Here is a 136,336-nt window from a genome sequence, read left to right as displayed (position 1 = left end):
TCCCAATGCAAAATTGACAATTGAACCCAAAAAATTCATGGTAGAATTCATCCTTTATTTTCATTAAGAAACTAGTATATTGCATACTTAGAATTATTATTAAATTAAACTCAATTTTATTGAACGTGGCCATGTAAAAATGAAGAATTAAATTCAATTTTTTCTTGAAAATCAAAGAGACTCTAGCAAATTTAAGAACAACATTCAACTCAACAACATTAACATAGTTCATTTAAATGTAAGAGGAATCAAGAACTGAAAGCTTTAATTTTCAAACAAAAACTCAATGCCTTTGCACATTGAAACACCTAGAAACAAAGAAATAGTTTTGCAAACAAAAATTTACATAATCAAATCAGGTTTTCTTGAAGAAAATTAAAGAACCAAAGCATACTAGACTTATAACAATTGGAAATTTCTAAAAAAGAAAGCAAACTCCATAAGCCCTTTACCTCAAAGAAGGTTTTACCCTCCATGATGATGAAAATCTTGCTCGAATTAAAGAATTGCATAATGAAATTGAAAAAATGGAGAGAATTTTATTGAGAGAAAATTGGTACTGAGGATTTTCTTACAAGTAATGAAGTGATGAAGAATAAGGGAGAAATTAGGGTATTATAGGAAAAAATAAAAATAAATGCTCGGAAGATTCGAAATAACAGCCTGAAGGACTTTCAATAGGGTATTAGAGTTTCGAACGCTTGACCTTGGAGGGGCGCGCGTGGTTCTGACGTTGATACGTGTCAAGGACTTTCAACTTATTTACGAAAATACCATCCGATTAACTGTTGGAGAATTTATTTGCGTCCTTGGAGATTCGAACGTGCGATCAGGGGGTGGAAAATGCGGAAATTATTACCTTTTTTTCAACGCACAAACACAGTATCGTCTCTCGGCCACTTCTCAACCAAACCCCCAAATTATTATATTCCCCAAAAGAAACTTGACGCCCACAGACCCAACCCATTTGCCACCACCACCCTTTTTACTCATTCCAATCAATTACTGAAACACCCACCATTGTTTGTCTCTCAGATCTGAGCATTTTTTCTTTCCCACATAAGGGAAAGACTGAAACACTTCTGGGTTTCAACCAACTATGGATGAGAAGCTGATTCAGCGGTTGGAATCGGCTGTAGCTCGGCTTGAAGCCTTGTCTACTGGATTCCGCCCCGGTGGTGCACCGGAGAGTGGCGAGGATGTGGTGACTGACCCCTCTATTCTTGCTTTTGATGATCTGATGGGGCAGTACTTTGCAAGGGTTTTAAGTGCTGCGGAGAAGATTGGAGGGCAGGTTCTTGAGGCAACTAAGATTTTGAAAGAGGCCTTTTCTGTTCAGAGGGAGCTTCTTGTTAAGGTCAAGCAAACTCAGGTTGGTGAGAAATTTCTGTTCTTCTCTTCAAGTAATGTAAAGCTGCAGCATTCTTTATTCAAGGGGCAATTTAATTTTCTTCTCAAGTTGCTTCCTAATTACTGTTTTGTTCATGTAAGATTGGCTGTAGGCTGTGTTTTAATAATCGGGGGATTGGTATTGTCGATTTAGTGGTTAGTGGGACTGGCGGTGAGAATCTTGGATGATTGGTTAGGAAACGCTACTGACATGTGTTGAGAATGGCTTGTGGACGGGAATGTTTTTGGTGTGGTGAATTAGCAATATTAGGTATCTAACTGTCAACTTATCTGTAAACCTTGCATTCTATTTTTAATTTTAGCTATCTGAAGTTTTGTTGGACTATTGTTGTGTAGTTTTCTCTTGCTGCCTTATCTGAAATTTCATTGGTCTTCATGAATGCTATCCCTATTTGTTCTAGAAACAAAAAAGAGAGAGAAAAGAAAGGACGGAACATTCGAAGAAGTTATATACCTAAAACAGTGCCGAGTAATAACTTTCATTAGAAGTTTTCAGGTGAATATTGTTGCTCTGAAGTTAAATTGTTTGTTTTTTTGTTTCAGAAACCTGACTTGGCGGGCTTAGCTGAATTTCTGAAGCCATTGAACGAAGTTATTATGAAAGCAAATGCACTCACAGAGGGAAGGAGGTCTGATTTCTTCAACCATTTGAAAGCTGCAGCTGATAGTCTGTCTGCATTGGCTTGGATTGCATTCACAGGAAAAGACTGTGGTATGAAATGTAGTTGAGTATGTCCACGTTGGAATGTGTAATTCCAATTCATTCCATCTAATTGGTTCTTGATTGTTCTAGGTATGAGCATGCCCATTGCCCATGTTGAAGAAAGTTGGCAAATGGCTGAATTTTACAACAACAAAGTAAGCTAATGTTTCCTCGGAACTTGTAGTTTATTGGTAGAATCTATTTAGTCCCTCTTTCTCAAAAAATGAACGCATGGAAAAATAGAGTGTAGAAACTACTTAACATTAGCACAAAGCATCTAGGCCATCTATAGAGTCTGTCTTTTCTATTAACACAGCCAGTATTTTGTTGCTGGAAACTGGAATGCATTGATCTTGCCATTATTGGAATGAATGAATTTCATATTTGATTACTTATAGTAGGTACTTGTCAGAGATTTAATCTAGCATGCTATATGCTAACCACAATTCCTAAGTGCATTTGAAATCAGTTGTTCTTGCGTCCATTTTGATCTATCTTATTGTGGCTTTGTATAGTGGTTTCATTCATAACAAAAATTAAAATGGTATACAGCCGACCTGTTTACTTCTTCATTCAGGTTCTTGTAGAGTACAGAAACAAAGATCCAAATCATGTTGAGTGGGCCAAAGCTATAAAGGAACTCTATTTGCCAGGATTAAGGGACTATGTCAAAAGTTTCTATCCTCTGGGTCCAGTATGGAGTGTTACTGGGAAAAAAACTGCTTCTGCTGCTCCCAAGGCTTCTCCTCCTCCTAAAACATCAGCACCGAGTGCACCAGCCCCACCTCCACCCCCTCCAGCTTCACTATTCAGCTCTGAACCTTCTCAGGCTTCATCTTCTAAGCCAAAAGTAGGAATGGCTGCTGTTTTCCAAGAAATCAATTCGGGGAAGCCTGTGACTTTAGGTATTGCTGTCTCTAATTTTAGAAACATGCACTGTTCTCTCGTGTTTCCGAAACTCTCCCCTTCACTACTATTGTACATCTCTGAGCACTTTCTCTGCACCAGGTCTGAAGAAAGTCACAGATGACATGAAAACCAAGAACCGTGCAGATAGAGTTGGCATTGTCGGTTCTAGTGAGAAACGTGGTCCTACGGCCTCTCCTTCATTTTCCAAAACAGGTCCTCCAAAGTTAGAACTTCAAATGGGTCGAAAGTAAGTTTCACTTTCTGTAGTTACAAATAAGATATATCAGACAATAGGTATCCTATTTACAGTTTCTATTTTTCTTTAAAAAATTATATTTATACAGGTGGGTTGTTGAGAACCAAATCGGAAGAAAGAACTTGGTGATTGATGATTGTGATGCTAAACAATCGGTATATATCTTTGGATGCAAAGATTCAGTTTTGCAGATTCAAGGTAACGTTGTATCTCATGATCAGTTTAGTTTTCTCTCTCTCTTCTGATGGCTCAGGGAAAATTAATATTTTCACCTTGCAGGGAAGGTCAACAACATAACAGTTGACAAATGTACAAAATTGGGAGTTGTATTCAGGGTTAGTATGCGATATTGGGTGATATATGACCCTTCTTCAACGACTTAGCCCCCAACAAAAAAAATCAACATTGACACACAACACACATACATGCATATATTGGTGATGTAGATTAATCTTTTTACTTATATTTTATAGGATGTTGTGGCTGCATTTGAGATTGTAAATTCCAATGGGGTTGAAGTACAATGTCAGGTACTATGTTCTACACTGTCTCTTAAGTTAAACACTACGGGCCATATAGCTTAAACTTTTAATGTAGTCGGGGTGTTTAAAATATATTTTATGCAAATAGAGGGTATTATAGTTGCTGATAAAACTTTTAAGAGGCATTTGGGGCGCTAAATTGGTTATTGTTGCTAGTTGATTGGTTACAATAATGTGTATTGGGGTCCAGTTGTTGAGGTTATTTTAGTATGGGTTATAATAGTCTAGCTTTGGGTGTACACTATTTTGGTAGGGATAGGAATAGTAAGCACAATAACTGTAACAAAGAGGGATGAATAGATACTCATAAATGTTGTAATAAAGAGGGATTTCAAATAGTAGTTAATTGAGTTATTTTAGAACTCAAGGACACAATTATACAACCTATAAAATAGATCTTGTTCAAGTAAGGTCCTAGTTAATTGTGGGCTATAATAGTTGGACACATCAACTATTATAATGAGAGGCCCAAACACTGTCGCCCACTTCAACCAGTTGAAGTTGGGGGCTCAAACGGTCCCTTAGTTTTAAAGCCATGGAGTTGCCGAGAGTTCATTCTTTTATTGCTGGTTATTGAAGGGTTCTGCTCCAACTATTTCTGTGGACAATACTGGAGGCTGTCTACTATATTTAAACAAAGATTCCTTGGGGACATCCATTACAACTGCCAAGTCAAGTGAGATCAATGTCTTGGTTCCTGATGCAGGATCTGATGGTGATTGGGTATGGTCCCTGTGTGCCCTCCTGCTTCATGATCTTGATTTTCTTTTGTCATTTGATCAAATTCTTACACGGATGTATTCATTTTTCCCATTTCTGCCGTTCAATCTACTGAGGAATATATTCGCTCTGTTTCCTATTAAAAGAAGAAAGGAAAAAAGGAAAATTGTTCACTTTTGCTTTTTGAGTAGTGGTAAAGTTCTTTGCTTCTGGGCCTTAAAAGCATTTTTCTTTTGTTATGTGCAGTTTGCGAGTCGTGTTGTGGAATTTTCCAATTAGCAATGTCCTTGAAGCCATGTGCTTCCGATTTAATTATTAAATTCCTAAAAATAAAATGTTTTCTGTGTTAATCTTCTTGATTAGGCCAACAAAATTGCTTAGGAATGAATTTTGATTCCATAAATCGATCAGCTTGCATACATGCATGTTTTAATCTAACCAATGCTGTGTCTTTCATAGAAAAAAAATGCTTTGATTCTGCTCTTTTTGCTTTTTTTCCCTATCTTGAGGGAATGAAATCATTCCAATTACCTTTTAAGTACATTATCCGGGAGAAGGTTGAAATTAGACTCTAAAATGGATGTCCTGTTCTATCTCTATAGGTGGAGCATGCACTACCACAACAATTCATTCATTTGTTTAAGGACGGTCGCTTCGAAACCACTCCAGTCTCTCACTCAGGAGGGTGAATTTAGTTTTAACAGATTCTCTCTTTTCTTCGTTTATATTTTTATCTATTAAATGGAGAGTTGTATTTGTTTCCATTTTTTCCCCCTTGATTCAATTGTCACAGTAAATTACATCTGGTGGTTTGATAGTGTCTTATTTCATTGGGTATTTGTTTTCTTCTTCTTCTTTTCAAAAAGTTTGGATTTCATCTTTCAAAGGAATTTCAGCAGTGTTCGTGGGGAAGACACGTCGTGTAACAAAGTGTTGTATTTTCTACCTTTGTTTTGTTGTAATGAGAATCTGCCAACTTCTACTTTGGGTTTGAGAAGAAAACAGAGAAATCTCTTCTTTGCTTCCTTGTTATGCATTGCTTTGGCATACCTGCAGTTGTGAGAAATTTTCAAGCAGACCCAGAATGAGTTTGGGAACAAGAAATTGGTGCATGAAGTATTGGAAGCAGATTCATATTTAAAATGTTCTGAGAAAGCCTTTTTTTTCTTTTCTTTTTTGTGGGTGTATTTTCATGAGAAATGTTGTATTCTGTTAAACGTGTTTGAACGTTACTTTCAAAATGGCATTGATGATAGTTTATTTGACAAAAGGAATATTGCAGGGATTCTAACGTTTTAAAGTATTTTTCTGTCCTATAAACCTCTTTTGGATTAATTGAGAAAGGGCAATATTTTGGTACGTCTTAAATGGACTTATCTTTACGTAACAAATGAATGATCTTCTTAGCAACAATATTATTGTATAGCTTCTCTTGGTGAAAAGTAATGTTGAGAATCAAATTTGATAACATGGCTTAGACTAAATTGATGGAAGAACATGGTATTTTGATAATAAATCACAATTGCAAGTTTGAATCTCAACTCAAATCAAGTTGCCTGCTACTCTGATACAAGAATCTGATTTAGTCGATAACCTATATTTATTAGATACAATATCTGTTATTACATCAAGAATTCTGATATTACTTCGATAGCAGTTACCCATGAGTATTAAGTTCACTATCAATTTAGTTAATTGATTTATGAAGTTCAGTTGATCTTATTTTATCTCAATTAATTATTAAGTTTTTTTTGTTATTTTTAATGTGAGGTGTCTACCATTTTTATCTCCAACTTTCTTATAAAAATAATTTTTTTGGTTAGGAATTCAACCGATGCAAATCATTGTAAGACTTGAAAAAAATATATACTTAACTTCAAAAAAAGGAACAAAAAGACGATCATATTTAACTTGATAAAATATATATATTTTTCAAATCGATCATTTTCATTTGAACCATTTTGATTTTTTAAAAAATGGTTTAAATACATTTTAAGTCTTTTGAAAGTTAGTTTACTCTTTGGACATGTTTGGAATAATTTAAGAAAAAAATGTTTTTTAAAAATGCATTTCAATTTAAACATTTTTAAAAAAAACTCTCGAAGGAAAAACACGTGTGTTTGACAACTTTTTTTTAAAAGTGTTAATTATGTAAAATTTTGTTTGATTTGTAATAGATTAAAAGATTTATATATAAATTGTCCGTGGAGATTTTGATAGAAGTTTGACAACGATCATCGAGGATGTTGGTTTGAGGTGGTCGAGGACTGTAAAATGATAATTAGAGGTTGACAACAATGGTCATTTAAATTCAAATGATAACAATCACAAAAAAAAAAAAAAGTTGTTGGCAGTTGGCCAATAACAGTCATAGAAAAACAATTGACAAAAATAGGCCAACAACGGTCACATAAAAATGACCAACAAAACTTAATAGGCAACGGCCACAGAAAAATGGTGAAAGAAAATTGATTGACAGCCGTTGAAGTTGTCGAAGGTTAGTTGGTGAGAATGGTTGAAGATGTTGGCTAGATTATTTCATATAAATTAGAGAGATTAATTATTAAACACACAAATTTATTTTTCTAAAAGTCACCTGATTTTATAAATTCATTTTTTTCAAAATTTACTTGAGGTTGTTTGGTCTTTTGTTAAAACTCCCTCAATTTTGTTTGAAAATGACTTATTTTTGAAATTACACTTAGAAGTTAAGAGGCAAATACATTATTCTTTTTTTAATTTCAAAATTTGGCTAGATTTTTTTAAAACATTAATAAAATATATATAACAAAAAATGAAATGTAGAGTGGAAATGGTGTCTTCAGGCTCAATTTGTAAGAATTAACATTTTACTTTGACACTGTGAACACCTTTTACTTTAATCTTTTTCTATAATTATTGTTTTCTAATATTATATAATTTATAATACATTAGTTAGTAGATATCTTAACTTAAAAACATAATCAGTATTTTATATTATTTTTCAAAAATCTATCACCAATCAATTTTAACATTAGCCCAGAGTAAATAAAAAAAAAAAGACTATGGAATGAAATAAAATATTATTATGAATTTTCACCGCTCATTAAGAATTGTGTTTGGTTTAGATTATGGAGGGTTCAATTTTGTAAAAAAAAGAAAAACTATTTTGAAGAAAATGGTAGTGTTTGACAAATTAAAATAATGCATTTTCTAAAAATTCATTTATAAAATAATCTATCTTTGAGAAATCTTTAAAAACCAAATTCTAAACATTTATAAAAAAAAGTTATCAAGTGTTTAAACAAAAAGTAAATCTTTGACGTTAACTATCAATGATAACATCTGATAGCAATATCAGTGATAGCAAATAATAATAGAGATATATAGAGATTAAATGTCATTTTATAAAAAAATGTGGAAAATGAAATTAATTTAATGAGAAAAAGAAAGAAAGAAAACCTTACCTTTTAGCACATAACAACCGCTCCCTAATAACGGATACAAATTCAAAAGTTTACCAAACTTCTAATAATGGTTTTGTATTATAAATGGGAGAAGTTAAATTACAAATTTAGTTCTCTTTTTTCTTTTTTAATAGTTATTTTACTCTTTTTTTTTTTACCTTTTGGATTTAAAATTAAGTTTATTATCTTTTCGGTTTCTTAAATATATATATACATATACAAGTTAGAATTATTAGGTAAACATTTTAAATAAATCAAGTTTTTTCGTTTAATATTTTAAAAATTTGTATTTGATAAAAACTAAAACGTAGACCGTTGCATACAAATTTCTTTTAGAGTTATTAAATTAAGTGTTTAACAATAATTCAAATGATCTAGTCTTTAAATTTTGACTTTTAACTGTGCGTGATTTGTAAGAACGACTCCTATTTGAATTAATGAAAAATGATCTACTTTTGAAAAGTAAACGAAAAAGTGGCTTTCTGCATGCGTCGATGCTTTATAAATTTACTAATTTGTCCCTAAAAACCATATGTGTGCTTGCTACCGAGAACCTACTTGATGCTCTATGCTCTATGTTTTATATTATATGCTTTATGTTATATACTAAATACTAGATACTAGATATTTGATCATCAATACTTAGTACTAGATACTTATTACTTGATGATCAATGTTCAATACTCAATACTAGACGGTCTATGTTTTATTTTTGTTATATATATATTTGTCACTCGAGGCTCAATACTTAAATAAACGGAAAAAAAAAAAGAGAGGAAAGAATGGGATATAAATGAAAAAAAAATCAGAAAGAAGACACAAAAGAAAAAAAGTGTAGAAAGATGGAAGAATAACTAAAAAAAGAAAAAAAAGTATCGTAAAAAAGTAGAAGGGAAGAAAAAAAAAAGAAGAATGGATTTAATGTTAGAGTGAAAATTTTAGACAGCGATCACATAAATAAAGCAAAAGATCATTTTTTATTTGTTTTAAAAAGTACCCATTTTTATTTGAATCTCCTATTTTGGGCCACCTATACAAATTTCCAAGTATCAATGTAGTTTGAATACTTTACAATGTAATAATTTATGGTTAAAAGTTTATAAGGATGTAATTCTTAGGGTAGAAACTAGTGTTAAATTTAATAAAATTTATTAAATAAATCAAAAACTAATTAAAACTCACCAATTTATACATAATGCATCCACGTCATTATATAATAAATATTAATATTAATATTTGATTTTGATGAATTGTTATTACCTTAAGAATTAAATTGTACAAATTTTAAAGTAAAAAATTGGAGTATTCTTACCGTGGAATTAAATTGGAGTATTCTTTTTTTTTCCCCCAAAATTTCCAAATTTGCCCGTGCCTTCAACACAGGCAGTGAGGCCCCACCTTCCCCATCTCACTCAGTTACTTCCACACTTTCACACCTCTCATTCACAAACACACAAACAGAGAGCTTACATAGAGAGATTTCTCTCTCTCTCTCTCTCTCTCTCGCTCTCTCCCATTCTTATCAATCATGGCTTCTTTTTCACTTCCCTTCTTCTCCTTCTTCCTCTTCGCTGCCGCCTCCTCCGCCGTCTTTTACATCGCCGGTCACTTTCTCCTCCTCCATTTCTCTCTCTCTTCGATTCCTTTTTCACTTTTCCCCTTTTCTTTACCCCCTTTTTCCTTTTCTTTGCAGATTCTCAATCCTTCATCGGCGTCAACTACGGCCAACTCTCCGACAATCTCCCTCCACCTTCAGCCACCGCCAACCTCCTCCGCTCAACTTCCATCTCCAAAATCCGTCTCTACAACGCCGATCCACTCATCATCAAATCCCTAGCCAACTCCGGACTTGGAATCGTAATCGGTATAGCCAACGGCGACATTCCTGCTCTAGCCTCCAATCCTAATTCCGCTGCTCAATGGATCAACACCAACCTTAATCCTTACTATCCAGCTAGTAATATCCTGCTAATTACCGTCGGAAACGAGGTAATGTCGTCGATGGATCAGAATTTGATTTCGCAACTCGTTCCGGCAATGAGGAATGTGCAGAACGCGGTGAATGCGGCGAATCTTGGCGGGAAAGTGAAGGTGTCGACGGTGCATTCGATGGCGGTGTTGAGTCAGTCGGATCCGCCGTCGTCGGGGAGGATTAATCCAATGTTTGAAGGGACGATGAAGGAGGTGGTGGAGTTTTTGAAAGAGAATGAATCGCCATTTGCCATAAATCCTTACCCGTTTTTTGCGTATCAGAGTGATCCAAGAGATGAAACGCTGGCGTTTTGTCTGTTTCAACCTAACTCGGGACGAGTCGACTCAGGAAATGGAATCAAATATATGAATATGTTCGATGCTCAGGTCAGTGAAACCACTCCTCCATAAAATCCCAATTCATTAGTTTCTCCTCATTTCATTTTTTAAATTAATTAACTCTAAATATTAAAACTTTCTTTTTTTTAGAAGAATTTAAATGTGAAAATTCCAAAACTTTATTCTAAAAGACCGACGACGTCAACGTTAAGTTTAGTCAACCGGCGATACACTTAGATCGTGCCACGTGTCATTAAGCGTTACAAAGGAGAAAAAAAAAAAAAGAAGAATGAAAATACATTTTCGTTTTTGAGTTTAATTGATTTGGATGTTTACATATTTTTAGAGTGATTACATTCTAAAGGTAATTTACTTTTGAAAAAAATTTCATGTTATTTTTGGCAACCATCTTGATTTATGATAAACTCTTAAAACAATTTCTTTAGAAAAATAAAATTGAAATGGTTATGATTAATCTATTCCTTAACTTTGTATAAAAACCTTTGATAACGTCTCTAGCCCCAATTTTTTGTGACTGTTTATTGGTGAACCTCTGAGTCTGACATCATCTTCCACAACCTTCATGTCCATAAACAAATTCTTTTACATTACAGTGATTTGAAATTTAATTTTAAAAAAATATTATACAGCACACTAAACAAACTATTTTGATTAAAATACTTTTGAAAAAGAATTTTAAAAATTTATGTGTTTTTTTTATTTTAACAAGTTTTTATCATTTAAATAAAAGTGTATTTTTAAAAAGCATTTTGCTCCTATGTTATTTTTAACAGATCCGAAGTCTTTAGGTCGATTTCAAATTAGTTTGTGGTTTTAAAATCTTACATTTTTATGGTTTAGGCTTGAATTTTATTTTAATTTGATCTTTAAATTTTAAAATTGTTAAGATTCATATTTATAGCTTTGAATTTTTACTAAAAAATACCTTTTAGTTTGGAACTTTTTCAAAAATAAATTTTTTTTTTTTGACAAACTATTGACAATTGAATTGTGAGTATTTTATCAATTCTTATATTTTTGACAAATTTCCTTTTATTTAGAGTTTTTAGTATTAAATATCTGTTAATTAAATTAAATGAATTTTAATTATTCAAGTTTCATTGACTTCCACATCACTATCACAACTGATGTTAAAATTTCACTTCATAGTCAATTTAAGTTAATTAATAAACACTAATGTTAAAATTGAATATGCTTGTTTGATAAAAAAAATTAAGGTTAAAAATATAAATCTTTAAAAGTGAAGCAAAACTTAAAATTAAAGGACTAAAATATGATATTTTGAACCTAACTAGAGACTAAATTGAAAATAAAACTCAACTTTCCTAAAAGCCTCTTGAAAGATAAGTGGATAAGTAGAAATTAAATCCAAAACATAAGATAAAATTAAAAAGGTTAGTTTTTCCTCCATGAAATTCTATTTTAGCTATATCTGAGTTAATTCACACTTTTCATCCAAAATTGTTTAAGAAATAAAAAATGAACACTATAAAATCTAGAACCAAATGAGAACTAGCTTCAAATTTGTTCTCATTTAAGAACGGAAAGAGTAGTTTATCCATTTTTTAAAATCTCTAATTAGGTCCATAACTTTCTGAAAACACCACTCCATAGGTCTTTGATTTTGATATGGATTAGAGAATGTTTAGCTGGTAACCAGAACTTTAATTTTGTGCTTAATACTTCTAAAATTCACGAAACAAAGTTAGTTGTGTAAAGCTAATAGGAGTCTAACATTTGTTACATGTTTGTTCAACATACCATACCATATAAAGACATTGGAATATAGTTAAAAAATAATAACATTTTCAAATTCTGACAGAAAATACATTGAACTAATTTTTTAAACATATGGATACACAGATTTACTGAATGTTTTCACTTATAAAGATGTATATATTTTAATAAAACTGTCATTGTGTGTCCATTTTTTCAATTGACAAGTCATTATGATCTGTATATGTATCATGTCACATTTTTATTCTTATCCATGATTTCTTTGATTACCAAACACAACTTATTCTGATAGTTTGTATAAAGCTTACCTAATCAATGAAATAAAAAATAAAAGACTATTTTCAAATATTACTAAAATGAATCATATTTGTAAAATATAATAAAATATTATACTTTATTGTTATATATTACTATTTGTATCTATATTTATAGATACATATCATAGTTTATCTTAATTTATTACATATTATCAAATTTTACTATATATATATAAACATCATTATAAATAATTTAATTTATAATATTAAAATATCTCTTTATTTATAAGTAATTTACCTCTAAAAGTTATTATCATAACATTCGAATTGATTTTAAAATAGCCTTCATTTTGTTAAGATTTTCACATAATTATGTTAAACTCGCGCAAATAAATAAGTTCTAAATGCACCCTACTATATATTTAAATTTACACAAAATGTAACTTAAAATGACTAAATGTGGATTTACAACTTTGGATAGAAATTTAGATTTATGTTGAAATTCTACATTTTAAAAATGAATATCATTTTAAAAAATTTCAATGTATTGAAAAAAATCCATTTTGTTGGAGTTGAAACTGGAAAAGTTTTAACTTTTTGAAAGGAAAAGAAAAAACAGTTTTATTGGGATCCACTTTTTCTTAAATCATATAGCTAATAAGTATTTTTTGGAATAAAATGAAAGTTCAATGGAACTTTCCAAAAATTTTAGTTCATGGATTTGTGAATTTGAATTTTGGTATGCAACTTTTAATTTGTGAATTTTTTTAATGTTAGAATTTTCTTCTTTTCATATATTAATTTCTATGAGACATTTTGACTAACGTTGGTTTTAAATTCCATTTGAATATATATTATATTATAATAATAACAAAGGGATGAAAATATTTATAAAACATTACAAAATTTTAGATTTTATCAGTAACAAAAGGGAATTCATCCTATACCAAACTTTAATCTGTCCAATTCTATAGAGTAGTTGAAATTGAAACCAACCACAACGTCATTTTTTGGGGGGGGGGTTGCTGATGTTCTTATTTAATTTTAAAGGGTTTTTTGTTTTATAAAAAAGATTTTCCTTTTACATCGAAATCAACACCACTTTGATATTTGATACAATTTTACCATCTTCAGAGTCAATATTTTGGAATACGTTAAGAATCTTTATTCATATGGGTATTTTTCTTCCTAGTTGCTAGATTTTGAATTTAATAGGTGGAAGGTCCCAACAATACTTTTTAATATCTTGTTGCTATATATAGTTTCTTGTATTCTATTTGAATTTGCTGTTTGCTTGTGAGAACTTCGCCTAAATTTGCTTAAAACTAAACAATCTGTTTTTAAAGTTTAGGCTGTATCTGCTTGCTAGGTGTTTGTGATATTGCCTGAAAGAAATCTAATGTATGAAAATCACTTGCTTGGCTAATATTCTGTTTTATTTTTAACCAAAAAGGCCAAAAAGGATTAAGAAAAAGGTGATGGGGGTAGGAGATTATTCAACTTTGGAATCTTAGCTAATAAATTCGCTTTTCATTTGTGATGTGACCTATATTATGCTCGGTTACAGCTGGCCAATGGCATTTAATGTCGGTAAGTCCTTTCAATATATCAATTATTATAATAGATGAAGGAATACCTCCATAGTATCTGAGCAAGTAAGAAGCAGAGAGGACAAACTTTGAAAGTAAACCCTATTGAAGTTAGAACAGAATTATTTATCACCCATTTATAAAGTTAGTAAGCCAAACACCCTTTAAATTTTTCAACAGTGATATTATCTAGCTCTAGTGTCCAAATGGATTCGAACCCTCCATTTAAAATTTCAACTGACTTTTGAAATCTTGGCTTTGGTTGTGGTTGATTATAAAAAGAAAAACTTATGATTATCAAGGGGCCACAGAATATGATGGCTCTCTTACTGGAGGATAGTGTTGGTGTCTCATCAGCACAGCCAAAAACTAGCACATTTATGAAATTAATGGCATTTCTTGTTGTGGTCTTCAACTACCATGTCTATTTGAAAATTGTATTTATGATGAATTTGAACTATTATTTTCAATATTGGGAGCTATTATTATCGGTCCCTGACCCATATGGATTTCAACAGCTTGATGCAGTAAGGTCTGCTTTGAATGCTCTAGGTGGTTTCAAGGATGTTGAGATCATGGTGGCTGAGACGGGGTGGGCGTATCGTGGCGATAGCAATGAAGTGGGAACAAGTGTGGAAAATGCAAGAGCTTATAATGGCAATTTGATTGCACATCTTAGATCAATGGTGGGTACTCCATTGATGCCTGGAAAATCAGTGGATACATACATCTTCGCTCTCTATGACGAAAACTTAAAACCAGGTCCCACCTCCGAACGAGCGTTTGGGCTGTTTTATCCTAATCTAACCATGACCTATGATGTCGGACTCTCAAAGAACAGCCAGGTTAGAATCTTCATGCTGTAGGCAATGGCTGAATTATTGAATGCGTTTGATATAATAAGCTTCTTGCATCAAGTTACTAGCAAAGTAAATGCAATCTAATAAATTTACATCATAGAAGCTAACTCTTTTATGTTGTAGACTCCAACAACTCCAACAACACCAACCACCCCATCGTCGAAACCGACTGCGCCTGTTTGGTGCCTGCCGAAGGCAGACATTCCTGACGATCAACTTCAGTCAAATCTCGACTACGCTTGTGGGCACGGTATCGATTGCGGGCCAATCCAACCAGGGGGTGCCTGTTTTGAGCCGAACACTATACAATCACATGCTGCTTATGCTATGAATCTCTATTACCAATCACTTGGAAAGAATCCATGGAACTGTGATTTCTCACAGACAGCAACACTAACATCCGCAAATCCCAGTAAGCTTTCTTTTCTTATATCTCCTTTATTCAATCTCAATCTAGCAATGGGGAAAGGACAATAAGAGAGAGGAGCCATTATTATTAAAGGAACATAATAGTTCCTATTACTTCAAGAATAGACCGAAAATGAGAACATATAAATTAATGTTAAAAAACTCTGACCTGGGAAGAACAACATGGGGACTAGACATAAATGTGAAAAATTGTTACAATTACACACAACAGTTCTTTTTCCAATCTTAATTATAAGAGTACCTCTTTGAAAGCATTATACCACTCAAATCACTAACTGAGTTAGTATACTAAACTTAAAGTACTTCAAATATAGATAAATTATAATGCTTGGATGATTGTACATCTAATATTTTGCCAAAATTCAACGAGAGCTAATTTTCAATATTTTGAAACTAAAAATTATAGTGTTAATGCTTTTCTTGAAGTGTTTATATTTGTGGATTTTCAGGTTATAATGCTTGCACATACCCAGGAGGAAGCACCTAAGAAGGGAGACCATGTTTTGCCTTTGATTTTAGATAAAAGAAAAAGAAATAATTTCTCAAATTGTTAGGTGTTTATGACATTTGAAAACAAACAAATGAAGCAATAATCTTAGTTGGCCTACACTATGGTATTGTTCTTCGAAATTTTCCCTATGCCTAAAAGTTTGTCAACATCAAAATTACCTGCGGATGGTGGCCATGATTAGCTGCCATATATAATCTTCTAAACCCTCCGACCCTTTACAAATGTCTCAAAATTGGAGAGACGTTGGAAATGCATGTTGAATTAAGTACAAAAAAAAAAAAAAAAACTAAAAAACATAAGAACGATGGAAAAGGATAGAAAAGAACATTTTAATTTAAACTGAGTTCATTACTCAATCTAAACATAAATTTAGAATTATATTACATTCGTGGTCTAACAAACAATCTCATAATCACTAATAAATCGAATCAAAATATTTATAAAATATAACAAAATTTCAGAATTTATCGATGATATACATATAAAAGACAATATTAAAAGTTTATCAATTTATAAGTATCTATTATTCATATTTTGTAAATATTTTAAACAATTTTTTCATTTAAAATTATTTTTCAAACAATTTATCTATTTTCTAAAACCAAGTAAAAATATTTCACAAATATAAATAAAATTCAAGCATGGCCTAAAAATTGGGTTTTTTTTAAGTATTATGGCTTTTAAAAGAAATTAGAGAAATGTGGTGAATTGAAAAATATTTAGAAGCCGTTAGGGGGAAGAATTATCACTATTGGGTTAAGGTTATGGTAACCCAACCCTTGTTTGGGGAAGGGTTATCATAATCCTTATTTTAGGTTTATCATAACTCATCTTCATTCTCTCTCTTCCTTCTCAATCCCTCCTCAACCCTCCATAATCCTACTTTTTCAATTCTCCATAATACTACCTTTTCAATTCCCCATAATTTTACCATTTCATTTTTTTTAAATTACTCGTTTATTTATCAAATGCCATTTATTTTTTTAATTAATTTAATAATCTTAAAAGAATTTTATTTTTAATTTATTATTTACAAAATAAATTTTAAATAAATATTAATTGTGATTAGTTTATGAATTTAGTACTGGTATTTACTTTAATTTTTTTATTTTATGTCTTTTATTTGTTTTTTACCTTTTCAAATATTTTATTTTAAAACTAATCTATATCTATCTAAACTATTTCGGATAAATTTGAGTTAAATAAATTTCTAAAAAATGAATTTTATTAAACTTATAGAAAAATCAAAACAAAATCAAATAAGACGATTTAATATTAAATTAACTAACTTTATAATTCTTAAACAACCTAAAAAATGTATAACAATTTTTTTTTAAAGTATTTAAACTTTAAATGTATAAAAATTTTCTTTTTAAAAAAATCAATTTAATGGTGAGATTTGATTTAAGATTTATTTGAATTAAATTTTGAATCTAATTTTTTACCAAACTATGCTATATTTTTTCAAAATGTACTTTTTTTTTCTCTTTCTTCTTTCTTATTTTTATATCTTTCATTGATTTATTATAATTCTTTTATCATTTTTGTTTCTCCTCGAACAACAATCCTTTAATTTAAAAAGAGGAGAAAAAAATATAATATTGATAAAAGAAGAAAACTGAGAATATTTTATCCTTAAAAGAAAAATAGTAATTTATTCAATCGAAACGATTACTTAAAAAAAAATTCATATTGTATTTAAATAAATTAAGGAAAATTGTGTTATGAAAACTAGAACGATTTGGTAAATTAAATATACAAAATTTGTGTATATGATTTTTTTAAAAAAAAATTAATAATTTATTTACATGTAACAATTACGTCAAGAAAATATTTTTCATAAACAATCCCTCTTCCCCTAAACAACTTTTATCATAACATTAGTTTTATCATAACACTAGTTTTATCATAACCCTAGCCCTTCCATAACTCAACTCTTCCCCCAAACGACCCCTTAGAGATTTATGATAGTTTTGATTTTCTCGACGAGTTGAAAACCGACCTTGATATATATACATATATATATTAATTATTTTTTAAACAAAAGTCTTGTGATTCAAAATGTGACATTTATTTTTATTTATTTATTTTTATTTTATAATTTATAATTAATCTCACTAAACAATTAATTTAAATCAATGAGTAAAAATTTCAATTCTCTTCCACTCGTTTATAATTTTATGAAAATTTATAATTATATTTTTCAATAATTAAAAAAGCATGATTGTTGAACCGTTATTTTAAAAAATTCATGATTGAAAAAATTAAATCTAAATTAAAACGTATGTACCAATGTTTTATCTCTGTTTAAAATTTTAAAAAAAATCAATGTGTTTCATAACTCGGATGTCGTCGACTTCGAGCTAGTTGTGATCACCATCGATTTTGACCTCTATGTTTCTCAGTTAGTCTTGTGGATAGGTTATGCTCAAAATAATGCTCAAAATAGGGAATCTCTGCAAAAAAAACTTTGCAAAAGGTGCGTTTCTATTATTCTTTTCATTACCCTATTGTCTCTATATTTTTTAAATTTTATCTTAAGCAAATTAAACCTCATTGTTAACTAAACTTAGTTGGGGGTTACATTTGGTAGGGATTTAATCTCAATGATTTGCACCTCATACAACAAGTAATTTCTTTGGGGTTTGAATTCTTATTTTTCTTTTTCTCTTTATCTTTTTCTCTTGTTAAAAGATAAAGAGAAAGAAAAGAAAATGTAGGAAAATTTTAGTATTTTTGTACTATTTTTTTTTCTTTTATTATCATTTTAAAAAAAATCTTTAGTCTTTTTCTTCTCTCTAAAAAATAGGGAGAAAGAAAATAACATAAGACAAATGTGCTCTTTTTATTTATCCGTATTTTATTACCCTTTTTAATCTCAACTCTTAATCTTTATTTTTTCTCCAAAATACAGAGATAAAGAACATAGAGAAAATTTTATTATTATTATTATTATCATCACCATTTATTATCATATTATATTACTATTAGGGTTCTTCTTCTTTTTACTTGTTTTTCTTCTTCTACTTATTCTTATTCTTATTATTTCTTTCTTTGTTCATTCTTTTTTTTGTCCGTTTCTTTCCTTATTTTTTTTATTGCTATTATGTTTCCTTTCTTTTACCATTCACATTGCTATATCATAATTATCGTTATATGCACTTATATGTAACTCTTTGTATTTAAAGTTTTTAATGTTTTGAAATCATTTCAATTTAAAATTCTTTATGTTTTAAATAAAAGACTTTTTTTTTTTAAAAAAAAATTCATTTAGCAAATTTGTCTCTAATGCTATAAATGTTTTATGTTTTTTTTCAAAACCTTCAAAATTTAATGTATGATTTCATAAGATTTCCTAAACCAATCTTTTCTAAAAACTTATACCGTTTTCCTTAAAAAAAATCCTACGATGGAATCTAGAACTTCCTGGAAGTCCGTTATTTCTAGATTCTTGAGGTGATGAATCAATATCTTTGGAAGTTCGAAATTTGATCCCAAGAAAAAATGAATTTAATCAATGTTTTTTTAAAAAATCATTTATTCAAAGACTAGCTTATGATAGATTTTGAGAAATTGTAATAACTTCTCATTTTCTTAAGGTGAGAAACTTTCCTTCAATCCGTAGTCTTAATTAATTGAATATTATTCCACTTATTTTATGAGATCATTGCTTCAAATATTGGAGTAATCGGGGGTGAAATAAGACATTGGTTTAAAAACAAATTTAAAAAATATTTCCAATTCAAGATTTGAACTTTGGCCACAGTTTATTTAAATGAGTGTCGTAGGGTGCTAATACTTTCCCTACACACAAATGACTCCCGGACTCAACTCAATTTTTTCGCAGATCATTTTTTTAAAATTGTTTATTTTATTTCGGTGTCCAATCACATCGTAAAAAGATTGGTGGCGACTCCTATTTTATTTTAAAACTAGCTCTTTTGAGGACGTCGGCCGCTCCGTGTCGTTTCTATCATCACATTTTGAAATAAAAGATCTATGAGAAGCATACAAAATTTTTTGTGTTAAAATAAAAAAATAAAAAAACCTGAAAAATGGTTTGTCTCTGTGCCAATCTCATTATGTTGAGAAAATACTTAAGAAATTTGATTCCTTCGATGTTTTTTCAATAAGAACTTCCTATGATTCTAGTTAACATCTTAAGAGGAATAAGGAAGAAAGTGTGTCTCAACCTGAATATGCAAATATCATCAGTGGTGTTATGTATTTAATGAACTACACTAGACCTGATAATGCATATGCTCTGAGTAGATTAAATAGATATACACATAATCCTAATAGATATCACCAGGATTCTTTAAGTCATATGTCGATTGATATATCTTAAAGAGACAAAAATTTATTGTTTGCACTTTAACAAATTTCATGTCATATTAGAAGGATATTGTGATGCAAACGTGGTTATAGATAATGATGAAGTTAACTCTACTAGAGGCTATGTATTTTTGCTCGGAGGTGGAGTAATATCTTGGAAGTTTGCAAAATAGACTTGCAAAGCTAGATCCACTATGGAATTTGACTTTATTTCATTAGAATTGGTAAGATGAGAGATTAAGTAGATTAAAAGCTTACTAGGAGATGTTCCATTGTGGGGGACATCTGTACATGTGTCTATACACAGTGATTCACAAGCTACCATAGGTATGCCAAAAATATTGTTTATAATGACAAAAGAAGACATATATATCTTAGACATGGACTAAACGAAGGAACTATTTCCTTAGAGTTTGTTTGGTCTGAGAAGAACTTGGCTGATCCTTTAACCAAAGGACTAACTAGAAAAGTGGTTCTAGATTCTTTAGTGAACATAGACCTAAAGCCCTTCAGTGCTTAATATTGGGTGGTCTATTGCTATAGACTTGATGGTCCATAGCCCATTGTGTGGATAGTCCTTAAAATGGACTTCATAGCTCTTTTTGAGTGGTTTGTTTTGACAAACTTGATGAAGCATATAACGTGATAGTGGAGGTAGGGTCGCCTTCTATGAAAGAGTTTGAAGTTCTCTTTCTAGAGCTTTCACAATGACTCAAGGTTCATTTCATGTACATGGCCATAAAAGCACAAATCTATATTGTAGAAACAAAACCAAAACCAAGAATAAAAGCATGTTGTAATAGTCTCAACCAGTGTTATTAGAAGTTCAAGATATAATTCACTCTCATTAACAAGGTTGTTACCTTACTTCACAAGTATCAATTCAAATCTTTGGTTATTGATCTTTTAAGTTTAATATCATATCTTAGCTTAGAACACAATTGTCAAAATCTCATTCTCCTTCATCTACCTGGTAACTTTGTTGTTATAGTTCGTTGTTGCCTTGGAGCACTTGTCATTTCCAACAAGTTAAAGACATGACCTAGGTTGAATTTTTGTTTTTAAAATATGAAGGTATGGTCGGGAGTTGAAGCAATGACCTACATTGATTTTATTTTCTTTTCTAAAAACAAAATAGGTCGTAGGTTGAAAGAGCTAATATATCCAAAACGACCCTATTTTTCCAACTATTCTCTCCCACTACATTATTAAATTAAAAGATCCCAAAAAATTGATCTTGATTGAATAGAACAGATCTTTGGATACTTGGAAATTTTAATTTATGTCAGTTTCTGAATATTCATGTAGAATATTATAGTAAATTTTACAAATGGTAAAGTCGAGTTGGTCAAATTTCTTTTATAAAAAAAATTCATTACTAAAACATTTTAATGATTTTATAAAAAAAATTCTTCAAATTGACATAATTTAGTTTTCATTTATCAGGATAAATATTAAATTACTACCAATTTCGAATGTCCAAAAACCTATTGTTACAATTTAAAATTTAGAGAACAAACAAGTGTTCATAACCCAAATTATTTTAACCATGACCAAATCCAACATTTTGTTGTGTTCTTTCAATTTTATTTGAAAGCTATAGCAAATAACACAATTTAGAAACTAAACTAAAAATATAACACAAGAATAAAATATTTCTAAAATTGTCAAATATTAACCGATCAGCTAATAGTTTTTTTTAAATGTCATGTCTATCTTTTAGTGACCATCATCTTGATGATATCAATGATAGCAACTAATAATACATTTTCAAATTGAAAAGCTATCAATAATTTCTCAATAATATCAATTCTATCAGTGACAGCTTTAAATTTGATAAATGTAATCAAATGTAAAAAGAAGGATCTAAAACGGTGGCTGCATATAAATTTTTAGTCTTTTGCAGTTGTAGCAACTTGGGAAGAAAATATATAAATCCAAAGATAAATGAACCACTTTAGTAAATGTGTCAAATACTCGTGCCATAATCTTTCGACCAAAAAAACCATTAAAGTTCACTAACTCCAACCCATGGAACCAAACACCTGAAAATCTACTTTCTTTGAACCAAGTAATAGTACACCAAAAGTTCTTATTTGAAACAGAAACCAATTGGCTCCATATATTCAAAGAATAACTAAGTTCAAAATTTATTGATAATTTGAAATGTACTTTTTCTCTCAACGGTAAAGGAAAAATGGTTTGAATGCCTAAGATATATTTGTGTTGTCTTATACATATATTGCGAAACAAATTGATTGCTCCCACCCAACCAAAGAAATCTTGCCTCTTTAAGGTAACATATGACCTAAAATGAAGGGGAAAAGAAAACGTTTTTGTTGACAAAGTAAAGGCTGGGTCCTAATTAATGCAGCAGCAGGAGTTAAGCCTTTCCAAGGACTATCATATGATACTTTTAGCTAATAAAAATATAATGGAGCTAAATAACAGCTAAATCGAAAAGTAAACCTGGAAGGCTAACGCCAAAAAATGAAGTGGTTTCATGGTTGATCTTTTTCTTAAGCTGACAACCTTTGATCCACAGCACGACTTGAGAGAGAATTTCCGACAAGGGACTGGACAGACTTAGCCGCTGGAGATAATCTCGTGAATGAGATCACTCACTGCTTCGTCGTCGGATCTGACGACCAGCTTCATTGCAACCTCCCTTGAAGCATCGAGACCAAATGAGAGACGGGCGAGTACTTTCACGTTTCCGATGAATATACCGGATAGTAAACATGTGTGTGACCGCAGATTGGCTGGGACAACTTCTGTGCCCTGGGAAACAACAAAAAGAAGAGACGAAAGCAAAAATTACATATTTGAGGAGGAATGATATACTTGGACCCTTTTGGTAACTGTTTTGTTTTTTATTTTCTGGTTTTAAAATTAAGTTTATAATCACTAGTTCTACCATGTTTCCTTGCTTTATTACCCACTTCTAAGATGTGTTTTCAAAAACCAAACTAAACTAAGAAAAGTAGTTTTTGAAATTTTTTAGAATCCATGTATGTATTTAAGAAACATGGAAACCTTACAGGCATATATATGCCAGAAACATAAAACCAAAAAGAAAAAAAAGTTATCAAACAACGCCTCAATGATCAAAATTCTCGAGAAAATGAATAGGTTGGCTTCTTTGGGCTACAGGGAGAAAAAAAAAAACCACCCAAGCTGCTAACGTTGTTACCATGTAACTAAAACAGTATTATTAATTGTCACCAGTTCAGAAAAAAAAAAAAAACATAGTAAAAAGAAAAACCTTATGCTGCTAATCACACAGTTCATTTTTAGATGACTTGTTTTCCTCAAGTGTTGGCACATTAATTGTACTGTTCAATTATTCAGAGTTTTCATAAGATGAAAATATTTATGCATGTAAGAAATAAATCCATATGGGCATACCTCACAAGGCTGCATGCCTAGAAGGTCTATGACAGCACGCACAGCTTCAGCCAAGCTCCCCCTCGGGCCTAATCCATATTCATCTACTCGTTCACCATCTTCACCCATGCTTTCCCATGCATTCCTGAAGTTAGACACTGCTACTTTCAACATGTAATCTGCTGCGACCACCTCAACGTCCTCGAGCTGATATTCATCTTCAACACCATCATCCTCTGCCTCGCCAGTAGACGGATCAATCTTTTTCCAAAAAGGATAGAGAAAAAAGAAAAAGAAAAAGACATGGATTAGTCTAGAAAGACCAAATAGAGAATAAGATAACCCACTGCACTGCATTTGAATGCTTAATTATCTACGAAAAAGACATCTCTCAAAAATAAAAACGTTTATCTAACATCTTTACATTCGTTCTTATCGTAAAATGCCAGACTAGAACTCACAAATCACGTTGATCACAAAGAACTAACATAGACTTACACAACCGAGTTTAAATGAGAGAACATTTTGTCCTAATTAATTAAAATACTTCATCAAATAAGGATGGTGCACAATTTGAGAAACACGGAAAAATTCCATACCTCTTTGACAATGAACTTCAACATATTTGAAAATTTCCCAACTGCAGCGACTCCATCTGGTTTCTCAAATGCCACAAAGGTTTGGCCAGGTGAATTGTAAGGAAGAGATCTGAGTGGCTTGGATACCACTTCCGAGAACTCCTCTGCTTCCGAGGCATCCACAATAACATTGACCTGCAGGGGCAGACAGTATTATAAAATCAATTCTCTAGGTGGTTCAACAAAAAGTTTCAGTTGATTTCAGGCCTTACATTTTCTAGTAGCTGCTCAGGAATTGTGTTCGTGCAGTTATATTGAAAGACAACGTGTCTATCAAAAATATGCTTGACAACGTTGACAGCATACTCTGTTTCTGCCTCTGTAAGCTCCAAAGATGCGGATGACTGCAAGGACAACAAAGAAGTTCCCAGAATAAATACGTTGCACACTCGCATATAACATTTTGTATGGCGGGTGAAAGAACCTTGAAAAGCTTCCCAAAGCCAGCAAATTCTTCAATGGACCGAAGCATCTTTTCATAGGCATCAACAGAAGAAGCAAGGGTAATGGGAGGAGCCCCAAGCCCATTCGATTTTTTACCACTGCCTTTTTTCTCAGCAAGTGGCTGGGATCTAACCTCCTTAGGTACAGAATTAAGATCAAAAGGTTCTTCAGAAGGTTCCTGTACCCAAATGCAATGAGATGAGACTGTGGAAAACTAAATTTAAGAACACCAGGTTAAAACACCTTACATAATTTTTCAAACTGGTCTCTAGATTCCCCAGTGGCAAGTCTAGAGAGCCAAAAAGAATTTCTGACACGTCTTTCTCATTTTCAAGAACTGAACCATCTGCTCCAAGTGTCTTAAGATAAAGGGTTGCCCTATCACGAACCTGCAGCCAACAATTGGTCCATAGTTGCACATTTGTTCAGGGAAAAAAAGTCAAAACCAAGATCATATTCTCGTAGAAATAGAAATAAGCAAAAAAATGTTCATTTCTGAAATCCAAAAAAAAAAAACAAGAAACAGCATAAACAATAGAACCACCATAACAATGATGATAAATACACAGCATCAACACCAAATGAAAATTTGGAAAAAGAGATATTATGATAGACGACTGAATAATGATCAAGGAATAGTATATCATGTAGGGATGTCCATTATACCAACTGCATGTTGTCCACTAGTTTTTTTTTTTTTTTTTTCCTTTTGTCTTTCAGTAATCAAGACTCGAATTGTCAACAAATGTCCGTGATAACTGGATATGATACTATGCATAAACCAACATAACTACATCTCATCAAATCATATATAAGGATGGGCAAGCAAATGTTAACTATAACCCCATCTTCAACTCTACTACCTAAAAAAAGTCTAACTAATCTTAAATTAGACAACTGAAAACTTTTAAACCATATTTATGACCATTCCATATTGATTGCTTAGATCTAATGAACTTTATTTTATGCTTTGCAACTTTTTGGCGCTGCCCATCAATAGGTCCAAGGAGCATTATAATTAGTCTTAGAGAGGTTAACTAGGATTAATTCTGTAAAATACTTCAACACATTCTAAACCAAGGCTGGATCTTAGTTTTCATATAATTAGATAGCAGGTCTATAACTAGGTGAGCAGAATTCGTTGAGATCATAGTGCAAATTATGTGCGTTAATATTATAGTGAATACTTTGTTGTCTTTATTCTTCAACAAGCACTTAGGGAAAGGGTTATTATACATAGTGATCAGCAATAGACAGTCTGAACAAAACACCATTTATTGCTCAAATCTCTCTTAATGGGGCGATATTTCAATTAACTAATAACATAGAGCAACCCCTTGAGCTAGATATATTAATGAGTAAACCCCCATTCATGGAAAAGAATCGTTCAAATGGTTAATTATAACTTGATAAAACCAACACTATAACTTCATTGGTTGACTTTTTACAATTTCTACATGTATTTTTTCTGAAACATTTACTGACATTTCAATAAATTAATACCATCAATTGACATATATTTCTATTAAACCACCCATTCATCCAAAAGCTCAAGCTGATGGTTGAAGACAAATTTAATTATATATCACCAACACTCCCCTCACTTGTGGGCTTGAACACAGGACCTCTCTAGATCACCTGCTCTGATACCATATTTAAACCACCAATTCATCCAAAAGCTTAAGCTGGTGGTTGAAGACAAATTTAATTATATATCACCAACAATTTCTTCACCCCCAACCAAAATAGTTGCAGTCATCGTATCACAGCTTAGATGCACGCAAAAATGACAATATAAAGAACCAAACATTGAAACATGAATACACTATTCAAAATAAATAATCAAGATCAAGAAATCTTAGACCTGTTAAATCATAGACTCACCTCATCATCACTGTCAAAAAGGCATCGTCGAAGGAGAACATATATTCGGGGCTGAAACAGTTTTAGGAAATTTTCAATTAGTTTAGCAAAGTAAAAAGTTATCGTGCACTTTCACTTTAGTGGAAGAGAGTAGCACCCAAGAAAAAATACCTTCAATGAATCAACCATGACAGCAAACTTGGCTAAAGTGCTCACTGCACAGGCTCGAACAGTTGCATTCTCAAGATGTACACGATTATATATATAACGTATATACTTGCTAGGATCTGAGGCTTTCGGACCTTCAATCCCCAGAAAGTGAAGTATCTAAGACAAGAAGAGCAAACGTATACACCACATCAGAAGGAAAGAAAGATGAATTTCTCAACCAATTATCAAAAGAATAATGAAAGACTGACCTGTGTGGAAAGATAAGTGAATTCACAGTCCTCTATGAACTCACACAAATGAAGCAATCCATTTTCTTTTGCTTCAGGTATATCTCTAATAAGAATCACAATTGAATCAACTATCACCTTTTTGTACTCAAATCCACCTTCTTCTCTGAGAATGTTGCATAGGAAGTTCATCCTATGATAGAAAAAACACAATCAACATTGATAAGCGCTTCATGTAAGAAATACGTACATTACATACAGTAAGTAAGGACCGAATAAATTATAATATCCTTTTTTTTTATTGTGTGTATGTGTATTACTAAAGTGAAAAGAATACAACCTAAGAACAAAAAATGCAATATTCAAACACTAAATTATGAACATTAATCACTCACAGAGATCTGTACTTCAATGGAAACTTCAAACACAGGGATCTAATGGCATCCACAACTACAATTTTAAATTCATCAGCAATATCTGACATAAAATTTGTTATCTGCTTCATCAGGCGATCCACACTTGACTCATTTCCAGTCTTTAGAAGTGTGGTTATTGCAAGAGTTGCAATGCTTCTGTTCTGGTCTGAAATCAAACTTTCCATATCAATGTTACAGTTCGTGACAGCCATTGCATGTGTCATTGCCACCTGTAAAGTACAAGTTTCTATGTGTATTGACTTCAAGAAGGTAGTAACAAGAATGGAGTAGAAATACAAGAGGGACCCACATTATATCCCATGATTAAATTAAATAAGGGGCACATAAAAACAATAAAAATAGCTCTCTTCCACATTTTAATATGCCGAGTAAATTCATATTACCTAATCATCCATTGAAAGAAAAAATATCTAAATTTACTAGAGAAAATAGCATGACTAAAATGTAGGGAACCTTGTTCAGAGTACGAATGGCTGCAAATCTCAATACTGGCTTGGGAGAGTTTAAAAAGAGCTGAAGTACAGTAATTGCAGGAGTAACTTCTCTGCTTGTCACACCATTTAGTTCTGCAATAGCTCTGGCAGCCTCAAGGATGACCATCTCTGATTTGTGCCGCAGACAACTGTCGAGAAAATCATATAAAGGTCGATCCCCAGTTTGACTATTAGCAGCTGACTCACTAGCAACCTGCAAAAGACTTCCATTTATGCACAACATAAAAGAGAAATTTGGTGCTTGGTATGACCCTATTCTGAAACACACCTGACTGGCATAACGAACCAAAAGGCATTGGGCTAGTGGAGAGCGAGCAGTACCCCGCGTCAAGCTACTAACCAACTTGTTAATAGCTAAACGATCATTCTGACGAATCTGCAGTTTGAAATACAATTTTTCATTATATATTTTAATATTTTAACTTCAAAACTAACCTGACCCAGAGATCAGCAGTGTCCACTATGTCCACAAAAATATTAAATCATACTACAATGTCCAATCTCAATAAATTTCAGTCTTCTTACAGCTATCAGGGAAGTTTCTCAACAGATCTCAGTCTGCTCTTGTGTGCATTACTCAAAGTACAAATAGAACAATTACAAATCATATTAAGATGAAAAATGGAGATATCCAACAGTATGGAAGGATCTAAAACTGATGTTTGGAAAAAGAGAATTTTTCAGGCAACAATTTGCAAACAAAAAAGAAAAAGAGAGAGAGAGAGAATCAAGAGCACTACAAAGAACCATTAGCTCTCTATATTGAACAAAATCATGTAGAAATACTAGAATATTTGCAAACTCTAAAAAAACGTAAAATTGAAACACTGGGAAAAAACAGAGAAAGGCTCCCATCAGGATTGAACTTGCAGACATTTCATCTAGAGAGGAGACCAAATGGAGGCAGAAAAGTAAGCTCAAATGAGCTATCGAAGGTGATGAAAATAGCAAGTTCTTCAATAGATGATGTTGTATAAGCAAAAAAGGAACACCATTGTGTAGATTCTAAGTTCAAGTACTAGTTTGGTCACTGATAGACATTGAAGCTGAGTTTCTGGATTTTTACTCAGGTTTGTACATAAAGAGGCAGAGGCATGGTCAACTACCAATGCTTGACTATCGGGGATCCTATTGACCACCAACAAAGGACAGATTTCAAAGGACCCTTCTTGGATAAAGAAAGTTTGCATGGGGTCGGATCTTGGTACTAATAAACCTCTTGGGCCTGATGGTTATACTGCTGAATTCCTTTACTTAAAAAAAAAAAAAAAAACTGGATCATTCTCAAAGGCGATCTCAAGATCGTTCCAATGCTATTTTGAGAGTGCTATCATCAACGAACCCAAATAATACTTATATTTGGCTTGTTTCCAAGAGAAGTGATGCAACAACCATGAGGGATTTCAGGCCTATAAGCCTCACATCTTGCCTTTGCAAAGTCATTGTTTGGATGCTCTCAGAAAGGCTTAAAAACGATTTTCCATTCACTATCACAAATTACCAATCCACTTTTTTTTAAGGGAGACAAATTCTTGATGTGTCTCTTATTGCAAACGAACTCATTGAGGAATTGATGAAAGAGAGGAGTGGGACATCATTAAGCTTGATATTAAGAAAGCTTTTGAAATGGTGGGATTGGGACTTTATTGATGGCATTCTTAGGGCTAAAGGTTTTGGTCGCAAATGGAGGAGATAGATTGGGGTCACATCTCATCGGCAAACTTCTCAATCCTCATTAATGGGACACACGGAAAAATATTATTCTCTCATGGCCTGGCCCCATCTTGGTTATGGATGTAACGAACCATATGATTACTAATGAGGCATTAATTGGAAACATTAGAGGCTTTAACATTGAAAATGATAATTTATTTATAAACCACCTTCTCTTCGCTGACAACAACATATACATTTCTTTCCAGGAGCAAGACAAAGCTTTTCTTACAAACTTATTCAACACCATTCATACCTTTGAGTGTACATACAACTTGAGTGTTAACATCACAAATCTGAATTTCTAGGGTCAACAATGATAAAGGGACATTAACTACACTTGCTCCTGATTTTAGGTGCAAATTGGGTGTTTTGGCCAGCCAATTACTTAAGTCTGACTCTAAATGGTAACTGTCAATCTGTATCCTTTGGGGCCAATAATAGAGAGTGGTTAGGAGGCTAAATAATCGGAAGGAATCTTATGTCTCAAAAAGTGAGCGGCAGCTTACTCTTCTCCGAGTTGCCCTTCACAATCTTCCAACATATTGCCTCTCCTCTTTTACCAATCATCCAATGCTGCTGGCACTAAAGAAAAACACTTTCAAAGATTTCTGTGGAATGAATAACAGGAAAATGGGAAGGCATCACGTTTGTTGGCAAAAGGTAAAGCAATCTGAAGGTGACTTGGGCCATATGGGCATTAAGTTGAAGAGAAAGACACTATTATTTTAATGGATCTGGTGATTCTACACTGAGAAAACCACATTATGGAGGAGGGTCATTGCAATTAAGTACAAGTCCACACACTTCGGTAATAAAGCAAGTTCTCATTCGCTCAATTACTCCAAGGATCTTTGAAAATATATTATGTATGAGGCAGCAGAATTTAATATTTACTAATTTGGCAATGGTCTCCCCACACTATTTTGGTCTTGAACTTGGGTTGGTACCTCACCAGTCAAGCTGGTCTCTACTCATACTTATGCTCTTTCCTTTGAAGAAAGACTGTTCTGTAGTAGAATGTTGGAACATGGATGAAGGCATTTGGGTTTTGGGTTTTCGTGCTGATTCTGATATTGTTGAAAGCGTCGGCCTATCTTTTCTCCTACCATATCTGGATGGCTCCAATCACAAAGTCCATTGGCTCTAGAGACTTGAGAAGCCTAAATAAGTCATAGTATGCAGTATGAACACATCAAATATGGAAATAATTCTAAGTTCAAACCTTTACTCTAAAAATCAATAACATTGTACAAATGTGACAGATGAATAAAATTTGAAACTCTTAGTTTGTTTGGATTGACTTCTTCGGAGTTTTTAAGTGCAATGAAAAAAGTGCTTTCAGACGCTTAGAAAATCAATCCAAACATGTCCACCTATTCTAAGCAATAAGCACATAATAAATTAAGATATTAACTTTGGCATACCTGATGAAGTAAACCCAAGGCATGGAATTGTACGAGTGGTGCCCTTGACTGAACAGCTTCCTGGACCTCGTTACTCCATCGCTTCACAATCTCAGGATTAGTCTAAATAAAGAGAGCAATGTTAATTAAGTAGAATTATCATGTAAAAAGATGGTATGCTTACCATTAAACATAACTAGATGATACCTGGAGTAAATGAATCCCACTAACTAAGGCTGCACTAGCAACCACTGGGTTTTTGTCCACAATTGCTTGCTTCAGATACCGCTCAATTTGGGTGAGTAGGGTACCATCTGTAATTCTACAAAGTACACGTATAGCATTAGCACGGTACATATCATTCTTGCTGTTCATGTCCTTCATCAGGGAGCTTGTCACGATAATAACCTTCAATTTTGAAAATATAAGAATGGTCAACTTGTATTTCTGCATTTACTGTAAACTCGTGAAATTAAATCAAACAAGTACGAACATCATCAGAAGATGGCGAGAGCTCCTTTATCATTAAATAAACCATTCTCCTCAATTCAATATCTCTAGACTGGAAGAGCTTAGTCACACCAAAGAACACTTCTGTAGCTTCCACCTAAAATAATTCAGAAATCAATAAGGATATTATGAGAAACTAAAAAATACACAAGGCAAAAACACACGTATCCATACTCAATTCATTTTTAAGATGGAAAACATAACATGAGAATAAAAACAACTACAACATTGATGAGTAATTGAAGTAGAGGCAACTTAACCTTTGTGAAGGTTTCACCTTGGTTGAGCAGATACAAAAGCTTTGTTATGACCTAAATACCAAACACAAAAGCGATGAACACCAAAAACTAAACTAGGAAGAAATGAAAGATTGATGTCTAAAACATATCAACCAATTCCATGTATTCAAAGCATATACCTGGGAGCATTTCCTTGTGTCTAGCTGGGGATCATTGAATACCCTTGCTTCCTGAAGAACAGTACCTTTCTCAATCCCCAAAAACGGAGAATATTCCTCTATAAAAAGCACAAAAACACCCACCCAGCGTCAGAATAGAGTAGCAAAACGAGTGTAGATCAAAATGTAGAGATCAAAAACATAAGAACACAGGTAAATCCATAAAATTACGATAAAGTGTAGCATAACATTCAACAATTACATCCACACAAATCAAAAAAAACACATACATATCAATTCACGCACGAACAAGACGAATACTCTCTATATCAAATACAATCAAGAGACTAGATCAAAATGTAACTAAAATGACAAAAATCAGTGAGATCTGAGAAAGTTCTACAATAGAGAAACAAATTAGAGGTAAGTAAATGTTGAAACCAATTCAAAGTTTTCAAAATACAACCAGATCGAATTCCAGAAGAAGAATGGGAGATAAAAAGTACTGGTAATCCAAAGAAGGTGAAGTAATAAGTAAGTACCTTCATCGTCATAGTCGTCGTCCTTCTTGACAAGAGGCTGAGCCATGGCGAAAGAATTGGTCGGTGGATGGGATTGATATGGGGGAAGGTGAGGAAGTGAGATCCAAGAGGAAGAAGAAGAAGAAGAAGAAGAAGAAGGGGAAGAAGGTAACGTAAGGGGTGAAATGGGAAGAAGAGGAAATTGGCGGGTGAGTATAATAATGTATTTTATTATTTGCAAATCTCACTATTTTTTTCATTTTAGGACAACTGTTAAGGTTAGATCCAATTACCTATTTTACATTCTTTTACCCCTCCAAATACCACTTTACACGTGGCTTCCTTCATTTTTATTATTCTTTTTTACTCTAATTTTTTATGTATTACAATTCTAAATTCGGTTTGTGTTACATTACGTTTTTTCTTTCTAACCTTATGAATTAGTTTTATAGGCTTTCTTGCTTAATTTTTCTTAGTAGTGAATATTAATTTTTTAATTTATCCATAATAAATTAATTAGGATGTGTTTAAAGATTTAGCCATCATTTTTCAATTCAAATATAATAGTTTAACAATGTTTATTGATGGAGTTTCATGGTGATATATATGAAATTCATTTTTCCACTGCATTTCTAACCGAAATTGCATTAGATGATAAAAAAAAAAAAAATTAGAAATGAAGAGTTCATAACACATTTTTTATATATATTGCAAATTTGACTAATAATTAGCGATAATCAACTTTTAAACTTGTCATTTTTGTAATTTAAAAAATGTAGATGACATGGACTCTATTATCATAAATATTTTTACTATTCTTGCAAACTCCCCTATTTCCATTGCTCTCACTAACAACAATCAACATGCTCCTACAACCACTTTTAGAGGCTAAATTTGAGAACCATTGTTCACACAACCACCTCCCAGCGATATGCTTTAGGGTCACCTCTCGCAACAAAACTTTGATGATCATGACCACCTTCGATGACCATCTATAGCGGCTACCTTTGAAGTCCAACTCCTCACAACTACCATGTTTGACGGCCAACCATAAGAATTACCTTTTCAATGCGCAACTTTCTAGACCACTAACCCTATCATTCATCTCTAAGTACTAACGCTAACTTGATCAATTGATGATGTACAAGAAATTAAAAAAAAAAAAAAAAACAACACGGTCGATGAAAGCATTTTTAAATACAAAAATGAGATTATTAGTTCATGCACGGTGTGTTTAATAATCGTCTTATATATAGTAGTTTATAGCATGATCATGTCTACTTTTGGTTTTATCCAAAATGCCTCATACCATTGTTGCTAGTTGTTATTATCTCTTATATACTTATGATCATTCTGATTGTTGATTGCATTTCCAACACAAATATATATAATAAACCCTTAGCGATATAAGATGTCATGAAAAACACTAAACTCTTTGATGGCTTACTTATCAAGCATGGCATATCGCTAATGTGAAATTATATTGTAATTTTGTTGTCTATAAGAAAAAAGAGTATTTTGTCACCCTCAAGAACAATGGTACTTATAGAAGGTTTCAAATTGATATAGCGTTAATTAAAAATTTGGAAAAATATATGCATAGTTAAGTTTTGTTCAGTAATCATTATGCGTTTCGTTTTGCTTTTTAAAATTAAACTTATTTTTCCTTTCATGTCTTAAAAGGATTTGTATATATCCTTCTTAAATAAAGTGGTTGAATATTCTTAGTCAAATTTCAAAAACAAAAACAACATTTTGAAAGCTAATTTTTTTAGTTTTCAAAATTTGGCTTGGTTTTCTAAACCGTAAGTAGAAGGTAGATAGCAAGGGAAGAAAGTTAGAGATGAAAATAGTGTTTATAGACTCAATTTTTAACAAACAAAAATCATCTATAAGAAAATCATATTTCATATAATATTACAAAAAGTTGAATTATATAAGGCGATAACTTAGTATAACTCTATTATACATTCCAATCACAATTTGTTGGTCAAATACAATTGTATATACCACTCTCAAACAAATAAAGAAACAATGTCTAACTTTAACTACTATACACTTACGATACGCTTGTCATAAGTGTTGGTATAGTAAAGTGATTAAACTCATCAATCTGTTAGCTAGAAGCCTTCACCTAGCCCTATATGTCTGACTTCTTAAAAGTTGGTAATTACAATCCAATTCCTGGTCTAGATCGAACGGGTAGAAAAGGGACAAACTAAAAAGTAAATAGCAAAAGGGTTTATTTATTCGGACTTATATTTTACAACTTTCTCGTTTTTGTTTTTCACTGCGTCTATTTTAGTTCATCCTATTCTATTTTAATTACAATTAAAAATCAAAAGGGTTAGTTTGTTTTGTTGGAATGAGATGAGTTTGAAATGGAAGGTAATCAAAAACCTATATTTGTATTTAATGTTTGGGACTAAATTCGCTTTTAATCCAACACTCTTTGCCACAGTTTTCTCGTCTTGTAATTTCATTTCCATTCCACCTTTGATATCTCATGTGTTTAAACACCTCTCTAATTCACAACAATTCTAATTACATTCTAACCTCCTAAATAATCTCTTAAAATTTTCATCATGGTGTAAAAAAAAGTAGACACATTGCACTAATATAAGAGAGATTGTCATAAATAACAAAGTGTGTATATATATATATAAAAGTCCAAATAATAATTTCAAACTAAAATCATGCAACCTTCAATTTAACATCATAGCTCAATCAGCGTAAAATACATGTTCTTCATCATAAACTCAAAGGTTTAAAATCTCTTCACAGCTGCAGAAAAAAGAATTAGCAAAAACAATAATATAATGATGAAATCAGAGGAGGGGAAAAAGTGCATGAAAGGAAAACAAGAGAATGAAAGCATGCCAAAGCTAAGAAACAAACAAATTATCCGCAACAAGAATTCATTCAAGAAAATGAATCATATATGCTCACACACATTTTTGTGTTTACGAACTCTGATCAAAGAAACGAAACTTAAAAGTGATCCATAACCTAAAATTAAACAAAAAAGAAAAACAAAAGAATTCATCGATCGACCGGTCCAAAGCACAGAACAATCAAATCAAACGAAGAGAAAAGAGTCATGATTTAAAGAGACTTTGGTTTAATTTAAACGATTTTAGGGATTGGAGGGTTGTCCAGTAATGGGAGAGGAAAGGGCACTAGGTTTTCGACTGATTTCGCTGCTTGTTGAGGAAGGGTTTAGGCCGTACTCACTAGTGCCTCCGTAATCACTGCTTGCGTACTCATGGGTGTCCAACGCCACTTTTCGAAACTTCCTCATGTCGGCGCTGTAGGAACTTGCGTCGTACTCTGAGGATGTGCCGGACCCGAAGTATGAGCTTTGCCCTGGCTTTACTCCATCGTTCAAGTCCTCTAATGACACATCGCCTTCTAACGCTCGTACCACCTATGTCATCAATAAAATAGAGTTCAATTACGTGTAAATTCACCAAATATCAACTCAATCCTCAACATGATAGGTTGGTTAAATAGTTTTGTCATACAAAATAATTGTTTTACTTTTCAAAGTTAAATGTTGAACCTGGCTCATTTTAGGACGACGTCGAGCAGAATGTCGAACGCAAGCAGCGGCGCAAGCCACCATGCAAGCCATTTCTTGAATATCATAGTTCTTCTCCAACCTTGGATCAACCAACTCAAAATTTCCTTCGGGGCTCGTTGCTTTTGTACAAAGAGGCCTAGACTGCATTCACATTAAAACAAAGTTTTCCTTTAAATTTCAAAAATTTTGGAGAAATTAGTTAATAATTAATTCATTTTAAAAAATTAATCTTAATTAATTAAATTTCCAACCCAGTCCACTAAGCTGTCTTCCATTTCTCCGGTTGCATCCACTGGTTGTTTTCCGGTAATCAGTTCTAGAAGCATTACACCAAATGAGAATACATCTGATTTCTCTGTTAGCTTACCACTTGATGCATACTCTGGAGCTAAATATCTGCATGTAATCATTATTGACATTAGTGTTAAATTTTGACAAAATATTAGAAGTGTGGGTAATTAACTTCAAGCAATATAAAAAATGTTTACAAGTTTGGCTTCGAATGATACGAGCTATCAACATTTTAACAAACACATCCTAAATTATCAACATTTTAAGTTTAATCGTATTCTCTAGTTTGAGAATAAAAAAATGGTATCGACAATTTTTTTTTAGAGAATGATTCTGTAATTAGAATTTTGAGAGAAAAATGTATCCTAAAGGTGGAGAACCACATAAGTTTTGTGAAACAATCGCATGTGACCTAATAATTTTCAACATAGTGTTTTTTATGTGGATCCAAGATAAAATTAGATATTCACCGTTTCTAAAGTTTCCTAATAAATTCTTATGTTTCATATCTTGACGTTTTATTTTGATCTCTCAATTACTTCTTTTTTTCCTTCCTTATTTATACGATAATAGTGTAAGATTTTTCACAACAATTAGTAGTGAACAAAGATATAAATTTCATGTTAAAAGATCGAGAATTTAACATACCCAAATGTGCCCATAACTCGTGTAGATACATGAGTGTAATTGTCTTGGTTGAGCTTCGCCAATCCAAAATCAGCCACCTTTACAAATAATAATCATAATATATTGTTACTATATATATATAGTGATGATAATGAAAAAGAAATTAATTTTACTTTTCTTTCCCTTTTAAAAATAAAATTTCCGACTTTGAGTTTAGATTTAAGTTTAATTTCAATTCTTAAATTTTACCATTAATATTTATTCATCAAATACCAATTATTAGTGATTAATGTCTGTTGAATCAGTAGATATTAGCACTAATTTTTTAAAAAAATTGAATTTTCATGTATAAAATCGATTTTAAAATTTAGATACCAAATTGAAATAAAATTTAAATCTCAATAATAAACTTATGACACAAATTAAACTAAACTAAAGAAAACTTAGAGAGTAAATAAAAATATACAAAAAATTTAATAGAAAAAAAAAAGAACTTTCCTTTTTTTTTTTTTTTTTTTTCTTTTTGATACCTTAGCTTCGAAACTCATGTCTATAAGAATATTGGCAGTTTTGATATCTCTATGGATAATGCGAGGATGACCTGCAAGCATTTTTAATGAAATTGTATCATTTATAAATTTATATTTTGTAGAAAACTATAACAATAATAATAATTATTATTAGAATGTTAAAAAATATAATTGTTTGTATCAAAATAATAATAATGCTTACAATCTTCGTGGAGATAGGCCAAGCCCTTAGCCGAACCCAATGCGATCTTCACCCTAGTCGACCAGTCCAAAGGTGGCCTCCCCTCGCCTGTAATTATGTAAATAGCATCCTTTCAAATATAATAATTAAGTTTGAAATATATCAACATATATAATAACACGTTAAGAAATCTGTATATATAACAAATTCTATCATGATGTGGAATGAATAATAATCATATGAATAATGAAGGGGAAATACGTACCGTGAAGGTGGAATTCGAGGTTGTTATTAGGAACAAATTCGTAAACCAACATCTTCCGGTCACCGGCAATACAATATCCGACAAGGGATACCAAATGCCGGTGGTGGACACGACTTATGATCTCCACCTCCGCCGCGAATTCCCGATCTCCTTGCCGGCTTCCCGTTTTCAGGCTTTTCACGGCAATTTCCTTCCCATTTGGCAGTACTCCTTTATGAACGTACCCGAATCCCCCTTGCCCCAACAGATTTGCCGGAGAGAATCCTGACGTCGCCGCCATCAGCTCGTCGAAGGTGAAAGTGCTCTTACTGAACCCAAGCGCCACCGCTGGGTGCGGCGGCGGCAACGGTGGTCCCTGTGGCCCTGAGAAATTGGAGCTCATGTCACTGCTGGCTCCCGGCGGAGGAGGAGGAGGCGGGGGCGATGGCCATACTCCTACTTGGCCTCCGCCGCCGGTGATGGGCGCCATGTTCACGTAATGTTCGCCGGGATTGTTCCAGTTATGATTCCTTCCGTTGTTGTAATACGGATCCCCACCTGTAATTTTAAACTTTTAGAGGGGGCATAGAGTAATTTTGTGAAGTTATAGACACCGTACGGAAAAACACTTCTTTTATTGTTTAAGTTGTGAAGTAATTTTTAAAATTTTAAATTGCTATTAAACAAAATTCTAATATTGTTTAAATTTCAATTATAATTGGCATGACAATTTTCTATTAAAAAGAAAAATTAAATTTATGTAATAGTTATTTTATTTAAATCTAAAAATATTATAATTTAATTCTTTAATAGATATGTCAATCCAATGATGAAATACAAATTTTATAGATTTGTTAAACAATTTTGAAATTATTTTACAATTTGAAAAATAAATGAAATCTCATTCAAATATTTTAAATGATTTATATTAAAAATACTTTTTAAAAAAGAATTAGTGAATAAAATATAAACATTTGAGAAGTTAGTATAGGAGTTAATATAAGGTTAAAAGTATTATTTAATATATATACAATTATACCTTTGGGACCGGACGGGTCGTCGTAGTACATGGAACTATTATTTTGCTTCTTCTTCTTTCGGGTGCAGGCGAAGAATATCAACGCCATAGCAAATAACAAAAACCCAGCCGCCACCGCCACTCCTACAATGATCGGCATCGCCTCCGGTGCAGATCCATCGGACGACGAGTCCGTAGATCTTGAGTTGATCGATCTCGGAGAAGGAGGAGAATGCCTCGACGAATCATTCGGCGGAGGAGGTGGCGGCGGCGGCGGCGGTGGTGGTGGCGGTGGCGGAGGAGGCGGCGAAAACGGCGAATCAGGAGACGGAGGCGAAGGAGAAGATTTCCCATCCCCATCCCCTTTCTTCGGCGGTGGTGAAGAAGGCGGATCCTTAGGAGGCGGTGACGATGGGGATGCATCTGGCGGAGGTGGAGAAGAAGCATCAGGAGGAGGAGGAGAAGAGGAAGAAGAATCCGGCGGAGGAGAAGAAGAGGATGAATCTGGAGGAGGCGGAGAAGAAGAGGACGAATCAGGCGGAGGCGGAGAAGAATCAGGAGGAGGCGGAGAAGAAGAGGAAGAAGAATCAGGAGGCGGAGCAGTAGGAGGAGCAGGTGGAGGAGAAGAGGAACCGGAATCAGAAGAAGGGGAAGGAGAACCGGAAGAGGAAGACATTAGAAGAGTTTCCGGCAAAGAAGTAGTCGCTAAGTAGTGCCGGAGAAACCCTTAAAGTGGTCCTCCAAAAACGACGGCGGCAGCAACAGTGCCTCGAGAGTAAATCCTAGAAAGAAAGAAAGAAAGAAAGAAAGAAAAAGAAATCAAAAGAAGAATGGTGGGTAGAGAGCAGCGTAACAAAGAAGGGGAGCTGTAAATTCAGTTCAATTGGATAGAATCAGAGGAATGATGAATGATGGTAAAAGGGGGAAGAAGAAGGAGAAAGGAAGAGGAGAAAGTGGAGGTAATGCCATGGAAGAAAAAACAGAGAAGCGGTAAATTCTTGTTTTTCTGGTTGAACATCGAGTCTTTCCTACAAAAATGGGGGAAAAAGAAAAAAACCAAAAACCTGTCTGTTTGCATGGGTTTCAAATGTCTCCAAATTCACTCAACCTTCTTCTCCGATTATTCTGCCATTGATGCTATTTTCATGCTCTGCCTCTCCATCTTATTTTCCCTTCCTATTCTTGGATTTTTAGTTTCTTCTTTTTAAATTAAATTTGTAAATTCGAGGGAAAAGAGAAAAAAAAAACACTAATGTCTCTAGTTTATGTGTAGGAATGTCTTTTTTTTTAAAAAAAAAAAATTATGGATAGTGCAATTTGTTTCATTGTATTTCTTTCTAAAGTAGATGTTGGGAACTTTGGAAAATGGGTTTAGACACTAGAGTTTGGATCATGAATTTCAATTTTTTTTTTAAAAAAAAAGTTTAAGCAACTATTTAAGTAATTTGTGCAAGTGGAAGAAAAATTATATGGGATTAATTATAGTAGAAAACAAAAAATGAATTTTCCTTTAATTAGTTCCTTACTATGTAACATGAAGGACTATCGTCCAATTAGTGTACTAGCTTGGCTCTAAACCCATGAAAAAATTTCTATTTTTGAGTGGAAACCGAAGTTTTACTAATTAACTGAGAAATGTACATAAATTGTGAGAGTTTCATTTGTGTGTTGTAATAGAGAAGCTGAAATTGAAGTGATTATCGTTTACATGTCTCCTTGATTGGTATTTGGTGGAGAACAAAGGTTGGATTGTGTTTGCAGCTTTAAGGTGATCAAAACGTTACGGATATGGCAAATGTAGTTTCATAGTACAAATCTTTTACATTTCCAAAAATTGCAAAATTCAAGTTTAAGTTAAACTCACATTTCAAAATTACAAAATTACGAAGCTACCCTTTTAATAATTTCACGCTTTTCTTCTTTCACGTCTCCACGTTTCACTTTCTCCAAAAGTTTAAGTTTCACGTCATCTTCCCTAACGATTCACCAAACTTAAGACAAAATTAGTCTTAGGATTTCATTCCTTCCATCACATCGGTCAGAAAGCATCGAGATTAGCAAATAATGAAAAGTGAAGTGCAACATGAGCAGCCAAAAGGAAAATTGAAACCCACACCAAAAGCTATTGATTGGGAATTGACCAAAAAGAATAAATATTCCAATAAGGCATAAGAGTCATATGTTGCAATTGAACCAACGAGTTATGGTTTGCATCTTTCACAACAATAATTATGATACCTTGATAAACTATTCTTTTGGAATAGTTATTTGCACTTTTGTAATTTGTCTTCATATGTGATATACCTTATCTTAAATCATATACATCTTTTGTATGTGATATATCTTATCTTGAATCATATATATATTTTGGTATCTGATATACCTTATCTTGTTTTGATATCTTTACATTTGAAGTATCTTATATCAAGTGTATCAATTAAAAACAAAAAAAGAATCATTAAAAAAATGAAGTAGAGAATAAAATATTTCCAAATAAAATTTTTAAAACATCATTGATAATTGCTAAATTTTGAAACAAGTATATTGTTCAAATAACACATCATTGATAATTGCTAAATTTTCAAAACAATTAAACTGTTCAAATAGGTTCAAGTGTACAAGTTCTAATATTATTACCGACTCTCTTACAATGACTACATTTTAGTTAAGCTCTTTGAAACTCCACCAATAGAAGGAATCCTTCTTTTCCGAGGCCTTCTTGCTGGACGTCTAAATATTGGAGGCAATACATTGTCATTCACCTCCACAACACTCCCATCGATATGGTTACTAATCGAAGAAACTAAACCACCACAAGTTGCAGACAATAAACTAGCGTAATAATACTGTGAAACGAATGCACAAGGAAAATATGATTATCAAACTCTTTTACCAATTTTGGAGACCAATTAGAGAAATACGTACATAAATATAAAAAAGAATGATTAGTCTTTAAAAATGGGAGAAGAAATATATATATATATATATATATATATATATATATATATATAATTGACGAAACAAATTGTTTTCCCGTAAGAGAAAGAATGAGGAGAGTAGGAGAAGAAGACGAGCAGAAGATGATAAAAAGAGAAGTAAAGGAAGAGGAGAAACCTAAAAGAAAGAAACATAAAAGAGAAGAGAGGAACGATGGAGAAGATGATAAAAAGAGAAGTAGGCAAAGAGGAGAAACGGTGAAGAACGGTGGAGAAAAGGAGAAGCAAATGAAGAGAAGATGAGAAAAAGAAGAGGAGAAAGCTAAAAGAAATGAACTGATGAGGAAGAGAATAACGGTGGAAATTCAGAGAATGCTAAGTGAGCAATTTTGAAATAATGAAAAGTTTAAAATATAAAATATGAACCGAAATTAAAAATTGCTATATTTGCAAAATAAAAAATGCTTGTGCTATTATTGTTAAATTATACTCTCATTTTGCCCCAATACAAGTTCGAGGATTGTGCTTTGGTGATCATGATTGGTCAACTTAGTGATCACTGCTGTCAATCTCTAATCACCATTTTTCAATGACCACCCCCATCAGTTGTTTCCAACAACATTTTTCATGGAATATTGTTGAGAAAATGGAAGTTTGGATCACCAACTTTATTGCATTTAAAAAAAAAATTGTTAGATAACAAATAAGGGCTACAAAGAGAATGATTAATCTTTAAAAAGAGAGAAGAAATATATATATATATATATATAATAGAAAAAATCAAACTCACAACTTGAAATTCGGATAGGCACAACCATTTACACCAAAACTAAAATTTAGTTAAAATGAAGCTAAATTTAATATATATTGTAATATGACACTTCAAAATTAATATTAAAATATAAAAATTGACGAGGTAAAAGAGATCCATGTCTCCTACCCTCTTAACAAAAGGATGTACTGACTTAATAATTTTCCAAAACCACTTTTAGAATTTGAGTGACATATAATGTTACTATCGTTCTCAACGATTTTAAATAAATATATTATAATAATAATTTAATTGAATCAATTCTTTTAAAACAAACAATTACTTTTCTTAAACTTTTTATGTTTAATTAGATTAAACCAAATTAAATGAAATCCAAATTTTAGAATTTTTTTATAAAATAAAATTTAAATTAATTATCTATATCATAAAAATTCAAATAATAAGCTTAACTAATATAATCAACTTACACTTAACTTGTACAAGTGTTTTTGGGTTTTTGATTATTATTTTTTCAGGTTTTTCTCATACCTATATGTGACATTTGGTTTCATTTATAAACAATTGCTTGGCTTTAATTATTAGAATTGATTGTTTTTGCATAATATCTTTTTTAAGTTTCTAAATTATGTATTTTTCATATATATATTCGTCTTTTAGTGGTTATTTCTATTATATATTTTGTTTTCTATTTTTTAAAAAATCTCATTTTCTAAATGTTAAAACAACTGTTTTGTAGTTACAATTGTGATATAATTAATACATACTAATTATATACTTTTGTTTTATGTAATATTTTATTATCAAAGTTTGAAAAGTGACATATATATTTGATATTGAAGGTTATAAGTTAATCTTGAATTAATTCTTAAAATTTGAAATTGAGAAAAGGATAAAAAGATAGCTCTACTCTGCTGATCAAATATTAAAATTCATATTTCCAATTATATGTAATTTGAGATAGATGATGAGAAACGAATTTGATCGATGATGCACGACACATCCAAATTTCACAATCATAAATAATGAGAATTTCAACATTGGTAAATGCTTTTAGTGATATCAATATTTGACTGGATGAAAAATTGATGGAGGAAAAAAAGATGCAAAGTAAGGATAGATAATGTCCCAATAATATGTTGTCTATCTATTATTTTTTATACTAAGGCCAACACTCTCCAACGGTCACTTCTTTTCATATTGTTTCTCGTTATTAGATAAAAGTAACAAAGATAAAATAAGAACTTGTAAAATGACTATGGTTAGTCAATATCAAGTCGTCAAAATAGGATAATAGTTATCTAGATTAATTTCTCAAACCTCACCAACTAAAAAACCTCGTCCTTTTAATATTGTAACTCTATTGAGTGAGAAAATGAAAATACAATTTTGTTTCCTAACTATGCACTAGAAAACCCAATTTAAACATATGATAATTTAGTTGTTCTTATATATACATATATATAACTAATTTAGATTAAGTAAAGAAATAGACATGTGAATATTTGAAATGAAAATCTAGTTTAAAATATTTTTACCATGGACAATATTTATTTACATATAAATACATAAAAAAGCAATATATATAATATAATACATATAGAGGTAATGGGGGAATAATATTCATTTGTGAGTCAGTCCATTGGGCTCCATCACAAGCCCAATAATTCAATATTTGAATATATGGGTGTGTGATATTGTTCTTCAACATTTAAGCTCAAATGGAGATTTGTCAATTTCAGCTAAATCAACACAATGTTTATTCATATTGTATTTTCCATCATATTGAATTTAAAACTAAAACCAAAATTAATGACTTTCTTTAGACAAAGATTATTGCATATCTAATTAAACACTTCCTAACTTTTCTTCGTTGATACAACAACACTCATTCACTCGTTTTTTTAGGGTGATGTAGGAGTGTATCGACATCAAATAAGCATACAAAGAGGGTTTAAAATACATATCTACTCACAAAAATTGAATGCTTAAACTTTCCTTTAAACATTTCAAAAATACCATTCAAAGTGGTCAAGACTTTAAACAAAAATTGAGATACAAAATAATATATATGCAATAACGTAACAATATAACCTATAATGGAAATTTACATCAGAACCACTTTGTTTGCGTACATCATCACCATACATAGCTATAGGACATCAATACTTTCAAAACCAATTGAAACTAAATAAAATTAGAAAACCACACACTAAATATATTAATTTACACATAATAATTATATATGGTTTGATAAATAATTCAAATGAGAAAACATTCTTGTGGTTTTTAAAGGGATATATTTGGGAAATAAGAAGAATTCATGGGGATAAATTTGGAAGTGCAGTGGGGTTACTGTTATGGGCATGGGCATGGGCATGATAAATTATAGCATTTGGATGAGGATCAAAGTTGGTCAAAAAATGCTCTTTTTGTTGCTTATTATTATTGTACTCCACCATTGAAGAAGGATCATCAGCTTCTATTAATAGCTCTTTAAGCATTTCAGGAAGTGCTTCTTCTTTCATTATCTTTTTCCAATATTCTCCTTCTTCTTTCCTGCTTCTGCCATGGGTTAGATCTCCAAGCTGTAATTAAACCCCATCATTCAAAAACATGTAAGCAACTCCATCAAATTCTGTTGTCTTTGCCGATCCGTTTGATTACTATTTAGTGACTTTAAAAATCAGTTGCATGTGAGGATTATTGTTTAGACTATTTAGTTTTTATAATTTAAGCTTATAAAATTACTCCCTCCATTTTTTTTTTTTTTGTTCTTTCGTTGTAAAAACGTTTTAAAAAAACTAAATCAAGTTTTGAAATCGTAAAAAGTATTTAACTTCTCATTTATATATAAAATAAGGTATTAAACAAATTTCTTTACTTTTAGATTTCTAAGAAAATCATCAATAAAAGAAAAGAAAAAACTAACACCCAAATTTGTTTTTAAAAACTAGCCTGTTTAATGACAAATTCCTCCATTGAAGAATACAAAATTCTATTTGCTTAAAAAAAGGGAAAAAAAAAAAAAAACAAAGAACTTCATAACTCTGTTTTAGACAAATTATATATCAGAGAAAATTAGGAAATTTCTTTTTCTGTTTTGTAAGAAAAAAAAGACTATAGGTGAGATGAGAGGGACAGAAACATATATATGCCTTAAGGTATTAACACAATAAAACTAAACTAAACCCAAACTATATCATAAGAATATATATTATGATCCAGTGGTTTTATGATAATCATGCTATGAATATTCACAAATCTAACTCAATTTCAATTATCCTTAATTAAAAAATAAAATAACAAATTAGAACAAAAGCATATAATAAATATATATCTGAAAGGAGATTAATTAAGGAAAAAGGAAGAAGAATTAGAGCTTACCAAGAGAAGAGAAAGAAGAAAGAAGAAAGCAATAGAAAGCTTCATATCTATGGTTTCTCTCACAACACAGCTAAAGAGAGAAGAAGCCAAAGCAATTAATATATAATTTTTTGTTCATACAATTGGTTTTAACCATGGTTTGGTTTTCCAATTTATAGACAAAATTTGTTTGGGAGTCAAAACATTAAATTATTTATTTATTGGAACTATACTTATCATAAATATTTTATATTTATATATATTAAAAAAGGAAGTATTCTCAATAATTTAATTTTCTAGGGTTTTGGGAAGGGGACAAAGGCAGTCTTTTCTTTTTAAAAAGAAAAAAAAAAATGATACAAGCAGTGGTGGGCTTGTGTGAGGCAGAGGATCTTTGGTGTATAAAAGTCTCTCTAGCTGCATTTTCTCAACTTTATAGGTCAACCAAAAAAAAATTTCCTTTTAAAAAATATTCAACGGATAGGATGTTTTTAGAAGATCGGACTATCAACTTTTAAAAAATATTATTTATTTATTTAACTAGGTTCGAATTTGTTTCGAATTCGTCTATTATTTATTTATTTTTTTATATGAGTTAGATAAACAAAATTTTTTGAGGTACTTGTCCATTAAGTAACCTCACAAGTTAAATAAATCTAAACCTAACTTTTCTATCTACTAGAATCAAGTCTCCGTTTGTTTTTTCTTCTCTAAACCATAAGTATTCATACTTTAGCTTTTTGCATGTTTACCAATATTGAACTAAACTCACTTTAGCTTTTTATACGTACTTTTGAAAGGTGTTAGTAGTGAAATTAATTAGGACATAAAGTCTATTTTGAAAATTCGAACATTAAATCTATATGCAAGGATTCAAATATTAGAGTCAATATAGTTATGTCCTAGAAGAAGTCTTATTCCTTGTTTTCTTCCACTTCTTAGACGTATCCATTTTTGTCTTTTTTCATAGTCTAGCACCTTACTTCTAGTCGAACTAAATTGGATCCTACCCATCTTCTTTAGGACCTGAAGTAATGCTAATTTGGTTAAAGAATACAAAAAGAACGATACATATCTAGAGAGATTGCACCAATAAGATTAGAGAGTTTTTATATATATGAAAAAATCATAAATAACTTATCATTTAATTTGTATACCATTTAGGTTTTAAAGAGAGTTGACAATGTATTAATTCTAAGAGCTAGATAATAGATTTACAGAAAGAAAACACATTCTAGCGGTATATATATGTGTACGAATATATCTCTAAAAATATTTAAATGTAATTTGTCAAAGCTTACTAGGGGTTGCCTCCAAGTTGGATGGGTGTCATGGGAGAGAGAGAGAGAGCAAATGTGTTTTGTTTATTCTCAAACACATGGAGTTGGAAAGTGAGTCAGTTTTGCTGCTGCTTTGCCTTTAATTTGTGCATTGAACTGTTGTCCACTGAATTAGCTCATGATGGGATAAAAAGCAGAAGGACCCAAAAGATAGGGGGAAAAAGAGCAATTAAGTTTGGTTTTTGGTTTGACTTGGGAAAACAAAGAATTCTTCTACACAAAACTCCAAATTATATTAAACCAAATGAAAAACATATCGTTTTAAACTTTGAAGAAAAGCTGGCAGAGGGGTGAGAGAGAGAGAGTGTGTTTTGTTGATGTCAAAATTGGACCGAGAAAATTGGTATGATTTTTTTTTAATCTTAAGTTAGAAAGTCCGAAAATTTGTTTAATTGGTATGAAGTAATTAGTAGCAGAGAGAGGACGATCCATTTCTCTTTAACCTTATATCTTAAATGTCTATATTTTTGTTTTCAAATGTTTGTAGGGTTACCACAAAGATAAGAAAAAACTTGATATGGTGGGTTGCTTTTGACAAAAGACGAGACCGATCGAGGTGATCTAATTTTGGACCAAGTCAGTATATAGTCATCACTAAGCGCATGTGAGGTTATATATCTTGTTTCGGCTACTTGATATGACATGCTCGACCTCAACCAATGGAGGTCGTTAACCAGGCCAATTTGGCTTTGGGTCGAGTTGTCCCTTTTTCCTAGACCCATTTTCATTCTTTATATATGCACGTTACCTCGTCAGCCATCCATTGTCATCTTCTCAGCCATATAGCCTTTTCTTCTTTGATATATCGATTTTACCCTCTATTCCAAAATCAATTATTTTTTACTTTCATTTTGGTTCTTTGGTTTTTGTGAGTGGTGGCAGTGATTCAACAAAGTCCAATTTGTGGATATAAATATATTAGCAAAGCAAAACCATTTAAACGTACTTGCTATTTGATTTGACACCTAATTAATTAGCACCTTAATTGGCTATCAAAACTATGACTTTTGGTCTCTCTTTAATTTACCCTTTTTTTGCATCCTTCTTTTCTTTCACAAGTCAATAGTTACCTGTGAAAAAGAAGCAATGTATCATAAACCCATAGACTTTTTGACCTTCTTCCTTAAAGAAAAAAATAAAAAAGGATGATAGTTTTTTTTTAAAAAAAGAATATTTCTTGATGCCTTGGAGCATATCCCCTATATATGGAGAATTTGCTTAAGTTCAAACTTTAATCAAAGTGATTTTTACAAGCAGATCCCTAGCTTACTACATTCAACCATAAATCATCCACAGTCTAGGTGTTAATATCTATTATTTAATTTAAAATAATTAATAAATAAAAAGAAGTTTAAAAAAAAAAATTGGCAAATTATTTACATTTTATAGAACAAAACAGAGAAAAAATTTATTACACTAAATTTTGTAGGATTTTGATGTGATATTATTTCTCTTTTTTTAGGATTGTTGAGATTTTTATGTCATTGGATAGTCATATATAGTATCTTTTCATTCATTTCTTTTGAAAATGACATCTTACACAATTTCTATTTTTCTTATCCACACACTGTTTATAATTTTGACCCTATTGATGGATGACGTTGAATTTAGTAAAATCTTTGAACGTTAGGTTCTTCCTAACCTTTCTAACCCTCCTGAAGGATGCTAGCTATTGGTCTCTTCCTCTCTATAGTTCCTTCAAGTTAAATTGCAATATATGGTTATATTTTATTGGTGAGTGGGATCAGAGTCATTGCTCATGACCCAAATAAGGTGATTCACATTTGCTCTAGGGAAAAGTTTTTCTATGACTTGGTCGTTGTATTTGTTAACACCATTGACATGTTTGAAGGTCTTTCTAGAGCTTTTGAAGCTTAAATTTATTTTATTTTGGATAGAAATTTGCTCACAAATTGTTTGGAATACTCTTTGGCTGAGAAAACTAAACACATGAAGCCAAGATTCAAGTTTTTATTGATTACATTCGTAAGCTTTATAATATTGTGTTATCTCAAGAGTCCATCCTACTAGACTTAAATATTTTGCAATGGTTGGCTAGAAGATCACTCCCTCTATGAGGGATTTTGCTGCTATTTCAGATTATTTTCTTCTTAAGTTGTTCCTTTTTCCCTTACATCTCACTAAAAAAATATTAAAAAAATGTTAAGACTGAGAATTAACTTAATTTGAATAACTTATTATATTTATCAATTATATATTAACAAGATAGAATCCATTATACTATAGTACACAAAAATAAGCATAAGTTCAACAAACATTATAATATTTTGTATATATTATTGACTTTAATTTGATGTTAAAAGTTTAATTTTTCACTCACGTATTATTGTTAAAGAAACAATATTTGAAACGTCATATTAATCCTACGCAAGACCTAATCGACTTATTAAAAGGATCGAGCTAAACATTCCCCAAAATAACACCTTAATTATAATGATATATTAGAGTAAGTAAAATGTATATGCTTCTTCAAAGGGCCAATTTTGTTGTAAAGCCAATTTTGATGTTAAGTTTGAGAGAAGGCAAACGTACGTGCAACACATTGTGTAAAGAAAGTAAACTCCCAAAAAGGGAATCCCAAAATTTTCTATGAATGAAATTATGAACTGTTTTATTTGACTAAATAATTTTGGGTCAACTTTATTTCCTCCACTTGAAGAAACTCTTCATATGGGTCTTTTGGCAGTTAGCAAAAATTTTCTTCTCCTTTATTAATCATATTTAACAACCAATTTGACTTCTTATACATTATTAATTTAAATTTGATTATATAATATTGGGTGTTGATATTGTGAAGTCAAACTTGTGATATTTCATATTTTCCTTTGGTGCAAAGATGGTATTTTAACTAGTGACCTATATGTTAATTATGTGGAAAATATTTACTTGTTAGAGATATATTCCGATTAGCTAATTTTACAATATTAATTTATAAAAAATTAAATTTCAAACTTCAAATTTCTTATGTTGCGTTTGGTGGGTTGACATGGGTGTGGAAGGTCTAAAAATACAAGGAGATATTCTTCCAAAAATAATAATAATAATAATAATAATAATAATAATAATAACAACAAGAGAGGAAGAAGAAGAGAGACACTAAATCTGTGGAAGGGAATAACAAGGAATTTCTCAATTATTTGCTGATAAATGATTTAGGACTTTGATGACAGCAATTTTGCTTTTAAAAATCAAGTGCAAGAAAGTTTCCCAACATTTGTTTCTTTTCTTTTTATCTTAGTTTTTCATTTTCTCCAGAAATTGTTTTTATGTCTAAGCCTTTTTTTTTTTTTTTTCTAAAAGCAATAAATATATATATAATGTAGCAATTAGTAGGTAGAGTTCTATCAAATGGAGAGTTAATCGGTTAGATGATGGAAAGAGTATATCTTTGTTCGAGGGGAGAAAATTAAAGAGTATTTCTATCCACCCTTGCTTTCAACCTTGAAAATATAAAATCTTTCTTAGGGAGTGGAGAAAAGAGATTCTCAAAGTTGTACTTTGATCGACCGAAGAATTGTTAGATGTAGACAGAATTTCACACTAACAAAAGACATGTTTCTTTTTATAGCACACATTCCTAGAGAAACATCCAAAAACATGTCAGAGTTAAAACTCTCTATGTCGACAGACAAACGTCATTGAAAGATTAATCAGGCAAACCCCATTGGGAAACGATCCCAACAGGTGGTACACCCCGTCGGGAGGTATTACCAACTCCATACGAGTCATGTCATATACACCGTTGAATGAATATACTAACTCCAGACGGTGTATCTTGTAGGGTCGATAGTTATCCCCTACCATCGGGAGTTAGTTTCAACTTATGATTTTAAATCAATCTCTTGACAACAACCTACTCGTCGAGAGATATAGGGTAACTCTCGACGTCCTTGTCGAAAGATAGCTCTTTATATTTTGAAATCACATTGATTAGAGAACAAAGATTCTTCATTGCATATAAGTGAAGACAAACATTTTCATCTAACATGAAAGTTTTTTAGATTGATGGTTTTCAAAAGTACAATCATAAGAGCTTATTGTCGCATCTCTAACACATGACATTATACCTAAAGTAGGCACTATTACATAGTTTGACCTAGTGGTAAATAAGAGGCATAACTTTGACAAATGGTTAAGAGGTCATCAATTCAATATAGCTATAGTCTATAATAGTCATGTGAGATGATTAATTGAGATACATGCACATTAAGGTAGCCAAACACTCCCATATAATAATTAAAAACAGTAGAGGCAATGTTGTATAAAGTTTCTTTTTTGTTTCTTATCAATATATATATGTGGATAGTTTTTTCTTACTCTTCTGAATAAACAATGTAACAAACAAAGTCATAAGCTATAATGTGCACCATCTTTTATAGGATTGACTGCACCACTCAAATTAGTATATTTTGAATTTAGTTGCCAAAAAGTACAATGTGTTTGTGGGTTAGGGTTTGTATATATAGATCAGGATGAATATAATGAATATTGTGTTATTTTTCTGCAAAGCTAATGGAAAGAAAAACACTTTTTTTTAAATAGTGGGGAGCAAATTAATTAGGGAAAAAGCCAAATAGTTTAAAGTGATTATGAATTCTTTGGGTGCCATTTTAATGGGTATCAAAAGTCAACCAAAAGAAATTATTCAACACACACACACACATATATATCATATATAATATATATGCAACAACCAACCACACTCATCTAAACTTTTTTTAATATATATTTTTATAATAAATGACTAAAGTGTTGCAAATTTAAATTTGACCTTTAACTCTAGCTTGTTGGTTTTATGTGTGGTAAGCATGCACCCACATCTCATATGATTTTATGAATCACACAAACTCAAAAAAGAAAACCCTTTAAAAAGTACAACTGTACTTGATTAGTGGATTCTAAACAAACTTGGACTCAAACATGATAATGACATAATTAATAACTATTTTTTAAAGTTAGTAATTAACCACAAAAGAAAACAAACAAACAAATAAATAAATAAACAATTAAATGTTCCTTTTTAAAAAAACCAAAACAAAAATATTCTTAATTTTGAAAATTTTGGGTATCAAACAAATTAAAAATGATACTTTAAAATGTCAAACTAAGTGAGGCCAAATTATGTCTCTCCTCTCATCAAAATTATATGAGATTTTTGAAAATCGAGTCCAGGAAAATTAGGACATTAAATTTATTATGATTTGTTAAAATGGGAACGAGTGTTAATTGATCTACATTATTCTTCTCTCTTATAAATTTAGTTGTACATTTAAAAGTTGTTATAATTAGTTTTTGTTTGTTTGTCCTAACAAAGAAATAAACTTTTTGTGAGTAACTATTTTTTATGGTGAAAATGTTCCTTTCAATTTGAGTCGTATAAGCTATGGCAAGTGATTATATTATATGAAGTTATAGGTAAACTAATTATATTCATTAGTATACATCAAATTATATATAAAATAGAGTGTACTTTACTAAATTAAGGGAATATATTTTCACTTACATCATGGTGTTGTAATACTTAATTGAAAAATATCAAATACATAATAAAAATGAAACTAAGACTTTTAAAAGTGGAACTTAAAAGGCAACCCATTGTATTGAGCACACAACTATCCCTTTAGTAAAAAAATTAGTTGAAAACTCAGTTTCTTCACTTTAATTATATATGTTATAATTATGATATTAAATTCCTTTAATTTACATAATAAAATAAACAACTAAGGTAAATATCATATAAATAATAAGCACCTTGTTTTGTTTATAAAATTATAACGTTTTTATTTATTAATTTGAGTTTTTTTAATTTTAAATTTTTAAAATTTTTTAATGTCTATCATATTGACATGTTTAATTTATTTTCAATTAAATTGATGTTTTTTTTTTTCCACTTTTTTAGTTTCACATTTATCGAAGAAATTTTTAAACTTCCTAATCAAATTTTAAAAACAAAAAAGAGTTTTTGAAAATTATTATTTTTAAGTGAAATATTGAAATATTGAATTTTTTTAATGTTTTAGTTGATAATAAAATTACTTTCTTAGTGTTATAAAAATAAATAAAACAAAAAGAGTTAATCCCAAAAGTGTTTCATGGCAAGAAGTAGATCTACGAGAGTTCCTAACTGATAGGGAAAAAAGACAATTAAGTCATAATCTAATTAGAACGACTCAAAAGGTGAGGTTGAGGCCAATTTCCTCCTTTGAACCATGTTGATTTGCTTCGACCAAGGTCAACTAGGTCTTTACAATCCTTCATGACCTCCTTAACTGAGGGTGAGCCTAGTAATTCCATCCGAGTGGTTGATCCATATCAACTGTCTGATTTGAAACATCCTTCGTGGTTCAAATCTTTTCAAGTTTCTAGTTTCGAGAAAAAAAGTAGATTCCAAATCTGAAAAGAACAAGGAAGACTCGTTAACTCCATTGTAAATAGAGTATGTCAACCCTGTAAATTAAAGGTAAGTTCAACTTTTCTCTAAAAACAATTTGCCCCCACTTTGTGCAAAAATACTAACTTAAGCATCATAGTATTTGCAATAACAAGCATCACACCGAAGTGTTATCTTTTCTTTGTTTTGTCGATAACCTCTTCTCCAAACTACAAATTTACGGTTGGCAACACGTAAGAGTCAAGTGAGTTTGCTTGATCAGAATTTACCATAACATAGACCTCTCCAAGTCTAGATTTTAAATTTTGGTTTGGTTTTATTTACGTGTTATAGTTTTCAAATCAAATTAAATAAGAAAATAATGCATATTGTGTTATCGCAGAAAGATGATTAATAAAAAGATGTTTCACCTAAGTCGTCCATTAATAAATGGACTTATGACAAATGTTTTGCACATGGAGCTATATTGTAGACTTAATGTATGTAGGTATGCATTAAGCAAAGCCTACACCCACCTTAAAAGAAGCCATGTGAACCTTTAATCATTTTCTTTGACGATGAGTGCTTTTTGGAGGGTGAAAATCTTTAATAAATACAAATACTTTTAACCCACACTAATTTTTGTCTACCTTAACTTTTACATTTTAAATTTATTCTTGTCCTTGAAATTTGAGTTTTTATTTTATTTTGATTTATGAGTTTTAACAAATCTTTATTTTAGTTTCTTAAATTTTATTAAGTGTTTACTACTTTAGTCCTTTAGCTATTTGAACTTTTGCTTTTAAGATTCTTGAATTTCTAGTCATTTTGTATCAATATTAGTTTAATCATTCACTATTTTGGTGTCTTGGTTATTGCATTCTACTTCACCTCCATCTTGTCCAACACAAGCTAAACACAATTTCATCTATATAGATTTTATGTGCTTTAATTTGTTCTCTTATGTTTGGGATTTTTATAGGATTGATTATGATACCTCTTTTATTTTATTTTTTCTCTTCCCCCACATCCCTTCTTATTATTGGGCAACATTTTTATTTCTCTCGAGGCTTGAGGTTGAGTCCTTTTATTTCGGCAAGAAAGATCTTATTTCTTTTGACGTTTGCAACTTTGAATACCTGATGTTTTATGGAGAAAAAAAAATCAAAGTAATTGGTGATGTTAAAAAAAAAAATCAAAGCAATTTATGTAAGTGTGTGGAGGTGAAATAATGTTTCCTGCATCTTCAAAATCAAGAATGATTTTTGTATGATGGTCTTCCCTGGGGAGATGATGGAGCAAGAATGCAAGAGCTTGCATTGAGAGGATGGAACATAGTGTTCCTTACACCATCAAAATCAACCAACGGAGGTAGGCCTCAAGGAAGGTAAAGAAGTTGAAACCATGGAGAAGCAAGAATGAAGTTAGTATTAAATATTTTGTGGCTTGTATAATAATCATCCAACTAGGTTGACAAGAAGTTAGACACTTAAGGTGTTTGGAGTTATAATAAGAAGTGAGTTATTATAGTCTTAGATTATTATAGTTTGAATAAAATAGTTTATGTTTGAGGTGCAGATTATTTTAGATTAAGTTATAATAGTATGTATTTGGTGTATAAACTATTTTAATTTGATAGGGAAATAGTAAACACTATAGTAAAAGAACAAAAAAAATGATGAATGTCAAACAGTAAAACCGATAGCAAATTCAGAGTTTTAAGATAGTGTTCACCGTACCTACTTGAAAACTTTTAAATATTATTTATTGTAGCAAAAGATGGTTATTATAGTCCTGGAGAATCTTTGTCCCAAATGATCCTTTAAAATTTTAGCATAAAGTTGACCAACCTATTTGGCACATCCTCAATCTAAAAACTAGTCATCTAAAAATATATGTCACCTCATATTTCTTTGAAATAATTAACAAAATTTGAATAGTAGGGACAAAATAAATATGTTTTAGTTAAAAGCAAGCTTAGCTAACTGGTAATTACTATAACCTTCCATTCTAGAGGATTAATGTGAACATAGAGACTAAAACAAATATTTTTTTTTAAGTTTTAATACCGAGATTCAAAGATCAAAACTGATTAAAATATGATTTAGTTCAATCTTTCTCACTTCATAGATATACTAAATAAACTTCTAAATTGTTATAAGTTAATCAAGTTAGACTATTTGTTAGGATTATATTTGAAATTAAACTTTGCATTCAATTCTTACCGGTACCCATGCATACACTCCTTCAAATGTTAGATTAATAGAATAGAGGATCAATATTGATGTGTTAATAATTTTCAAAGAAAAATTTATTTGAAATTGAATATAATGAAAAATATAAATTGATTCGTTTATGAGCGTTCAGAGTTTAAATTAATATAACGATTAGTTAGTTCAAAGTTCATATTGATACCACTAACATCTTCCTAAATTTTAACTAGTAGAAAAAGTTACGAGTCCAAAAATTGAGTAAATTGCTACAATCATCTCATAGTAGAGTGGACCAACGAAAGGGGCATGTGTTGGCGGTTGAGAATGTGCACCATAGTCCCTATCCAAACTATTCTCTCGTAAGTAGAGATAGATCGAATAAAATCCAATGTATAGATTTTGAGTATGGTAATATGTGAACAATTTAAGTTAATAAAGGTATGTTTGGTAGAGAATTCAGATTTTGTTTTATAAATTTGGTTCCTATAATTTTAAAATGATAAAATTTAGTCTTTATGATTTGATAAAATCATAGAAAATAGTCCCTTTACTATTTATGAAAGTTTTTCAAATCATAAGAACTACCTATGAGATTTTATCAAACTATAAAAATTAAACTCTTACTTTCTCTTAACCCCAAGGACCAAATATGCAATTTAACTAAAATTTTAAAATATAAATTATATTCTTAAATAGATTAATAATAACTTAATGTCAACAAAATCTTAGTAGATAAATAAGTCTAATATTTTTTTAAAATTAGAATTCAATTTCTTAATCGGTCACCAAACACATATTTGAAAGAATAATTTCTTGAGAATAATAATTAAATATATAGCAATTTTTTTAAAAAATGAAAATGTAGTAAAGTCTATCAATGATAAATTTCTATCACTCATAGACTTTATGATATATCGGTGATATACAAATATTTGTAACATGGTCTATCGTTGACGAACAGATTTTACTATATGTGCAATTTTTTAAATATATGCTAATATTTTGAATCTAATTGTCATATTCACAATTATTCATATTTAAAAACATAAAATACACCAATAATTTCTTTAGTTTCAAATTTATGTTATAAAATTCTCGAGGCGTATTTCCTAAAACACATATTTATAAAAAGTTTAAAAAATTTGGGTGCATTCATCTTATATGTTTCTATCTTTCCGGCACATAAAAATAAAGAAATTTGATAATTTTATTTTTATGTGGTGGAGATAGGAAGCACATGAGATGATAGCTGTACGAATCAAATGTCGATAGTCATTGTGCCACGAAAATCACTGCCAAAATTCAACATCATTATCTCGGTGCTAAATCGTATGGGTTGATTGCTTCTAGAATAACAGAAAGTCGAAAAAAAAAATCAAAAGTTTGAAAATAAGCAAAAAGAAATACCAAAATCATTTTCTCAATTTTATAGAGAAGAAAAAAAAAAGTTTTAGATGTATTGATGTTTAATACTATAATCAGTCACAATGTTTAATGTTTATAAGCATCCAAATAATAATAATTACTATACTTTCAATGGTAACATTAAAGTGATGGTGATTAGCAACATGCATTCCTACTACAATTAGACACTAAAACAGGATCCACAAACATGAACAAGAAAGTATTTTTAATTTTGGGAATGATGAATAAAATAGCTTCACTTTTCTCCATGCATCGGGATGAACACAACTGGTTTACTTTGATTAAACAATTCTCTGTGGGCTTTTGAATTTGGAAGCACATGAAGGTCGGCTCCTTCTCTGATTCCCACCTGCTACCGCTTAAAAGGTCAACTCCATTTCCTCCACTTGAAGAAACATTTGTTTTCTCTTTTTTTAAAACCCCATTAATCAAATTCCTTTCAAGGCCTTACTGCAACTTCTCACAACCTCAAGCTGTGTTGTTTGACTTGCATTGTACAAATTTTTATATGGCTTGGTTGCAAAACGTCAAACTGATGACTGGGTTTTTTTCTTTTTAAACAAAAAATCATTTTCTTTTGTTGATAATGGAGATCACTTTTAAAATAGTGGCCGGCAATCAAGAGATCAATGAAAAGGGGGGAAGGGGGACATATTATTATGTATACGTGATTATGATGAATTTGGGAATGGGATGCCATTTTGATCAGGATAATAGAACAGACAATATCTAAAGTCAACCATGGAGAAATGGAGAAATTCAATCTCATAATGCAGCTCAAGATTTTGGGGGCGCTTCAGATTCTTCCCTTTTACAGTCGTTGACTACTGTTTGTGGATTGATGTGACACCCCTTTCATTTGAGTAAAGCACGTAATTCATTAGCTGGAGATTGTTAACCTTTTTTTTTTTATTGCTTATGAAATTTGCCCCCTCCACATATTGTGCTTATATTTCTTTTTTTTTTCCACACGCACACCATCTGCTTGATAAAATTCCTCAGTGGGTTGTTACATCGTATTATTCTATTTGGTTGGCCGTGGACGTGAATCTGTTTATAACTTATCCCCATTATCGCTTTCCTCCCCTAGATTTCTACTTTGAAACGTTCAAAGTAATGGGAAGACCAACCCCACTAAGAGGTCTCTTTTGCTTTATCAAAAGTAAGGCTTCAGCCTAAAGCAGAGTTCTCTGTTGGTTGGAGGAGGATAAGAGACGGCCATCTTTATATCAGAGGGGTTCGTTGAGAAACGAAAAACTATCATTACGTGTTACGATTGAACAATTTAACACGAGGAAGAGGTAAAAATCTTTCTATGCTCCAGCTTTGAATACCTTGGACTGTGCAGTACATACTCAAGTTATACATACATACATATATGTATATATGTATATATATATATACACATACACACACACACACACACACACACACACACACACACACACATATATATATCAAATCTATAACTAGGCTAAGCACATTGCTAGAGTAAATAGCATATCATTTGACTTTTATCTTAATCATGAGACTTGACTCTGATTCTTTAGCTGGTGGGGGGCTATGAGTTACTGTATCTCTTTCTAAAAGTGTATTTTGTAGGTTATTCTTTGTAAAATTATATTAACATAGTAATTGCCATTTATGAGTGGTTGAAGTTGAATTGAAAGTCTACACACAACTTTAGTTCTTTTTTTCTTTTTCTTACTGCGTATAGTTTGTTCTAGAAGGCTAGGTACTTTTATGATGGTGGCTTCCTCAGCTACATCTGCTATCGCTTATCTTTTGACAGAAACTCTAGCCCTTGTTAAAATTGTCCAAAACCAAGACTTATTGATGAAAACAGCCTCTTCTTTACACCCTCATTGATATTAAAGCTTATCTAGCTGCTTAATTAAGGATGGAAAAGTGTGTACTTTAACAAAAAGATAATCCTTCAGCTAAACGTTTAGGAGAGGAAAAGCTTTGCCACCTCATTCACCAAACTGTTTCAAGGTTTTGGAAATCCAGGTATTCTCAATAAACCTCGAAGCATTCTCCCAGATCTTGTTTGGAAGGCAAAACCAAGAAACTACGGTTTAGACGGACTAAAATTGCGGCTGTGTTTTTATAGAATGAATCCCATTCACTTGTCTCAAAGCAGTCAGTTCAAAAACCCAAAATTTTCAAATGTGTCCATATCATTTTCTAGTAGTCATACTCAAGCTGACCTACTAGAATGTACCTAGCAATTGTCAATGATAGTAATTGGTACATGGGTTGAGTAATGACCAACTTATCATCTCATCTCAACCATGGAGTATATCTCTAGTTTAGTTTGGATAAAGTTGTCTCTCTCTAATCAATTGTTGGAGGAGGCGTTATTGATTGAAGTCTCTTGCCACCTGTCTATTAAACTCATTTGTTCACTTTCCTCTCTCTCTATTGTTATTGACAAAGTTTCCTCTTTGTGCAATCAAAAGTTTTTCCATGGTTTTGCTAATGCCAATATGGCATAAACCATAGGTTACCAATCAACATCTTTGGTTGTTGAGCCGTTCAAGACTTTCCTTTATTCCTTTTTTCAGTCTTTTTTTAGCTTCTAGTAAATGCCAGTCCACCACTTTTACCTATTTTAAGTTCAACTTTGCCCCAACCTCCATGATTGTGAATCTTTTGCTTAAAACCACAATACATGCACATGAAAGGTTTCAGAGGATCTTCCAAATGGATTACCATTGGGTTTTTTTCTCCTTCTTTTCTTGTGGGTCAAAATGAGGAAAAGCATCTTGTTTTTATTATTTCAATAGATTTATACAAGTAAATATATATTTTGCAAACAATAATAATACAGGCTATAAATGATAACTAACTTGGTAAGTTTGTTTAATAAATCCTGTACATATTGGGTTTAGATCATTTCTAAATTTTCATATATTTTATTTTAGTTTGTCAACTTTTGAATCTTTTGTTTTAGTCTCTAAACTTGGCATAAAAGAATTATTTGGTTCTTGTTGGTGATTTTGCATTGATCCTCTTAACAAAAAATTTAATTCATTTTGAAACTTGAAACCTAATTCTGTTACATCTGTCTTTTAATGCTCTAAAGGGAAAAGAAGTTAAATTAAAAAAATAATATTGTCTATATTAGGTTTCTGTAAAAATACATTTTTTGTGTAGAATTGAGGAAACTGTAAAGTATTTGTAGAAACCAATATAAAATAACATCAAACTATTCTCTCGTGGTTAATTCATAATTGGAAATTCATCTAACTGAATCAAGAATTCCACTACTAAGAGAACATGGCTTTAATTATTAATACTAAGTAGGAAGCTGTTAAGCACCAAGCATAAGAATCCATGGAAACCTCATAATCTAGGCCCTAGGGGGCTATAATCAACCAAATGCTGGTAAAAACAACCAACAAGTAGTTCTAGGAAAAAAAATATAATAATCTAAGTCACAGTCAAACGTTTCACTTTGGCCAAAGAAAAAAATGTATACAAATAGTAGAAATTATCTCATTGACTTATCCCCAATAAGTTTAAAATGAGTTCTTGCCTATGGCATCATATGCTATATTTAATTTTTAAAAACCACCTATCATTTAGGTCAAAACCAATAATATATTACATGACATAAAACTACTATATTCAAACATTGCATTTTAATCGTGTGTTTCTCATTGTCATTATGTCCAAAGTTCTACTGATATCCACAACTTCCAAATTCTCCTTGCTTTCAGATCATCACCAGAGAAAGATGGCTTTGCGTCTTCAAGTTACTTCTTGTTCTCTCATCCTCCTTGGTTTACTCATTGCAATGGTAAGTTTTATGGATTTACAATCAACTTCATGCTTAAAATAACAATTCTCAGTCCTTGCTACAATTTGAAACTGGTTTGTTTCTTTAGTTTCTAATCTCAATTCTGTTTCTTTTAGCACAGAGTTTTTTTTTAAAAAAATTTGTAAACAGGCTAATCAAAGAAATCAAAAACTTGAAACAAAAAATATTGCAAATTTACCCTTTGTTTCTTTCTGAATCAAACTTTGACACCTTAGCACTTGTTCTTTACTTTTCAATTCTACTGCAGGTTGTACAACAAAGTTCTGCTAGGAAATTAACAGATGGCTATGATAAAGACATCGAACAGTTTGTGAATCTGAAAATTAATGATCAAACAAACACTCATATAAAGGAAGTTGATGATGGTCACCCGAAGATGAGCAAAAATCATAAGTATGCTCATGCACCATCTCACATGGAGCATTTAGATCCTTTATTATATGTTTTCTTCACCTTGAGTGATTTGAAAGTTGGAAAAAAAATGCCTATTTACTTTCCTTACTCAAGGCCATCAGAAACCCCAAAACTTCTGCCTAAAGAAGAAGCGGATTCCATTCCTTTCTCTTCATCACAACTTGAATACCTTTTAACTCTATTCTCCTTTCCAAAAGACTCTCCCCAAGCCAAAGCTGTTGAATATACTCTTAAGCAGTGTGAGCTTGAATCCATCAAAGGAGAGACCAAATTCTGTGCCACTTCTTTAAAATCAATGTTGGATTTTGCTACTAAAATGTTGGGAGGTGATACCCAATTGAAAGTCTTGACCACCACTCGTCTCTCCAACTCCACTATCCTCCTTCAAAACTATACAATTTTGGAGGAACCTAGAGAAACAGTATCTGCAAAAATGGTGGCATGCCACAGCATGCCTTACCCTTATGCTATTTTTTACTGTCATTGCCAAGAAAGCAACAACAGGCTGTTTGAGATTTTGCTAGGGGCTGACAATGGTGACAGAGTGAAAGCAAGTGCCATCTGCCACATGGATACCTCTCAATGGGACAAAGATCATGCCTCGTTTAAAGTTCTGAAAACTAAACCAGGTGCTTCTCATGTTTGTCATTTTGTTTCTACAGATAGTTTAGTTTGGTTAGCTGCCTAATGTAACCGTCTGGATTACCTACCTACACATATATTTGCTTGTGCGGTTGATTATTTTTTTTATTTAGTTCTTGGTTTGATTATAGGTGGTTTGTAAGTTTTATATACTTATTAGTGTGTTATTAGTTGAAGACTTCTCTATGAATTATTTTGGTGTGTTTCAAATGCAAGTGTCGAGAGATTGTTGATATACTTGTTGATTTACTTCTCTTAGTTAAGAAAAGAGTCAACCTCAAGGAAGCTAAAAAAGAAAGCTAGATTCCGAGTGTTAATATGATTATATTCTAATTTTATACGTTGTAGCTACTAGAAAGTCATGAAGAGTATTGGCTAAATGTGATACTGATGAGATGAATTAACATCACTACTTTATGTTGCTTTTAATTTCTTCTATTATTGAACCATAAGCAACTTATAGATTGTTCTATTTTATTACATGTACTATGTATGAATGAAATACTTTATTTCTTTTCAATTTTATACATGGAATGCAATTGAAGTTTCACATTGGTTAGATAAAAAAAGATAAAATCAGATGATCATGGGTTCATAAGAGACAATAACATGAGTCCTTTTAGGTTGCAAAATCATTAAGATTAATATCCATAATAGACAATATTGTTATACCACTCTTGAGATATTTAATAATCATAAGTTGGTTGTTGCAAAGCAACGTTATTAAGCAATTTCTTTTAATTTTGGGTGTGATTTAATGTTGACCTGGTTGATATATTTTATGTTTGCCTTTGACAACATTACTTATAGCTAATGTTCTTCATAGGGATAACATAGTGCAAGGGAATTGAGTTATAAATTTAGATAAAATGTTTAGTACAAAATATATGAAAGGATGCCTAAAATCAACCCCTAATGAATGTGTTCTAGAGAAATTGGGTTTGCTTAGGGTCAAGTGAGATTTTTAAACAAAGAAAAAGTTTACGCATGAAAATGAATTTTTTATTTTTAGAGTTACTAGTTACGAAACTAAATAATGATTTATCGACTTTTAAAATGATATTTGATGTCATATCTTTTACGAGAAGGAAAAACCAAACATGTTAAAAAGGTTTGTTTTATTTCACACGCCTCGTCACGAGCATTCATTGAGAGGTGATACATTTAATTTTAGAACTAACAAAGTTCTTCTAGACTAAATGGAAGAATATTGATTTTTCTACTCATTTTGAGGCAAACTTCAACTCTTCTTGGGATTTTTAGTGCAAAAAAATGTGTTCTTAAGTCATTTTTGAAGTGATCTATATAATAAAAAGTGTTAGTCTCAAAGTTTTCTCATTCACTATATTGTTCAAACAAAATAATTTTGAATGTTGGTGGATTAATAACTTTTATGAGGTTGCTTGATTGATGTTTCTTTGTAGTTCGTATCATGTTATTCCTTTGAACTACATGGCACACATGCATTAAGCTACTTGTGAAAAGTTATTCTACTCATTTTATTTTTATGAATCAGTTAAATGTTGAGTGACATATCTCCATTAAGATGGCCCTAAATGTTATATATATATATATGAGGTTTATGACTTCTCTAAAACCCTTTAAACATATGATTAAGTTGCTCCATTATACTAGAAGGATCAAACGATATACTACTAACAAACAATCATAGAACTGATGAGCAAATAGCAGACAAAGAACCCAACTAACAAATAGAAAAATGAAAAAAAAAAGTTGGTGAAAAATAGCTAAATGCATTAGCTTTTACCTTGTGTTGAGATTTTTACATTTTCTCTTAGTTAACCAACCATTAAATTAATTTAAGGATCATTCAAAATCACTTTTTAAATTTAAAGACTAAAATGTATCTTTTGAAACTTTAGCAATTAAAACTTTCAATCTAATACACAAAAAATATATTTTTTTTACTAAAGTAAACTTGTTTGATTTAACATGTTTGGTTAACAGAGAGTAAGGATGGTGAATAGAGAGAGTGTATGCGGTGGTGTTATTGTGGAAGATGATAGAATTTCCACAATTCAATTTGGTATAGGCTCAGAACCTTCCCTTCTTCCTATATATTGACAATAGGAATTAAGCTAAAAAACAATCAACAACACTAAAAACCCCATCCCCATGTAATTCTTCAAATTCATCCTTAAATAAGTGGTAATGGTTATCAAATGTGAGAGAGTTAAAACTTCTCATATCCCTCTTCTCACGTGTGTGTTGTATGAGTATAAAAGTTTTAAGCTAAAACTACAAAAAAGAAAAATTAACTTTGTGGTTGATGTTCAAAAGATTTGTAGTCCAAATCCTCCTATCCCCATTTCTACTAAAAACGATTGTACTATGTTTATTTCTACTAAATAAAGATAAATAAAGATATTTTTAAACGTGAGATATTATATATATATATATATATGTAAGATATCAAATGGAGTAATTTTTATAAAAAAAGTTAGTGGACCTATAAAGGGGGTTACGAGCTTTTGAACATGACGTTGTTGACTTATGTGGTTAATGGCTCTTAATCCCTTCTCCAAATGGTTTTGTGTCCCCTTTCATTTTCCATAGGCTCATGAATGATGATGTTGTGATTTATTTATTCTTATTCTTTTTTTTTCTTCTTTTGTCAAGCAAATCTATTTCAAGTTTGTTTATTTATTTATTTTCTTCAAAACAAAAAAACCCAGTGAGAGTTGAGCATATCTTATCTTGAATGCATTTCCAATTCTATAGTTCTCTTGTATAAGTCAATACATGACAATTGACAAAATTAGGTCAATCTATCTCCCTACCTTCCTCTCCATTTTAAAATTGGATATCAACGGTTAAAAAATCAATCGTTTAATTTAAGATTGTTGTAATGTTTGAAATAATTATGAGTAAGTGTGTTTTTGAAAAAAAGAAAAAAAACGATAGTATGATGCAAATTAGTATTTGATAAATTTTAGCTTTAGACTTTGGACAAATTGGCTATAGCGTTGGATAAATAAATACTAAACTATTTTTTTTGTTTTCGGTATAATAACTAAAATATAAATTTTGCCTTTTTTTTATAATCTCTCATTTTATAAACAATGATTCGAAGTATTATATTCTAATAGTTAAAAGGGTCTTTTTAGTCTCTATATAGAACATGCATGTTTAGACTCTAAGTTTTAAAATTTGTATATTTTTAGTTCTCAAGTTGATAATAATAGGCCATTTAATTAATTAGTTTTCAAAATGTATCTTTTTATTTCATGATTTTTTAAGAATATGTTTAAGAAGTGCTCGAATTATTTTTTGATTGATTTTTTAAAATTAATTATATGATATATAAGATTAGAAAAAATAGTTTCGGAAAAGATATTGTTTTTAAGAATTTATTCTTCTAATTTAAAAATGTTATATATACTTATTTAAAATAAAAATATTAAATTATTTGAGAGACATTCTAAACCTATTTTTAAAAATTTGATTTTTAAAATGCACATTTTAAAAACTCAAATATCAAATAAGTCCATTATTATAATTCTACCAACTAAAATTGTACACTTTTAAAACAGAGTGACCAAATAAATACCATACTCTTTAAAATTTGAGGACTGAAAGGCTAACTTTTCCTCTTAAATGTCATATTTTGTTTACTATGAATTAATTATTTAACTATGAACAGAAATAACTTTATTTTAAAAAAGAGAAATTAATATGGTATGATTTAGCTTAAAATTGATTGTTCAACTTATGAAAATTTGGGAGAGTGACACGTGCACGCACATGTGGTCCTTGAAGTTTGAGATTTATGTTTATTTAGTCTTTAGATATCAAGACCGAGCAATCAAATCTCTAATATTTAGAAAATGTTCCATTTTTGTCCTTCCATTAATGTTTTCATTAGCTATTTAATTTTTTTTAATAAGAATAATTATTAAGATAAAAAAATTATTATTATTGTTATTTAAATACTTCTCACATTGTATAGGATGCAAAGACTTGTAGGCATTGATATAATTAAAAAGATGCCAAAACTACAAGGGAGCCAAGGTTACATCAACCTTTGTCTCCCCCATGATGAACCTACTCCATCAGCTCTACCACCCTAAGAATATAATCACCCAAGCAAAGAAATTCAAAATCTTTTCCCATGCAACCAACTATATGTTCATCTAAAATAATCATCCAATCAATGGTCAAATTAAATAAAATAACGATGACCGTGAAATGTCCTAAACAAAGAAGGATAACTTGACTTTTCTCAATGACCCACAACAAATCGAATTATAATGCAGAAACTCATCTCGAGAGTAAGCATTGGATTGATAACAATCACAATTGATTGCACTTATCCTATAATCATCTTTTAAAGTGCTTATAGAAAAAGTTATGTTTAATTTTGTAAAAAGCACTTATTTCATAAGTCATCATAAACACATATTAGTTGAAACAATTATCTTTACAAGGTGTTTGGACTCCCAATTCAAATAGGGGTGGATGAGTTATTATAACTCGCTCAATTTTGGATCTCCTATTACTATAACCAAATATTACAAATTCTTAACATAAAATTAATTGTATTTAAAAACCATTTTTTAGCTATAAGTGAACATTATTAATTTGAATAAGTTTTTTTCACTTTTCACTTAAATATAAAATAATAAACAACTACTAATTTACAAAATAATATTTTTCTAACTCAAAGTATAAAAATACTTTCATATTCTTTTAGTTTTAGTATAGTTGTAAAAATAAAATATAGGTAATTAAACTAAAGTTTGTAAACACAAACAAAAAAAAGAAATCAGCTATCGTTTTACTCATAAAAAATTGAAAACGTTTCAATCTTGAGTATAATTATTAAAAGAAGTGAATAGATTTTATTATATTTTATAAACTGTTTAATTTTTATATATATTTAAAAATACTCAATAAAAAATAAAATAGTAGAAAAAAATCAAACACAAATTCTCGAAAGTAAAATAATGTATTGGATAAAATTGTGAGAGAGTTGACCATCTTCATAATGGGAAAGCACTTAAATGAAACATATAATCCATTCTAATGTGAATGCGACTCGTTTTTTAAATACTAACGTGGACCAATCACCTTGCATCATACATCCACGTGTTCGTACCTCATTATTTGATTCATTATATATTACACTATTATTGTTATATATATATATATAGCGTTTACTTTATGTAAATCTACTTTCTTTCTTTTTTAATTGTGAAGAGTTTCTTTGGTCTTAATCATTTCAACAGCTTGTAGATAAGTTTTAAAAATCCTCTCTCCTTTCTCTCCAATCCACTTTTATTAGAAATATGCCTAACCTTTCAACACTTTGTTTCCTTTTATATTTTAATATAAATTCATATATATATATATAAAACGAAGATAAAACTAAATCCAAAACCCTAATCAAAACAAAGCACTAACACCAACTAGTGATGAGATGAAACTACGTAACTACATCTTCGATGATAGTAAGTTTTAACAAAAGGATCCTTATGAAGAGGTCCTTATAAACATCAAATTTACAGATAACTATAAGATGCAAAACTTTTTAGAAACTGAAATTGAATGCATTTGATGAATGATCCCTAACTTTAATTTATTCCCATTTGCAAAAGTAATAAATTAAAACAATTAACCAAACAAGTTAGAGACACCATTTAGAGGAGACACGAGAGCATGTGATAAACACACTAAGAAGAGGTGTTGGGTGACTCTCAGAGTATCTTCTAATAAGAGAGATGGTAGGAAGACAATAATCTCTACCTTTGTTAACTTCATTCATTAGAGGGATGCCCTAATATAATGCAATGAAAGTGAAGGCAAATGGTTAACATAAGTACCTAAACCTCGTTGGTGAGAGGAAGATGCTCTCTAAGCTTTCAAAGAAACCTTATGAGACTTTATAGCAACATATTTTCTTTCAGGTTTATACAAGGTGTTTGACCCACCAACTTAAAATAACCAACTTAGTGTTCACAATTCAAGATTAATGAATAAACTTTATACACTATTGAAGTCTGCATATTTGTTGATAAACTCCATCTTTCCCCTCTTTTTCTCTCAATTAATCTTCCAATGTTTTCAATGACTCCACTTATATCGACGACTAACTTTGACTACATGTTCCAACTAGCATCTTTGGTGGTCAACTCTAACAACATCATCGTCAAACAATTACCATCACCTCTCACTCAGACAATTACCACCTCTGCCAACTATCTACAATGAATCCACTTCCTCCAATCCAATCATCTCTAGTGGCCACCTTCGATGTCCAACGTTACGTGGCTACCACCTCTAGGAACCAACTTTGATGATCACCTTCGTTGATCAACTCCATCACTAATCTCTAACAAAACTAATAATTAAGTTTCTTGATAGCCAACCTATACTTTTAAAATTTTGTACAAAGTACACTAATGTGAAAGTATATGGTAATTAATTTTGTTGTTTGTACTAAAAAAAAAGAGTAAAATTATAAGATATATGTGAAGAATTTAAATTGACATCTCAATTGAGTTTTAAAAATAAGAAAAATATATATGCAATGGAAGGGTTAAACAAAAAGTTAACCAAATGAAAATAACCACTAGAAAAGCATACCTTTTATATTAAAAAGTTGCATCGGATACCTCTAACTCTCTTCACTTAAATTCAAAACTTTTTAACTACACAATTTCTAACTCTACGAACATACTAACTCCAAACTTCAAAACTAAGTTCCTCAAACAACAACACCTTAAAAAAATTTATACTGCTAGGAAGGAACAAAAGAAAAAAAAACAAATCAATGTGTCCAATAAGTCTTAACAATGAGAGCATCTCTTTGGGTTTCTAAGTAAGGGATCTCATAATCAACCTCACACACCTTACTAACCTTAATTTGGCAAGGAATCCATAACACTTACCTTTGTTAGGAGTGAAAACAAAGTCATGATTCTCAAAACCTTATCAAAATACACAACTATATAACTGAAAATAATCACACAACTTACTATATTTACTGTAATTGTTCATTCATCATGGCGAGTCGTAAACTCTCGTGACATATTCAATAATTCAATCCAAACGAAAAATTTAACTAACAAACTACAGAGACCTATTAGAAGATTATCAACTTTTAAATTTGTTACTTTTGTAATTTAAAAAATGTAGTGAGATAGATCCTATTATCATAACATTTCTTCTTTTTTGCTATTTTTGCAAACAACTAATTTTTTTCTTATTTTTATCAATTGGCTGCCCATTAAAAAGTATGCAATAAACACAGTTGACATTTGATTGGTCACCTGATTTCAAGAATCATCAAATAAAAAATTTTATTAAAAAAAATACATCTATATGATGAGAGCATTCTCAAAAGAACACTTTTTTATCACCTGTACATTGAGTTTCCAAATATAAATACATTGGTCATCTTCTTGACAAAAAAAACCTCCTAAAGAAAAATCTCTAATTAGAACAGAGAGATACATCTTGACATTCAACAGAAAAATGCAAGAGGGAATTTTTTTTAATTTGACTTCTATTTTCTACTTCCTTCTTGTTCTTGGTGTAAGCTTCTAAACCCATAAAATTGATTCTCCCTATTTGATTATTTCATATCTAAAAGAATAACAAATTCCTTTTAACTTTTCTTCTTTTTTTTTTGTTTTGGTTCTGCAGTGCCTTCAACAGAAGAACAGCTATGCAAGAATGTTACAGTCAGAAGTTGGTGATAAAGAGATGACTGAAACAAACAAAGATCCTACACTCAATGTTTTCTTCACACCAGATGATCTAAAACTTGGAAAAACAATGCCAATCTTTTTCCCAATCAAAAACTTTTCAGAAATTCCAAAACAACTTCCCAAAGAAATGGCTGAAAAAATCCCTTTCTCATTAGCAAATCTCTCTTATCTTCTTCAATTCTTCTCCATTTCTAAAGATTCTCCACAAGCCAAGGCTATGAAGTATACTCTCACACAGTGTGAACTTGAGCCAATGGAAGGAGAGACCAAGTTCTGTGCTACTTCTTTAGAATCCTTATACTTTTCGACACATGACTTTTTCGGGTTCGATGGGTCAATGAAAGCTGTGGCCACTGTTTATCCAAAGAACTTCAAGACAGAATTGCAAAAGTACACAATCTTGGAAGAACCCATAAAAATTTTGGCTCAAAGGATACTGTCTTGTCATATGATGCCATATCCTTATTTGGTGTTGTATTGTCATAGCCAAGTGAGTGATAATATTTTGTATAAGGTTATTGTTGAAGGTGAAAATGGAGATAGAGTTGAAAGTTTGGCTATCTGTCATGTTGATACTTCTGAGTGGGATAGTGATCATGTGGTTTTTAGAGTGTTGAATGTTGAGCCTGGTGAATCCTCTGTTTGTCATTTTTACCCTGAGGATAATATTGTTTTTGTTTCTGATGCTTGAGTGTATTGGGATAGTGTATGAATGAATCTGTAGGTCTCTCAAAGTGTTTTGTGTTGTTAAAATGGTGTGAAGTCTTTGAGTGTTCATGTAATATATCTGTTTTTTCTTTGCTTGCTTCATTGAATGAGTTGAATCTGTATCTATATGAAGAACTTGTGATTGATTTAGAAATTGGTTAGAATCAATATTTATGAAGAACTTACAATTGATTTAGAATGGATCATCTCTAGGTCCAAAGTGATTATCAATTGCAGCCAACCAGTAAGGAACTATTTAAAAAGCTAGAATGTAATTAGGATTTATGAATGGTAATCATATGAGTGTTGGAAAGCATGAGTAATCGAAGACGAAACGAAAATGAGACTAAAAAACGTCAAATAGTGAAAGAGTTAAATGTTCCATTTAAACGTGGATTTTGATAACATTACAATACAAACTCATTCTATTACGACTCACCAATCACCAAACACCCCCTAACAGTCACGACGATCAATTGGTTTTAATTTCAATAGTCACACCAGTGGGTTGGTAGTGATTGCTAATGATCCAAGCAACTGGTTGACAGCAGACATCAACCAATGATGAGAGGCTCAAGAGTTTCTTTGATCCATCTCTCCTATTGTTCTTCATCATCCATTGCAGTGGATTCAATCAATTTGATACAATACTATACTAGAGAACACGACGTAGGAGCAAAGATATCACGGTCCTAAAACCGAGTTTGTCAGTGAATAGCTAATCTTTGTCTAAAATTACTTAAAATGCTTACGACTTATTTGATAGAGAATTTGAAAACAAACATTTGTTACAATCAATAATAATAACTAAACAAATTTCCTAAAAGTAGAGGCACCAATAATTAATTATTCTTCCAAACCAAGTCTCAATCAAATCTATAAAAGATAGAAATGAATGGATCCATACTATTTAATTCTTTGTACAAGTCCTCCATCACAAGCAACGAGTAGTTCTTTGGGCAAAAAATATGTCAATTTTTGATGACATATTTTTTTTAATTCATACTTTAAAAGAAATTTTGTAGTTTATCATTACGTAAAGAACTTTTGTTTAATGAAATTTGATACGTAGATAAGAAATAAATAATAAGTCTCACACGAAAACTTAGATTCTGATATTTATACTTTGAAACTAATAAAGTTCAAACATTGTAACCAACTTTTTCAGCTCAATTTGCCGAACAGTAAACCCTTCATAGTATAATTGATTTTTCTAAAGCATATGATACCCAACAAACAATCTCAAATTAGACTTTAAGCATCGGGTCAAATTCATACTTTTTAACACAATTGGCATTCATTCTAGGGTTGTTTGGGGAAGGAAAGAGATACGGGAAAAGAATTATGATAATTCTTTGGTTACGAAAAAAGGTTCGATTATGATAACGTATGTTTGTGGAAAGGATTATGATATTATTTAAAAGGATTATGAAAATTATTTTTTATTATATTTTCAAAATTCTATATTTTAAATTAAATATACAAATATTCGTATATTTAACTTATCAAATTGCAATATTTTCATAAAACAAGTTCCCTTACTTTTCTTAAATACAATGTTAATTTGTTTATACCAACCTTTCGTGCCAATAAATTATTATTATTTAAATTCATATTCTAACTCCAATACACAAATTATATATATATTTAATTTATCAAATTTTAATTTACCAAATCATCTAAATTATATATATTTAATTTATCAAAATTTAATTTACCAAATCATCCTAGTTTTCATAAAACAATTTCAAGTAATTTCTTAGACTGACGTCCATTTTCAACTTTTTTTAAGGTCGTTACATTCGAATAAATTATACTTTTATTTTTTAATACAGTGATACACGATAAACAAAATAATTTCCAGAAAGAGAATTATAAACGAAAGTCAATTATATGAAACACGGAGCAAAAATTATTAATTTTTTAAAAAATTCATTTTCTAAATCCAATACACGAATTTTGTATATTTAATTTACCAAACAGTCATAACTTTTGTAAAATAATTTTCAATAATATATTTAAATATGACGTACATTTTCAAATTTTTTTGAGTAAATTCATTAATTTTTTTAAAAAAATTATATTCTAAATCTAATAAACAAATTTCATATATTTAATATTTAGTCCAAAGGCTTATAATTTTTGTAATGCATAAGAAAAAAAAATACAGGTCATAAATTTCTTAATTTTTATTTAGAATAAAACATTTAAAGGTAAAAAATAAGTAATTATGAAGTTAGATTAAATTATAAATTTGATCAATAAATAAAATAAATTTCGTTATTTTTAAAAATTGACAAATCTGCTGGACACATTCGATGGTTGAAATCATGACATAAAATTCAAATTCATATTGAATAGTTAAATTAATTTTCAAACTTGTTAAGAACCTATTTGAAAGTTTAAGAACATGTTACATTTTAGAAAACTGTTCAAACTGGCCAAATAGATAAAATCTAACCTTTCAAGAGTAAACTTAAATTTGAGAGTAGCTTTCAAACCTGCTTTTGGAGCATACTCTATTTTTCAAGATGGCTATCAGGATGAATTCTTAATGTTCAAGCTCTGGACAATGTAACAGTTCAAGAAGAATACAGTTTTCTCAAGAACAAGAATTAGATTAAGAATCTACTTGGCTGGCAAATAATAGGAATCATATCATCGTGTTCTCAATTGCTAGATCTTGATCATGATTGCCAGTGGTACGATGCCTGCTGCTGGAAATTCGAACTGAGACTTTGATGCTTGGAGATGACGATTCCACAGACTGAAATAAATTCCCCATTAAGAAGTCAAATTCTTGCATAATTAGATCACATGTGGCTGATTACCGTTTGATCTTCCCCAAAATGAAGCTCAGTATTCTGTTTCCAGCACACCGTCAATAAGCCCAAAATCTAAAGCCTGCAAGAGAAGACAGGTTTTTGGTGTTTCAATAATTTGTATTCTCTCTTTTTATATCCATCAGTGTCAAGGTCATTTAATGTGCACCTCGACTAATCTCACCGGACAACCTATCTGACCCTACAACATTTGGGTGTCAAGAAAACTCATAGGAAATTAATTCCTAGATAGGTGGCCATTATGAATTGAACATTTGACCTCTTAGTTGGTTATTGAGACCATGTCTCCCTTTTTACCGGTAGTCAACTTATGATGGTTCAATAATTTTTATTTTGTTATCTACTCTTTACCAATGTTTTTAGAAAACTAAGCCAAATATTGAAAACTAAAAAATAGATTTAAAACTTGTTCTTGTTTTTTAAATTTGTGGTAAGACTTTTTTTAAATTTTAGCAAAGAGTTTAAGAAAGATGAAAGACTATAGTAGGAAATTAAGAGAATAGATTCAGAAACCAATGGTTACTAGTTCAGGGGAGTTCGAATCAGGTAGCCGACATTCCAAAGCTGTGGAAAAGATTTTACCATACAGTAAAGATCCCAAGAAAACTTATTCTACTCAACTCTACTTCCTCTGTCTTTATCCTTCTTTTTCTTTTCATTCTTGACAAGACGGACAGCAATTATTTTGTTTAATGTTAATTCATGCACTAGATGTTGCAGGATGTTACCTCGGAAACTGACAAAAATCGATCCCTATCAATGTATTGTTGTATTGTCTCTATAGATTGGCCAGTAAATGCAGCATACATCTTTTCAATTTTCTGCAACAATAAATTCAAAGAACAATTAAAAATGATCAGAATGAAACCAAATACTGGAAAATAATTGACAGCAAAGTGCCAAGATAACAATGGGAGGAAACTCAAAAACACAGCCATCCAGTAGATTAAAGGATAAGAATGTATGCAACATATCGGACAAAGTCTGTATCTCATATTTGAGCTTTTTAGATTCTTAGCCCACTATTGTACACCTTGAGAGAACCATCAAAACTATATTGAGTTTCAAAACTATGCGTAAAATCTTAAGATCATCTTAAATATGTAGCCAGCGACCACCATAAAAGTTAAAGTCATTCTCCCAAAAACTCGTCACTTTTGAGCCAGTCTTTGACTCCAACTTTCAAATCTACTACTGTTAGCAAGGTGATAGGATTGGTATAAAGGGCTTATTAGGGTATTAACGGCATATTTCCATAATAATAATTACATAAGGAGTTAGTTACATTTGTTGGTTATAAATAGAGGGAGAGGAAAACGAAGAAGATAAGCCCTATTTGAGTGAGTGAATTATGTCTTGAGAGTTGGCTCAAGATAGGGTTGAGAGTGATCTCAAGAAGGGAAGGTCCAAGTATCTCAAATCACTTGGTTTATCGTGTATTTCTTATATCTTTTATATTCAATAGATCTGGAATTTTATTCTTCCAATGTGTTTAAAATATAAATCAAATAGTCCTGCCTAATTTCATGAATTATATTTCCGCCTACAATGGTAGCTTCCAAAAGATGATGAAGATAAGCAAATTTTCAATGGCCACATCTTTCCCAAAAGAGATGCCAGATATACCTATACTATATATTGCATTTGTAAATTTTATGGCATACAGCAATTATATACCAACCGTTCACCACCTAATTCCACAAAAGTGATTCAGGTCAAGATGTCACCAGACAGAAATCAAGCTTATGGTCAGTTAAAAGTTAGATATATGGTAAAACCATTTCTCATTAACTCTAACTTTTAATAATTTTTTGTTAAGTTATTGGTAGCAACAGGATTGAACATAATGAACAAAAAGCACATAGGCATGATCCAAAACAACGGCAAGACTTATGTGAGTAATACCAAAATAAGAAATAGATACTAACATTGCGTGATTGAACTGCTTCATTGACTTGACGTCTAACATCCTCCACATCACCCTGCACTCAACCAAGATCATCAACATTATTGCAGAACGTGAGTTAATATATTTTTTTGCTGATTCTTACTAGTAACAGTTTAAAATTACTAATAGAAGAAATACATATTGGGCCATTTCAAAACTAAACAAAAAGCATACTGTATGATTAAACTTGAAGTTGGTAAAGCACTTCTTACAAGGAAATATTAAATATAACACAACAGTTCAAGCAGTCTTACAACATTGGTCATTAGGGCAAAAGAACAAAGGAGGCATTAGAAAAAGCTTAAGTTAATACTTACAACAAATACTAAAGATTACTTTGAAATTTAATACAAAGAATAGCATACATTCTTCTCCATCCCTTTTCCTCTCATTTAATCTTAATCATGCTCCTTAAAAAGATGAGCTAATATTGCAATAACACTTTAGCCATACCCCACATCCACTTTGTGGCTGATGAATCATAATTCGAGAATTTGGCATAGCATAGCGCATTCCCTTTTCTCCACCTGCAAGAAGAAGAGCCCCTTGACTTGCAACAATTCCGAAGCACACTGTACCAACCTTAGGCTTTATCTGAGAGCACAAGTCAATAATCTCTTATAAGAAAATAATCCTCTTCCTTTCATATTCAAAATATGACAGAAAGTGATGATTGGATGCTCTAAACAGCAAACCAAATCATAAAAAGGAACCATAAGCTTGAATTATATGTTCTATTTAGCTAATTATTGTTACTGTTATCTTGTGCAAGACTAAAAAGCATGTAGCATAATAGATGTTGCCTCCCATAACGACTCATTGACTTTGTGAATCTTAGAAGTATCAAAAACACCTTTGATATCAAAATAAATAACGGAAAAAGTGGATATAGAAGCAATATAAACATACTAATAAGGCATAAAAGATAGGGAGGGAGATAGAGGGTGAGCTTTGCGATTACCCAAGACATACAGTCATAAATTGCTAATATTGAGTATGTACTTCCACCAGGGCAATTCAGATATACCTGATAAGGTCAAAAACTACGCTTACAAACAAATTAAAAACAAAAAATCCCAATCAAATAAATAGAGTGAGGAAAAAAAAGGAGCTAATTTTTCCTATTGCACACCAGAATATCTGCATCCTCATCAATTGTTGCTAGAGTCACAAGCTGTGATATAACTCGTTGTGCCACGGTTGAGTTGATAGGTTGACCAATAAATATAATACGGTTCCTAAATAACACAGAAGAGAGATCCAATGGCCCTCCTGGTGTCATCACAGCAGGCATAACGGGTGGATTATCTCTCCTAGCCACTATAGGTTCATAACTACCGAAGAGAAAAAAAAACATTTCATCATGTTAAAGGAATAAAATTAGAAGGCAGAATATCATGAAACGGGAAAAGAAAGCAAAAAATATAAAGGAATACTGCAAAAAAGATGTTGCATAGATACAATTTACAACATATATACATCGTCCCAATTTTAAAGAAATCCAAATCCAAGTTAAGTTAATTCATGCTAGTAAATAGAGAATAACAAAAGATATTTTAAACCAAAAATGCCAATGGGAAATAGTTCAAACCTTGTACTGGTGCGAAGAAAGTCTTTATCGTCAAGATTTAAAGGTGCCCCATTTGTTTTACTCGATAATCCTTCAAAAAGACGTGGAAAATCCAGTCACTCAGATTGTTCAATGCATCCTTATAGATGTAAGTGCCATTTCGGTCATGAATATCAATAAATGCAGCATGAACAAAAGAAATTCACTACCTTCAAAGAAATCAATGAGACCCAAAAGCTTTTACTAGTTAGCAAAGGCAAATTTAGTTATATATCATCTAACACACCGCTTATGGGCTTGAAATATAAAGAAGGTTTGAACACACCTCAAATCAACCTACTCAACCTATCGATACTAGACTCACAAGCTAGTAAAGATAAATTTAATTATATATCATCTAAATATATTATCAGAGAACTGACACCGATACATAAACGCTATGCAAAGAAGAAGTCCTCTGCAACAAAATTAGGGCATATACAAAAATTCAGAAACATCCAATTGCAGAAAACAGATTACCAATTGTGGAGGAGTCGCCATAAGGCCTCGGGAAAGCAGAGACTATGGACCTGTGTGAATTTCTACAGAAAAGGGAGAGGAAGAAGAATTTAGAGTTTCGTAGCTGGAGATTAGGGGAAATAGTTGAGAATAAACAAAAGGCATTACCTTCGAGAAAGTTGAGAAATGGATGAGGCTCGATTGTTCGAAGCGACAGAGAAACTGAGAGATGCAGTAAAAGGTGAAGCTACTACCATTTTGAGCGAAGCTTGTGAGAATGGCGCTGAGTTCTTAGAGCTCCAATATGAAACCAAAGAAAGAGACTATAGGAATTACAACAGTATCAACGAAGCTCCAAGATTAGCTTCCCATTGTACCACTCCTACATGTTTGCTTAAGGCCCAATGGGCCGGCCCATGTTTCAAATAATTCGTTTCTGGTTTTTCAATAAGAGATAGTTCGATAACAATTATATTCAAGAAAAATTGTAGATAGCAACTCAAAAAAATGACAAAAGACGGCATAAAGAAGAAACACTCCAAAAAGCTAGGTGTACCATTTTTTATAATTATATTAACCTCCAATTTACCCAATGATTATGGGATAATTTGTAGATTGAAAGCAGTATATTTTAATGGCTTCAATATGAGGTCGAATATCGCAGATTTCACAAAAAAAAAAAAAAAAAAATGTATTTTACGAACAACCTTCAACTAGAAATCTATGATTTTGTTGTTGGACAATATTGCAATGTAAAGCACTTATTTTAGCATGTTTAAAAATTGAAACTAGGTAACATTTAATAGGATCCATTTCTTTAGTAAAGGTGGAAGATATGAAGTTGTAGTTTGTACTATAGGTGTTGAATCATTAATGGTAGGCTTTCCTATTACTAGTAATCCTACAGGCTTATTGTTGAATAGACTTGGAATTGATTTATGTGAAACTCGCTTAACTTTCTTTTCATCCCTCTTAGCCTATGATTTTAAGGATTGGTCTTTCCTTTTGTCTAAATTGTCTCATCATCACGTGTCACTAGTTTTGCACTACTTAGAAATTTCAATACCAGTTTATTATATAAGTTGCACATTATTTTATAGCTTCTTAAGGAGACATTGGACAACCGTGTTAGTAGAAACTTTGTTACAAGTTCTTAGTATTTGCTTAAGTGAGAAATATTCTTTAAAGAAAAATGCAACGGTTATATATGCCTAGGAATTATTTAAGGTGTTACAATACATGTTTAGGAGTACAAGCAATTAAGTTCAGTAAGCCTCTTATGGCAATTAAGTTCAGTAAGCCTCTTATGTACTTTTGTTTTATCTCACACGCATCTTGTACATTCCAATATTTCACTATACGTTTTGAAATCAAATTGCTACATGTCCTAAGCCATTTAAAGTGATTCTATGCATGTTTAATAAGTCTCTTAGGCTCTTATGTTTTATCTCGCATGCATCCCACATATATCTTTCACATTCCAAACTTTCACTATGCATTTCAAAATTAAATTGCTACCCCTCCTAAGTCATTTGGAGTGGAGTGTTCTATGCATGTTTAGTAAGTCTCTTATACCCTTATATTTTATCTAGCACATTTCAAACTTTCAATATGGGTTTTAAAATCAAATTGCTATCCCTCTTAAGCTATTTAGAGTGTTTCTATACATATTTAGTAAGTTTTAGGTCCTTATATTTTATCTCGCACACACTCCAAACTTTCACTGTGTGTTTTAAAATTAAATTGCTACATTTTCTAAACGATTTGAAGTGATTCTATACATATTTAGCAAGTATTTTAGACCTTAGAAATTTTATCTCGTACTCATCATCCAACACATTTTAAACTTTCGCCATAGATTTCAGAATGAAATTGCTACCCCTTCTAGTTAGTTTGAAGTCAAAATTTAAAAAATCTATCCCAAAAATCTTTTATACTTTTTTTTTTTTTTTTTTTTTGCAATCTCCCAAGAATATATTTAATTAGGTTGAAGAAATTAGGAAATTGGGAAATTTGATTTCCTCTCTTCTTCGCCATATTCCGATCTCAGTTCTCTCTCTCGACATCTCTCACTGTCTCGGCTCTCCTAGGCACAGCGCCGCCCACGCACGTCGCCGCCGCTCCGCTGCTGCACCTCCGTCCAACATTCATCCAGCCTCCGTAGTCTTGTGCCGGTGAGCTCTCTTCCATCTCTATATTTCTTTCTGCATACCGTTTCCAACGCGCTGGTCATGAATTTCGAAAAAATGGATTAAAGACGGGCAAGAATGTATAGAATTTAAGGTTGGATGCAATGGAAACGAAAGAATTTTGAAGCTATAAATTTGATTTTTCACCTTAGTTTTAGAAATGAAATTTTGTTCCAACCTTCTTCGTAAAGAGTAAATTGCTGACGCTTTTGATCTCCCCCGATTCTCCTCCTCACTTGGTAATCCATCTCTTTCAGTTTTCTGAGCCCTTCACTCTTCATTGCTCTCTCCACAGCACCCAACAGTTTACAGCAGAAAATTTGTGGTTTGCTACTCGTCCCACTTTCTGTTTCGGTATTGAAATCGTTGCTTATAAAGATTGAACCGAACCCAAAAGGGAGAAACCTGATACGCTTTTCAAGTTTGTTTTTCTTAATTTTGGTGGGTTGAATTCAGAGGATTCGATGGTTTTCACTGCCATTTTCTTCTTTTCTTCCACCTCCGCTGGGGACTTTTCAATTTACGCCTCTCTTTTCTATTTTCGTAGATTATTGTCTTCCCTGTGCCTCATCATTATGAGTTTTTCTAAAAGAGAGAGACATATAGCTTGAACAAGTTTCCCCTCATTAACGGAAGGTTTTCTTCTCGCGGAGTGCCATCCCCATTTTATAGCTTATCTTTCACTTTTTGGGTTCAATGCTTTTAACTCGTGAACAAATTATTGATGATGTTAGATGTTTTATTAAATTTGCATTCACCGCTTAGCTTAAGCTTTTGGCTATCAAGTTGTTTCAGGATGTTATGGGTTCAAGTACTTGCAATGTTTTTTCCTCTCCAATTAATATACATTCACACTTGCTTGGCCAGTAAGGGGAGTGTTAGATATGATATTAAATTTTTCTTCACCCATCAGCTTAAGCTTTTGTGTTGAGCTGGTGATTTAAGAGATGATCTGCATTGTTGAATGTATTTTCCATTTTTATTTCCTTGAATCGTTGCATATTTTGCTGCTAGAAATCATCTTAAAAGGCATTAGCCTATTGAGTTTTCACCCCTAGCTGGTTGGTAGCCCGGTGTATATATCTATTTCCCTGCCCCCTTTTCTAGAAGAGAAACAATGTCATTTCAATGGCATGAAGCGAGAGAATCCTGACACATCTGTAGGTGAATTACATGAACGTTCTCCAATTAGAAATTAGCGAAGGTAGGGTATCTGCATTATGTGTACATAGTATGACAAAGAATTAGGTTCATAAAGTTACCAAAAGAAGAGAGTATCCGTGAAAATTCTATCAAGAGTCAATTTTAAAGTCCTCTTTGCAACCTGGAAAGGGTGACCCGTCAAACTTAAAGTGGGAAAATCAAAGATAGTGTTAGGCTAAGGTATGGAACAATTGAAAGAAGTTAAAATAATATCCCCTATCGACAAGTACAAAGACAGTGAGCAAATAGGTGGATCTCTTAAGCTGCAGAACACATAACACACCAAGATGGAGAAAGGTGCAAGGGAACTAATTGGGATTAGTTTGGTAATAGTAGGGGGCGGTCAGGTAATTAGTTAGGAAGTTGGTTAGGGTATTTGGTTATATATAGAGGTAGGGGGATTGAGGGAAGGAATCAAGTAGTTAGTGATTTACTTACAGCATCATATATTCATATAAATGAACACACAAAACGTTTATGTTTTAGTTTTTGTTGTCAGGATTAGGAATACAAACATAGTCCCATCCTGGCTAGGGAAGGAAAAGATCCATGGTATATAATTGAGGATGCTTATCAGTTATCTCCATTGGACCATTGGTATAATCATTTTTAGGTAAAGTCAAGAGCAAACCATGAGAGCTTATCTTCAGAAGAGTATCTTACCGGTTGCCATTGTCGAAATATGTTGAGGGTCCAAATCATCTTTAACATTTGTTTTTATTGAATAATTTAAACAAATATGGGTTCTTTTACACAGTTTGTAGGCTAAAGTGGCATATGAAAGTTTAGGAACCAAAATGCAATTGATATCTAAGTTCAAGTTCTTGCTTGTATTCTCGTGCATATTAGCATTTCCCAAGAGACTAGACTCTAGGTACTTACTTCCTTGGTTACCGTATATTTAGGTATCTGATATGGACAGCCTAGTGGACTCTTTAAATAACGCATATCAGGAGTTTGTTGCTGGAGCAGCTAATGTTCTTGAAGCAAATGAAGCCTCTGGGGCTCAGAAGACAGCAGCAACAGATGCCGCTCTTGAGAATTTTAAACAAAAATGGGAGCTATTCAGGGTTGCTTGTGATCAAGCAGAGGAGTTTGTAGAGTCTGTGAAGCAAAGGATAGGATCAGAGTGCCTTGTTGACGAGGCCACTGGTTCACTGGCTGGCAAGTCTGGGCAGTCTGCCACCACTAGCCTTCCTCCAATCAGTGCTGTTCGATTGGAACAGATGAGCAAAGCGGTAAGATGGCTCGTGATTGAGTTGCAGCACGGCTCAGGAGCTGCTGCTTCTGCTTCAGCACACTCTCATCAGTCTGCTCCTTTTGATGCTAGATTTACTGAGGATGCAACCCAATAGGTACCTATTATCTTTTGAGGTTATAACGTAACAAGTTCTTGTTTTCTGTTTTGCATGAAATGGCTTTTTTGGTTGGCGGTGGAGCGTTTACTGTGTAAGATAATCGGCTTGAGCTTTAACTATACATGAAAAAGCGGATCCATTTGTTCTGTATCTATTGTTAACTAATATAGTTTCATGTTCTTTGTACTTGTTTGTTTTTCTTGGAGGTTTGGTGGGGAGAAATTGTCTCTAGTATATATACTAATGTGGGGATTCAAAACTAAGGTGTCTCCAGTTTGTGGATTTGATTTCATTTGTGTTATTAAAATGCATAGAAAAATATTTCTATTTAACATTTAGTTTAGGGGTAATTTGAGAGAGTATTATGCAAGATTATAATAATCACGTGCAGCCACCGTAAACCCCTCATTTGCTGTGTACTATTTGTTACACTTTTTGCTAATTGATATTCATCTTTTCTTTATTATTTGATACAATGTTTACTATTTCCTTTCCAAACTAAAACAATCTCCATTTCGAAAATACACTGTTATGACCAAAACTAAAATAATCTATACTTCAAATACAAACTATTATAACTCAACTATAATAATTTAAGACTATAATAACTCATTTCTTACTCCAAATGTTTCCTAAGGAATAAGAGGTTTGAGAACATTTAAAATTGTATTTTAGGTTTCATCTCGTCTGAGAACATTCAAATATGTGTTCTAAGTTTTTTAAGTTTCCTCTCGGAGTGGGAGTGGGATTAGAGGTTTAAATTTCCATGACATGGAATATTGTTTCATTTTCACTTAGCATTTAAAGCCACAAGTTTCAAAATTCCATGCTATTCTTAACAAATATACAGCCAGCTGGAAGTCATAATTTAGAGTTAAATTATTTACTTTAAATATAGAAATGAGTTCATACCTTATAGTCTAAATTACGATATAAATAGGTCTAAATTATTTACTTTGTTTAAAGTGAGTATTAAAAAAAATGAGTTTTTATATGGTCAAACCATGTATGATTGTCTTATTCTTCATTTCGTCCTTTTCTTTTCCACTCCCTTCTTCGATAATAAGTAATAGAGATCGAAGAAATAAGACAAAATTAATACTTTTTATTCATGTGATTATAAAGTTATGAAAACATTTATGATTTTCATGTTTTCATTTGAAAGTTTTAAAGTTAGTATTTTTTAAACTTTTAAAATAAAATATACATTTACTTAATTTAGAGGTATTTTGAATAATTTAATCTTCGTAATAACGTTGTAACTTGAAATTATTTCTATGGAATTAATGTAATAAAAAAAAGAACATGTTTGGACTCTATAGGACTTAATTGATAAATATCAATGAGATCAAAGTGGATAGAGGTGGGATGAGGTTTAGATATATCAACCTCTTTAATATGAGTCTCTAGCTTAAACAAAAATGATGTTTGTCATTAATTGCTGGAACCCCCTAGAGGATAACTCATATAAGCTTAACTCTAATGCTTCCTTCACCATTTGAGCAATGAGATCTAGAGTGAGCAATTGTTTGTAATTCTAACCGTGAAACATAATTACGATAAAAAAGAACTTTAAATTTCATTAGTATTGTTGAACTTGCTGTTCTCCTCGATGAACTTAATATGGTGAGGAAACAATTATTTGTTATTTATGGGTTGAAAGAGATTCAATGATTCTCTAAAGCTAACTTGAAGGTCATGAGTTTTTCAGCAAAAAAAAAAGTTCAAACATTTGTGATGGCATTCGAGTTTCTTTTTTTTTTTATACAAGAGGTGTTGTTTTTAATCTTTTCTCTTTTGTCCACACATCTGTGACGCACGACAAATCAAATCTTATCATCTCTAGCTTGATGACTTTCATAGATCAATGATGCATCTAGTGTTTGATAACTTCTTAATGTATTGTTCTTCTTTGTATTAAATAAAAAAAAAAAAACAGATACACATTACTTTTACAGTTGGTGTGATTAATGGCTTTTTAAGAAAATTATTTTGAAGTACAAACTTTTAAGAATATTTAAAAATGTAAGGAAATATAACTTTTGATGGTACAAATAAATATAAATACAGAGAGTATACACTAAAATATTTGAAAAGAACTTATAATTATTAATATTTATTATTATGATGGGATGGAATTAACGACCAAAAGAATTTGAGAAAAAGATGTGGCGTGAGGGTCCCGCTGACTCGGTAACGGTAGAGAGAAATTAGAGAAGAACGTGAGAATGAATGAATAATACACGAAGGCGCGAAACTCTCTCTCTTTCTTTCATTCATTCATTTCACAACGCAAAAATTCATCACAATCATCAACAACAACATGATTCAATTCAACTATTCAATTTGATTCTTCCTCCACACTCTCCAATCTCTCCGCCATGGAAGCATTACTCGAGCTCTCTGATTTGATTGCACAAAACCCATCTGCTTTCTACGAAAAACTTTCATGGATTTGCAGTCGTTGCCCTCCTTCCGACGCCCTTCTCTCCGATTCACCTCGTGTTTCACGATCCCAACTCAATGCAGTACTAGCCATCGCTCGATTTCTCTCCAAATCCGCTGATTCTGTCGAACCTCGACCCAAGGCTGTCGTTCTTGAGTTTATTCGTTCTATACCTTCGTCTTTTAATCAGTCGTTTTGGCCACCCACTTATGGAAATGATTCTATTACGTCGTTTTACACTGATTTTTTGGGGTATGTGTCTAAAGCGACGGAAATAACGCCGGATTTTTCTGCGGAGGTGGCTGTGTATACTGGTGAAGTTGTGGCGTCTGCTATTAGCTCTGGTGGGGGGGATTCGGGTATTTCTAGGGTGTTTTTGATGGTTTTCTCGAAGAATTTTCTTCCGATTATGCCTTCTGATGCTAATAAGTTGGTTGATATGGTGATTGAACGTTATTTGATGACGGGGTCTTGTGCACCAAGGGAACATCTGCAGGGGAACTCTGATTCTTCTGCACCTCACTCTACTGATGGTTCGATTCCTCAAAATGGTGGGAGTCATGATTCGGGTTCTAGAGTTGGGGATGATAATATATCGTCCTGGAAGAGTTCTGCGACTTCATATGGTAGTGGGATTTTGTGGAAGAGTAGTGCTGATCAATTAGGTCCAATGTTTGGGTTCAATGATGGTGGTGGAGGTGGAGAAATCTTGCTTAAGCAACAGGTTTCGGGCTTTGAGGAAGAGTCTTTAGAAAGTTTAGAGAAGCAAGCAATTGCGTTCGAGTTGCTAGCACACATTTTGGATAAAGCCCGTATTGATTCTTGGCTTTGGGATCAGGTGAGATCGATTGCGAAGAAGCAGCTCCAATCTCTTTTAATTTTTGTAAAGGTAAGCTCTTAATATCAATGATGGTCAGTTATTGACTAGGAAGCAAAATTCTGAAAAATTTGAGGTGTAAGTTTTGTTTCCCTTTTCAATTGTATATGAACAGATTCGGAAGCGAGATTGGAACGAACAAGGGTCTTTTTTGAAAGCTAGAATAAATGCAAAACTCTTAGTTTATCAAGCTGCGGCTAAATTGAAACTTAAGAGCCTTGGTTCTCTTGATTCTGAAGGAAAAGTGGCTAAGAAGTTGGTGTTTGAGACTTTTGCGTTATTAATGGATGCTGCTGAAGCATGCATTCTCTCAATTTGGAGAAAACTGAGAGTTTGTGAAGAACTTTTTAGCTGTTTACTTGCAGTGCTTGGCAAAATTGCTGTTGCTTGGAAAGGTCAGCCACTGCGTGTCTTGCTTATCAGACTTAAACCTCTTGTTTTAACAGTTTGTGCTCAGGTATATTCACTGAAAATGATTTTAGATTTAGAATTTCAGATCAGCTGGAAAATATACAATGGATAGTTTTAGTTTTAATCATTTGGTTTTTACTCTCTGGTGTTATGTTTCTAGACCGACCCCTATGACAGCAGCCCTAATTCAATGTTTGAGACCGTCTCCAAGACAATGTGTGGAATAATTGAAGCGTGTTGGACGAAGGAGCGAGCTCCTGTCGACACATTCATCATGGGATTGACTGCAAGCATCCGTGGGAGAAATGATTATGAGGAACAGGTTTTGGTTATACAGAATCCAGTCTAAAATCCTGTTTTGGATAACTGAAGAATGTCTCTAACAAATAGAGTCTGAACTTGAAATTACTCTTTCAGGAAAACAAAGAGAAAGGGGTTCCTCCCCTTCAACTGAATGGCATACGTTTGTTGGCTAATTTGAACGTTGCAGTGAAGAAATCTGAAATTGTGGATATGATTTTACCACTTTTTATTGAAAGCTTAGAAGAGGGTGATGCTTCATCTCCCTGTTTATTACGACTCCAAGTACGAGACCCTTGTCTTATAACAACACACATATAATAAGCTTTTAGAGGTTTGATCGCCATTTTTATTAAAAATAACATACTGAATTGCAGTTTCTGGATGCTATATCTCGCATGGCAAGCTTAGGTTTTGAGAAGTCTTATAGGGAGACAGTTGTTCTGATGACAAGAAGTTACTTGAGTAAGCTTTCAAATGCCGCATCTCCTCCTCCCGAGGGCAGTGCACCTGCTCCAGAAGCAACTACTGAACGTCTAGAGGTGACTTGTCTTTGAATGTTACTTCACCAGAAATCCTTGCTCTTTGTCACATGAATGCTCACTGGTTCAATTACATTCTAGACTCTTCCCGCAGGATTTCTTCTTGTCGCTAAGGGGCTTGCCAGCTCTAAATTGCGCTCAGACTACCGCTACCGGTTACTCTCTCTTTGTTCAGATGTAGGACTTGCTGCTGATTCCAGAAATGCAAGGTAGACTCCATTAACATTGTAAATATTGCAACCAATCTGTACTTTTATTAAGTTACATTATAAGTTCAGTTGGTTGTGCATTTAGTTTCTTTGCAAATTCAAGATTTTGTCAATTACCTCAACTTTAAACAGATTCTAACTGATATGAACACACCAAACTTGTAATTTAGTATCTTTGTTGTGTCAGTACAGTTCAACTAGTTGTATATTCCTAACGAAGATATTTACTATTGCCTGAATTGTATATTTAATTTGTAACTTTCGTTTGTGCCATTTTAATTTGATAACCGCCCTACCCTTTCTTTCTGATTCAATTGTTACAGGAGTGGGGCAGATTTTCTGGGGCCTCTACTTCCTGCTGTAGCTGAAATCTGTTCAGATTTTAGCCCTACGGGTGATGTTGAACCATCACTTTTGAAGCTATTTAGAAACTTGTGGTTTTATGTTGCTCTATTTGGATTAGCACCGCCAATCCAAAACTCTTCAGTTCCCTCAAAAGCAATATCCACAACAGTGAGTATTGCGGGAAGTGTGGGAACGACTGCCATTCAAGCTGTTAGCGGACCATATATGTGGGATAAGCAGTGGTCATCTGCTGTTCAGCTTATTTCTCAAGGGACTCCTCCACTTGTGAGTTGATGATTAAATCCTTTGCTCGTATTTACTGATTAGTCTAATGTTTCAACTTTACGTTGGTTTGGTTCTTTCCTTGTTTTTTCTTCTCTGTGATTGTTTTCCATTTTGTATTGGGTTCATTTTTGTTTGAATGATTTCGTCTTTTTTTTTTTACTCTTATTATTATACCGGTTTAAGCATTAGTCTAATTTATTATTGACAAAGTTTCTCTCCTTTTTCTAGATAGTCGATAGAAAAGTATAGGTATAGTAAAATTTGTAATCCTCGTATTTGTCTCATACTCATCGGGAGATAGATATGAGATAGGTGCGAGGATTACAAATTTTACTATGCCTATAATCATTTCAATGTTTGATTTGTAGTTAAATTGCATTTGTTTTCTCAGAACTTCTACAAGGTCGTTTCTAGAGTTTTTGGAATTATTTAATGATAATCTTTTCAATACATTTTTCATTAGTTATAGCTGGAGCTGTAGCAGTAGAAAATAAATTCAATTTATATATAATTTAAACTTTATCATAATTAGGTGTGCTGTCATTTTCTCTTTATTTTTGCTGGTCTACGTTTAACTCTTGAAATACAAAAGGTAATTGTAATTGATGATTATTTGAGAAATAATTGTAATTTAGAATTCAGAAACGTATATTTCTTATTCTCCTTGAGTCAAAGCAATGTTACATATTTATATAGAGAATAAACTAAACCCTAGAGACTAAGTAAAATTACAATAAAGGACATATGTATATATATATATATATCATAACACTCCCCCTCAAGCTGGAGCAAATATGTCGATCATGCCCAGCTTGTTGCACAGATAGCTTATCCTTGTTCCATTTAAAGCTTTAGTTAGAATATCTCCCAATTGTTCTCCGGTCTTCACATATCCTGTGGACACCAACCCATCTTGGATTTTCTCACGAATGAAGTGACAATCCACCTCAATATGTTTAGTTCTTTCATGAAATACTGGATTAGATGCAATATGAAGTGCAGCTTGATTATCACACCATAATTTAGCTGCTGCACGGTAATACTGAAGCCTATCTCAGATAATAGTTGGTGAATCCATACTATTTCACACACAGATTGTGCCATAGCTCTATATTCTGACTCAGCACTCGAACGAGAAACAACATTTTGTTTCTTACTCTTCCATGAAACTAAGTTTCCACCTACAAAAACACAATATCCAGAAGTCGATCTCCTATCCTCACGAGACCCCGCCCAATCAGCATCAGAAAAACATTCAACTCTCGTATGTCCATGATCTTTGTATAGGATCCCACGTCCAGGAGCAGCTTTTAGATAACACAAAATCTGCTCTACTGCAGCCCAATGATCCACTGTAGATTTGTATATAACAATATTTAAAAAAATTATAAATACAGCAAAACTATATTTGATAGACTTGTATCATTGATAGACTCGTATGATCTATCAGTTATAGACCAATATTTATAGCATAGTTTATTGGTGATAGAATTTGATAAATTTTGCTATATTTACAAATTTTTTAAAATATTGTTATATACTTAGTTATTTTTAATCTAATTGCTAAATTTGTCCGGAATAGAATCTGATAAGCCCAGTAATCACAATTGGGTATGCACATGTTTTGACGTTGATTAATTGGTTGGAAGTTTAAATCCAAGTACTTCACTTGTCCAACTAAAAAAGTTGTGCAATTACCAGCTAATTTTTTATTAAATAAAAACATTTATTTTATCTGTTCTATTCTCTCCTCATTTCTATTCTCTCTTTCTTCTCCTTCATCTTCTTCATCTTCTTCGATTCAAATTTCAAACCAGTGGTCGCTGCCCGCTGCCACCGCCCGTGGCGTCGACGATGGCGACTGTAACTTCTTTTTCGTCAACTTTAATCTCAAATCTCTCTCTTTTTCTTTTCCTATTTTTTCTTTGTTTTTTCGTTAACGAACTGTTTTCCCCCCCGTTTGAGCTTAAAACGAAACCCCACCTCATTTCTTCCAATGACACATTCCTCTACCAAGTTCAACAAAATTTAGGTCCTACAGCCTTTTACACGAACGCTAAGATTCGAGAATGAAAACAATACAGCAGAATCTCAGGTCATAACATTTGCAAGGCCGAAGAACTATGCTCCTCCGCAATCGAAAAAAGTAACAAGAAAGTTTTTCCAGACGATAACTCTTGTTTGAGTAAATTGAGTGATGGAGAAGCAATTTTCATTTTAGTTTGGGCATATTCATACCAAAGAGCTCAAATTTGGCCATTTTACTGTTCTAATTCCACAGTTCATAAACGTACGGACTCTGATCATTCAAAGGGCATCTAAGTGCTACATTTTGATAAGAGTGACTATAGATAAGGAACGGCATGTGATGGAACTAGTTTATGAAGTGTATTTAGGTTGTCCCAAGTGCCTTTTGGGAGAAAGAATCGTGTCTGGTTAAGAGAGACAAAATCTGAAAAATAATAGAATGGGAATAATCCTCATTATTGATGCTGAGCCTTGAGGTGTGTTAAATAACCAAGGCCTAAGGCCCTAAGCCACCTCTACTGTGTACATCAGTCATTTAAGGAAAATAATCAGAGAAAAACCGTAATAAACAATATTAAAAAATACAGAATAATACATTTTCTAACATCCCCCTTGAGTGAATGAACCGTGACTAGAACAGCGAGCTTGATACTGAAACTCTGAAACTTTTGTGAGGGAAGAGCCTTAGTCATGACTCATAATATCAGCCAAATATTCATTAGAGGAAACAAATTTAATGGCTAGCTGCTTTCTTTGTGCACATTCTCAATGAAATGATATTTCTATATGTCTTGTGCAAATATGCATAACCAGATTTGCTGGCATATACGCTGTGCTGATATTATCACATGGGGAGGTCCAGCAGAAGGAACACCGATCTCGAACAAAATGGACTATACCCACATCATTTCAGCAGCAATGTGTTAGGAACCAAGGAAGTAGGGGACGTCTTTGTCTTACATTGGTTAAAATGGGACGACCAATGTGGTACTTAAGTGGCTTCGCTCTCCCACCCTAATAGCTGGTTTTTGGAGTGTGGTTCTCCAAGGTGTTTAAGCACCTAACAATGGTGTCAGAGCTAGTTTTCGGTGTCTACCCCTTTCTTAGCCGCACAGTCTACACGCATCGTAGCCAATCCCCACGCACCACTGCTGCCTCTGCACACACCACCTATCACTCACCTCTAGTCGTAAACCTATATTCAGCTGCCACCCATTGTTTCCTTTCCGCTGCTCACATTCATTCAATCTTTGAGGGTGGTGAGTCTTTGGCACAATCAAATGCTCACTTTCAGGTTTCCTTTCCACGAATAGCCCAACAACAATTGGACATGCTTCGACAATAAATTGCGGCAATTGAAGCAACATTAGGGGCCACTTCTACTAGTCCTAGTCTTAGCTTTCATACGGTCCCCACCAGTGTCTTCTAAGAGTCTGGTAACATCATTCCCTTCTTTATCCCCGTCCTATGTGTCTAATGTAGCGACAAAGTCTACAAGATATTTTTCAGAAGAAAAGCTGAATGACCAAAATTATTTTTGTGGTCCCAATCTATCAAAATGATTCTTGAATGGTGCTACAAGTTTGGCTTTCTGACAGGTGAGATGTCTCGTCCTCCACCGGAAGACCCCCAGAAAGGAATGGTATTGGAAAGGGGAGGATTCTCTTATCTGGTCCTCATTGATTAACAATATGAAACCACAGATTGGCAAACCCTTACGCAACTGCTAATGATATCTAGGACACATCTTAGAAATTGTATTCCAAACATCAGAATACCTCTCATTTATATGCACTGCAAAAACAGGTTCACGAGTGCAAACATGGGACAATAGATGTGACATCCTTTTTTAACAGACTTTCCTTTATCTGGCAGGAAATGGAACTATGCAGGAAATTGTTTGAATTGTCCCAGCGATGGCATACAGTACTTTAGGATTGCGAGGTTGACAGGATTTATGTTTTCCTTGCCAGTCTCAACCCTAAGTTTGATATTGTTTGTGGACATATACTATGCTAGAGACCTACACTCTCCCTCATGGAGGTTTGTTTTGAGGTTCACCTTGAGGAGGATCGTATTAGTCCCTTGAATCTCCAACTCGTTCAAAGCCAAATTTAGGACAGTGTTGTGATCATTCACCAGTTGGGCTTCTCTCATACATTCATCCAAGTTCTTAGGGTGCCGACTTACCACCTCTGCCCTCAATTCCAGCGACAGCCCCGTCACAAAGGCATCCATCAATATGCTTTCTGCCATGTCCGGTAAGGGAGCTGAATACTTCAGAACTTTCTTCAAATAATCTCCATAGGAACCATCTTGTTGAATATGGATTAGTCTGGCCCCCAAACTACCTTTCCCAGTCGGCTGAAAGTGATCGAACATTTTTTGTTTAAGGTCTTCCCAGGATGTGATCTTCTTCCTATTATTGTTCCAACGGAACCAATCGACTTCGTCTTGCCCGAAGCTTACCACTGCAATTTTTACTTTCTCACTTTTTGCAAAGTCATTAATTTCGAAGAAATGCTCTGCTGGGTACACCCATGATTCCGGGTTCATCCCATTGTAGATCGACATCTCAAGTTTTTCGTATTTGCTTTTATCTGAAGTCACATATTTTCTGTCAACGGCTCAAATTCCCCTTCATCCATTTCCCCTTTCTTCTTTAATATAGAAGCATCCAGGCTACCAGATTCTTCTTTTCCTCTCATGGCCGCGGTCTCCTTAATCTCCTCGGTAAGTTGTTCCATCCCTTTTTTTAATCCGATCAGTAACCCTCCCAATTCCTTAATCTCCTTTTCACTGGATTTCATCCTCTCTTCCAGTTGTTTTGTTTTTGAGTCATAGACCTTGTTCTCCCTAGCATGTTAAGGCTCTGATACCAATTTGTTAGGATTCTTAACCTGAAAAGCAGAAAACTCCCAGCAAGATAAAACAGAGGCAGCACGCTGCTATAATATATTAATCAAAATACTCAGAATGTTCCACAAACAGAGATATAATCCAGACAAAAAAAAAAAACAGTAATATAACCAGATTAACAACCAGCTCCTTAGAGCAGACTGGAAACTCCACCCAAATGAAGGCTATGGTAGCTTTCACCTAAAAAGACAGCACAAACCTAATGACAGCAATCCCTAAAAACATGCTGTATATACACCAGCACCACAGTGGGCTCTCAGAAGATGCTTTCTCTCTCTCTTTGCTCCTCGAAATGCCATCATCCATGTTAATTCTCTTTTCTGCCCCTTCTCTTCTATGTGTGTAATATTGGGGGTCTAACAGGGATAAACGATGACTCATTTGGATTAGAGGAAAAAATTAGGGTTGATCGCTGAAGGAGAAAGTACAATAGAGTTTCAAATAGAAGGAGGTGGTAAGGTAACTGTGTGATCGAAGGGATCAAAGAAAGTTGTGTTGTTCCAGTAGTAACCAGAGGATGCCATTCATCATTAGCCGTTGAGCTGGAGGTAGGTGCCATTGGGAAGACGACGATAGAATAAAAAATCTACAGCTCTGATACAATGTTTGGTAGAGAGACAAAATCTGAAAAATAACAGGATTGAAATAATCCTCAGCATTGATACTGAGGCCTTGAGCTGTATTAGATAACTAAGGCCTAAGCCATCTGTACTTCAGCCATTGAAGGAAAATAAACAGACAAAAAACCATAACAAACAATATTTAAAAGTTCAGCTTAATATATATTTTAAGAGATAACATTGGTTTTCCTTACTACAATGTTTAATATGGCATGCCATTTACCAGGGATGCCTACCACAAGAGTTTTTAGTACCTTGTGAAGGGTATTTTTCTGGAAACCTGGGGTAAAATGAACCACTAGTTCTTTAACGACTCCTAAAGAATGTGAATAGTCATAGGAGTTTCTTGGGAGAAACTTTTTTGTATTCCTTTTTGGCCTTCTGGGCTTTATGCCGCATCATCCATTGTATTTTCTTTCTTCATTATTTTTATTTGTTAGTTTTAAAGGAAGTAACTTGTTGCTATGTAGAAAGAAAAAAACTTACATAAACTCAATGCTTTTACCTTTTCTTTTAGAAATTTGTATAATTTTCTTGTGACAAGTTTTGTTAGGTGCGGACTGAAGTAGGAATTTCCCTCTTTGTGATGTCCTATCGTTTTCAATTGCAATTTTTCTATAGCAAGTTGAAGAGCTCTTTTTTAGTCTATTTGTGGTCTTATTTGAAATAGATTGGGCATCAAGTCACCTCCTCATTTTTTATCTTCTTCTTGTAGTTACTTTCAATTGTGATCCTCCCATGTACTTCTATTCCCTAATATGTGAAAAAATGTTTAGTGAAGACTTTATCATTGGCAACGGGCTGTCACAGTCACATAAAATACTATGCAATTACTCCTATCAAACTCTTTTCTTATAAACCCTTTTTGGAAAATATAACGTTGATGTGAAATGTTTAGAAGTATTGCCTATTTGGAGTTCTTGAAAAATAATTCATATCTTTCAAAGGTTGTTAGCACTGTTAAATGGCTTGAAGATGAATTGGAACTTAATGCTCTTCAAAACCCAGTTAGTCGTCAAGGAACTGCCAATGAGAAAGTCGTTCTAGCCCAAAGAGCTGCACTTGCTACTGCTTTAGGAGGGCGAGTTGATATTTCTGCAATGAGCACAATTTCAGGTTGCATTTCGTTTGACTTCAATGTTTACTTGATACTTTTAGCTCTTATATTGAAGACACAGCTTAAAGGGCATGTTTTCGTCCTCCTTTATATAGATCTCCAGAAAATTAATCTTTCCTGGTTCTTTATGATGTGTTCTTGAAAGTTGAAACTTTTGTGCTTTGTTTGTACAGGTGTGAAGGCCACATATCTTCTTGCTGTTTCTTTCCTTGAGATTACACGTTTTAGCAGCAATGGTGGGATCCTCAATGGTAGTACAAGTGTGGATGCTTCTAGAAGTGCCTTCAGTTGTGTCTTTGAATACCTTAAAACTCCAAATCTTGTGCCAGCTGTCTTACAATGTTTGACAGCACTGGTCCATAAGGCATATGAAACTGCAGTATCTTGGCTGGTAAGTTATTGCGTTATGTAATGTATAGCTTTTATTATTACTTTCCTTTTCAAAGGGATTTTATATGAATAAATATCTCAATTCTTTTGGCTGGATTAATGTTCTGAAAAATGGGAAAATATTTTCATTAATTCATTTGATGCAGCACACTAACATTTTCCAAGATCCCTAGAAGAACAAACTAGAAATAATCCTCTAATGGAGAAAAACACTTATAGCCTCCTATTGCTAGTTTAAGATCATGTAGATAGGATAGTCGGAGAACAAATGTCATTCATGGAAGAACACTCTACTTCACTTATTGCTGGTAAAAATTTAAATATTTAAACATTTTCAAAAGTATACGAGGAAAGGGAATAAGATTACTGTCAACCAATAATATATAATATGGAACAACAGTGATTGACATGCATGTTTCTGCTTCTTTGGCTTTCTTACTCTGTTTTTCTAAGCTCGGTCAAAATTTGAATAAAGTATAATGGTAGGAGTTGTGGTTATGAGAGACCCTTTGTAAGGCTGTTATGTTAATTGGTTTACTATAGAAGATATAAGGTACAAAAACTTTCGAAATTATGTAGTTTGATATTGTTGGATAAAGTTTAATACAATAGTAATGCTGCTTTGTGCCATAAAACTTGGGGAGCATCCTTATTCCCTTAAACTCTTAGTATTGTTGGATGAAGTCTAACGCCATATATGTTATGGAAATTCTTTCTTTAGAGCCTTTAGCTTCTTCTGCAATGAGTTTAGTTCTTTGTGGTTCACTAAAAAGGTTGGTTGGAAAAGTATTGGTGCTTGGGGTTTGGCTGGGGACATCCTTCTTCTCTTGTTGAATGACCCCTCCATCCAGTTGACGGAGTTGTTGAAGTTCATTGTTTTCCCATTTTCTAATGGTTTTCTCGTTTGCCAACTGGAACTTTGTTAGTTGTTGGGTGGCAAATTGAATGTGGCTAAATTGATCTGTGAAAAATCTACCGGTCATGATGAAAAGCTTGGGAAGAAATGGCTCTCTCTCTTGGTTTCTTTCACTTGCCTATCAATTTCTTCACTTTTGTTTGTAAAAATGGAAACTTAAGAAGGGAGTAGCAGTTACAGGGGAGAAAACAATAATTTATTTATTATTATTAGTTTATTTTTTGGATCTAAGGTCTGTGAGTTCAAATATGAGGAAATGTGATAATGCAGCTTGTTTTTATTAGTTTACCATAGGAGCAATAGCTGTGGCTGGAAGGTCCTTAATCAAGCTTTTCCACCACCAGCTGAACTCCAATCTTTAAAAACAAGTTGTAAGGAGTGTTTGGTTTAATTAAGGAAGAATTAGAATCAACATGGATCTAGTGCAGAGATTGTTACTTTATGGAAGGATGGATTTAAAAGAAGCCTAATGGCTCTTTTGAGTGTCTTGTGCGGGTTTGGGTCAATTTTTTGAAAAATGATATAAAATTTCAAAGGCAACATGAAAAAGAATAAAGGACGATGGGTTGGGAGATTATTGCCAAATGTTCAAGGATCGTAGGGATACTACTCCAAAGAATGAGAAATTGAAATGGGAAAATAAAGATGGATTTTTGGGTTAAAAACGAGATGGAATTTCTGAATTTGTGTTAGATTGAACTATAGTCATCTTGAGGCCAAACCTTCATGATAGATGGACAAAAATTTCAATTGCCTTAAAGGATTTATTATTTTCTTTTTATAGGTATATGCTTAATCCTTTCCACGTGGATAAGGCTTTTCTTAGTTGCAGTCAAACCGGTAAGAGATGCTTTACATAAGTAACAAGGAACAATAGGTTAAGATAAGGAAGGATGGAATCCTGAGAAACACAAAATGCTTTTTGTAATGAGGAAGAGCAGGTCAGAGTAGAATGCTTTTGGTATGGTGCTGAAATTACCTCAAGTTGTTTTCAACTAGAAATTTATTTAGTCAACTTGATCGAGTTCCTTCGAGGAAAGGTTTCAGTGGCTTCATAATTATCTTCCTTTCATGAGGCTTCAAATCGCAAGAGTTTTGGCAATTTAAGCTTCTCTGGGAGAAAATGTCTTCAATGAATACTCTAAGAAGTGTTGCAGAAAGGGCTGCCCATGTTGTTGGATGAAGGCCGGAGTCCTTTGGTGCTTCATGTTTCTTTTATCATTATTTTAGTTTGAGGTTTTGAGCTTTTATTATTGTTGTTTTTATGGAATGAATCTCTATTTCATTTATCATTTAGCAAAGGTACAAGCCTAAATATATTAAATAAGGAATACACTTAAGAAAAGAATCGGCAGAATAATATCATAATAATATCTCCTAAAAATACTCTAAATACTCCGACAATTATATCTTTAACATAGTTCTGTTCTGCTGTTTATTTATTTGCCTTTGAGGGAATTCTTTGTTACTATGCTTGTAACTTAATGGCGTAAAAGAATATTTTGGTATTCATATTTTAGTTGCTTCTTTTGTTCTTTTCCCCCCTTTTGTTTGTCTTATTGATGAATGTCTCAACAGGGAATTTATATATAAATCTTGTTGGGTTTTTATTTAAACTCATAAATTTTGGTTAATATGTATTGAGAAATTTTATTGTTTGGTATAACCAATAACTTAAGGAAAAAACTAAAAATCAGCAAACAAAACAGAAGTATTCATTAATTAAAGGACTAATATTTTGTTTTCATTAAAGTATTTTAAAAGCAGAAATGTGAAGCAAGTGTTTTAGTTGAGAATGATTCTCATTGTTTTTCAAGAGTCTCTCCCAAAAAGTGATTCTTCCTTGGAACGTTTTTTCTTTTTCCTCATAAAACTGATATTGCTGCTTCTGTGAAAATATGAGCCAGTGCGATAACTATGTAGAGGAGATGACACTGTAAAATATCAAGAATGTATTTTTTCCACTATTATCATATGCTTTATAATGGTTTGAAGGTTTAACATTCTTTCCCTTTCTGTGCCATATTGTTTTGTTGCTTCTAACCATCTGCTTGACTTTCTAATCTGGACTCAGGAACAAAGGATCTCTGAAATTGGTAATGAAGCCACAGTTAGAAACTCAATCCTTAACGCCCATACCTGTTTTCTTATAAAAAGTCTGTGCCAGAGGGAGGACCATATTCGAGAAGTAGCTGTGACCTTACTAACACAGTTCAGAGATAAGTTTCCTCAGGTAAAAGTCATGTGGTATAAGTTTTTTACCTTTTCATTATGAATTTAGATAAAAAAAATTAACTGCCTACAGGTTATGTGGAATTCATCTTGTTTGGATTCCCTTCTGTTCTCAATGCATAACCACTCACCAACTACCATTGTCAATGATCCTGCATGGGTAGTGACCATTCGTTCTTTATACCAGAAGGTTGTTCGGGAATGGATCATCAGATCACTTTCACATGCTCCTTGCACTAGCCAGGGTCTCTTACAGGTTGGTTATTGTACTTTTCCTTCATGTGTTAACTTTTTCTTGCTTCTTTCATTCCTTGTTGCAGACAAACAACGCATGCATATCTATGCTAATTTCCTGGTTTGAAGCAGATTGGCTTTCCTGCTACCTCTGTTAAAATATCATTTCCTTTATATGCGTATCTTCTGGTTAGATTTTTCTTTTATTTCTAAAATATGAAAAGTAAACAAAATGTATTTCTAATGAAGAGGGGAAACGACTTGAAAAATGCAAAGGTGAAATAGATTGGCAAATATGAGAATATTTGTTGAAAAACTTAGAAGAATCCAAGTTGAAAAGTATATGCTGATGACCGAGCACTTTGATTAAGTGTAGGACAGTAGGAGTGATGAAAAGAGAATAGATATATCTTCTATGATAGTTTTATAACATGGTTAGTGTTTTAATCATGTGTTTGTTGTTAAAAAATATTTATCTTTTTCATTTTGCTATTTTATTTTAAAGATTTCAGCTGTTTGATAAATTAGTTGCTTTCTATGATATAATATGGACTATTCAGGAAATGCTTTGTAAAGCAAATACATGGCAGAGAGCACAACATACCCCAGATGTGGCCTCTCTTTTATCTGAGATACGAATTGGTACAGGTAAAAATGACTGCTGGACGGGCATACAAACAGCAAATATTCCTGCAGTCATGTCTGCTGCAGCTGCTGCTTCAGGAGGGAACTTAAATCTGACAAAAGCCTTTAATTTGGAGGTCCTCAGTACAGGCATAGGAAGTGCAACTGTTAAGTGCAACTATGTGGGCGAGATTGCTGGAATGAAAAGGTTGTACAACACCTTTGGTGGGTATCAATCTGCTGGTCCAGCGCCTACTGGTTCCGGAATTGGTATTGGCCTTCAGAGATTGATAACAGGAGCATTTCCACAGGAGCCGCAGGGTGAAGACGAGTCATTCAATGCGATGTTGCTTCTAAAGTTTGTTCAGTCACTCCAAAAATTTGTTAACAATGCAGAGACAGGTGGAGAGATTGACAAGTCACAATTTCATGAAACTTGTTCCCAGGCAACTGCCTTCCTTCTAGCAAATTTGGTAAGATCTGCTCATTTTCATATACTAAATATGACACATCTATAGGTTTCCTTTACATTCACATATTGACCTTTTCCAGGGTACCGATTCAAAATTCAATATAGAGGGCTTGTCACAACTTCTACGCCTTCTCTGTTGGTGTCCAGCTTATATTTCTACGTCTAATGCAATGGAAACGGGTGTATTCGTTTGGACATGGTTAGTATCTGCTGCACCTCAACTGGGATGTGTGGTTCTTGCTGAACTGGTTGATGCATGGTTATGGACAATTGATACAAAACGAGGTCTTTTTTCTTCAAGAGAAGCTTTTTCAGGACCTACTGCGAAATTAAGACCCCACCTTTATCCAGGAGATCCGGAAATGCCACCTGAAATTGACCCCGTCGAACAAATAATTGCTCATAGACTATGGCTTGGATTCTTCTTTGACCGCTTTGAGGTTATGCTTATTCAGTTTTTTAAAGGCTCTCCTAATCCCTTTTTTTTTTCTGTGTATCATGGTATAAATAGATCACAATTTTAGATTGCATGGTTTGTAATTGAGTTTATTCCTAGATGTTAGCATATAGATTGAGTTAGCTTCTTTTTGGGGCGAAAGTTAACATAAAGGAGCAGACAACAATGTGAGGTATTGTAGTAAAAAGTTTGAGTGATTTTTTGCTTTAATTAGCTTCATTTTCTTCCTTCCTTTTCTTGATTAGTCTTCCAACAATCTTTCCCATCCCATGTATGTGAATTGGAAAACCTTGTTAGAGGATATATATGTAAATAGGAGCTTAGTAGTCTTTTTTGTTCTTTATTGTAGTCTTATTATTAATACCTAGGGCTTACAATATCAACTTCAGTGTATAGAATAAGATAAGTTATTCTCCTATTTTAGTCTCACATTAACTTCCATTTAAAAAAAAAGTGACGAATATGAATTCAAATGGAAGAAATAGTGAACTGAAGGGGGTCTTTTCCTTTGTAAGTCTCCACTGGCCATGATAATGGAAGGCAATGAACTGAGGTGATTGTGTGGTGTGGCTCTGAGAGAATTTGTGCCAATCTGCTAAAGGTTGATGGATGGAGATCAGTTGATATGGTGGCTTTTCTAACATGCCAACTTGTTTACCTCTTCCATGGCTTCTTGGTAACAAATCATTTCTTTGAAGAAGGCACATCACCCATCAATACATGACCTTATTCATACCCCTAAGCTGAGAAATTGAAACTGAAGGGCTAGTCCAAAAGGAGTTAATGATTTTGCGTCAATTGTCATGTGCTCAACAAGAAAACAATTCCAGAAAAGTTCCTACAAATACCTCATCTGGCCCGCAATGTCCAAATGCTATGAATTTGTTTGGTCAGTCACATAGTGGTCACGGTACTCTTCTGGAGTTACCTATCTAATTCACAATGGGATGTTTTCGGGAGATGCTTGATTTCACAAACAATTTATATTCCAAATAACTAAATTCTAATAGGACAATCAAATCAAACCTTATGAAGGATATTTTTTACATTCATAATAATATCTTCCCTTCTTCATGGTAGACATACCATAGATGAGTAGTAATTAAATCGCATGATGAAGTGAAGTCATTACAAGTCATCTCATATTTTTTTGCTTGATTTTGAATTTCAGTTACATATGATCTTAATGGATGTTTTTCAATTCTTTTTGGCTGTTACCTGTCAACTTAAAATAGTAATTTCTTATCTTGCTTTTGCAACATAGGTTGTGAGATACCAAAGTGTTGAGCAGCTATTGCTCTTTGGTCGTTTGTTACAGGGGAGCATGCAGCTCCCGTGGAAATTCTCGCACCATCCTGCAGCTACTGGTTCTTTTTTCACTTTAATGTTTCTAGGGCTCAAATTTTGCTCCTGCCAGTCGCAAGTCAATTTGCAGAATTTTAAAGCAGGGCTTCAGCTTCTCGAGGACAGGGTTTATAGGTGATTTCTTTCTTTCTTCCCTATTAATTGTACTGATATTTTCCATTTTGTTTTCTTCCACGTACAAGCTGCAATATATTGCATATTATTTTGTTTGACTTTTTCTCTATGTATATCAATTATTCATTTCCACACCAAGATGTGTTTTCTGAACTGTGATCGGTGATCACCCTTGTTCCATTCTGTAGCCAATGCCATTCATACACGTTAAATTAACATGCTACTGGCCGAGCTTTAAGAAATAGTTATTGCTGTTGCTGTGTGTGTGTGGTAGAAAACACAATAGGGTTTTCTGTTATTGGGATTTTTTGTGCTATTAGGAATTTGTGAGCAGTTTTTTTAATGTTAGAGTTTGGAGATTAGAACTCCTATTTGAAGTGCTGTTTTTGTCACTACCTCGTCGAGAAGATAGACTGTTGACCAATCAACAAAATCTAAAATCTTATGATTCGTCCAACACTTACATGGGTGCATGTAATTAATTGGCAAACAAATTACATGTTGCAATTTTTCATTATCTAAATCATAAAATCAGATACCTATTCACCAAAATAAAGTTAGCATGGTCAATAAAAGGGATTCAATATGTTTCCTCGAGTCTGTAGCTCAATTCAAAGTTGTTTCAATGTATTGAATCCCTTTTGTGGACCACATCGGTGTAGTGTTTACTGTTTAGCAAAAAATGCAGGTCATTTTATTAGTTCTCAATTGTTCGGTCGCCTGACCTTTAGATATATATAGGTTGGCTGGTATGGTAAGGTACTCATGTAGTTATGTTACAAATATTTACCAGCAATGAAAGTTATTTAACCTACTAACTATCCTAAAATCTAAAGAAAAAAAAATGCAATAATAGCCTTAAGTGTTCCTACTTCATGCAAGGGCATTCTCCAGAGATCCTTGGTTTACTAGTTAGCCTTCGGGGGGAATTTATAGCCTAACTGAAAAGTTCTCTGTTTGCTGTAGTATTTTTTATTCTTTTAGTCTGAACATACTATCTATTTAAAGATGTAACTCAACTATGAACTCTTACACTCCTTTTTTTTTTTTGATACAATTGCAATTAGTAAAATTGTTTTTGAATTTTCAACTTTACCCATTTTTCTATTCCCTTATATTCCAGAAGAAATTAGTTTTCTATTGCCTGCTGTTTATTTTGGCCACTTCTTGCACTTCAATGTGAAAGACCTTGCATTTTATAGCTTCTGCATTCATGTGAACTTGGAAAATATTTTTTCTGTTTTTAAAGTTGATAATCTGATTGGTTCATGTTCCAGGGCATCACTAGGGTGGTTTGCTTTTGAACCTGAATGGCATGATATAAATAGTACGAACTTTGCCCAGAGTGAGGCTCAATCTGTTGCTTTGTTTGTTCAGTACCTATCAAATTACCTTAAAGACGGTTCACAAACGGATGTAAAAGGACAAGTACGTGAGAATGGGAGCGTGGTTGATCAGGTAAGCTAGTTGTATTTGTAATGTAAGCTATTCTGCTAATGGTCATGGCCATGCGCTTTTAAATTTTCTAAAACCCCTAAAGTCACTATTGTATGTATTCTATTGTAGCTTGGATTTTACAAGCTTAAGTAATTGTTTAAAAGAGGTATATGAATATCTACAGAACTTTTGTCATCCAATCTGGGGTCAGATGGAGAATTATACTGTGGGCAGAGAAAGACGGAGGCAACTACTGTTGATGCTATGCCAGCATGAAGCAGATAGGCTAGAAGTGTGGGCCCAACCAGTTAACACCAAGTGATGTCTAAATCATAGTGTGCAAAATTTCATGATGGTTATATGACAGTGATGTGCTTGTATCCTATTAGTTGCACGAGCCTTAAATTTAATTTCATTTTTTTTTAATAGGGAAACTACATCCTCTCGACCAAAAATAAGCTCAGAAAAGTGGGTTGAACATGCTAGGACTGCCTATTCTGTGGATCCTCGGATTGCATTTTCTCTAGTTTCAAGATTTCCAGCTAACATAACACTACGGGCTGAAGTGTCTCAACAAGTACAGGTGACTTCTTTTGTTAATTTTGCTCCTTAGGAGCCAAATCAATTTCCGGTAACATAACACTAGGGTCTGCTCTGCTTACAGGTCCCCAACTTTATAGTTTACCAATTTTTGCTGCTCTATTATTCTCCTATAACCGATACTTGTTGAATGGATATTTACTAGTTTAACAGTTGACTGGGTTTGTCTTACAGTCTCACATATTGGATATCCGTTGCATACCAGAAGCATTACCATATTTTGTCTCCCCAAAGGCTGTTGATGAAAATTCAGTGCTTTTACAACAATTGCCTCACTGGGCTGCCTGTTCAATCACACAAGCCATTGAGTTCCTTGCTCCTGCATACAAGGGGCATCCTCGTGTTATGGCTTACGTACTTAGGGTTTTGGAGTCATATCCACCAGAACGAGTAACCTTCTTCATGCCACAGCTGGTTCAAGCTCTGCGGTATGATGATGGAGTGAGTTTTAAACTTTGAAGGGATTTCCCATTGTTGTTTCATTGGCATTTTGTTCTTTTGTTTGTCTCCATGGTTTGGGAAATTTTGCATTCATCTAGGGGTGTGTACTGCTTAGGATTTAGTTGAAAAGTCTCATCTCACAAATAAATTTTTGGTTAAGAGCTTGTGTGTACTCCCCATATGTCTCATGCAGAAATTCCAGAGAAAGAATTTCCATGGAACATTCCAATGTCTCTTTGATAGTTCTAACTAGAATCCAACGAAATTGGACACGGAACTTGGGTGAAATATTCTGTAACTAGTTTGGCTACTGAAATCTTTAAATTATTTATTGGTTTCTGCATTCCTGATGTAGTTTACTATGCTAAAGCCATCAAAGCTAGAAATTATACTGGCATAATTTGGAAACTCGTAGAAATGTTGGTGGTTGGATTCTAGATCACTATTATCAGACCCAAGTTCAATATACAAGTTATGTCATGCCAGCTTGCTTAGCATATTCAACCAATATTTCTTTATTGTGCGTATTTTTCAGGTTTTTTTGAGTTCAATTTTTTCATTTTGCAGAAATTAGTGGAAGGATACTTGCTTCGAGCAGCTCAGAGAAGTGATATATTTTCTCATATTCTTATTTGGCATTTACAGGTTTGAAAAACTCTTCAGCAAATGCTGATGATTCTCTTCTTGTTATTATACTTTGCCTCTTTTACTGCATCTAATTTATTAATTTATTTTTGTTATTATTATTGTTGTTTTTATACTTTGGGTTGGCGGAGTTGCTTGTAGATGAGAAACAGGTCGACTTCTTAACTAAATTGAATATGAACTTGAGGTTTGATCACTTTATAAAATTCACTCAAACTCGCATCAAGTGCTCAAACATCAGCAAATATTATCCAGCTTAAGTAATCGAACTTTAATTTTTTATGAGTACTAGCTTAAAATCTTTTTTAAGTAGTCTTCCTTTTTCTTTCCTTGTTAGCCAAATTGTTCAACATAAATCTTTATCTTCATGATCCACACCATAATTTTTCCTTTTGAAAGCAAATTATAGAAGCAATGCAACCTTCTTTTGCTGGTTTTACAACCCCCTCTTCTTCCCCTATTTTGGCCTCTTACATTGCAACTAGTGATGGAATTGCCTATACTTCTGCTCCCTCCTTGTGGCTAGAGGCTAGAGTAGCTAAACATATTAGTGGTTTACCACAAATTAGTGTATGGTGAATTATAGGTTTTCATTATCTATTCAAATCATATACCTTTTGACCTGCAGGGCGAGACTTGTGAGCCTGAGACAGGGAAAGAAGCCACCTCTACAAAGGTATGGTCATACAGGTTAATTTTCCTTTCTTATTTTTTCTTTTTCTTTTTGCGTGTATGTGTGTGTTTCATTGTTGCTGTTTATGTCAAGCTGATTCTACAATCCATTTTTTTCATTCTCCATTGACATTCCAGTATCATTGTTCAAAAACATTATGCATATTATCCATGTTCAGGGAAAAAAATTCACTCTCTACTCTACAAGGTTTGTTCATTCTTACATTTACCCATTGAAGGAAATAATGACCATCCACTTATGTCAGTTTACTCAATCTCTTTTGGTAATGGAAAATACAATTCATAATTGAAATCATTTACACTGTTTAAAATTCGATAAGAAAATAAATAGCAAGATATATTTGCTGTTGTACTTTGAGAAGTACTTGTTGCACCCATTTCCAGGTATCCCTTCAATAACAAAGGGAAAAATATTATTTTTTAAGGGGAAGATTTTGCCATATGGAAATTTGTGATTAGGCATGTGATTAATTAGGAATTATGAGTTACCCAATTGCATTACCCCCTTAGGAAGGCAGCTAGATTTGAATCCCAGAGGTAGGTGCAGTCCGGTTCCCAAGTATCTTTCTTGTACTTTATACTTGCTATTATCAATCACAGGTATGACATAAGTAGATACAGCTACGGTTTGATTCTACAGACTGCAATCATTTGTCCAGTGATCAATCTTTTATAAAGCTCACTTTCAAATAAAGAGGTTTATGATGCAGCTGATACTTTCCAAAATGTGGGAAACGAAAAGCATGAGGCCCTATTCTTTTGACCTCAATGTATCATTTGTTAATCCTGAAGAACTAGGAAATGTTTGCCGCTTTACATCGATTTATTTGTGTCTAACTTATTTGTTTAAAACCACCAAACATAGTCCAGATGTAATGTCCAATATTGTCCACTTCATGATTTTTGGGTTTTCTGGGGTATTCATACTTTGAACAAGACATGTTATAAGACGTATCTTCAGATTGAATGCTAATTATGAACCACTTCATGCTTTTGGATCAAACTAGATGAATTCTTCATATTACGTGAAATTTGTCATAATGTAATTAGAACTGTATTTTTTGGGCCTTTGTTTTTGTTTAGTCATCATTTGGGGTCATTAACTGCTATTCCTGGTGATAATTACAGACTAATTCATTTCAAGCATTGTTGCCAGTAGTTAGGCAGCATATTATTGACGGTTTCTCTGGGAAAGCCCTTGATGTGTTTCAAAGAGAGTTTGATTTCTTTGACAAAGTTACTTCCATCTCTGGTGTTCTCTTTCCCCTCCCAAAAGATGAACGTCGTGCTGGTATTCGAAGGTAGATTTCTATTCTCAGACTCATGAAACTATTCCTGTCTTAATTAGATCATTGCAGTTGAAATGGGCACTCTCAATGTAGGGAATTGGAGAAGATTGAAATGAATGGTGATGATCTCTATCTACCTACTGCACCTAGCAAGCTTGTAAAAGGAATACAGGTTGATAGTGGAATACCCTTACAATCCGCAGCAAAAGTTCCTATTATGATTACATTTAATGTGGCTGATCGTGATGGAGACCCTAATGATGTAAAGCCTCAAGCTTGCATCTTCAAGGTAAAGCCTATTCGCCTTGGTTTCTGTGAGACCTTGTTTTGGTTAATTCAGAATCTTTTGTCCGAGTCACTTCCTCTGTTGCTAAAAAGGTTTAGAGTTTAGATGATGGAACTATATGAATCAATGTCATCTTCTGTAACTTAAAACTAGACGCATGATTAATAGGATTTTACCAGTATGTCGGCATAGTTACAAAATGACTGGGAACTCTGGACGCAATTATAGAATTAACATGCTAATAAGGCACTCAACCAAATGCATCCCAAAGCTAAATAATGTTTGTGACAGAAAAAGCAATGATTTAGTTGTATGCCTTTGGTTTTGTGCATTGAAAATCTATTCATTTCTAAACACCCCCTTCATTGTTTTAATTCTGTTACCAGCTTTGGTTTTGGCCTTTATCTTTTGTAGCTTCATTACTCCTTTTTATTCTTCAAGGTAGGAGACGATTGCCGTCAGGATGTCCTTGCATTACAAGTTATATCACTTCTTAGAGATGTATTTGAGGCTGTTGGGCTTAATCTCTATTTATTTCCCTATGGTGTTCTTCCAACTGGTCCTGAGAGAGGTATAATTGAGGTCAGTTTCCGTCCTTTCATATAAAATGGTATAGATTTTGTGTTTGTCATTGATAAAACAATACTATAAATCAATGTTGTCAAGCAGTGGCAGTGATATATTTGGTTGTTCCCTTACTACTTGCTAATATCCATGCTACAGGTGGTCCCCAATGTCCGAAGTCGGAGTCAGATGGGTGAAACAACTGATGGGGGTTTGTACGAGATATTTCAACAAGACTACGGGCCTGTTGGCTCTCCAAGTTTTGAGGCTGCCCGTGAAAACTTCATTATCAGTAGTGCAGGTTATGCAGTAGCCAGCCTTTTACTTCAACCCAAGGATAGACACAATGGGAATCTTCTTTTTGACAAGTATGGTCTCTCATTCATCCCACAGAACCAATTTTAGAATTTCCTTTAGAGCATGCAATTCTCATATATATATACATTTCATGGTACTGTAGTTTGGGGAGGCTTATTCATATCGATTTTGGTTTTATACTGGAAACTTCCCCTGGTGGTAATATGCGGTTCGAGAGCGCACACTTTAAGCTGAGTCACGAAATGACTCAACTACTCGATCCTTCTGGGGTAATGAAGAGCGAGACTTGGAACCTGTTTCTCAGGTTGTTAGTTGTTTCTCTGTATTTATGATGAATCCTATATGAAAATTCTCAAAGTGGTAACTTATTCGGATGCCTCGAACAGCTTGTGCGTGAAGGGTTACTTAGCTGCACGTCGTTATATGGACGGGATAATCACAACTGTGGCACTGATGTTAGACAGTGGCCTGCCATGCTTCAGCCGAGGTGATCCAATCGGAAACCTTCGAAAAAGATTCCATCCTGAGATGAGCGAGCGCGAGGCTGCCAACTTCATGATCCGTGTTTGTGTTGATGCTTACAACAAATGGACTACTGCTGGGTATGACTTGATACAATACCTCCAACAAGGCATTGAGAAGTAAAAAAAAATCAAAAGGACAGTTTCTTTGGGATGGCTTGGTTAGACACATCATTAGAAGGTTTAGTCTCACCATTATTAGAAACTCTTCTCTTGTCTTTGTTATACCAAACTTTTCAAAGAATCTTGCTTTTTGATTCTTTGGAGAGAACAGTATGTAAAACTGACAATTGTCATGTGAATTCACAGTGGGATTCCCCCATGCTCAATTTGTTCATTTTTATTTTGATTGCTGTTTGTCTATTTTCACCTTTTCTTTTCTTGTCATTGTCATGTAATTTGAGTTTCTATTTTGTGATATCAAAATTTTGTATAAAAATAATTATTATAAACTTATAATGCACAGAAAGCTTCTGATTAAGAGGTTAGAGATTTGAAGTTTATCATCACAAATTGTTAGAACAAAAACACTCAACTGACTACCTCTCTTCTTTAAAGAAAAATCTCCAAATCATTCACAGAAAGAACGAACAACTATTGTTACAAAAGTTCCAATTTTACATTTACTAAATCACCGTCACCTTTTTTTTTCTATACAAGGTTTTAAATATTTTTGTTGACTTTTAGGTATTTTCATACATAACAAAAATATAAACGAGTATGGAATTTGTTACCAACAAAGCTGAGTGTATTTTTGTCATTTGATTTGAAATGTTGTGGTAGTAACAATTACACCATTAAATTTTCAAAATTGTTTTTTTGTCATTTGATTTGAAATGTTGTGGTAGTAATAATTACACCATTAAATTTTCAATTGTACAAATCAAACCGTCAAACTTTTAAAAATGTCAAAATGTACCTCTTTTAAGCATGTTAAATCCTCGAACTTCAAAAGATGTAAAAGACAAACCCTCACATGCAGTCTCTCATGAACGTGAGAGTTAAATCCATATATTTTACTCTAAATGATTATATAAGTAGAATAAGAATAAGATAGTTAAAACAGTTAACCATTCTAACTGTTTTTTATTACTACTTTTCCGTAACTACCTTGTAACAAACTCTTAAATACTACATCTCTTAGCCTTTGAAGACATAGAATTCATTTGAAAAATATATCCTACTTTTAATTACATCAAAGTGGTATCAGAGCGGCTTCGATCTTTTTGGAACAAATGGCTCGCCAGAGAGTAATAAACCCAACTGCGGGGAATGCCTGTGTGCAAGAAGCAGAGGAAATTGTCGTCCTCTCTCCAAAGACATTGACTATCGAAGGATCCTTGGAAGATCTTCATAACAAATTTGATAAGATGATGGAAAATTTTGAAGTGCTGAACCAAAGAATGGCGGAACAATCAACGTTGCCGAGAATTGAAGCAAATATATGTTGAACAACCATAATTTTGGTGCCAGACGAGGCCAACGAGTAAGAGAAAATCACAGGAACTTCAATAATCAGCATGACATCTGTGGTGCTGGAATTCATAGTGCTGAATGAAATCATCAAGAAAGAAGATTTGGGGCTCAAGAAAGAAGGAGACCAGCCCCAAGATTATCAAGAACCTCTTTAGAGAATCCAAGATTACTACCAAGAACTTCAAGATTGGAGTTCTACTGATGATGAGTGGCATAAAGAGACAGTAAATGATCATCACATAAGGTTTTGGCCACATGCTGATGGTAGAAGAAAAACAACTAGTAGTTGGTATAGACAATAAAATCAATTGTATTTTCATAAACAATGCTAGAATTCTGATTCAAGTGATTCAGAAGAAGAATTTCAACATTCAAATTTTGGCCATGCTCGATTTTCTCAAAGAACCTATCCAAATTGGAAAATGATTCTAATGACTCTGATGATGTTTCTAAAACAGTTTGGAATAGAATAAGAAGATGCGACAATAACAAAAAATGGTCCAATGATCCAATCAAACCCATTTTCCAAGAAATCAACTTTCATTAGAAAAAAATGACTCAAGTAGATCAACCTTCAATTTATTTGCAAGAGTCCAAGAACAAATTGGTTCCATATACAGAAGAAAAGATAAAGAATTCATGGTTGAAAAATTTTCAAATAGAAAATCATGAAGATAAAATTGAAGAACAAGAATTTGAAAATGTTGACTTGGAAGTGGTCACAAGTTAAGAAAAATCCAACAAAGGAGATGAAAAGAAGTATCAAACACCGAGCAAAAGATCAACGACACATTGGTTGCGATGGAAATGAATCTTCAAACCGTCGAATAACTTGAAGCAAATAATAAAGAAAGTGTGATTCTGGAAGGATTTTCTTCAAAAGTTAAATCTTTTGAAATTGATTCTTTGAAGACAGATTTAAATGGGATTAAAGGGAACGTTTTTTTTTTCCTGTTTATGGTCGATGGAGAGACTCATCTTTTAGTGGCCATATTTGATTTTTGTCTTGATTTTATCCCTTCGATCATAATATTTTTTTCAAAATGTAGGAGGTTGGTTTGGTCATACTCCACTGTGTTGGATGTATTTTAACTTTCTTGACAAACTCGGGACGAGTTTGAGGCTAGGGGTGGAATGATGTAATAAGTAGAATAAGAATAAGATAGTTAAAACAATTACCCATTCTAAAGGTTTTTGTAACAATTTTCCTATAACTACCTTGCTAACTCTCAAAATTCTTAATAAATACTCCATCTTCTTAGTGTTTAAAGGCAAAAAAAAATTTGAATTACATCGCTGAATCTCTCTCATATTTCTTATATCTCACCACCTTCTTTTGATTTTCTTTGATTTGGAGTTAACTTAAAACGTAATTAGGGCTAGAGTCTCCATAGATGACATTAATGCAAATATTATATATATACACTGTTTTTTTTATTGTCGCTCAAGTTTATTAATGTGATTTGGTAATGATTGTCTTTGTTTTGGCTATTTTGAAGTTTCTATTTGTTTTAGGTCACTCTCGGACAAAGAATCATGAATTTAGAAGATTAGGTTGTAAGACTAGAGTAAAACCAAAATAAGCATTGTCATATGTGAGCGAGAAGAACGTAAGAAACAAAGCTGAGGAAGGAAGAGACTAAGAAAAGATAAGAGAAAATTTGGCTAAGCGACTCAAGTGCTCGACTTTGACCTCGAAGGACAATGTATGCCAATTTTTCCTTTCTTTTAGATTAGGAACTCTAGGACCATCCCTCTAATAGATAGGAGTAAACATCTCCCTCCCTAGGTAAGTCCTTCTCCCAATAGCTTATTTTGACATTTTGTTAAATATCGACTTTATCAAAGTGGTTTTTTCAAATTTACTATTGAAGGAATATAAAGTTCGAGCGAGTCTTCAAATTTCATCATGAACGATGTTAAATACCGACTTAATCCACAAAGTTTTTCATCTCCTCTCTTACGTTTTTTTTTTTTTTTCTTTTTGAGTTTTGTGAAAAAAGATAAATCTCCAAGTAAGTCCTTTGGTGGATGCTTATCCTTTAATCTTTATCTCAAAGTTAATTTAGTAATTAAAAGGAGACTAGCGTGACCTTGACATGTAGTTGATCAATGTCAATTAAATCGAAACAAAAAACCAAAGAGAGAAAATTATCGATTTTCAAAAGTAAAAAACAAAATAATTATCCAATTGGTGTAAATCCGATAAAAACTTCTCAAAATTGAGAAAATAATAAAACCAACTCTATTGATTATTGAAGGGAAAAAAAAAAACAAATTGAAGTGAGTCAATAAGTAAAGGAATAAGGTAAAAAAAAAATTGAAGTTTGAAAAAATTGTATAAAAGTAATAATTTGAGAGCGGAAAAAGTTGTGAATTATTTCTTTAAAAGAAAAGAATCCGATCGGGTCAGAAAGGGCGGGCGAGTCCGTCGTTAAAAGTGAGGCCTTATCTTCCTTTCCAATTTGCAACACTTAAAATTAAATATTTCCACAATTATTTATAACACATTACCATAACATGTGATGGATGATAAGATCTTCTAAATCTAATTCACTAACAATCACCAAATATCATGTTTATTACAATGCTACAAGATGAAATTTTATGATCATCCTACAATTTAGCTTTTTATCTATTATATTTTCTTTCTCCACTGCTCTTTTATTTTTGAACGGACATAATGAGTTTTTTTATATAGTTTACTTAGTTTTGGTTGGAGAAAAATTTACGTAAAAAACAAATACGTCATGTCACGTGTGAGATACGTATATATATAAAAGTATTGGTATTTGATTTGTCTTTAATATATATAGAATGTCTCAAATAAAGTATTTGTGCTTCATAACTCTTCAGATCATCAAAAGAGCAAGTCAAACCGGATTGGATCGAGGTAATTTTATTTTTACATTTTTATAATATGATCGATAACCATCTTTATATCATGAACGAATTAGTTATAAAAGTATTTTAAATTTATGTTCAGCAATTATCTAAGAGAAAGTTGATTTTAAAATTCATTGATGTAAACTTCTCAGCTATGTTATGATGTTTTTTTTTTCTCTTCAAAAATGGAAAAATTAAATTATTAACTCTCCAAACAAAAATGACAAAATTCACATCACACTTGTTTTTTTTTTGTTATGAAGTGTATATATTTTGTTAAGTTTTCTATTTTTAACATTTTTTTAAAAAATATATTATATATGAACAATTTGTATTTACATTGTTATTAAATTATAGGCGAATTGTTTTAAATAGAAAAATTATTGAAAACATTTACAAAATATATTAAAAGTTCCAATTTTATGACTGATAGACATTGATAACTAGAAATCTATCCTTATCTATCAATATCATCGATAGATATTAATAAAAGTTTATCTATGTCTATCATTGATAAAATTTAAGATTCTTCTATATTTTGTAAATATTTAATTCATTATGCTATATTAAAAAATACACTTTAATTATATAATTATTTTAAGAAAAATTGCATCGAATGACAAAAAAAAGTTAGAAAAAAATAGTCCATAACACATTTTTTTTGCATATTACAAATATAACAAATAATTATGATAATAAAGTTCATGTCACTACGTTTTCTAAATTGCAAAAGTAGCAAATGTAGAAAATGTAGCTACATGGACCTTATTATCATAATTTATTTTTCCTATTTTTGTAAACACATCTAACTTTAAACTATTTTCTATCTTTATTAGTAATTAAATAGAAAATATGCTTAAATATAATTTTTGTTTCTATATTTTTGGTTTTATTTCATATTAGTGTCTATTTATGTAGGGCCCTAAGTTTAGGATTCGGAGACCTGGCAACATCATTCTTATTGTTCTTTCCACAAACCAACACGAGTTCTCAGCATGTTTTTGTTGGCTTTTTGGCCCTTAATCTCAAATTAATTTATTTTAATTATTCAATTAATTTATGTTTTGATGATAACAAATCTGATTTTTTTTTATTGACAATTTTATTAATTTGAATAGACCATATCGTAGAGCTTGGAAAAATGATTCTAACGCCTCTTGAATCACCCAAATCGAAGTTCAAATGAAGAAAATATTGCTAAAAGAAGCTTAACGAAAAAATACCCGAGATGGTGACGTGGCGACCAAGCATTCAATTTGAACCAATTAGAGAAAGCCACTTGGAGCAATGAAGAAGTAACAAATGTGGCTTTTTGTTATGTTTTATTGGCTTTTATAAAGAAAATGAATTTAAAAGAAAAATGATTTTAATATTATTATTTTTTCTTGTGTCTAACGGCTAGTTTTTTTAAAAGAGGGTGAAGTTGCTTTATTGATTTCTTTTTAAACAAAATATTTTGAAAAGACATATTATTATATTATTATTTGTATTGTGTCTAACGGCTAATTAAGTTTAAATCTCAACCATTCATTTTTCTTTTACTTATATCTAATGACCCAAATGATTTTGAATTTATCTTTCCTCTCTTTTTAAATACTTCACATTTACACAAGATCACAACATCTTTACAATCCTCAAGCAAAAAGCCAACATTGTTATTCTCTCTAAAGCTTCCAATTTTTATTCTTTTCATCTTATTCTTGAGAGCTTCTTATTGTATTGTGAGGATTAAATTTGTGAGCTTCAAATTGTATACTCACTCTTTTAGAGAGTTTTCTTTTGTGTGATTTAAAAATTTCAACATATTGTAACGGTTGGATCCTAACCCGTGGAAAGGATCGGGTTTGCTCTTGAACCCGAAAAAGGAGCAAGAATCGGTTCGGCTCAAATCCGTGGAAAGAGTCCAAAGAAGATTTTCAATCAAAATCCCAAGGGGTGCTTGGGAAAGTGGATGTAGGTTGAGTTTAACCGAACCACTATAAAATTACGGTGTCTTCTTCTCTAACTCTTTTCTAATTATTTTTTAATTTAATTTTAGTTACATATTCTTATTGGTTGAGTTTGATTGCATACTTCCATTCATATCTTTTTTATCAATCTTGTTATTTAACAAAGTTTACAAAGTTCTTTATTTAAATTTTAGAAAATATCTAATTAGTTGATTTTACTTTTTATTTGTCAAAAAGTTTATTTAAACCCTATTCACCCCCCTCTAGGGTTGCCATACCGATCCAACAATTGGTATCAGAGCGAGGTTGCTCATCTTGAAATTTTAATTTCTTGATAAACTTTATTGTTAGAGCATTATGGCAAACCTATTGGCAAATGGTATTGTTGAAGGTCAATCTACTTCTAGACCTCCTTATTTTGATGGTTCAAATTATGCATATTGGAAAGCTAGAATGAAAATTTATTTGCAATCTATTGACTATAATTTGTGGTTAATTGTTGCTAAAGGTCCTTATGTACCCATGAAAAATGTTGATAATGTTGATACGCCTAAATTAGAAGAAGAGTATGATGAAAATGAAATGAAAAAGTGTTCATTTAATGCTAAGGCTATTAACTGTTTGTATTGTGCCTTGAGTAAAGATGAATTTAATAGAATATCCATGTGTTCTTCCGCTCAAGAAATTTGGAATACTCTTGAAATTACTCATGAAGGAACAAATCAAGTTAAAGAGTCTAAAATTAGCATGTTTGTTCATAATTATGAATTGTTTAAGATGGATGCTAATGAGACTATCACCGATATGTTTACTAGATTTACTAACATCATAAATGCTTTGAAGGGTCTTGGTAAAGTTTATACAACTTCCGAAAATGTTAGAAAAATTCTAAGGTCTCTACCTAAGACTTGGGAAGCTAAGGTAACGGCGATTCAAGAAGCAAAGGATCTCACCAAACTTCCACTAGAGGAGCTTATTGGCTCACTCATGACTCATGAGATCATCATGAAGGAGCACTTGGAGGATGAGTCCAAAAAGAAGAAGAGCATTGCATTAAAGACTATCTCCTTGGAAGTTGATCCCGAAGATGAGGATGGCCTTGATGAAGATGACATTGCTTATTTCTCACGTAAGTACAAAAATTTCATAAAAAGAAAGAAATATTTCAAGAAACACCTATCAACCCAAAAAGAGTCAAAAGGTGAGAAAAGCAAAAAGGATGAGGTGATTTGTTATGAATGCAAAAGATCGGGTCATATAAGAACGGATTGTCCTCTCCTCAAATCATCTAAGAAATCCAAGAAGAAGGCAATGAAGGCTACATGGGATGATAGTAGTGAAAGTGAAAGTGAAGTTGAAGAAATGGCAAATCTTGGTCTCATGGCTCATAGTGACAAAGATGATGAACATGATGATAAGGTAACTCTAGAACCTCTTTCTATTGATGAATTATTTGAAAATTTTGAAAGCATGCAAAATGACCTAGAAAAACTTAGTTCTAAGTATGTTGTGCTTAAGAAGAAATACAATGTTTTAATTAGTGAAAATAAGTCTTTACTTGATACAATTGCTTGCTTTAAAGAGAATGAAAATTTTGAGCAAATTGAAGAATTGAATGTCTCTAGTGATAAGCATGTTTGTATTGAGAAAGATGCTTTGCTTGATAAAGTTAGATTTCTTGAGCATGATAGTTGTGAAAAAGATAACTTGATTAAAGTGCTTAAAGAAAATGAACTAAGTGTTTTACAAGAACTTGATAAAGCTAAAGAAACTATTAAAAAGTTGACAATAGGTGCTCAAAGATTGGACAAAATTATTGAAGTAGGAAAATCTTATGGTGATAAGAGAGGTTTAGGCTATATTGATGAATCATCTACTCCTTCAAGTTCTAAAACTACATTCGTTAAAGCATCACCTATTGTGCCTAAGTTTAACATGTCTAATCATGTGTCTAATCATGTTAAATCTAGTTTTGTACCCATATGTCATAATTGTGGTGTTGAAGGTCACATTAGACCTAAATGCTTTAAATTGAAGTATGCTCAAAATACTTATTCAAGAAGAAATTTTTCGCAAAGAGCAAAGTTTTACATTGCTCCAAGGAAGAATTTCTCCAATAAAAGTAGAGTACATAAATTTGTTATGAAAAATAAATCTTTGCATAATGTTGTTTGTTTTTCTTGTGGCAAGTATGGACATAAAGCTTATTCTTGTTACCTATCTAGATCTAGTGCTTGTAATGTCTATGAAAAAATGAAATGGATCCCTAAATATGTAAATGCTAACATTCTAGGACCCAAACAAGTATGGGTACCAAAGGATCAAACTTGAAATTAGTTGTTTTTAGGTTTGTTTGAAAGCCTCCAAGAAAAACAAATGGTACTTGGATAGTGGTTGCTCAAGACACATGACGGGAGACCGATCCAAGCTTATCTCTTTCTCCAAAAAGAATGGAGGCATGGTAACCTTTGGTGACAACAAGAAAGGTAAAATAATTGGTAAGGGTAATATAGGAAATGATTCATCTACTTTGATTGAAAATGTTCATTTGGTTGATGGTTTAAAGCATGATTTGCTTAGTATTAGTCAATTGTGTGATAAAGGATTTAGAGTAATATTTGATAAAAAAATTGCATAATTGAAATAATTGAAAATGTTAGTGATAGAAAAGTTTTGTTTGTTGGAAATAGGGATGAAAATGTGTACACTCTTGATTTGAATGATTATCCTATTATTGATAAATGTCTTTCGGTTTTGCATAATGATTCTTGGTTATGGCATAGAAGACTAGGACATGCTAGCATGCACTTAATTTCAAATATTTCTAAAAATTGTTTGGTTAGAGGTCTTCCTAGTTTTAAATTTGAAAAAGACAAAGTTTGTGATGCTTGTCAAATGGGTAAGCAAACTAAGTCCTCTTTCAAATCTAAAAATGTGATCTCTACTACTAGACCCTTACAACTATTACACATGGACTTATTTGGCCCTTCTAGAATTGCTAGCTATGGAGGAAATTATTATGCTTTTGTGATAGTTGATGATTTTTCTAGATTTACTTGGGTTTTGATGATAAAACATAAGGATGATGCTTTGAAAAGTTTTATTAGTTTTGCAAAAAGAGTACAAAATGAAAAAGGATTTTTTATTTCCAAAATTAGGAGTGATCACGGAGGAGAATTTGATAATGATGCTTTTAAAGCTTTTTGTGAAGAAAATGGTTTTTCCCATAATTTTTCCTCTCCAAGAACTCCTCAACAAAATGGTGTAGTTGAAAGGAAAAATCGTACTTTGCAAGAATTTGCTAGATCAATGTTGAATGAGTATGGTTTACCTAAATATTTTTGGGCGGAAGCCGTTAACACCGCTTGCTATGTTTCAAATAGAGTTTTAGTTAGACCATCTTTAGATAAAACTCCTTATGAACTTTGGCATGGAAAAATTCCAAATATTGGGTATTTCAAAGTTTTCGGTTGTAAATGTTTTATTTTGAATAACAAAGAAAAACTTGGAAAATTTGATTCTAAGACGGATGTTGGTATTTTTCTAGGATATTCCTCTACTAGTAAAGCTTATAGAGTTTTCAATAAGAAAACTTTAGTTATTGAGGAATCTATTCATGTTGTATTTGATGAATCTTGGAATAATGTTTCTAATGAGTCTATTTGTAGTGATGATTTAGAAAAAGATTTTGGAGATTTACTTGTTAATGACAAAGGCAAAGAAATTGTTCCAAGTATGCAAGATGTGAACATCATAGAGAAGAAAGAAGAGGGTTCTTCATCCTTGCCTAAAGAGTGGAGATATGCTCTATCCCATCCCAAGGATCTAATTCTTGGCAATCCCGAACAAGGTGTCAAAACTCGTTCTTCTCTTAATTTATTTAGTAATCTTGCTTTTGTGTCTCAAATTGAACCTAGAAGTTTTAAAGATGCCGAATGTGATGAGTTTTGGATTTTAGCTATGCAAGAAGAATTAAATCAATTTGAAAGAAACAAAGTTTGGAAATTAGTCCCTAGGCCTTCTAATGCATCTATAATCGGAACTAAATGGGTTTTTAGAAATAAGATGGATGAAAATGGAAATATCATTAGAAATAAAGCTAGACTTGTAGCTCAAGGTTATTGTCAAGAAGAAGGTATAGATTATGAAGAAACTTTTGCACCGGTTGCTAGATTAGAAGCTATTAGAATGTTGCTTGCTTTTGCTTCTTATAAAAATTTCATTTTGTATCAAATGGATGTAAAAAGTGCTTTTTTAAACGGTTATATTGTGGAGGAAGTTTACGTAGAACAACCTCCGGGCTTTGAAAGTTTTGATTTACCTAATCATGTTTATAAGTTGAAAAAGGCTCTTTATGGCTTAAAACAAGCTCCAAGAGCTTGGTATGATAGACTTAGCAAGTTTTTACTTGAGAATGACTTTAAGATGGGAAAAATTGATAATACTCTATTTATTAAAGTTAAAAATAATGACATGCTTATAGTACAAATTTATGTGGATGATATTATATTTGGTTCTACTAATTCATCTTTGTGTGAAGAATTTTCCAAGTGTATGCATAATGAGTTTGAGATGAGTATGATGGGAGAACTTAGTTTCTTCCTTGGTCTTCAAATCAAACAACTCAAGGATGGCATCTTCATAAGTCAAGAAAAATACACAAGGGATTTGCTCAAGAAATTCAAATTAAATGAAGGTAAAGTTGCAAAAACTCCTATGAGCACTACCACTAAGCTTGACAAAGATGAAAAAGGTAAGTGTGTGGATATAAAGACTTATCGAGGTATGATCGGATCTTTACTTTATTTGACCGCTAGTAGACCCGATATCATGTTTAGTGTATGTCTTTGTGCTAGATTTCAATCTTGTCCTAAAGAATCACATTTCCATGCTGTTAAAAGGATACTTAAATATTTGCTTGGAACTATTGATGTTGGATTATGGTATCCTAGAAATGTTGAGTTTAATTTGGTAGGATATTCCGATGCGGACTTTGCCGGTAGTTTACTTGACCGTAAAAGTACTAGTGGGACTTGTCAATTTCTTGGTAGTTCCTTAGTATCTTGGTTTAGTAAAAAGCAAAATTCGGTTGCCTTATCCACTACCGAAGCGGAATATATTGCGGTTGCTAGTTGTTGTGCACAAATTCTTTGGATGAAACAAACTCTTTGTGATTTTGGATTAAAATTTGATAATGTGCCTATATTTTGTGATAATACTAGTGCCATAAATTTGACTAAGAATCCTATTCATCATTCTAGAACTAAGCATATAGATATTAGGCATCACTTTATTAGAGAGCATGTACAAAATGGTCATATTACTCTTGAGTTTGTAAGTTCCAATAATCAATTAGCGGATATATTTACCAAACCTTTGAGTGAAGAAAGCTTTTGTAAAAATAGGCTTGAGCTTGGAATTATTCGTTGTGATGCATCTTGATTTTATATCTTACTTGATATTGTTACCGTAATGCATATTGATAGGGGGAGAATTAGACATTTTGTATGTGTTCATATTTTTTTGGGAGAGCTAACTTCCTTGGTATTGTTTTTGATGATTCCAAAGGGGGAGAAGTATAAGAAAAATATGTTTTTATCAATTTGTTGCATAATTGTTTCTATTGAATAATGCATATTTTTTTTTTAGAGAAAAATTAATTAAGGACAAAGAAGGTTCTCTTATCAATTGTTTTCAAGTATGATCTTTGTGGTGAAATATATACATGAGCTTTATGGTTATACATCTTGATAATAGAATTACTTGTTGATCATGTGTGTTTCAAGTTATTTTTCTTCAATGATTTGTCATCATCAAAAAGGGGGAGATTGTTGGCTTTTTGGCCCTTAATCTCAAATTAATTTATTTTAATTATTCAATTAATTTATGTTTTGATGATAACAAATCTGATTTTTTTTATTGACAATTTTATTAATTTGAATAGACCATATCGTAGAGCTTGGAAAAATGATTCTAACGCCTCTTGAATCACCCAAATCGAAGTTCAAATGAAGAAAATATTGCTAAAAGAAGCTTAACGAAAAAATACCCGAGATGGTGACGTGGCGACCAAGCATTCAATTTGAACCAATTAGAGAAAGCCACTTGGAGCAATGAAGGAGTAACAAATGTGGCTTTTTGTTATGTTTTATTGGCTTTTATAAAGAAAATGAATTTAAAAGAAAAATGATTTTAATATTATTATTTTTTCTTGTGTCTAACGGCTAGTTTTTTTAAAAGAGGGTGAAGTTGCTTTATTGATTTCTTTTTAAACAAAATATTTTGAAAAGACATATTATTATATTATTATTTGTATTGTGTCTAACGGCTAATTAAGTTTAAATCTCAACCATTCATTTTTCTTTTACTTATATCTAATGACCCAAATGATTTTGAATTTATCTTTCCTCTCTTTTTAAATACTTCACATTTACACAAGATCACAACATCTTTACAATCCTCAAGCAAAAAGCCAACATTGTTATTCTCTCTAAAGCTTCCAATTTTTATTCTTTTCATCTTATTCTTGAGAGCTTCTTATTGTATTGTGAGGATTAAATTTGTGAGCTTCAAATTGTATACTCACTCTTTTAGAGAGTTTTCTTTTGTGTGATTTAAAAATTTCATCATATTGTAACGGTTGGATCCTAACCCGTGGAAAGGATCGGGTTTGCTCTTGAACCCGAAAAAGGAGCAAGAATCGGTTCGGCTCAAATCCGTGGAAAGAGTCCAAAGAAGATTTTCAATCAAAATCCCAAGGGGTGCTTGGGAAAGTGGATGTAGGTTGAGTTTAACCGAACCACTATAAAATTACGGTGTCTTCTTCTCTAACTCTTTTCTAATTATTTTTTAATTTAATTTTAGTTACATATTCTTATTGGTTGAGTTTGATTGCATACTTCCATTCATATCTTTTTTATCAATCTTGTTATTTAACAAAGTTTACAAAGTTCTTTATTTAAATTTTAGAAAATATCTAATTAGTTGATTTTACTTTTTATTTGTCAAAAAGTTTATTTAAACCCTATTCACCCCCCTCTAGGGTTGCCATACCGATCCAACAGTTTTGTCCGCACTCACATGCATCTTATGAATATTCTTAGGAGGTCACCTAACATAGAATTGCTCCAAATTAAGCACGCTTAATTTTGGAGTTCCTATGATCAAGCCACAAAAAAGGAAGGTGCATCTTGTTGATATATGTATTAACTTTTAATTCTTTTAAGTCTTTTTTTAACATTACTTTCATGTCTTCAAGATTCTTCTCATTCAGATGTGATACTATTTCATTCATGTCTCCCTCTTAATGTCGGGCATTACAATATACTTCTAATTGTCTAGTTGAGTCTCAAATAAACCTAAAGCAATTCCTTTAAAGTAACTTTTTTTTTTTTATTAAAAACTAGTTAAATAGTACTAATAATTTATTTTAGGACTAAAATAGATCAAACATTTATTTATTTTTTTTAGTAGAAGTGTTAAAAGAGTAAATTAATTTATTAAAACTAAACTAAGATTTGACCAATTTTATAAATTATTGACTATGCAAACGTTCATATGGTTTTGTGTATATTTAATTTTATATATTTATATGAGTTTTTTTTTAAAAAATGATAAGTTGACAAAATATTTACACTTTATAGAACAATTTTGAAAACAAAAAAATGCACAGACCCAGAATGAAAACTTCTAAAAATATCACAGTCAACACGCGATTAATTGGCCACATACGCGTATAATTCTTCTCCTAAACAATTATGATACGTGATCGTGTAACCAAATTTAAACAACCGTGTGTATCTCAAACATTTTTTTTCAAGATTGTGTACCAAATATAAATATTTTATATTTGACACACTTTCGATCTTGTACATTCTTTTATATTTGGTACACGATTGTTTAGATTTGGTACAACGATCGATAGAAAAATCTAAACGACCATGTATCAATATTCCAATGATTTTTTTTAAGTTCGTGTACCAAGATCTTTTATATTTGGTACACGATCTTGAACCAACTAACACTTTGAAAAAAAAAACAATACAAAATTTATGTTTGATTGAAAACGAAAAGATCATGATATAAAAAAGGTATAAAATAAAAATTGCAGAAGAAGAAGAGAAGAAAGAAGATGAAAAGGAAGAAGAAGAAATCAGAGTAGAGTAAAGTTAAAAAACGACAATGACAACCTTCAAATATTTAAAAAGAGTAGCCAACTTTATGCGCCTTTTGATTTTGTTACAGGAACCGTAAATATTTTAATATCTTGGGATATTTATAAAAATTAACCTATTTATATTGTCAAACCAAACCACAAATTTACACAAAGATTAAAAAAAATGGACCATTATTTCTTATTTTAATATTTTTATTTGAAGATTAAGTTTGTATTTATCTACATATAACTCAAGAAGTTAGGTGACACATTATTCTTTCACATACTCGAATATATATAACTTTGAAATGTCAAAAGATATTGAATTAGATACATTATTATCCTTTGATGAGATTCTAAATTATTCAAATATAATACGTAACTATTCACAAAATATTATCTTCTTCTCTTAATTAAGGACATTATATAGGATAAGGGGTTTGAAATAAAACCAAGTTTATGACTAATTTTACTTAAATATATATAAGTACATGTGTAATATAAAACATACCAAAGGAAGTAAATATATATAACAAAAGTTTAGCATTATTGAACTTTAATTAATCACCCTCGTACATATACTATTTGGATTTATTAGTACGCATATTACTTTTCTAAATTAATCTCATCCTTAGCCTTTTATACATATATATGAATTGTGTGACACTTATGGTTGAATACTTTAATTAGAGCATTTTTTTCCTAAATTGAGAAAAATTGTTGTTTTGTATTTAAATAGACCAATTGGTAGCCAATGAGATGATGACATATTAGGCTAAATCTCTATTAGATGTTCATGTCATTACAATACAAAATTTATAAAACTGACTATAGTTTAAATATATTACATAATCATTCTAATGAACTAACTGTATGAGTGAACATTGACACAATCAACTAACTAATAGGTCAATTGGTCAGTTAGGGTTGATTTAATTCTTTTTTAAAAATCTTAAAAAATATTGGTTTTGATTTTTCTCAAACTGATATCGAAACGTTTTCTTGTAATTATTCTGACTGACCAACGTCGATTCAGTCGACTTTTGCCGACCTAACTCGAATTTTTAATCTACCATATTCCTGGCTAATTTTATTAAGGTTTCATAGGAAGTTTTTCTAAAAAAATATTACAATTTTTTTTTTATTCTTAAAAGGGAAGGAGGGGAAGAAGAGAATGGTGGGGGAAAAGAGAGAGAGAAGGGTTGAATGATGATTCAATGAATTTGAAAGGTCACTTTCAATTTTAAAAAGAGCCAACACAAAATGGGGAGTACCCAACAAGTAGGGAGCCAACCATCAATGGTTATTTTTCAAACTCTCCCTCTCTTTCCTCTTTTTACCGTTCCCTATAATTTCTTCCTCATAATTCATAATCCCTTATACTCATTGTCTCCTCATATTTAGGTCACGTGACAACTATTATGGACATATGCACTTCAACTTGACTCGATTACTGTGCAAAATCATAATAGACAACAAATTATTTGATGAAGGAGAAATTGAAATCTGAAACCGATTTGGAGAAAATGAACCAACACACTTGAAAGTTCATAAAACACAAAACGAGTTAGTTTAAGCATGTTTTTCTTGTATATATATATATGCTCTTTCACTCCTAATAATGATTAATGAGACCCTAGCATTCTTCTCTTGTCTAAAAAATATCTATACTTTTTCAAAAGTTGTAATATTAGATTTGAAAATTCTTTTAGTGAACATTCAAACTATATCTTTACCTTTAAGCTTTTATTAACATAGATTGGTAGGTGATGCAAGCTAACATTAGCGACGACTAGGATGCAAGTTTAAAAGAATGATATTCAAATACATTGATTTTTTTGTCTCACATTTCCTACAAGAATTTTTCTAATTAATGAATGAAAGAACACGGACAATACACTCACTGTAACAATAGACAAGAGAGTTCATGATCTAAAAGAGATTGGTTTAAGAAAATATTTTATTTGTTAAATAGAGGTTGAGAAGAAAAAATGTGTGAATGAATACACAATGACTAAAAGATAGTGAAATATAAAGTATGTAATAACAAATGATTGAATTTAAAGAAATTGTATGTGTGAACAAAGGGAGGAAAAAAAAAGGAAAAATAGTGCATGGAAAAGAAAAAGTTGGTTTAGGAAAAAAAATTCATTATATTAATTAATTGTTAGAGACTATACCCATTTAAAAATTATGGATTAATTCCTAGAAATGGTATTCACTAAATTACAAGTTAAAATTTTCAACCTTTACAAAATTAAAAAACAAAAAGTTTTTAAACTTTATTTCTAATAAAATTATAAGTTTCCAATTTTGTTTTCTATGGATTAAAATTCAAACATATCTATTAGACATATCATCCATTTTCAAAAAAATTCATAAATTAAATGAACACATTAAAAATTTAAAGATCAAATAAGTAAATAAAAATAAAAAAAAAAGGAAAATTTAGGGTTTAAACCTAAATTTAACCATGCAGTGTTTTTTCTAAGTTTTGTTTGAAAATTGTACTCAAAACATCATTTAAACAATATAAAAAATATTTTGATTGAAATAATGAATATTTATAATGTAATCTTTAGTGAATAGTTTTAATTATAGTAAAAGTTTTAAGATTATAGAAAGCAATAAAAGGTAGAAATTGATTACAATAATTTGAACAAACAAACTTAGATTATCATGTTTTTAATATTTTAATTTCAAACATAATCTTTAACCAAAGTATATTATTTTGAGATTACAATAATTTGAACAAACAAACTAATAACAGCAATGTCTAACTATGATTAGTATATTATTAATATTATGATCATATTTTCCTTTTTGGCTCTTTTACTAAGTTTCTTTAATTAAAACCATTCAAACCTATTATTAGTTGCTTTGGTTGGTGGACCAAATTATTAATTCACTCTAACATGATAAGTTTAAACATTTCAACCAAATCCTTAATTTTTTTCCTCAAAAAGTTTATAATAAATGAATTAAACCTAAGTTCAAATTTTCCATTTAAATCCCATCACAAAATGATCATTTACTTATTTTCATATTCTTAAAAATAAAAAATAAAAAATCCTTCATTTTAAACTTCATCTAATCCTTTGGCTAAACACAACAAAGCTCTTTTTTTTCTTCTTTAATTTACATGGATGGATGGGGACTCTTTTTAAGATGCAAACAATATTGAACTTTGCTTTCTTATAACATTGGTTTTATAACTTAATCAATTTTAAAAAATACTTTGAATTGAATATTTAAATTGATTAATTTATAAAGGTTAGGAGTTTTAGTGAAGATTGTTTCAAACAAAGTGTAATGAAAAATGTAGAATTGATAGAGTTAGAAAAATTTAAACTGATATAATTATTAGTTGGTAAGTAGAATAGATTTATGAAGTCTATATGGAAAAAGAAAAAGGATTTCTTACTTCTTTTTTTCTTTTCTTTTTAAGGAACATTCTATTTTACTCTTTTTTTTCTTTTTCTCAAGTAGACAAAGGGGAAGATCTTCCTCTTCAATCAAACATAAAAACCACAATGCCACAAATTTTCCCCCATTTTAAAAAGAAAAAAGAAAAGAGTGCATATTTACTAAACTACCCCTCTCAGACTACCTTAAGAAGTCTGACCGTTGGACGTCGGCGCCAACTGAACCCCACCACTACCATTGTCCTTCTCCGTTCCGGCAGATGCGGCGGCGGACTTGCACCGAATATGACCAAAAAGCGTCTCCATCTCCTCCAGCGTCTTGCCTTGGGTCTCGGGCAAAGCGGTGTAAAAGAAAAACCAAGCAACGATAGCGATGGCGGCGAATAAGAAGAAGGCGCCGCCGGTGGTAATAGCCTTAGATAAGGACAAAAAGGACATGGAAATTACACCACTGGTCACTCGATTCACAGCCACTCCCATACTGGTGCCTTGAGCGCGTAGCTTCAAAGGAAAAATCTCCGAACTATAAACCCACGTGATGGGTCCCATGCCAATAGAGAACGACGCGACGTATGTTAATACCATGGATATGCACAACACAACTGCCCACATCAATTTCTTATCCGTTTGATTAATCACTGTTAATGCCAATCCAAGGGTCCCTAATGAAATTATCATCCCCAAAACACTTGTCAGAAGCAACGGCCGCCGTCCGATTCTGTCTAACAAAAACGTGGCTACCAATATGAATATTGTCTTCACAAATCCTACCGCCACCGTCGCTAGTAGTTTCTGATTCGCCGATGTGATTCCGGCTTTCTCGAAGATTCTTGGGCTGTATAATACCACCGCGTCTATTCCGGAGGCTTGTTGGAAGAAGTGTATTCCTACTCCGGCTATTAAGATGTGACGGACGGCGGCGGTGGGGTGGATCAGGAGTTCTTTCCATACACCTTCGCCGTGTGTGGATTTTTTTGCCACGGAAACTATGTCGTCGTTGCATTCTTCTGGGATTCCGGCGGCTTGTTTGATGTCGGCCAGACGGATTAGTGCTTCCTCTTTGGAATCAGACGTTCTGTCGAGGACTTTCTTGGCTTCGCCGAGACGTCCTTGGAGTACAAGCCATCGGGGGGATTCCGGCATGATTAGAACAATAAGAGCGAGGAAAACAGAAGGGATAGCGCCGATTCCGAGCATGTATCGCCAACCCATTTTAACTGGATCTGAGACTTTGGAGAAGCCGTAGTTTGAGACATAACCGAGTAAAATTCCAGCATTGATGAATACTTCAGGGAAGGAAGTGAGAAATCCCCGGGAAGAAGCAGGGGAAACCTCCGCCGTATAAACTGGAGCAATCATTAAAGCATAACCAACGCCGACACCAGCCACGAAACGGCCGAACATTAGAAAAGAATAGCTAGTAGCGAAACCCATGAGAAGAGCGCCGGCGAAGAAGATGACAGCAGCAACGACCATGGTGTAACGGCGACCGATCCAGTCAGAAGTACGGCCAGCGGCGGCGGAGCCGATGAGGGAGTAGAGGTTGAGGATTCCAACGAGGATTTCGATTTTGGTGTCGGAGAGTCTAAAGTCTTCTTTGATGAACATGGCAGCGCCGCTCATAACGCCGATATCTGCAAAGAAATGGGAAGATGATAATATAAGAAAACTGAAGAAGAAGAATGAAGAATGAATAGAAGGGTAGAGAGAAATTTGAAATTACCATAGCCGAGAAGAACAGAGGTCATGGAAGCTAAAGTAGCGCAAGCAAGAGAGAATTTGTTTCTCTTGTTCTTCTTGGGAGGGTCGAAATCAGGGAGAATTTTGTGGGTTTGATGAACAACAGAGGGAGCTGTTGTTTTTGGGTCAGTAGCCATTGTTAGAAATGGTTAGCAAAACTAAAGAAGAAGAAGAAGAAGAAGAATGGAAAATGAATGAGAAATGAGGAGTGTTATATAGAGAGGAATAATAGCTTCTCCATGTGATGAGTTGAACTTTAGAGTATAGCAAATAATATGCCAAATATTCACTTATGTTCACGTCACTTTTTAAAATTATTTTTTAATTTTTCCTTCTTATCTTTTAAAATAAACTACCTATGAGTTATATACTCCCATAAACTATTACTATACTTATAAATATTTTAATTTATTTAATTCATTCTTAAGATATAAATGGAAACAAAATTGTTATATTACAAATTATAATTAAATAATTAAATAGAATACAAATATACATGTAATCCCAAATGTAAATTAGTATTTATTCAAGCATAAACTTCACTACCATTATCAAAAGAGAAGTAATAATAAAATTAAAAAACATTTGAAATTTGACAAATTAAATAACTTTATAAGTAATAATTTATGATAGACTAAAGACCAGTTGTGAGTCCTTGAACTTTAATGTATTTTTATATTACATAAAACATAACGATCATTTTAGTCTAAACAAAAGTTCTAGATCACAATGCAAACTAGAACTTATATTAGGGGTTTTCCCAATATTCTATGTGCATCAAATAAATGTCCGAGGAAAATAACATATGATTTTTGTTTCCTATTTTTTTCCTCATACATTGATATTCTTATTTATTTTATTTAACCTAATCTTTCTAAAAGTTGATTCCTTCAACTTTAAAAAGATATTTTGTTTTACTACATTTAAATTTTAAATTTGTAAATGTTTTACTACATTTAAATTTTAAATTTGTAAAGGTGGAAGATATATAAGACACAAAATTAATATATCAAACTAACGTGAGCTTAGTTCAACTAACATGTATATATTTGTACTTGAACAAAAGGTCCAGTTGATATTGAATATAATTGAATAGTTTCATCAACCAACCTTTTTAATGTTGAAAATTTTATTAAAATATTTTATAAAATTTAAAAGTGTTTAAAAGAGTAATTAATAACTAAAGGGTCGTAAGTTTAAAATTCAATAATTGAATTTGTAGTTTTACCAAAGCAATAACATGGGAAAGAAATAAAATATTAGAAAATGAATGAGAAACACAAAGTTAAAACACATTTTTTGTGTTAATATCAATTAGTTTAAAAGAATTAAAAGAATTTATCCAATAATTAATTAAGTTTGATAAAAAAAATTGCAGTTTATAGTTATTTTAAATTAACTAATAGATACTGATGCTAATAATGGAAAGAGTAACCATGTAACCAGAAATCAAGAAATTATGCATAATCTTCAGATTTAAGAATCAATTAAAACAAAACTAACTTATGAACTAAACTGAAATCAAAATCAAATCCTTAAAAATTAATTTGTAACCTTTTTAATGGAGGGACAAAAAAAGATATTTTTATAAAAACAACAGTATAAACTGAATAAAATTATATTTAAAAGCTTGACGATATAAACTAAATCTAACAAAAATACGATGCATACGATACAAATTACTACTACAAGTGACTACTACAAATGACATTATAGTTTGGCTTTAAATACATATAGTTAGTTAAAGAGAATGTACTACAACCTTTAATTGCGGAATTTATTATATCATTAGTGCTCTTAAGGGTCCATCTATATATTAATATTTCATAGGCAAAAAATGTGGTTGTTACTTCATTGACTCTCGTGCTCTAGATGGGTGTGAATCATTCGTGCAATTTTATTACTCACACTTTAACGAGTGTTAGGAAAAGCTTTGTTGCTCAATCACATTCTTTTAACTTGGAGCTAATTGCACACATAATTTCGAATCAATATCGATCTTTAATTAAGTAGCACAAAGATGAGCTAAATCAATTAGCCAAAAAAATGTATCGTTATTTATGAAAAAATGGAAAACTTAAGTGTTTTTTTAGTAAAAAAACCAAGTATCATTTAGTTATCAATACAGAAATATGTCAGTTGAGTTAGGTTATGGTTAACAACAAAAAAAGTAAGAGTGTTATTACTAACCATTATCTAATAAACATACCTCCAAGAAAGTTAATTTTAATTTACTATTTCTTCTATTTTTATATTTAATTTTCTTTTAAACAAAGTTTGACTATATTTCTAAAAGATACTGGGCAAATGTCCATTTATATCCCAACACTTCTCCAGATTTCATTCGATCAATATAGTGCGGATTAAACTTTATAAATTTACATAATCCAATCCATTCAAATCTTTTGTTGCGATTACATTAGAAAATCATTCATGCATTAAACCTTAAATATCTGTATTAAAAAGTAAGTTGTAACAAAAGGAAGATTAGAGCATACGCATGGACAATTCTAAAAAAAAACTTTGTCTAGAAAATCATGAAAACTTTTTGTTGTAGATCAAGTCTAGCTAGTAGAGTTTATCACTAAATAGATGGTCACATTTTATTATAGATGTTTCAACAATTTTATAAGTTAAAACAGTTTTTTAATCGAACATATGTATAGAATTATTTTAAAATGATAGTCGGAACCATAAGTGATAACTTGTTTCAAGAGATGAAATTGCAACATGTTTAAAAAATTAGAGTTAGAACTGCTACATTTGTCTAAATTTTAAGTACAAATTGATGAAAATAAAATTGTTTGGTTAAAGTTGGTACAACTTATAAATTTAACGGTCAAAAGCACACAAGTAATTAAATTGGATAGGGTAGGGTTAGAAGGTAACTTTTGAACCAATCAAATTTGTTTAGAGTTGGTAGGTCGTTCCCCCACTCCAAGAACAGTACAATAGTATAATACAACTCAACCTAGTCCTTATATTTTTTAATTGAATTGTAATTTTAAGTTACACTCAACTTTAACTATCGATTGAAAGTTTAGAAAAATGAGATTGTTGTCTATATAATGGCAAATGAGAGAGTTGAGGGCGCTTGACCATAGTTAGATTTAGGTTAGAAACGAAAACCCTAGAAGTCTAAAATCTACACGTTTATTATCTATAATATATACAAAAGTTTAGAAATGGAGAATTTTTGTGCTATTATGTCATTTTATTAATATACTATATTAAAAATTATTTTGGTGACAAAAATGTTTTTTTATACTATTCTCAAATATTATAGGTAAGAGTTTTTATTTTCTAACAATCATATATATTCATTTGTTAGGCAATCTATCTCATAAAGGGTTTGTTATATTTTTAAATTCAACTATTTTCATATTTCAACACTAAATGTCATGAGTAGGTATTGACATAAAAGAAAGAAAAATAGAAAAAACACTTTACTCATGTATAAATATAATCATTTATATTTACTTTTAATTAAACAATTTTTTTGTCATATCTCCCCCTCATAATTAATCAATTCTTTTAAATTAATTAATTGATTGATTTCTTATTAAAATTTATAGAAATCTAATAGTCAAATATATGCTTTAAATAATGTTATTCCTTCTAATTAAAACTAATATTTCAAAATTTTTGTTATTTTAATTGTCAAATCTTTTAAAAATAAGCTTATCAAATGATATAATTGAAACTAATGAATTAAATAATGCATTTAAGTGGTAAAATTTTAGAATATTTAAAATATAGAATAGGAAAAAAATTAAAAATTATAAAAAAAATAGAATATTGTGACAAAATATTCATAGCAAGTTAATAAATTTTTGTCTTTTAGACTATGAAAATAGTTTATCAAATTTTTATATCAATTGTGAAAAAAACTTACTAAAAATATTTGTCATTGTTGTTTTGTTAAAAAAATCTATATAAAAAAGAATTCAGCCACAAATTATGAGTAGAATGTAGAAGTAATTTAGAACATGAAAATATTGGGAAAAAATAATTATATAATTTATGATTTACCTTGAATTTCAAACCTTCTCTACTCTTTGAAAAATAAAAATATATTTTTACTTGTTTTTTACCCAAAAAGAAATGATTTTTTTTTTTTAATCCCCACATTCTATTCAATTCCAATTTTCCCTCTCTCTCATCTATCTTTACTACTTTTATATCTCTCAAAATTCACATTTTTCTATTCCATTCTTTCATAAAATTTTGTCTCATATATTAACTTTTCATGATTATCTCTCAATTTAACCTAATAATAACTCTTAATAATAAACAAGTTTGAATATAAATGGTTTATTAACTTGTGTGTTCAATAATCTAATCCTAAAATTTATGTTTTTATATTAATTTATAACTTATCATGGCATGTAAAAGTTCTTTTTTTTTTTTCAATTTTATCGATCTCTAAACATTTAATAGAAAGTTCTCCTCTAAATCGTTTCTACTAAATAAAAGAGTCGTGTTAAAGTTTACAAGTTTAGTGTGTTAAGTGTCTACTAACATGACACATATGGAGTATTTAGAGAGCTGAAATGTAATCAGGATTACTGAGAATCAGAAGAGTGTTGGAATACGTGTCAAATTGAGAGTGGAACAAAAATTAAATCTTAAAAAGTGAAAATGATGGAAATAAAGTTTGATCGAAAATTGCCGAAACAAAATGAAGCTTATTAATTATATCAATTCGGGCTTAAAACACTCAATCTAAACATAAAATTTGAATTACATTACAATGCATTTCAATTTCATTACCGACGTCCAAACACCCCATAAATTCCTTAGTAGTACGGTTGTTTTTCTCCTTATACTTTTTCTTTTGTTTCTCTTTCTACACACAAGATCAAAACACATCTTGAACAAAATCACTTTGGTACTTTTACAACTATATATATCAACAATAAATTTTTGATAAGAATGCACATGAGGAGCTTCATGTGTGTCGATGCTTGGAGAATGAGTACCGATCATGACAATGCCATTTTTCTTCATTATAACAAGGAAGCAGTATTTTGTTGCATTGTAAAGTTCTTCCTAAAATGAAGCATGTTAACGTAAAATGAAAATATTATATAAAAAAAATAAAATGAAAATGTCACGTGGATGATTCGTGTTAAACTTATTTGGTTCTAGTCGAGCACCAAAAATCAACTAGTTTTTTCAGCTATCAAATTTCTTAAACAAATGCAATGTAACTTATAAAATATGTAGTGTTTATCACCCATAAAAGTATATATCATAATTACTATATTTACGATTTTTTAAAATGTTATTTTACACTTGATTATTATTTCTAAAATTATTACCAATTATAATTATTTTTTAACAGTCTTGATCAAAAAGTGTTTTCTCTTTTTATAAATTTTCTTTTTATGGTTAAGCTTTATTTCTTGGTTTAGGCTTACTTATATGAAATATAGCTGTTTTAATTGGGAAGATAATGAAAATTTTAAAATGTACAAACATAAAATTGAAATTTTTATAATCCATGTCTACTTCTTCTTTTTAGGTTGAAGATTCTACTTCTCGTCCTTGTACTAATTGGTGTACTAAAGAAAGAAGTAAAATTGAATTTTTTAACTAATAACATCCACAATTATTTCTATGTTTTCATGAATTCAAAATTAAAATCATATGAATATATCAATTATATATTATTCAAGATGCACTAAATGTTGGTTAAATTACATTATAAATTTAGTCTCTATAGTCAAAGTAAGAATTCAATCCCTACAATTCTAAAAGTTTGAATTTCATTGTGTGTGATTTGAAGAAAATAAAAAAAATTCCTATGACTTTTTAAAGTTAGAACTTGGTTTCATGAGTTTGATTAACCCTCGTAGAATAGTTTAGATAGAATCATGTAAATGGAAAATTTCCAGGAGGTCATCCAAACATAGAATTGTTTTAAATTAAGTACGTTTAACTTTGAAGTTTCTATGATCGAACCACCGAAAAAAAATGTGCATCATGTTGATATAAATATTAACTTTTAATTCTTTTAAGTCTTTTTTAACATTACTTTCATGTCCTTAAAATCTCTTTCATTTAGATGTGATACTGTTCATTCAGGTCTTCCTCCTAATCTAGGACGTTACACTAAACTGTCTCCTTATTCATTAGGATATGTTAATTAGAATAAGAGATTCGTATTCTAAATTTCAATCCCACTTATACTCAAATTTAGCCCTAAATATTGGAACCAAATAAAGAAATGAGTCTGTTGATTAAACAAACTCATTTTTATGGTCATTACAATTGTCTCCACATGAAGACATTTGAGGATCAGAAGGTTTCTATTTTTTTTTAATTTGGTATTTTATATTCATTACTGGGATACCCAACAAAATAATTATATATATTTATCTCCTCAAAAATTGGCTTCATCCAACAACTTGACACGAATCTTTATTTATTTTATTTTGTAGTTTTGGGACAACAAAAGCATAATATAGAAAGTGTGTATTGCCCAATATAATATCACCTTCTTGTGTGTGTGTGTGTATATATATATGTATAATCCCCAAAATTTGTGTCAGTTCACGTTTCTAGAATTAAAGTTAATTATAACATTTTATTGGTTACAAAACGATAAGTTAAAGAGATAATTTGTAATATAAAAATGTTAATTAACAAGAAAGACACAAACTTACTCTTATTGAAAAGACAAAATGTTGATTTTATTTGTACTAGTTCTCTACCTTGAAGTTTCTCAAATAAAATTATTAAGTAATTTACCTAAAAGTAACGAAACTCATTTTCAATACCTATAAAAAAAGTTCATAACACATTATCATATTTTCATAAATTTTATATGTCATTGTGATTTATATCTCCTTTACAATTTATTAATTCAAAGCTATCTCGATGCGTTAAGGTCCGGGATCGAATAACAAAAGGCAGAAGTCTTTTATCTCAGCACATCTCGAGACAATGTATACTCGAAATCGAATAAAATAAAGATAAAACTCTTTCATTCTAGGGCAGCTCGATGCTACTAAAGATCGATCCAAGATCGTGTATCATCGATCGTTTAAATTTGAAAGTCTTCGTTTAAAATGAAGGACAAGATTGTGTAAATTTTACACTTATGTCTTTCATCTTAGATCATCTCAATGAACTGTATGCTCAATATCATATAAATCAAAGCATAATTCTTTCATCCCAAAGCATTTTGGAGCATGGTATGTCTGAGATCGTTTATCAAAATTTACACGATTGTGTATTGTGTGGGTGTGACCGATTTATCGCGTGCTGACTGAGATAATTTTGGTATTTTACATTATTGACTTATGAGTTTTTTTCGTTTTCAAAATTATTCTATAATGTATAAATGTTTTGCAGGTCTGTTATATTTTTTAAAATATCCCTCACAAAAATCAATCATGATATTTTGTAAATATCTTAGAATTTAGTAATTTTGCTTCACTAAACTTTAGCTATGGGTGACACATTTTTAACCTTACGAAAAACACTCTCATAATCTACTATATATAAAAAAGAAGTTATTTCGTATAAGGATTTTTTTTTTTTTTTTTTTGAAATAACCTTAATTGTATTATCTTTTATAATGAGTTTTGAGATCATTTCATTTAATAATTTTTAATGTACTATGGTATATTTCCTAAAATGAAGGGAAAAAACTATATATCTTCTTCGTATGTGGCATTATTCTTTGTGTTGGATATTTCTTTATGGTTCAATTCATTTTTTATTCTCTCACCATTTTTCATTTATTAAGCCTTTATTAGGAAATTGGTTTTCCACCATCTTTATATTCAATAAATCAATGGAATCTAATATCTTTGGTTTTCACACAATCCTCTTATTCTTATTGAAATATCAATTTATATTAAAATAAAATCAGAGATATTCAAACCAAACTCGAAAAACCGATAGGAAAGTGAGGTCGGTTTCTAAGTATAATATAAATCGAATTAGATGGTTTTGAAAAGTCACATTGATACTGATTGATTTGAAAACTCTCTATCTCAAATACTCAATTTAGTTTGAATGGTGAGTAATATTATTTAATAAATCATGGTTCGGCTTATGTTGGGTTTATTAAAATATATTAGAAAATTTAAGTTTACATCTAATATAGTGCTCGGTCTCTATAAAGTGTAATACAATTAAAGCAATTGTCTTCTTCATACACGTTATGAAGTATACAATATATGGATTATTTATAGAAATATTATATATTATGTGATATATATTATAATGATATGTAATAGGTAATGCTTATTCTGTTGTCTACATTAATTTACATGTTTGCATGTTGAATAAACTAACAAACATAGGACTTATTATTTAGCAAATTGCAATTATACTCTCAAAATTAAAAGTTTGAGACCTTCTAAACTTATCTAAATTTTAATATTGAATCCTCAAATTTACATAAATATATTTACACATATAACTAAATTTAATTTAATTTTCATCATTTGTGGGTCTAATTTTAACCATTTTTTGAAAGTATAAAAACTCTATTAAAAGTTTAAGAGTGTAATTATAACTAGGATCATGTTAGAGATTATTTTTGTAATTTATTATTTTATATATTTCAGCTAATAAAGACTGTTGATAATTTAAATAAATAATAAAAGAAAGAAAATTGAAGTCAAGATAAAGTGTGTCAATAAGTCAACTAATAAGGTCAAAAATTTGAAGTTTGAGGAAAACAAAAATGTGAAACAATTATTGGTTAGTGGGGAAATTAAATCTCTTTAAAAACTTTCCGATCGGGTCAGAAAGGGCGGGCGGGTCCGACGTATCGGCAGCGGGCCCGATTGTGCTTTGAGAAGGCTAAAGTGATGGCTTATCTTCCTTGCAATTTGCAACCATTGACATATTTGCATAATTCATCCACACACCTTTTTTAGGATAGCAATCGGTAGG

At 31.9% G+C, this 136,336-nt stretch overlaps 11 protein-coding genes and 1 long non-coding RNA gene across 16 annotated transcripts; 7 read left to right on the top strand and 5 right to left on the bottom strand.

The window, feature by feature from the left end:
* The first annotated feature begins 899 nt into the window (after window positions 1-899).
* LOC101212738 (cyclase-associated protein 1) lies at window positions 900-5,843 on the top strand. The gene is made up of 10 exons (XM_004148801.3): window positions 900-1,372; window positions 1,954-2,122; window positions 2,204-2,268; window positions 2,691-3,018; window positions 3,122-3,269; window positions 3,367-3,476; window positions 3,558-3,613; window positions 3,752-3,808; window positions 4,400-4,543; window positions 5,143-5,843. The coding sequence occupies exons 1-10, from the start codon at window positions 1,100-1,102 to the stop codon at window positions 5,227-5,229; spliced, it is 1,437 nt and encodes a 478-aa protein (XP_004148849.1). The 5' UTR covers window positions 900-1,099; the 3' UTR covers window positions 5,230-5,843.
* A 3,577-nt stretch (window positions 5,844-9,420) lies between these two features.
* Window positions 9,421-15,828, top strand: LOC101212979 (glucan endo-1,3-beta-D-glucosidase). Its single transcript, XM_004148802.3, has 5 exons — window positions 9,421-9,590; window positions 9,680-10,344; window positions 14,419-14,745; window positions 14,884-15,172; window positions 15,639-15,828. Exons 1-5 carry the CDS (start codon window positions 9,515-9,517, stop codon window positions 15,674-15,676), a joined length of 1,395 nt encoding a protein of 464 aa, XP_004148850.1. The 5' UTR covers window positions 9,421-9,514; the 3' UTR covers window positions 15,677-15,828.
* Window positions 15,829-22,130: 6,302 nt separating this feature from the next.
* Window positions 22,131-32,448, bottom strand: LOC101213217 (coatomer subunit gamma). The gene is made up of 18 exons (XM_004148803.3): window positions 32,265-32,448; window positions 31,744-31,841; window positions 31,586-31,636; window positions 31,309-31,422; window positions 31,023-31,223; window positions 30,837-30,938; window positions 27,965-28,072; window positions 27,656-27,889; window positions 27,161-27,411; window positions 26,787-26,958; window positions 26,539-26,694; window positions 26,389-26,439; window positions 24,753-24,893; window positions 24,485-24,682; window positions 24,273-24,404; window positions 24,022-24,195; window positions 23,444-23,683; window positions 22,131-22,816 (listed from the first exon to the last, which is right to left on the bottom strand). The coding sequence occupies exons 1-18, from the start codon at window positions 32,308-32,310 to the stop codon at window positions 22,622-22,624; spliced, it is 2,664 nt and encodes an 887-aa protein (XP_004148851.1). The 5' UTR covers window positions 32,311-32,448; the 3' UTR covers window positions 22,131-22,621.
* Window positions 32,449-35,134: 2,686 nt separating this feature from the next.
* Window positions 35,135-40,021, bottom strand: LOC101217306 (proline-rich receptor-like protein kinase PERK5). Its single transcript, XM_004148819.3, has 8 exons — window positions 38,739-40,021; window positions 37,721-38,257; window positions 37,477-37,563; window positions 37,275-37,345; window positions 36,766-36,842; window positions 36,078-36,222; window positions 35,806-35,967; window positions 35,135-35,670 (listed from the first exon to the last, which is right to left on the bottom strand). Exons 1-8 carry the CDS (start codon window positions 39,391-39,393, stop codon window positions 35,380-35,382), a joined length of 2,025 nt encoding a protein of 674 aa, XP_004148867.1. The 5' UTR covers window positions 39,394-40,021; the 3' UTR covers window positions 35,135-35,379.
* A 4,381-nt stretch (window positions 40,022-44,402) lies between these two features.
* On the bottom strand, window positions 44,403-45,960 carry LOC101213460. Its single transcript, XM_004148804.3, has 2 exons — window positions 45,810-45,960; window positions 44,403-45,010 (listed from the first exon to the last, which is right to left on the bottom strand). The coding sequence occupies exons 1-2, from the start codon at window positions 45,852-45,854 to the stop codon at window positions 44,744-44,746; spliced, it is 312 nt and encodes a 103-aa protein (XP_004148852.1). The 5' UTR covers window positions 45,855-45,960; the 3' UTR covers window positions 44,403-44,743.
* LOC116402051 lies at window positions 44,928-47,977 on the top strand. Its single transcript, XR_004214403.1, has 2 exons — window positions 44,928-45,040; window positions 47,616-47,977. It is a non-coding gene; the product is annotated as an uncharacterized LOC116402051 (long non-coding RNA).
* A 9,371-nt stretch (window positions 47,978-57,348) lies between these two features.
* LOC101213695 (BURP domain-containing protein BNM2A) lies at window positions 57,349-62,276 on the top strand. 4 transcript variants are annotated; one of them, XM_031880540.1, is made up of 5 exons: window positions 57,349-57,523; window positions 57,867-58,029; window positions 58,248-58,458; window positions 60,883-60,962; window positions 61,231-62,276. In XM_031880540.1, the coding sequence occupies exons 4-5, from the start codon at window positions 60,900-60,902 to the stop codon at window positions 62,083-62,085; spliced, it is 918 nt and encodes a 305-aa protein (XP_031736400.1). In that variant the 5' UTR covers window positions 57,349-57,523; window positions 57,867-58,029; window positions 58,248-58,458; window positions 60,883-60,899; the 3' UTR covers window positions 62,086-62,276. The 4 variants fall into 4 exon arrangements, with proteins under 4 accessions (XP_031736400.1, XP_031736398.1, XP_011649230.1 ...); XM_031880538.1 differs by having other exon boundaries at window positions 58,160-58,458; XM_011650928.2 differs by lacking the exon at window positions 57,867-58,029.
* A 7,164-nt stretch (window positions 62,277-69,440) lies between these two features.
* LOC101217535 (BURP domain-containing protein BNM2A) lies at window positions 69,441-70,608 on the top strand. Its single transcript, XM_004148820.3, has 2 exons — window positions 69,441-69,596; window positions 69,708-70,608. Exons 1-2 carry the CDS (start codon window positions 69,537-69,539, stop codon window positions 70,461-70,463), a joined length of 816 nt encoding a protein of 271 aa, XP_004148868.2. The 5' UTR covers window positions 69,441-69,536; the 3' UTR covers window positions 70,464-70,608.
* A 2,320-nt stretch (window positions 70,609-72,928) lies between these two features.
* LOC101213940 (ATP-dependent Clp protease proteolytic subunit 6, chloroplastic) lies at window positions 72,929-77,681 on the bottom strand. Its single transcript, XM_004148806.3, has 9 exons — window positions 77,508-77,681; window positions 77,361-77,422; window positions 76,863-76,932; window positions 76,404-76,605; window positions 76,233-76,298; window positions 75,725-75,865; window positions 75,252-75,305; window positions 74,052-74,144; window positions 72,929-73,384 (listed from the first exon to the last, which is right to left on the bottom strand). Exons 1-9 carry the CDS (start codon window positions 77,594-77,596, stop codon window positions 73,337-73,339), a joined length of 825 nt encoding a protein of 274 aa, XP_004148854.1. The 5' UTR covers window positions 77,597-77,681; the 3' UTR covers window positions 72,929-73,336.
* A 1,645-nt stretch (window positions 77,682-79,326) lies between these two features.
* Window positions 79,327-82,421, top strand: LOC101214182 (mediator of RNA polymerase II transcription subunit 32). 2 transcript variants are annotated; one of them, XM_031880495.1, is made up of 3 exons: window positions 79,330-79,513; window positions 79,786-79,853; window positions 81,637-82,421. In XM_031880495.1, exon 3 carries the CDS (start codon window positions 81,646-81,648, stop codon window positions 82,084-82,086), a length of 441 nt encoding a protein of 146 aa, XP_031736355.1. In that variant the 5' UTR covers window positions 79,330-79,513; window positions 79,786-79,853; window positions 81,637-81,645; the 3' UTR covers window positions 82,087-82,421. The 2 variants fall into 2 exon arrangements, with proteins under 2 accessions (XP_004148855.1, XP_031736355.1); XM_004148807.3 differs by lacking the exon at window positions 79,786-79,853 and having other exon boundaries at window positions 79,327-79,513.
* Window positions 82,422-84,382: 1,961 nt separating this feature from the next.
* LOC101214424 (phosphatidylinositol 4-kinase alpha 1) lies at window positions 84,383-108,267 on the top strand. The gene is made up of 26 exons (XM_011650927.2): window positions 84,383-85,424; window positions 85,528-85,869; window positions 85,984-86,145; window positions 86,241-86,408; window positions 86,501-86,665; window positions 86,747-86,874; window positions 87,198-87,504; window positions 94,019-94,187; window positions 94,362-94,579; window positions 97,569-97,727; window positions 97,800-97,982; window positions 98,521-99,057; window positions 99,137-99,496; window positions 100,778-100,992; window positions 102,270-102,450; window positions 102,614-102,747; window positions 102,859-103,012; window positions 103,204-103,470; window positions 104,038-104,115; window positions 104,744-104,791; window positions 105,937-106,109; window positions 106,191-106,386; window positions 106,825-106,965; window positions 107,107-107,315; window positions 107,408-107,569; window positions 107,652-108,267. The coding sequence occupies exons 1-26, from the start codon at window positions 84,471-84,473 to the stop codon at window positions 107,908-107,910; spliced, it is 6,069 nt and encodes a 2,022-aa protein (XP_011649229.1). The 5' UTR covers window positions 84,383-84,470; the 3' UTR covers window positions 107,911-108,267.
* Window positions 108,268-125,615: 17,348 nt separating this feature from the next.
* On the bottom strand, window positions 125,616-127,700 carry LOC101214664 (polyol transporter 5). The gene is made up of 2 exons (XM_004148809.3): window positions 127,401-127,700; window positions 125,616-127,311 (listed from the first exon to the last, which is right to left on the bottom strand). Exons 1-2 carry the CDS (start codon window positions 127,552-127,554, stop codon window positions 125,864-125,866), a joined length of 1,602 nt encoding a protein of 533 aa, XP_004148857.1. The 5' UTR covers window positions 127,555-127,700; the 3' UTR covers window positions 125,616-125,863.
* Between the last annotated feature and the right edge of the window lie 8,636 nt (window positions 127,701-136,336).

This window comes from Cucumis sativus, chromosome 2 (genome assembly GCF_000004075.3).
Source record: "Cucumis sativus cultivar 9930 chromosome 2, Cucumber_9930_V3, whole genome shotgun sequence".
NCBI lineage: Eukaryota > Viridiplantae > Streptophyta > Magnoliopsida > Cucurbitales > Cucurbitaceae > Cucumis > Cucumis sativus.
This window is presented reverse-complemented; position numbering and strand designations above follow the sequence as displayed.

Coding starts and splice junctions, on each gene's coding strand:
- LOC101213460 (XM_004148804.3), bottom strand. CDS start 45,854: ATGAAGCTTTCTATTGCTTTCTTCTTTCTTCTTTCTCTTCTCTTG. Junction 45,011..45,809: donor TTCTTCTTTCTCTTCTCTTG/GTAAGCTCTAAT, acceptor GTTTAATTACAG/CTTGGAGATCTAACCCATGG.
- LOC101213217 (XM_004148803.3), bottom strand. CDS start 32,310: ATGGCTCAGCCTCTTGTCAAGAAGGACGACGACTATGACGATGAAG. Junction 30,939..31,022: donor GTGGGATTCATTTACTCCAG/GTATCATCTAGT, acceptor CTCTTTATTTAG/ACTAATCCTGAGATTGTGAA. Junction 24,405..24,484: donor GCTTTGGGAAGCTTTTCAAG/GTTCTTTCACCC, acceptor TTGTCCTTGCAG/TCATCCGCATCTTTGGAGCT.
- LOC101212738 (XM_004148801.3), top strand. CDS start 1,100: ATGGATGAGAAGCTGATTCAGCGGTTGGAATCGGCTGTAGCTCGGCTT. Junction 2,269..2,690: donor CTGAATTTTACAACAACAAA/GTAAGCTAATGT, acceptor TTCTTCATTCAG/GTTCTTGTAGAGTACAGAAA. Junction 3,809..4,399: donor GGGTTGAAGTACAATGTCAG/GTACTATGTTCT, acceptor TGGTTATTGAAG/GGTTCTGCTCCAACTATTTC.
- LOC101214182 (XM_004148807.3), top strand. CDS start 81,646: ATGGACAGCCTAGTGGACTCTTTAAATAACGCATATCAGGAGTTTGTT.
- LOC101212979 (XM_004148802.3), top strand. CDS start 9,515: ATGGCTTCTTTTTCACTTCCCTTCTTCTCCTTCTTCCTCTTCGCTGCC. Junction 9,591..9,679: donor CGCCGTCTTTTACATCGCCG/GTCACTTTCTCC, acceptor TTTTCTTTGCAG/ATTCTCAATCCTTCATCGGC. Junction 10,345..14,418: donor TGAATATGTTCGATGCTCAG/GTCAGTGAAACC, acceptor GGATTTCAACAG/CTTGATGCAGTAAGGTCTGC.
- LOC101214424 (XM_011650927.2), top strand. CDS start 84,471: ATGGAAGCATTACTCGAGCTCTCTGATTTGATTGCACAAAACCCATCT. Junction 86,875..87,197: donor GCTGATTCCAGAAATGCAAG/GTAGACTCCATT, acceptor CAATTGTTACAG/GAGTGGGGCAGATTTTCTGG. Junction 100,993..102,269: donor CTCGAGGACAGGGTTTATAG/GTGATTTCTTTC, acceptor TTCATGTTCCAG/GGCATCACTAGGGTGGTTTG.
- LOC101217535 (XM_004148820.3), top strand. CDS start 69,537: ATGCAAGAGGGAATTTTTTTTAATTTGACTTCTATTTTCTACTTCCTT. Junction 69,597..69,707: donor ACTTCCTTCTTGTTCTTGGT/GTAAGCTTCTAA, acceptor TTGGTTCTGCAG/TGCCTTCAACAGAAGAACAG.
- LOC101213695 (XM_011650928.2), top strand. CDS start 60,900: ATGGCTTTGCGTCTTCAAGTTACTTCTTGTTCTCTCATCCTCCTTGGT. Junction 60,963..61,230: donor TTGGTTTACTCATTGCAATG/GTAAGTTTTATG, acceptor ATTCTACTGCAG/GTTGTACAACAAAGTTCTGC.
- LOC101213940 (XM_004148806.3), bottom strand. CDS start 77,596: ATGGTAGTAGCTTCACCTTTTACTGCATCTCTCAGTTTCTCTGTCGCT. Junction 76,933..77,360: donor TGGCGACTCCTCCACAATTG/GTAATCTGTTTT, acceptor GTCTTTTTGAAG/GATTATCGAGTAAAACAAAT. Junction 74,145..75,251: donor AAGCAGTTCAATCACGCAAT/GTTAGTATCTAT, acceptor TTATTGTTGCAG/AAAATTGAAAAGATGTATGC.
- LOC101217306 (XM_004148819.3), bottom strand. CDS start 39,393: ATGTCTTCCTCTTCCGGTTCTCCTTCCCCTTCTTCTGATTCCGGTTCC. Junction 37,346..37,476: donor GGCCTATCTCCACGAAGATT/GTAAGCATTATT, acceptor AAATGCTTGCAG/GTCATCCTCGCATTATCCAT. Junction 35,671..35,805: donor GTCGTCCTAAAATGAGCCAG/GTTCAACATTTA, acceptor TTGATGACATAG/GTGGTACGAGCGTTAGAAGG.
- LOC101214664 (XM_004148809.3), bottom strand. CDS start 127,554: ATGGCTACTGACCCAAAAACAACAGCTCCCTCTGTTGTTCATCAAACC. Junction 127,312..127,400: donor CTCTGTTCTTCTCGGCTATG/GTAATTTCAAAT, acceptor ATTTCTTTGCAG/ATATCGGCGTTATGAGCGGC.